The sequence below is a fragment of the Hyaena hyaena genome, unplaced genomic scaffold, assembly GCF_003009895.1.
Source record: "Hyaena hyaena isolate Hyena2069 unplaced genomic scaffold, ASM300989v1 scaffold_31, whole genome shotgun sequence".
In the NCBI taxonomy this organism is placed as follows: domain Eukaryota; kingdom Metazoa; phylum Chordata; class Mammalia; order Carnivora; family Hyaenidae; genus Hyaena; species Hyaena hyaena.
Window position 1 is genome coordinate 2,062,698 of NW_024080664.1, and position 140,521 is coordinate 2,203,218.

The window sequence follows — 140,521 nt, forward strand, 5'->3', positions numbered from 1 at the left end:
CATCCTTTATAAAAATGTCAGCTTTACCTTGAAAGGCAGATTTCCAAAAAATATCTGCAAATAGCCCACAGCTGTTGACCACTGGTCATGTAGGAAAGGTCGGCAGATGGAGAACACTTGTGTTTTATAGAAGAAAGTGTGTCTCATCCCAGTGGTGGAGAGGAAGATAGGAGGGGGTTGGGGGCACTGAGGCCTGAGCCCACCTCTCTCCCCTCCCAGGCCCTCGGCAGAGTCCAGGGACGGCGGGGACCCAGGTGGCTGAGTGGATGCACTCACCCCTGTGAGCTGGGGTCAGCCAGCAGAGTCAAGGCCCCGGGGGAGAAACTGAGGAAGAGGCCAGGAGCCCACGCACGAAGATCCAGGGGGAGCTGACCTGTGCGTTGAGTCTTGTCTCCCCTTGACGTTAAGACAGTAGGGGGACGTCCTCCGGGTGCCCAGGAGGGGCTGCGGGCCATGGGGAGGGAGAGTCCTTTGCTCTTCCTACCTGTTGGATACTAAAGCTATCCTAGCTGCAGAGCTGAGCCCGGGGTCTCTGACATGGGGAAAGTGAAGAGCTGCCCTATGGGATGGGGTTTTGGGGGGAGAGCTTAGCTATCAGAGCGAACCGTCCAGAAACGTGGCCCTGGAAACAGCAGGGCAAGAGTCAGATGAACCTGAAGGGAAGGTTGACGAAGGCGTGTAGGTAGGCCCGGATTCCAGCGTCGATATGGGAGAAGAGAGACCACAGCCCAGGAGCCCAGTTCCCAGCGATGCCGTTACCTTGCGGGCAGAATGAGAGACGTACAGAGAGAGTGAGACGCCTCTCCGGGTTTATCACCCGATGACGTCACCTGAGAAATGATCTCCCTTTTATTCAGGGAGGTGTTAGTCATGTCTTGTTATTTGCTGCTGAAGCCGTCCCAAATGGACGTGAGTATTGACGTGGAAGTTCTTGGGAAGCCACGAATGAGACGAGCTCTTTCTTAACCGGATAGAGAAGCTCTGCTTTGTGCCCACACACAGTAGCGTAGTTAGTATGTGGGAATGACTAGGGACTTTCTGTGAGAGACAGGCACAGGGTATGAGTGCCCTGCCTGTTCCTAGATATGTTCCGGAAACTTCGGCAATACAAGACTAGAAAAACAAAGCAGTATTAATAGTAACGCTAGAAGACAGAATCAACACTTCATTGTCCAATGGAAATCCCCCAAAAAAGTATCTGAAATTTATTCTAGGGAGGCCTGAGTTGTTCAGTCGGTTAAGCGTCCGACTTCGGCTCAGGTCATGATCTCACGGTTCGTGGGTTTGAGCCCCGCGTTGGGCTCTGTGCTGACAGCTCGGAGCCTGGAGCTGCTTCCGATTCTGTGTCTCCTTCTCTCTCTGACCCTCCCCTGCTCACGCTGCCTCTTTCTCAGAAACAAATAAAACATTTTAAAAAATAATTAAAATTTGTTCTACTCAGTGAGACCATTTAGTATGCCACATAGTAAATATGTAGAAGTCACTTGCTGTCTTTATACCGGGAAAAATATTTTGTAATATACGATGAGAATTATGTAGGCAACAGTAACAAAAAAAATTTCAAATTTATGCATTCATTCTGTCGTATAGACAAAGATCCTAAAAGTAGAAAAACCACAGCATTTTTATGAAAGATATAAAATAAAAATGTAATAAGTGGAGAAACAGATCATGTTCTTAGATGTGAAAAATCTTCATTATAAAGGCGCAAAGTGTCTCTGAGTCTCCTGATTTATATGTTTCATTAAATTTCAATAACATCTCATAGAACTTCTTCTTTTTTTTTTTTTTTTTTTTTAAGGAAACCTTATAAAATACCTCTGAAGGATCCCCACACCGGCTGGGATGAAGAATAGAAAAGAAGAGCCGCAACTTTTCTTTTTGTTTTAAGCTCAGATGATCAGGGACCAGGAATTTGAAATCCGTGTATTGAAATACATTATGAAACTATCGTAGTTAAACCCAGGTGGCGCGAGCGCATAATTAGCAGGAGGCGTCTCTGGAACAGGCAAGAAAAATCCAGCAGCAGGCAGAGCGGTTCTCATCCTAGCATTCAGTAGACTCACGAGAGACCAAACGCCGGCCTATGTCACAAATGGCACCCAGGCTCTGAGTGACTGGAAGAAACTGCATGTGAATATTTATCTGATACCAGAGCAGAAAAGCCCCCCAAGATTTTCTCTAAAGGAAAACATTGCTATATTTGCTTAGGTGAAAATGAGCAAAAACCTCTTACATTTATAACTAAAGTAAAACTAGCAGCTAAAAGTGGGCGTGATTTGCAAAGTCGGTGACACACAAGGGGGAACGACTTTTAAAAACCAGTAAAAGACAACGACGTCTGGGGCGCCTGGGTGGCTTAGTCAGTTAAGCATCCGACTTTCGCTCAGGTCATGATCTCGCGGTTCGTGGGTTCGAGCCCCGCGTCCGGCTCTGTGCTGACTGCCGGCTCAGAGCCTGGAGCCTGTTTCAGTCTGTGACTCCCTCTCTCTCTGACCCTCCCCTGCTCACGCTGTCTCTCTCTCTCCTAGAAATAAATAAAAAAACGTTAAAAAAAAAAAAAAAAGGCAGCGACATAATTGGCGCTCGTGGCTAAGGCCCCCGAGGCCCCGGGCCAGGGGTGCTGCCCCGCGCATCTCGCGCTCAGTTCCCCCATGGTCTCCCTGTGTCATGTGCGGGGTTGTGAGCCCCGGGATCAGCAAGGGAACGGAGGCAGCTGTCCACCCCCCCGGAGGGAAGTGGGGTGCTGAACCCCGAGACTGCTCGTCCTTCCGCCATGTCGTTCCCGCGAGGTCTGGAAAACCGCCCCCCTGCTCATCAGAGACATACAAGGAAAAGCGGCAAAATGCCATTCCCTACACTCCCGCTGGCCCCCTGTGGAGGCATCCTGTCCCGGACCTCGGCCCGAGCTGGCCTGGGTCCTCCTCGTCCTCATGGCAGCCGTCCTCAGGGCCCCGCTGTCCGGGGATGAGCTCTGAGGGGCACCCAGGACCAGCGGGGTCGAGGCTGCCCAGCCAGTGATCGAGGCATGATTGTGAGGCACCCTGGGGCCCGGCGGGGTCCCATCCACCCAGCATGTCCCATCCCAGGCTCTTCTGGGCACGGCCGCTCCTCCCGCTGCCTGGCACCTGCTGGCTTGTGACAGCACTCATAGGCACGTCACTGGGTGACCATCCGGACGGATGCCAACCAGGTCTTGTCCCTCCTCTGCTCAGTGACCCACGAATGGCTTCCCATCCGCCCAGAGGAAACTATCGAGTGTTCACAGGGGCCTGCCCACGCCAGCCACTGGTCATCATCCTGTGGCCACCACCTAGTACCAGCCACGGGGGCAGCTCTGGGCTCCTCCCCCTCGGGCCCCGCACACAGGAGCACCCCCAGCCCGGCCCCATGACTCTCTTTGCCTGCTCAGCACTTCAAGGTCTCAGATTCAGTGTCATCTGGAGGCCTTCCTGCAGCCACACCCCCGGCCGAAGTTAGACGCGCTCCCTCTCATGAAACACTTGGCGTACATTTCTGTGTTTTGTTTGGGGAATGTCTGTCCTCCCCCCTGGACCCTGGGAGCCAGGAGGCTGAAGCTGTGTTCACTGCGGTGTGTTCACTGCCGTGTGTTGTCTGCGGTGTGTTGTTGTCTCCGGTGTGTTCCCTGCGGCGTGTTCCCTGCGGCGTGTTCCCTGCAGTGTGTTCCCTGCGGCGTGTTCCCTGCGGCGTGTTCTCTGCGGCGTGTTCACTGCGGCGTGTTCTCTGCGGCGTGTTCTCTACAGCGTGTTCACTGCGGCGTGTTCTCTGCGGCGTGTTCTCTGCGGTGTGTTCCTTGCGGTGTGTTGTCTGTGGTGTGTTCCCTGCGGCGTGTTCCCTGTGGCGTGTTCCCTGCGGCGTGTTCCCTGCGGTGTGTTCCCTGCGGCGTGTTGTCTGCGGCGTGTTCCCTGCGGTGTGTTCCCTGCGGTGTGTTCTCTGAGGTGTGTTGTCTGCGGTGTGTTCTCTGCGGTGTGTTCCCTGCGGTGTGTTCCCTGCGGCGTGTTCTCTGCGGTGTGTTCACTGCGGTGTGTTCACTGTGGTGTGTTTTCTGCGGTGTGTTCACTGCGGGGTGTTCTCTGAGGTGTGTTCTCTGCGGTGTGTTCCCTGCAGTCCTGGTCCCAGCACCATCCTGACACGTAACAGGGTCTCACCATCTCTTTGCTGAACAAAGCGGGAGTCCCAGACACCTGCTGCCTCAGGCCGGGGTGACCCGGCTCAGCCTCGGCAGGACAGGGAAGCGGGCCGAGGGCCAGGGGGGACGTCCCGGCAGCAGGAAAGGCTCGGCGGCCGCCGGGGGCAGGACGGAGCAGGGGCCCCGAGAGCTGGGAGCTGGGGAGCAAGGGCCCGCGACAGGCCAGCGGCACCGTCCTTGAGCTTCAGCAGGTCTGTCCCCTGAGGCTGATGTCACAGGTGACAGTGCGACCTCTGACGGAGGCGTGAAGGATTGTCATCTTGAAAACTTTTAAGAGCGGGTACACGTTCTTCGTACAGACAATAAAAGCACAAACGTGCTCGCATCCCGCCCGAACATCATGGACCAAGAAACCCTCTGGAGGGCAAGTTCATGAGTCGCTTGGAGAGGGCGTCCGGCTCACGTAAAGCAGAAGAAATGGCCGTGGGGAGGGTGAGGACCATCGGGCAAGAGCAGGGAGGAGGGAGGGGCCGCTCTGGGGCCCGGGGTTCTCGTTTCCCTGTAGGAATCATTCAGAGTGGGGCTGTTTCTATCCAGAGCATCTGTTTATTGATTCAGTGGTTCCTGGAGAAGAGTTGCCACGATCCACAGCCCTCCCAGACCGGAGCGCGATGGCAGCCCCGCCCCGCGAGCCCAGGGTATTTATCTGGGACTTTACAGAACAGCGAAAGCCCATCTGGAAGCCATTCAAGGCAGACGAAAGCCCCCAGCAAACCCCAGGGAAAAGCATCACGACCCCCTCCACCGGCACTGCTAACATCACACATTTGCAGCAGCCTACTGTGTGCAGACGGAAAGGGAAGTGAAAGAAGAAGAAAGAAACTAGGAGGGGAGAGGGGGTCGCCCCCCGGGCTAGACAAGCCATGTGCGGAGAGATCAGTCCCGTGCAGAGCAACGCCTGCTCCCTGACACAGCAGAGTGTGACCGGGAAATTCCGATTCACTTATTTATTCGAGAAATGATTACCGAGGGCCACTGCAGAGACGGCCAGTTGTCCCCATATTTACTAGAAACGGGTGGCTACCACGAAGCCGTACTTCCCACCCCCACCATGCAGCTACCTGTAGCCACGTGACTAGGGCCTGGCCGATGAGAGGTCCGTGGCAGTGCCATGTGCTACTCCTCAGAAGTATCCTCAAGGGAGGTGGCTGTGTGTGCTCTAGGCCCGCTCTTCCCCAGCCTGCTGTCTGTCCCGGGACAGACTGTTCGGAAATTGGTGGCTATTCTAGCCCACGAGGGCCGCCTGGCGATGGCGCGGCAGGCAGGGGGAGGAAGGAGCCTGGATCCCGGATGACCGCGCGGGGCAGAGCCACCCGATCTGCCTGCCCCTCAGGTGCTCACCTGAGAGACCCCTCAGGGTGCAGGGAAGCCGTGCTCATTGCGGGGGGGCTGATACTTGTAGCGAACCCGGTCTCCATGGACATAGCCCTACGGAGCATCAGCACCCCCGGGAAGGACTGAGCTGTAAGAGTGAATGCGGCAGAGGGAGTTCCCCGCTGTCAGGGAGGCTGCAGTCTGAGTGAGACGGACAGAGGCCACGTCACAAACACGCAGGCATGTTTAGAGACGCCAGGTTCAGTGCAACAAGGAAACAGCCGCCGAGATGACGGGGGAGGGCAGCTGGGAAAGATGTGCTGCAGGCCAGACTCAGGAAAATCGGGAAGAGGAGAGCAGGGCGTCGGTCTTAAGAAACGGTCTCCTATTACTTTCTTTTTAAAGTTTTTTAATGTTTATTTATTTTTGAGAAACAGAGACAGGCAGAGCGTGAGCAGGGGAGGAGCAGAGAGAGAGAGAGACACAGAATCGGAAGCAGCTCCAGGCTCCGAGCTGTCAGCACAGAGCCCGACGCGGGGCTCGAACCCACGAACCCTGAGATCATGACCTGAGCCAAAGTTGGACAACCGAGCCACCCAGGTGCCTCTATTGTCTCCTGTTATTAACCTTGGTCAATCTTATTGAAGGGGTGGCCACTACCCTGCGGTGGGGAAGGTGGGATGCTCTCCCATCTGGGCAGGAGGTCCTGGGGGCAGAGGGTCCATTGTTGGCTTTGGTCAGGGTGACTGGCTCAGGGAGCACCCGATCGCCAGCCGTCTCCAGGGTGACACAACTGCGACACAACTGCTCTTTGTAAAAATGCACATTCCTGGGCCCTGTCAGCTGGCAATTTCTGATTTCATGACAGATTAGCGCTGATGGGGTCTCATCAGGAATAAAGGCTTTCAGGAACCCAAATGTGGGGGCATCGTGGTCACCTAGTCCAAGCACCTGCTGGCAGAGACCCCCCACCCCTGCTCAGAGGCTGAGGGCCCCCCTTCCTGCATGGCACTGCCCGGGGAAGGGACCACAACCCCATCCCCAGTAGGAAACTATCTTGCAGTGAACCGAAATCTGAGCCTCTTTCCAGTGCTTCCTCTGGAAGTACCGAACTGAACGGAAGATTAATCCCTTTTCCAAACAAGAAGCCTGCAGCTCCGGAGGTCACTTAGCATGAACTGCAAACTCCTCTTTTCCTGGAGAACATCCTCGAAGCCCTTTCTTCCGCAAGCTTCCTTGGCCGCAGCTGTTTCCCGGCAGAGTCTCTGCCCCGAGCCAGCTCGGAGTCCGGACGGGCGGGAAGGGAGAGGGTGGCGGTGTCTGTGCTGCGTCCTTGAGAGCCGTCCCCATCTTCACGGCCCCCATGTCCTAATCCGGACTGCGGATCCACGAGAAATCTTTGAGGCTGCTCAGTTCCGCCTCCTGCGTTACTCTTCTAGGTGATTCCATAACAAATGACCACAAACTGGGCCACTTCAAAGAGCAGAAAGTTAGGCTCCAGCAGCTATGCAGCCTCGAAGTCCAAAATCGGGGGGTTGGCGCAGCTGATGGCTTCGGAGTCTCCGAGGGAGAAGCCGCTCCGGCCCCTCCAGCCCGTGGCAATTCTGACAATCCTCAGTGATGGTGGCGCAGACGCGGCCTGGGATCCGTCTCTTTCCCCCTCTCCTGCCCGTGTCTCTGCATCTTCTCGCCTTCCCTTCCGTTCGAGGGACGCTCACGGCTGGACTGAGGGCCCACCTCAAACTGGAAGGATTTCTTCTAAGCTCCTTAATTGTATCTACAAAGGCCCAGCTACGATCATGTTCCGATGTTCCTGGTGGTCGCAGCTCTTGGAGGTGACACGATCACCCACTAAACCTTTGTCTCTTACAGACACATGCAGTCAGGTGCACAAAGGGACAGGCTGGCCGGGCATCCCCAGCGAGCCGGTGAGGACACGGTACAACCACATTGCTGCAAGCTATGGCGTTTCCAGGAATTTTCCAGATCGCTGGCCCTCACCTCCTTAAGAGACAGCATATGGAAACAATCCTGTTTGGATGACAAGGATCTAAACCCTATGAACACCTTCCCCCAACTCACTGAACAGAAGACGATTTCAAAGACAGCCACCATTTTGTGATCTTGTCAGTAACTCGGGGTCTTTGCTCTGAGTGGCAGTCTGGTGCTTCCGGCCCCACTCAGTTGGGTGGGTTGTGGCCCTTTGCACCAAATGTCCCCACCTTCTGGAGGTTCTGGCCTTCCGAGAGGTGACTATCAGATTTTCTCCGTGAGAATTGTCACTTGTCAAAATGGCCACTCAATCCCTCAATGGCCCGCTCTCACAGGACCCTCCATGGGATAGTTCGGGTGGGATACTAATCTTTACAGTGCTTTCTGTATTTTGCTCCCTCATCCAATTTCAACCGGATCACCCTGCTCTTTGTGATTTTTTTTTTTTTTTTGCCTCAGGGATCTTTTTTTCCAGGCAGAAAGCCAAAGCAGCTTGAAGCCAAAGGCCCTTTCTGTCTTTTGTAAAAACCTAAACCCATTTCATAAAACCCTAAACCCAACGATGGGGGAGGAAGGACAGTGATTCCCCAGGATTGGGAGGAGGAGACTGGTGGTCCCAGTGGGCCCAGGATCCGAGCAGAGCCCCGCAGCAGAGTTCAGGAGGGAGGGATCTTAAAGGGCAGACCACGCTTTGCCCCCAGGGACACCAGCCTGGGCGCAAGGTCATTTCCTTTGGCGAGGACTCCTAGCACCGAGAAGGGCTCAGGAACGGCTGTGAACCTTAGGGCAGAAGAAGGATGTGGCGAGCGGACACTGCGTGTTGGGGGGTGGTGGCTCAAGGCCCTCCAAGCTCTTCTGGGCACTGCGGAAGCTTCCGGATTCTGGAGTGACTCTAGGAGAGGAGGGGCTGCATTTTCCACCAGCCCCACAGGGTGGGGCTCCAAGTTGGATTTAAATGGGTTTAAGGAAATAAAGAAAGGAACCCTCTGGACTTCTGGGCAACTTGGCGTCGTAGAGCCAAGCTTTGAGGCCTCTACGCTGGTCCAGATGCAGAGCAGCAGTAGATAACAGATGCCGTAAGAAGTCGGAGTCCTGAGAAAACAGGACAAACACCTCAAGACAGACACGGACACAATGCACCACCGAGTGGGGTGTCAGGTGGGCACCGGGTCCGGAAGTGACAGATGCTGACAGGGACGGCAAGAGCCCCGCCTGAAGAGGCCTGGAGGGCGAGCCTGGCTCACTGAGCCCACGCAGAGGCTGGGGCTTCAGCTTCAACGCAGCCGAGGACCAGGGAGGTGCGGGGAGCGGCCTCACGCCCGGGGGCGGGGCTGGCGCTGCCTCTGGGACACGCCCTGTGCTCTGCGGGACCAGAGCTCAGACACCCGGCTTTGGGGGGGGGGTCCCCAGAGGCTGGGTGGGGACAGGGAAAGCCTCTAGGCAGACAGGGTGTGGTCAGGGAAAGAAGGAGGGAAAGAGAAGGGAAAGGGGGAGAGAGAAGAACGAGAGAGGTCAGGGGAATCAGGGTCGGTGAGAAAGAAGGCGAGAGACAGAGAGAGAGAGCCTCCTTCTACCCAAGACGTACCCAGAAATCTTAACACACAAATCTGTTGGGATAACGAACACCAGAAAACAGTATGTCGCTAAATAAAGTAAAACCCGCAGGGCCATTCCTTGTTTAATTCACTAGAGCAACCTTAACATAAGATTTTTTTTAACACTAATTTAGTTTGAGAGAGATAGCAAGCGAGAGCAGGGGAGGGGCAGAGAGAGGGCGAGAGAGAATCCCAAGCAGGTTCCACACTGTCAGCGCAGAGCCCGACTCGGGGCTCAATCTCACAAACTGTGAGATCATGACCTGAGTCCGCATCAAGGGTCAGACATTTAACCGACTGAACAACCCAGGTGCCCTGAGATCTTAGCATCTCGGAAAAACAGGGCAAGTCATAGCCTAAAAAGAGCGATAAGCTACACACAGATATTGGTGGGAAAAACATTGGAATTGATAGAAATGGATGCCATCTAATTAAAAATCTGGAAACAAACAAGATGGTCGTGGAAATGCGAGAGACGCCAAGAGGCAGCAGGTGAATCGGGAGGCGGCATGGGAGCTCAGCACCGGCGAGGCACATGAAAACAGAGGCTGGAAAGGAAGCGGCGGCGCCGCAGCTGCGAGGGGCTGTGGGCGCAGTGGGCAGGTGTGGCCCGCACAGGAGGGGTCCCAAGGGAAGAGCAGACAGAAGAGGGGAAGAGCAATGTCATGTTTAACATCGTTCAGTGCCAAGAACGACCCAGCACTGAGGGAGACAGGAATCCTCAGACGCCAGGCCCTCTGGGCGCCCAGCAAGATGAGTGAAGACACGCCCTCTCTGGACCAGCTGCACATCCATAAAACTGCAGCTTGCGGTGAGAATGCTGTTTGCTTGCGGGGCGCTTGGGGGCTCAGTTGTTTGAGTGTCCAACTTTGCCTCAGGTATGATCTCCTGATTCGTGAGTTCGAGCCCCGCGTCGGGCTCTGTCCTGACAGCTCAGAGCCTGGAGCTGCTTCAGATTCTGTGTCTCCCTCTCTCTCTGTCCCTCCCCTGCTCACTCTCTGTGTCTCTCTGAAAAATAAATAAACATTAACAATTAAAAAAAAGAATGCTGTTTGCTTTCTTTGCATTTATGGACAATAACGGCAACAAGCAGCTGGTAAAGTATACTGAACATCCTTCCTCGTTCACAAGGAGGACAGACACATGTTAGAGCTCATTAGGGAATGGTGGGTTAGGAAGGCAGGCTGACCATGAAGGTTAGCCACTGCGGCAACGGAAATGAAACCTGTAGCCTCCACACCATTTCAGAGAAAAGAAGGTTCAGGCAACCTTATCCCTGCTGGGGAAAGGCCAGAAAGATAAGAGGAAACCAAGGGAAACCATGGTCAATGAAGAATCACATCAGATAGGAGAAGTATCCCCAATCACGCTAGTATTCACTATAAATATAAAGGGGTTAAATTCAGGCACAGCACCCAGAGGTGATGGGATGAATCCTCCATCCCCAGCCCCAGCCAATGCTGCCCGCAAAGATGCACATAAAACGAATGTCTGAGGCACATTTAAAAAGAGTGAAAACATGAGTGCAAAGCAAATACAAATGAGAGGAAGCTGAACATCGGGAGCCCTTCCCAGGTTCGGACGTCGTGTCGAGCGAGCCCCCGTCCAAGCCTGGGAGCTCACGGGAAGTCTCTCGCACCACCTGCTGGTCTGTGTCACCGATGCCCCAGGACCAGGGCCCTGGCCTCCGAGGGCTGTGTCCCGCACCACTTTGCCTACATATCTCAGGCCAGAGCAAGTCCAGGACAGAGTCCGAGGCCAGCCGGGGGTGGGGGTTGTATAATCTCACATTGGGGGGTGTGAACCGTGACACACGGGCGAGCTGTTGGGAAGGCTGAGCGGTCCAAGCTTGTGTGCAAGCGAGAAACGAGCATTTCTGTGCAAATGCTCAGCGGGGGCTCAGCACTGTGTGGAGGTTTGTCCCCTCTTTCGTTCCTACTGCTGACCGCTGAAGGTCCCCATCAGGGGAAGTTAAAGCACCCACTTCTGTTTTTTCTGGGTGCCCACCCCTGTCCAAAGTTTCCTTTTGAGGGTGTGGACCCTGTGATCGAATCACGCTGGCCAGTCACCTGGACCAGGGACAGTCAACCCAACGCTGTCCCTGCTAGACTTCCCGATGACCTCTGACCTGGCCTGGCCTGAGCGCTCGGCTCAGCAGGGACCCTGCACAGTGGAGGATGACAAAGAGGAGTCAAGGGGACTCAGACACAGTCAGCAGCCAGCAGCGGGCAGACACAAGCCGTGTGCCGAGACTGAAGGCCGGGGAGAATGTCAACTCTTGCTGGCCGGGGCCTGGAAGGGTCCCCTCGTGCCTGTCCAGTCCTCTGAGCTGGCGCCAGTCTCTTCTTCCAGCTTCCTGTGCCTCCTGCACTGACCTCGTTACCTGGGAGCCTGAGCCTGTCTTTGTTCCTGGAGAAGCAAGCCCGTGACATCCACCACCTGAATATTCCATTTCATGCAGCCCCCGGGATCTCAGGGTGGGGCTGCCTTGAGGGGCAGGTACTTTTATAGTGGCTTGGGGGACAGTACGAGTTTCTTTCCAGTTCATGGTCATATTTCAGGTGGTTGCGATTGCTGCAAACCCAAGTCCTGCAGCAGGAGGAGCTTAAGGCTGGGAGTTGGAAAAGCCTGATTTTTATTCCGGCTCTTCCGGCTTCAGCCGTGTCCTCGATCAAGACTTAAGAGTGTCTGACTTCATTTTCCTCCACAGTGAGGGTGCCTCCTGCGGGCCTTGAACAGCTCACCTACCTGCCGGTGTCCTGCGGAGCTGACTTTTCCATCTGGAAGCTGCTGCGTGGCCTCAGAGCCGGCCACGCCCGCCGACCACGCTCACCTGTTCCAGGGATCAAGGCTGCCAAACAGTCACTTCATTTCTCTCTTCTCGAGCCAGCCTGCGCTATGGGTCCTGTGTCTCCCAACACACACACAAATCCGAGGACAGACCCTTCTCCCACATCTGCTCGATGACCACACCGAAAAGATGGCTAGCGCTTAAGTGACCCAACCTTTAAAGGCATCTGCTTAAAAACCATGAATCGAAACCTTTACCAGGTGCGCGAGGCCCCAGAAGGGATTTCAGGGATGGGTCTGCCTTCCTCGGTGGGGACGATGCGGACGCACAAGGAGGCCGGCTCTTCCGAGGGGACACACCACCGGCGTTGCAGGGGGCCGGTCTCCTCCGCTGATGGCTGGGTCCAGATCTGGGGAGAGGAAAGAATGCAGCCTGGCTAAGTGCCCTGCACGCAGGCAGGGCCTGGGTCCTCTGATCCCCTCCATGGACTTTACTCAGCTGACCTTTCTTCCTGGGGCCCCGCCTTCATGGGAAGTTTTGCCATGTAGCTACTCAAAGTTTACAAAATGTTTTAAGTCTCTGGCTGGACGGCATGGGGAGCCCCTGGCCGGGCCCACACAGCCTCAGGAGCCGCGGTCACAGGCCGCTCTGCAGAGCTGGGGTGGGTGGGGCGCTGCGGCCCTCGTAAAGGGCCCTCCTCGCCTTATTAAAGCGGCTGTTGTTTTCCTAAGTCTCTGGCCCTCCATTAATTACTCTTACTTTGCTGCTCCCCAGCCAAGAGCAACAGTTTTGGGTCCAGGGTGAGATGAAAAGTTTTAATCTTTCTGGTGTTTCTAGAGAATGGGAAAGGCTCTGAGTGCAGGCGCGGGAAGCGCCTTCCCCCAGTCCTTTCCATGACTGAGAGTGGCGGCCACGACGGTCACCATGGCCCTCGCGGTGCGCCAGGCCTGACCACTGGTCCCGGGCAGAGAGGCAGGCCAAGGCTTCAAGGGTGGAGGAGAAAGGTAACAGCTTAAAGAAAGTTCAAACTTTCTGACTGTTGATTTTAGGTCGTAGAAAGGTCAAGTAAGCCCTTTCCAAAACAATAAAAATGTTATGAAATCTCTGCTGCACGGTGGGCCTCGGACGATGTTTTGTGAGTTCAGAAAGTTTTACTGTTAAATGTCATTGGGCCGCGTGCCTCCGGGCGCTGGCGAGCCCGCCAAGAGGCTGGTACCATTTTTACGAGGCGGCCTGCAGGGAGAGGGGGCCAGCCCGGGGAGACGTTGTCCCTGAAGTGCTGATTAAAACATGTTGTCACAGAGCATCAGGCCCAGCGAGGAGCCTGCACACCAAGGAATCAGACGGTGCCTGTGCCAAGGCTCCCAAGGTGACAGAGGTGCGGGGAGGGGAGGGGGGAAAGCTGTCTGGCCCCGGGGGGGACCAGGGCCTGCAGAGAAGGGGACAGGGTGAGTGCCAGCTCTCCTGGAAGTGTGGTGCTTTCAGGAAAAGAAAACTGGGGGGCGTCCCTGCTTCCTAGGAACCCGGGCCACCCCCTCTGTGCGTGTAAGCACGAGGGACCCCCAGAGCAGCCCGCAGGTGCCCTCGGCGCAATTCAGACCACCTGTTGACCTTCGGAGAGGGTGGCGTTGGCCAGCCAGGCAGGAGGCAGCCTGGGCGCTGCTGGACTCTGGTCCCCGGGCTGACTCCCCTGAGTCTCTGCTCAGAAGCCCCCTGCGTATCTGTGACCGGTGGGATGGGGCGTGGGGCAGCAGGTGTCTGGCTTTTCAGAGGCTCCAGAGTGAGGTCCACACTAGCTGGACACTGTCTCAACCTCGGGCAGAGCCCTCCTCCGAAATCCAGCCTCACTGCTTGTGTCTCTCCCCGGGGGCCGTGAGGACTTGAGTTCAAGAACGTGGAGCTCTAGACAGACACACAGGGGGGTGTGAGCGACAGACCGAGTGGGGATTCACAGCTTTCCCCCACCCCCTCCCCGTGGCCACAGGGAGCTGGGTGGGACCACTTGAATTTCGTCCACCTTTTGGCTATTGCGAATACTGCTGTGGTGCCATGGGTGTGCCCTGTGTCTTTTATGATGAGGACATTTTTAAGGAGTGCAAGTCAGTGGTTTAGTAGAATGTCCTTCAATATGAGTTTGTCCAATGGTTTCCTTATGCTCTGATGAATGTCTCACGTTTTGGGTGAAGATATGGCACAACTGAGGTGTCCCCAGAGCACCAAAGTCCCTTTGCCCCCGGGTGGGTGATGTGTTTTGAGTGCTTGGCTAGGAGGTGCCGCCATGTTTCTCCACTATAAAAATGCTCTTCCTCTTGGTAGTTAGGAAATAACCTGGGGGGGGGGGCGGGTGGGCACGTGTATACCGGAACTACAGGAAGAAACTGTTTCCTAGTACATTTGGCCTCTGGCCTCGTTGGTTTTAGCATCTGCTGGTTATTCCTGCATGAATCGTTTGTTACTATGCTGGTTGCAAAATTACGAGGCCCTAACTCTTGTCCTTCCCCCCACATTAATTAGTTGGAGCTCTACTGTAAAGGGGACATTTCCCTTCTCTTGTTCGCATTCCAAAACCAGCATGAAACATGGTCTTCTTTCTCACTCTCTCTAAAAACTATGATGCGGGGCACCTGGGTGCCTCAGGTGGTTAATCATCTGACCTCTGCTCAGGTCATGATCTCACAGTTTGCGAGTTCAAGCCCCGTGTTGGGCTCTGTGCGGACAGCTCAGAGCCTGGAGCTGCTTCGGAAGCTGAGTCTCCCTCTCTCTCTCCCCCTCCTCCATTCCCACTGTCTCTCTCACTCTCAAAACCAAATAAACATTAAAAAAAAATTTTAAAGTATGATGCATTCTAACTCATTGCCATCATTATTGTTCATTTCTGTGCTCAAATTGTCTTAGGTTCGACCAGTGGGAGCCCCTCCCTTCCGATATGCTTTCCTGGTATTTGATCACTTTTTAACCTTCTGGCAGAACAAGACATTCTAAGGTCATCCTGCTTATTTCACTCCTGGAATTGACGAGATCCCTTCAGAAACTTGATTTCTTTCAGTGGAAAACGGATGATATTTAGGGACCACGTCAGGCTGCCAGTGTGCTCACTGCTGACGGGCGTCACAGTTCCCAGGTCCCTTGCAGGGATGGAGACAAGATACCCCATAAAGAGGAATACACACATGCACATACATTTATTTTATTTTATTATTTTTTAATGTTTGTTTGTTTTGAGAGAGAGGGAGGAGAGAGAGAGAGAGCAAGTGGGGGAGAGGGGCAGAGAGGGGGTGAGAGAGAATCCCAAGCAGACTCTATGCTGTCAGCACAGAGCCCAACTCAGAGCTCGTCCACGAACTGTGAGATCATGACCTGAGCTGAAATCAAGAGTCAGATGTTTAACCAACTGAGCCACCCAGGCGCCCCAACACACACGTTAAAAAAAACTTTTTAAAAGTGTTTTATTCATTTTTTTTTTTTGAGAGAGAGAAACAAAGTGAGGGAGGGGCAGAGAGAGAGAGAGGGAGACACAGAATCTGAAGCAGGCCCCAGGCTCTGAGCCGTCAGCACAGAGCCTGACATGGGGCTCAAACCCAGGAACTACGAGATCATGACCTGAACTGAAGTTGGACACTTAGCCGACTGAGCCACCCAGTCACCCCTCCCCCAACACACATACTTTTAAAGTTCGTTTTGACACATCTCACACAAGTCCAGCACCACCGAGTTCTTCCTTGCCTTCTGCTACTCCACATTTATTTCTCTGTTCCCCCAGAATGTCAGTACAATTACTCATTTACACAATCAGAGACTCAAAATACTTCCACAATAAATGAACTAAGTAATGTTCAAGATTTATACCCAGCAAAACTATCTGTTTTCTCTTTAGACTCAGGTGAGCCTAAAAAGTTACTTAAATATGGTCTTTTTCTTCCATGTGGTTATTGTTCTGAGTATCTGTTGCTATGTAACAAAGCACCCAAAACTTCGGGCTTAAAAGAATTTTGTTAGGGGTGCCTGGGTGGCTTAGTCGGTTAAGCGTCTGACTTTTGCTTAGGTCATGATCTTGCAGTTCGTGGGTTCGAGCCCCCTGTCGGGCTCTGTGCTGACTGCCAGCTCAGAGCCTGGAGCCTATTTCAGAGTCTGTATCTCCCTCTCTCTCTGACCCTCCCCTGCTCACGCTGTCTCTCTCTCTCTCCTAGAAATAAATTAAAAAAAAAAAAAAAAGAATTTTGTTATTATCCCTGACCACTCTGTGGGCTGATGGTGCTCAACTGAGTGATTCTTTCTCAAGGTGCCTCCTCCAGATGCAGATGAGGCTAAAGGCATGTGAAGACTCAACAGGACTGGCCATCCAAAATGGTGCCAGTGAATTTGCTGGACTCACGTGAGCCCTCGACTGGCCTCTCCCTCTGACAGTGGAAATGTGGAGGCTCTGGGCTCTGAGAGAGGAGGTAGGGGCTGCCAGACCCATTGGGGCCTATTCTTAGAGCTGGCCCAGTATCACTTCTGCCATATTTTATTCATCCAAGCCATCACGGGAGCCTCCTTGGTTTGAGAGGGTGGACGTATTAGATGCTACTTCATGATAGGGGGTGTACCAAGGTCCACTGCAGAAGAATTTGTGGTTTAGGGACAAGGTCACAGTCATCTTTGGAAAATACAATCTACCACAGTTATGTCAACCACTTGATGCGTGGATGGGTTCATTTGTTTCTGTTTGCATGCAATTTTAGGGTTTTTCCTTCCTTCTTTGTTGACCTAATTTAATGTTTTGAATATGTAAACAAATATCAGCTTGATTCCAAAAATCAAAAGCTAAGCAAAAGTGATATGGTATACTCAGAGAAGTATCAACTCCCAAATGCCACCCCTGATCCCCACCCCAATGCCACCCCTAAGGAAATTGATTTCATTGGTTTCTAGTTTATCTTGGTTTCTTTTTGCAAAATAAATATAACTATTTTTTCTTATTGCCTTTCATTTTTTTTATACAGAAGTTAGCATACTATATATACTTATTCATACTTTGGGTTTCTCTCTTCGCATATCTTGACATTTACTCCATGTGACTTCTTTTTTTAATGTTTATCTATTTTGAGAGAGACAGAGACAGGGAGAGCATGAGTGGGGAAGAGGCAGAGAGAGAGGGAGAGAGAGAGAATCCCAAGCAGGCTCCTTGCAATCTGCATAGAGCCCAATGAGGGGCTCGAACCCAATGAGCAGTGAGATCCTGACCTGAGCAAAGTCGTTGGACGCTCCACTGACTGAGCCCCCAGGTGGCCCTGCATCTGGAGTTTTAGTCACGGCTAGGAAGCCTTCCCTCACCCAGAGTTATTAAGGAAGTTATTAAGGAAGCCACATGGACTTTTTTTCTAGGGCATTTAGATCTTTGCTGATCTCGCTCCCTTTTCTCTTGCTCCCTTCCCAGGGTGAAGAAAGACGTTTGAGGACACCTCCCCCTGGAGCCCCCAGGAGGCGGGAAAGGTCCTTGGAGGTGTGACACACAGTCCACGCGGCAAGAGCTCACCCCTCCTTGCACAGAGCCCGTGGCCTGGGCTGCGTGTGAGACGCTGGCAAGCGTGACGGCTCCTCGTGGAGCAGCGGAGAGCTGGAAGGGAATCAGCAGCGAGGGGCGTCTGACCACCTGACACCCAGGCTCTCCCCTGAAGGCAGGAAATGACACCCAAAACAGGAAATATAACTAAAAGCGTATTCTGAAAATTTCCAAACCGATATAGAAATAGAGGACGCCACGAACCTGCACATACCTACCACCCACGGCAGACGCCACCACCCTGCTGGCCTGTCTACCAGAGAATCTGTCCCCCGGTAAAGCCCCCATCAGTCACTCAGCGCCGCGCCTCAGTCCAACGGAGCACTGGGCTTCTGGCTGGTGACCCCAGGGATGCTGTTCGGTTCGCTTCCTTTAAGAGGGAACTAGATTCTGACCAAAATGCATCGAAGTCCTGCTGCTGACAGTGGCAGCTGATGTCCAGTGCAGAAGGTTCTAGCGTAACGGAGGCGTCCCTACGCCGGCCCCCTGCAGCCACCACTTCCAGTCCACTTGCCGTTATAGGTTTTGGCATTAAGGGTGGTTTTCTGGGTTAGCCTCTGACAAACCCAGGGTTTGAATTGAACAATAAATAAAACCCGGAAACAAACAAGAAAGAACCCAAAGCCGGCATTGACATCGGAGAGACCATGCTCACCGGTTCCAGAATTAAAGCCACGAGACACAAAGGCACTATACACCAGTTTCCCTTTTGTGCCAAAGGCGTTATGACGATTATAGGCATTGAACACGGGCACCTCCCATCTGCCCCCCTCGGCTTCTAGAACAGAATGCCACCGACTGGGCCATTTATAAACAACTGGAATTTATTGCTCATGGGTCCTGAGGCCGAGGACGTGAGATGAGGGGGCCAGCGCGGCCGGGCCCAGGGGAGGCCCCACGTGCTGTGTCCTCACGTGGTGCAAGGAGGCGGGGGTCCCTCTGAGACCACTGTAAGGGCACTGGCCTTATTCCCGGGGGCTCCACCCTCATGGCTTCTGTACGTCGCAATGGCCCCTCACTTTAATACATTCCCACTGGGCACTGGGCCACTAGGATTTCAACATGTGAATTTGAGGGGGACAGAAACATTGAGACCAGGGCACCCTCGATGAACCGCTTTCATGTGTCCTCCCAATTCCTGTCCCCGTGAGCCCAGGACCTTTACGTCACAGGTGCCACATCAAGGCCATGTCACTCCCCACTCCTTCTGGGCACGGTCTCCCAGCTGCCGCCCAAGGTGCTGTGAGGCAGCCACAGTCTGCTCGTGTATTACCCCGTTACCTCCCCAGGCTTCTGGGAGGGAGCAGAGGGTCACCTTCTCCGATGCAGGGGCTCCAGAGCCACCACCCCAAGGGGACAGTGTTGCAGAGGGAAAATGTGAAGACGCTGGTGTGTAGGAAGGGTGGCAGGAAGATGTGTCTCCCACTCTCAGGTCCAAGGACGAGAGGAGGAAGGAACGGCCAGAGCTACAGAAGTCTGATCCCGAAAGCCAGGGTGCCCCCATCGCCAGGGTGTGTGACCCACGTAGGGACCATCCCAAGACCCACCGACATTTCCGGTGAGGGTGTGATGGCGCCGGCACTGGGTGGGTTTAAGGTCTGTTGCTGAAGCCAGAGGCCTGCCCACAGGTGGCCGGGTGTGGGAAAGCCTGAGCAGACGGGACAGGGCACGTCTGTGGGGCCCTGGGGGGCAGACCAGGCTCAGTGCGCACAGGGGGCTCCCATAGGGACCTGTGGCTGCAGCTGCCCCTCCCAAACAGAAAGACCCTGAACTTCCAATCAGGGCGGCAGCAGCCGGTCCTTTGGTTTTCGGTGACTTAAATCTGGCCATCGCGGGGGCTGCTCTGGTGGGAATCGGCGCTCTGGTTTCTTCTTTGAGCTTCTAGAACTTCTTGAGCCTGACTGATCCTCACAGAGGATGAACACAAGGGAAGGGAGGGACAGAGGACCCGAAGCGGCTTTCCTGTTGAAACGCCCACCGCGCAGTCACGCGGCCCTTGGGTGCTGCCCCCGGGGGAGCCGGCTCCTTGCTCCTTCTCGAATTTTGCTTGATGACAGGCCTCGGAGAGTTTCTGGAGCGGAGGAAAAGAGCATAATAAGCTTAATCTTGGAATTGTGAACGTTATTATTATAATCACTTCCCTCTGAAGAACTGTAAATAATTCATTTGCAAAACCCCAGTCGGGGCCTCTAATTAGACCGGTGTTGGGCACTGAAGCTGACCTCCTCAGTCGTAGAGTAGATTTTGTTTGGTTTTTGTTTAGTTTTGACCTCCTCTCCACTCCACAGACTAAGAAATCAGCCTCACATTGTTTTTTACGTTTGCAAAGTGTGTTCGGTAGGGACCCTGCCCCTCCCCCACTGCTCCCTGGGTGGGGAGAGTTAATCCAGCGGGAGAGACCCCGTTAATCCAGCTTTGTGACCTTCGCACATACAAGACGTACCTGCACAGGGTCAGGGGGACACAGCTTCTCATGGGGACTCCAGGCATGGAGGTGTCGGGCCTCCAATGAAACATCAAGTCACGCCCAGGTGACCATCCCGAAGCAGGTACCAGTGCCAGGCAGGTGATGCTGCAAGGGGAGAGGGGGAGACTTTCTCAGGGGCGTGCCCCCCCTGCCCCCCCCCCCCCGCGAGCTCCCACTCCAAACCTCACCCCCTGAGCCTGGGTCTGGGGCACCAGGGAGGGAGGTGACACGAAGAACAGTCTCTCTTCCAACCAAAAAGGACCAACGTGGAACAAGTCCTACTGACCCCAAGGCACGGGAGTCCCCAAGGGGCTCTTGGAGGGCCTTCCAGGGACACGACCCATCCTGCGGGGTAGGACTACCTGTCCTCGTCCCGCACCCCTAACAGGTACTCTCTGACCCCAGCCCCGCCCCGTCCCACCCCGCCTCCTCTCAGCCCCGCCCTCACCCCAGCCCCGACCACACCCCAGCTCCGCCTTCATTCAGTCCCGCCCTCACCCAGCCCACCCTGACCCCAGCCCCGCCCCCGTCCCAGCCCCGCCCCCTCAGCCCCGCCCTCCCCCAGCCCCGCCCTCCCCCAGCCCCGCCCAAACGCAGCCTGAGCCTGGAGCCCTCAGCTGGCGTTAGAGGGAAGGGTTCTCTCTAAATTGCCTGGGATTGTTTGTAACTTGGGGCATTTGGGGTGATATCCTGAAAGAGGGTCACGGAGCACTCCCTGGAAGCCTCTTACCCGCCTTTCCCCGGGCGGTCTGGACGGGTGCAAGGCCAGGCGGGGCCGCGGGGCTCTGCGGGGCCTGCTTGCCCCAGGTGAGGCCTGGCCCCCCACTGGCGCGCAGATGGGCCCAGCCTCCGCCGCTCCCCGCGCCTCCCACCCGCCGGCAGGGGGCCCGCCGCCACCCGGCTCTTAGCCCACTGCCCCGCGTAAGCCGCTTCTGTCCCACGGAAGGGGCCGTGGGGGCGGAGCGGGGGGTGGGGTGGGGTCCTCACCGGTGCCTTCTACGCCCGAGTGGAAGTTAGAGCTGGCGGGGGTGCGCGGCGGAGGGGCCGTGGGAGCGCGGGTGTTTCCAGCCCGGCCACACGGCGGCGGACGCGTCCCGGGGCCCAGGGGCGTCTCAGGAGCACTGTCCCTACTGGCGCCCTTTGGGCTGGGCGCGGGGAGACCCTGTGCCCGCAGGCTGCGCGCTGGGCCCCCGGGAGCCTGACACCCCGCCCCCCCGCCACTGCCGGCCTGCAGGCGAGGAGCTGCCCGCGCCTGGCCCTGCCCGGAGCCGCTCTCTTCGTGGCGGAGGGCGGGGCCCGGCCCGAGCTTCCGTGAGACGCCGGGGACTTTAGACAGCCGCCCACGAGACAGCCCTAAAGCTCGCGCGGGCAGGGTCCGACGGGCTCTAGCGTTGGCGGCAGTGGCCGGACCCGATGTGATGGGAACGGGCGCTGTCCCTGGGGGGCCCTGGGTGAAACAGGACTGAGTGGGGGAGCAGCGTCTCCCAGAGCACGGCCTTGGGCCCTCGGTGAGCCCCGCAGGGACAGGCCCCAGGGTCCCTTTGTGCAGGGGGTGTGATGCAGAAGCCCCGGCGCCGCCTTCTCGGTGCAGGTGGGCCTCTGAGCATGGGGGGCAAGACCCAGGATAACGTGCGCGCTAAGCTTGGGCCCCAGCTCCATGGCGCGGCCTAGAGCCGGAAGGTGGGGGGCGGGTGGCCCAGGTCCCCTGGGCGCTGTCTGCCTGTTCACCTGTCCTGGTGCGTTTCTCACGAGGTCCCCTCAACTGGACGGCTGTTTCCGGCAGGCCTGGCTCCGGGGCTGACGTTAGGAGGCCGGCGCCACATCTTTCAGCGTGAAGACAGCGGGCCTGGGAGGTGGGAAACGTGTACTGGGACTTAAAAACTCCCAGCGTGCATGTTCCCCACGTGGTGTCACCTCCGCACGCGCCTCTGCCTGAACTCAGGCACCTGGAAATGACCCCCACGCCGCTGCCACACAGGGCCCCCAGGAAGTGTGTCCGTCTGCTGTGAGAAGGGACTGAGGTGCCCTCTCTGGAAGTTTCTCTGGCTGCCCTGCTCTCTGATGACGCGTAATCCTGATTACTGCCCAGGAGGGACCTTGGAGGAGTCCTGGAGGGACTTCTCTGGGCCAAATCGCTCCAGGGAAGCTCGATGAAAGCTAATGTGAACGAACTCAAGCTAGATTTGTAGAAAGAAAGTTCTGTGATGTATAGAAAAAAGCAGAAGATGAAAGCGATTTGCACAAATCAAAATATGTATTTTTTAAATGATGGTTAAGTACATCCTCATTTACTTGGATTGTGAGTCTCGAGGTTCCTCTCCTTGTGTTCTTAGGAAAAGCAGCCTTTGATTTATTTTCCACAAAAGTGAATGTTTGTGCCGTGCGATAGCCGTGCCGTATTAGAGCTGGCTTCACACGGGCCAGGGGCCTTCAGGACTGGTTTCCTCAAACTTTGATCTATACTATGTTAAAATATTTTTTCCCCCAAACAAACAAAGTTCCACTCTTCAAATCATGCAGACCCCTTCTTGGAAGCCACATGAAAAACCTCTAAACAAATCTGGATCGTTTAGGAATTACCTTCTCCTTCCCCATCTCTGAATCAAATGCCTGGTCCTGGCTTACTTGTACAGCTAAAAACAGATAAGCCAGGTTAGGAACCACATGGGCCTCAGGCTTCCCTTAGTTTCCTGCTGTGGCGTGAGAGGCTGAGTGTGCAAAGGGACAGTGGCCAGAACCCTGGCCTACAGCCCGCAGGGGGCCGCCTCCTTCTCCATGGTGACCAGTCCCGGGAAGCCCACCTGCTTTCCAGGAGTCAGACGTGTGTTTCAGTGGGGGGCGTGGGACCTCCGAATCCAGTGCCCATCCAGGAAGACACCAGTGACCCTGCGACACGTGGCCCCGGCCAACAGGATGTGATTAGCCACCCACAACTTCCCTGATGCCTGTCCCCACTTCCATCTCAGCAGGGAGCCAAGAAAGTCGAATATGCACCCAGGGATGCCCCCACACCCAGCTGGGTGCCCCAGCCCCCAGGCCGTGGCCCCCACGCAGGGCACACCTGGACCCCCCCTCCGTCTACCGCCAGGCTGCTCCAGTCCTCCGCCAGCCTCGGAGTCTCAGCAGACACGGACAACGGAGGCTGACCTCCTTGTGGGAACGAGCTCTCGGAGCGCGGCCTGCGCGGTTCCCATGACTGGTCTTTATTTATTTCTGCAGGAAGCAGGGCTCTGAGGAAATGGGGACCCACTGGCGATGGACAGCAGCACTGCTTGGCTCCTTTAGGAGCAGAGTGGACGAGTCAGGAAGGAATTGCTGCAAAAATGCCTGGGCTGAGTTCAGCGCTTAATTTCACAGATGGGGTGTACTGGGCCCGGGGCTCCCAGATACGCATTTGAGCGAACAGCATTCTGAGTGTTTCTGGGAAGAGTGTTCTGGGAGAGATTAACATTTAAACTGATAGACTAGGGGCGCCTGGGTGGCTCAGTCGGTTAAGCGTCCAACTTCAGCTCAGGTCATGATCTCACATGGGTTTGAGCCCCACGTCGGGCTCTGTGCTGACAGCTAGCTCAGAGCCTGGAGCTGCTTCAGATTCTGTGTCTCCCTCTCTCTCTGACCCTCCCCTGCTCATGCTGTCTCTCTCTCTCTCAGAAATAAATAAATAAAAACATTAAAAAATAAATAAACTGATAGACTAGATAGAGCAGACTGGCCTCCCTAGTGTGGAAAGGTTTGGGGGTTCATCCAGACAGTTGAAGGTCTAAAGAGAAAAAGACGCCTCTGCTCTCCCAGGGAAGAGGCACTCCTCTGCCTGACTGCCTTGGAACTGGAACATGACTCCCCCCAAGGCCTTTGGACAGAAACACTGGCTCTTGCTGGGACTCGAACCCCTGGCCTTCAGACTGGAACTTGGACCACGGGCTCCCAGTCTCCAGCTTCCTGACTCCCCTGCAGACCTTGGGACTTGCCCGCCTCCAAGATTGTGTGAGCCAGTTCCTTATCATAAATCTCTTTCCACACATGTGTACGCACACGCACACACACACACACACACACACGCACATCCTACTGGTTGATTCTCTGGCGAACCCTGGCGGGTGCAGGAGGCACACAGGAGAGCATCCTCTGGCAGGCGGAGGCGGTCATGGGGAAAGGCGCGGGGCAGACCCGGCACCCGCCACGGTTTTGTGAGGGTCACTCTTATGAAATGGGAATACCAAGGTGGGCATAATTATCTCAAGAAGGTAAATCTATATTAACGTAGAAAATTAATTAGTGTAAAGGAGATGAATGACTAGAGAGCAGTTGTGGTAAAATCCAATATCCACTTAAAACCTTAGCAAACTATGAGTGGGAGGAATTAATTTACCACGACAGCAGACTGGCCTGCATTTAAACACCATTCTTATTGGTGGAGAAATGAAAGCCTCTTCCTTAAGATCAGGAAGCAGGCAAAAAGGGTCTCCCTACTCCTGGGGACTCTGTCCTGGGGACCCTGTCCTGGGGGCCCAGCCAGCACGGTGAAGCCAGAGGCAGATGAACCACGGCTGGACGGAAAGACGAGACACGGAACCGCAAGGACCCACGGGCGTTGTGATTATGCCTGAGGACACACGTGGAAGTGTCAGGTGGACTTACTAGGATTAATAAGACTCAGACAAAGTTGGGTGTGAAATCAGCATAGAGGGGGCCTGGTGGCTTGGTCTCGGTGGAGTGTCCAACTGAGGTCATGATCTCACAGCTGTGGGACTGAGCCCTGAGTCGAGCTCTGCGCTGAGTTGGAGCCTGCCTGGGATTCTGTGCCCCTCCCCCGGCTCACATTCCCTCTCTCTCTCTCTCTCCCTCTCTCTAAAATAATAAAATAAAATAAAATAAACATATAAAATTCAATTACATTTTTACACTCATCTGTTTCTAAAAAGAGAAACAGAAAAAGTATATTTTAAATTAACATTTTTAAAAAAACACGTTCCAAGGAGGAAGCTAAAACAAAACGCATAAGAATTCTACGGAGGGGAAAAAAGAAACTTTTATGAAGACATTTTTTTAAAAAGACGTAAGTAAAGGGAATGATATGTTATGTTTATAGACCTGAACTACCTAATAGGTAATTATGTAAATTCTTCCCAAATACGTATGTATATTTCATGCTAGTCAAGATGTCCATAGGTGGTTTTTTGGGACTGGGGTAGAATTTGACACTAATGACACTAAAATGTATGTGAACACATATCAAGTAGAATAAAGACATTTTTGAAAAGCAACCACCCAGCAGGCACTTGCCTTCTGAAACCGCCATCATGCTGTAACAGTTGAGACAGTGAGGGGCGCCTGGGGGCGCAGTCTGTTAAGGTTCAACTCCTGATCTCAGGCCATGATCTCACGGTTCATGAGACTGAGCCCCATGCTGGGCTCTGCACTGTCAGCATGGCGCCTGCTTGGGACTGTCTCTCCCCCTCTCTCTCTGCCTCTTCCTGTGTGTGCGCGCTCTCTCTCTTCCAAACTCAATCAATAAATAAACATTTTTTAAAAAGGCAGTGCGATCCTGGCCTAGGGTTGGATGGATAGGGCGGTGGGTCAGAGCACAGCACCCCAGAGCTCTCACATACAGGTCATCGATGCGTGCAAGAAGTGCTATTACATTATTTATTTTTAAATTTTTTTTAACGTTTATTTATGTATTTGGAGAGAGAGAGAGGGCGCGAGTGGAGGAGGGACAGAGACAGAGGGAGACAGACGTCCTCGCAGGCTCCACGCTGTCAGCACAGAGCCTGATGCGGGGCTCGACCTCATGAACTGTGAGATCATGACCTGAGCCGAAGTCCGATGCTTAACCGACTGAGCCCCCCAGGCGCCCAGGAGTGGTATTTTAGATCACAGAGTCGAGGACGGACTTTTCCATAGACACTGGATGCCATAGAGGGTTATGTTTTTCGAAGGTGGCTGTTCCTATATGTCTCACCTCCCATCCTTCTTTCGCGGCAGCGCTGGCATCCAGGCGGGTCTGAGCTCTCCTGCCGCGGGCCGGGCAGACCGTTGTAAATACCCGCCGCTCAACACCACACGCAGATGCCACTCAGGCTGGCTGCCGAGACCCGTCATAAAAGGCCACACACAACATCCACCGACCTGTCACCCTCTCCCAGAGGGTCTCCCCTGAAACCCAGCTGCCAGGCACACACGAGGCCGGGAGTACCCTCGGGAGAGAGCTGCCCCGTGTGAAGGGACACAGACCCCCCCTGACAGGCAGCGTCAGACACCAGGGGTGTGAGTGAGCGGGCCCGGGGCATTCCTCCGACCCGGACGCTGCCGGTCGTCAGACAAGCAAACCGACGAACAGTCAACCAGAAACCCTTCCTTGCTGTGCCCTGTAAACCCCTCACCCCTCATCCCTACCATCTGTGAGCACCGTCTATGGCTGTTTCGTGCCACAAAGTGTGGAGATAACTTGTTACGATGGTCCTGGTAACGGGACAGACTCCTGCCTCACATCACACGCACAATTCAGTTCCAGGCAGATCAGGAGCTAAAATCCAAAGCCAGAGTATTGGGGCGCCTGTGGGGTCAGTCGGTTGAGCGTCCGACTTCGGCTCAGGTCATGGTCTCACGGTGTGTGAGTTCGAGCCCCTGTCGGGCTCTGTGCTGACAGCTCAGGGCCTGGAGCTGCTTCAGATTCTGTGTCTCCCTCTCTCTCTGCCCCTCCCCTGCTCACGCTTGGTCTCTCAAAAATAAATAAGCATTGAAAATACATAAATACACATTAACACAAAAAATAAGGTCAGACTATAAAGTTTCCAGAAGAGTATATGGGAGTTACTCTCATGACCTTCGAGTAGGAAGTAATTTCTTGAATAAGATGCAGAGGGAATTAGGCATTAAGGAAAAGGGGTGCAATCGTTCTATGATAAATGTAGGGCCCTGATGCTCATCCCAGCTCATCCGAAGGCATCGCAAGCTACAAAGTGAAAGGTATTTGACACACACACACACACACACACACACACACATACACACACACCACGTATTACGAGGACTTAAGCCGAGGACTAGGGTATACGAAGCATCTCTACAAAGTAATCCTCACAAAAGCCACAGGGCAGAAATGGATGAGAGGCTTCAGAGGCACCTGGCAAAGGCAGACGTTCCGATGGCCGAGAAGGAGAATGTGTTCTGCCTCATCAGTGGCCAGAGAAACGCAGACGAAGCCACAGGAAGACACGGCCACACGGCCACCAGACTGGCTGGCCTAAAACAGTGTGACAACAGCAGGGGGCGCCTAGGCTGGGGACGAGCAGGGAGCTCCCAAGCTCCCACTCACGCTTGGGAGATGGTGGCGTTGTCTAGTAAGGGGAGGACTGTGTCCCTATGAACTGGTGGCCCTGGGGAAGCTCGTGCCCAGGGAGCTGGAGGGCCGTGGGCGTCTTCCCGGCAGTGCCTCCTGCCGTCCCCCAGCCGCGCTCCAGTGTGCCGGGGGCGCATGTGGCCTGTTCAGCCGAGGGATAAAGAACTTGCCCACGTGCAGTCGCCGCAAAAAGACGGACTCGTAACGGCACAGCCCCACTAACGCACGCTCAGAGCCAGGTGCACTGTGCGTGTTCAGGGATAAACACGGGATGTACTTGAATGAAGAAAGCGAGGGACGGGCCGCACCCAAGCTGGGACAGCAGCCTCCCTAAGGCGTCAGGGAAGGGGGAAGGACGTCACTTAGGAAAGTCTTCTGGGGGCTGACAGTGCTCGATTTCTTGGTTACACAGAATTAGCCTTGCAATTTTTTTTTTGCAATTACATTAATTTTTAATGAGAATTGGTCTTTTTTTTTTTTTTTTACGAGAACAGTACATGCTCATTGTAGAAAATTAGTAAGGAAAAATAGAGCGCCTAGAAACCAGCACTGTTAATATAGTGTATTATACCTCCTTCCAGATTTTTTTCTAAATCTATGGCACACACAAATGGACTCTCTACCAAACGACACTACGCTGTACATAATGGTTTCGCCCACTGCAGCGTACAGTTCTGTGGTTCTTAGCATATCCACGAAACGGCACGGACATCACAACTATCCGCTTCTGGGAAGAAGCCTCAGCCCTTAGCAGCTGTCCCCGGCGCTCCACCCCCACCCCCGACCCCCCGACCCCCGCCCCCCAGCCCCCGCCCACTGGCTTCTGTCTCTACAGACTTTCCTGTCCTGGAGATTTCATGCAGATGACAGCGCACTACATGGCCTTTCATGTCTGGCTCATCTCACCCTGCGTAGTGTTTTCAAGGCTCATTGGAGCAGATGCCATGACTTTGTCCTTCTTATGGCTGAACGGTATTCGCACGCATGGGTAGATTACAGCTTATGCATCCGCTCCTCGAGTGGTGGACAGTTGAGTGGTTTCACTGCGCGACTATTATGAATACTGCTGCTCTGAGCGTCCATGTACATGGACACGCGTTCCCATTTCTCTTGGGTCCACACGTACGAGTGGATTTGTCTGGGCCATATGGTAACTGTATCTTTAACATTTTGAGGAACTTCCACACTGTTTTCCCAAGTATTGGCACCATTTTATATGCCCATCACAGCATACAAAGGTTTCTCTGTATCCCCGCGGACACTTGTCATTGCCCATCTCCTTTACTCGGCCATCCTAGTAAGTGTGGTATCTCGTGATTGTGTCCGTAACTCCCAAATGACCAGTGATGTTGAGCATCTTTCCACATGCTTCTTGATCATTTGCACATCTTCTTGGAGAAACGTGCATTCAGATCCTTTGCCCATTTTTAAACTGGGTTGTCTTTTAATTGTTGAATTGTAAACATTCCTTACATATTCTAGATACTAGTCCCTTACAAGATAAATGATTTGCTAATATTTTCTCCCAATTTGTGGTTTGCCTTTTTACTTTCTTTCTTTTTAAGTTTATTTATGATTTTGAGAGAGAGGGCAACCGGGGGGGGGGTGGGGGCGGAGAGAATCCCAAGCAACGTGGGGCTGGATCTCACTTCTGTGAGATCAAGACCTGAGCTGAAATCAAGAGTCAGATGCTTAAGGGACTGAAGCACCCAGGCGCCCCAGCCTTTTAAATTTCTTAATAGTGTGCTTTAAATTGCAAAAGTTTTAAATCAAGTCCAACTTACCTATTGTTTTCTTTGTTTGCTTGTGCCTTTGACGTTAATAGCTAAGAAACCATCACCTAATCCAGTCATGAAGATTCTCACCTACATTTTCTTCTATATGTTTTATGTTTAAGCTTTTACACTTAGGTTAATTTCTAGTTCAATATTTTAATATGGTGTGAGGTAGGGGCACAACTTTATTCTTCTGCACGTGGCTATCTGTCTCAGAACCGGCTGTCGAAATGACTGTTCCTCCCCCCTGGAATTGTATGCTTTTTTGTACCCTTTTGAAACATTCTATACATCTTATGTCTTTTTCGTTTCTCTATTCCTGCCTTCTTGCATGTATTAAACAGGTATTTCCCAGTGTGCTATTTTAGTTTCTTTGTCATTTCTTTTACAGTATATTTTTGAGGTATCTTATTAAAGTGATTACTCTGAGAATTACAATTAACCTCTTTTTTAATTAAAAATTTTTAAAGTTTTTTAAAATTTACTTTGAGAGAGACAGAGAGAGAGTGAGCAGGGGAGGGGTAGAGAGAGAGGGAGACTCTCAAGGACGCTCCACTCTGTGAGCACAGAGCCCAACGCAGGGCTCGATCTCATGAAACTGTGAGATCATGACCTGAGCTGAAATCAAGAGTCAGACCCTCAACCGACTGAGTTCCCCCAGGCACCCCCAATTAACCTCTTAATGTATAGCAGTTGTGTTCAGATTACTACACACTTAATTTTAAAAGTGTACAAAACTGCTCTTAAATAGAAGCATTACTTTCTCCTTCCTTTGTCCTAATACTGTCATACAAATTATGTTTAATCACTGTAAGCTCAATGACACAGATTTATAATTATTGTCTCATGCAGTTATTTTAATAATCAGGAAAAGAAAAAGAGATCCGAAGATACACACAGACTGTCTCTTATATTTTCCATTATAGACACCTTGATGGGTGTTCTTTATTATTTCACATGGATTCCAATTACCGTGTGTTGTCCTGACATTTTAGCCTGAAGGGTCTCCTGTGGCACTTCTTGTAGGGCGGGTCTGCTGTCGGCAAATTCTCTGAACTTCTTCCATCTAGAAAGGTCTTAGCGCCTCCTCATTTTCTTTCATGGCCTGCGGAGTGCGGGCTGCCCCTGTTCTCCATCCAGCACCGCGAGGATGCGTCCCTTTTCTGCCTTCTGACCTCCGTGGACTCTGGTGAGAAGCCAGCGTCCACCTCGCTGAGGACCCCGTGTCTGTGAGGGGTGGGATCTTACCTACTGCTTTCGAGACTCCTCCTGACCCGGGGACTCTGATTACGATGCATCTGGGTGTGATCTCTCCCAGGATAATCTGCGGGGAGTTAATTAAGGGCTTCCGTCGAGTGTACAAGTTCGCCCATTGCTTCTTAAATGTCCCGCCCCTTGCTCTTTCCGTCTCCTTCAGGGACTCCCACCGCGTAGACGGCGACCCCGAGGGGGCTCTGAGGCTCTGTCCCTTTTCCTTCCTTCTTTCTTCCTTGTGTCCCCAGCCTCAAAGAAGTTCACTGATGCGCCTCCACGCTGGTTTCTTTCTGCTGCAGCCCAAAGTCCTGAGCCCCTCTGGCGAGGCCTTGATTCGGTGTCTGTACTTGGCAACTGCAGAATTTCTATTCGGTTCTTTCTTTTTAATAATTTCCATCTCCTCGTTGTTTCTCTCGATCGGGTGAGACACAGCCCTCATACTTACCTTCGGATCTTTAGATGTGATTTCCTCTGGTTCTTCAAGCATCTTTAAAACGCCTGACTGAAGGTCTCTGTCTAGTTAGCCCAACATCGGGGCTTCCTTGGGGACACTTTCTGCTGACTGCTTTTATTCTGTTCATGGGTTGCCCTTTCTTTGCCGGCCTCATACTTTTCCGTTGAAAATCGAACATCTAAAGTGACCCTGATATGTCAACGCTGGGAATCAGATTCTGCGCCTCAGGATCCATTGTTGCTACCAGCCTGCGTAGCGACTCTTCTCAACCAAATCAGTACCTCTGTCTCGTGTGACCACAGCAGTCCGAGTGCACGCAGCGGGCAGGTGGTGAGTGGGGCCCTGTGGAACCCGCCAGTCCCCCGGCCCCTGCCCGGCGCTCTGTGTTGACGCGATCAGGGGGGCCTCAGGCAAGCAGGTCGCAAGGCGTGTAAGCCCCCGCTTCCCACTTACACGGAGCCTCAGGTCAGCCAGTGGTGAGGACGAAGGCCTTATCGGGGCTTCCCTGGGCAGGTGCGCGGCCTTGAGGGTGCCCACAGCCCTACACTTGCACACGGTCTTCCAGCCTCCAGAAGGGCGTATGCAGGGTGTCTTCAAAGCCCCCTCTGGACGTCTCCTCCAGCGTCCCTTCTAAGTGTTCTGGTCACCGTGTCGTTTGACCTGTCATTACCGTCCGGGCTGCCGCGATGATAAACAACGGTCCGGGAACTGGACCCAGCAGGCCACGTGATGACAATTCTCCGGGAACGGGCTCTGGAGGAGCTCCAGCTCAGTGTCGCGGCTCGCGGAGACTGCCAGCCCGCTGGTCTGCACCGTGATCTTCACTCCCGAGGCTGCCACGGGGCTGGGAGGGGCGGGGGGCAGGGCGAGCCTGGAGGCCACAGTTCACGGTTCTTACCGAGGCTCCGCCTTGTTTCTTGAAGAGACGCCCCTGGATGGCTGCAAGCCTCTGGTTAATTTCCAGAGTTCTGAAAACGTTGATTTTGACCATTGTGGCCAGTGTTCTCATTGCTTACACAGAGAAGGTTTTCGGAGGCCTTTGCTCTGCCATTCCCACTGACGTCACCCTGCAATTATTCTTCATTTTACATATGGTTGATGTAGTCATCTGTGTTTATAAAAGGAAGAACAAAAACAGAATCAGCACCGTGTCCTCCTCTGCCAGCCACAGTCATAACTAGTGTCTTGTCCTCCGAGTGTCCAAGGCAGGCAGTCTGAAATGTCACACGGTAGTTGATCCAAATTTCATCATTAGATATTTATGCCAGTACATAGCCCAGACGGACGAAAGGCCGTGTGTACAGAGATGCTCATTGCAATGCTGGTCATAAAGGAAAACATTACGATCAATCCTGAATCTGAATTAGGGAAAGGGCAGCTAACGGCTGTGCCCTTACTGGTTCGCAGCCGTGCTCCGAAGCAATGGCCAAGGCTAAGAATGATGTGGAGAACTCTATAAGATACATTTATTGAGAAACACAAAGCACGCGCTTCCACGGGCACCGAGGTTCCCTGGAACAGCTATACGGAGGCGTGTGCAGTCACCAGAACGGAACAGAGAAAAATGAACACAGTTTGTTAGGGTGGAGAGAACGGTGGGTGTTTTTAAATTGGATTTTTTTCCATCTTATTGTTAGACTGTGAGTACAACAAATTGAATGTTTACAAAAATAGGTCAACACGTCTACCAGGAACAATGAATTCCCTGCGGCCCTTGCGTGCCGGGCCTGGCGCAGGTCAGAGCACCCGCGGCAGAGACGGCTGCAAGAGTCCAGGGTCGAGGCCTTGGCGATGTCACCTGGGGACAGATCTCTGCCTCGTGAGTCACGGACATGGGCTCCAGGGGCCTGGGAGGGGGATGGAATGTAGCTCCCTGCCAAGCTGCTTGGAGACGGGGAGGAGGGGGGGAGGGGAGGAGGGGGGGAGGGGGAGAAAGGCCCTCTTCCCTACCCCTCCCAGCAGAGAAGATATTTTTCCAATAAATAACTGTGAAGTCTCAGTTGAAATATAAGCCTCATGAATTATTTGGCCCTGTTGGGATCCAAGAATCTTTCAGTGTCTGGACAGGGTCACAGAGGCTTCTGATGGATGCCCGCGTCTCCCCCGGGGGCCACTCCCTTCCTGATGATAATGAAGCGACCACCCCACTCCTGCCCCTGAACTTGAGGGCTTGTAACTTGGCTCCAATGTCCAGCAGCTCTCATCCTGAACGTTTTTCCCTGTTTTTTTTTTTTCCCCTCCCGCTTTTAAGCAACTGAGGGAAGGAAGAACTAAGTGGAAGTGATTTATCAGAGCAGTTTTCCCAAAGTGAGTTCCGTGCAGTGTGAGCAACTGCCCCGGCCTGCCTCGGACTAGGGCTTCCCGGGACACAGGGCATTCGCTGCTGACGCCAGCAGTGTCCCGGGCAAGCCTTGGGATAAGTGGACACTGTAGGTCCATGAATCTCTAGTTTATTTTCATTTATTTATTTTTTAAAAGTTTATTTAATTGAGAGAGAGAGAGAACATGTGTGCGAGTGAGGGAGAGAGAGACAGAGAGAATCCCAAGCAGGGTCTGAGCTCTCACTGCAGAGCCTGACACAGGGCTCCATCTCACAAAATGTGAGCTCATGACCTGAGCTGAAATCAAGAGTCAGATGCTTAACCGACTGAGCCACCCAGGAACCCTTGAATCTCTAATTTATTAGGACGCTCATAAGTATTGTATGTAAATTGTTCCATGATGATATAGGCTGAACATATTGATTGAATCCATGAATCACATGGAGTGAACAAGATCAAATAGATATATTTGTTGCAGGACTTGTCAGAGCCTTTATGTGTTAACATGGTATATATAAGGCTAGGTGCTAATATAGGCATAGGCCCACATATCCTCGAGGCTACTCAAGGTGGTTCTGATGTGACAGAACTTAAAATCTCTCTCTTTTTAAACTGAAGACAGAAGGGGCACCTGGGTGACTCAGTCGATTAAGCGTCCGACTTCGGCTCAGGTCATGATCTCACAGTTTGTGGATTTGAGCCTGGAGCCTGTTTCAGATTCTGTGTCTCCCTCTCTCTCTGACCCTCCCCTGCCCACACTGTTTCTCTCTCTCTTTCTCAGAAATAAATAAAACATTTAAAAAACCCTGAAGACCTGGGGCTCCTGGGGCGCTCAGTCGGTTGAGCATCCGACTTTCGCTCAGGTCATGATCTCGAGGTTCGTGGGTTCGACCCCGTGTCGGGCTCTGTGCTGACTGCCAGCTTGGAGTCTGGAGCCTGTTTCAGTCTGTGACTCCCTCTCTCTCTGACCCTCCCCTGCTCACGCTGTCTCTCTCTCTCCTAGAAATAAATAAAAAATATTTTAAAAAATAAATAAAAATAAAAAACCCTTGAAGACAGAACACATTGATCCGAGGAACTTCGAGGCTGCTGGGGCTGAGCTGGGGCCACCCTGTGGAAGGGGGGGAACCAGTACCGAGTCCCTCCTTTACAGGAGTCGCTACTGGACACCTGCCAAGCGGCCACGATGATCAAAGTGCCGTTAGGGGAGAGGAAGGCCTGGGGTTAGCGGACATAAGGGCTCAGCCCCCTTCTGCAGGGAGCTGGGAGGCCAGGGGTGAGGCTCGGGTCTGCGATGCCCAGAAATGTGTCCTGACGGCCCCCTCCACCCAGCCCACCAGCGCGAGGCCGGGGCGTGCACCTGGGCAAAGCCGACCCGGGCCCCCTGGGGTGGGTTCAGGAGGAGCACCAGCATCTAAGCACCTGGGGGCTCTCGGCGGTCATCCCTCTACAGCGTCCCTACAGAGACGTGCCCACGCGCACCTGCGCGGTGGCGGCGGCTCGGGACGCGGGGTCCCCTGGCTGGCAGCGTGTCCTCGCCTGTCTGCAGAAGACACGGGAACCCCTCCTCCCCGGTGGTCAGGCCGGAGCTGGGGAGACGCGGCGGCGGGGGCCACGCCCGGCCCTGTTTGGCCTCTGAGTTTGTGTATGTGGAACCCGCGTGGGGGTCTGGGCCTGGGCCGGAGTCCGTTTCAGCTTCCAAAGACAGGGCTGGGTGAAGAGGGCCCTCCCCAGACAGGGGGCTCGGCCCTGCAAGGTTACGGGGCCCCAGCGGTTCCTGGGGTGCTTATTCCCAGGCAGCCGCTGGGCACCCCCCGCCCCGCCCCGTCATTCTCCTCCTCCTGTGTCGGGGGTTCTGGACATTGTGCAGCTTCGGGCCCAGGTTTGCACACTCCAGCCCCGGGCTCGTGGTCCCTGAGGAAGGAGCAGATTCCAGGGCCCCTGGGGACCCCAGCCTGGCCTGTGGGGACAGGGGACAGCTATGGGACAGCAAGGGCTGCCACCAGGCTCTGGCCTGTGAGCCTCGGCCTTGGCGACCTCCAGCTGTAGGCAGGAGACCTGGCCCTGCCCTGACTCCGCAGGCGCCCCCCCCACCCCGCCCACCCTGGTCCTTGCTAAGCGGCCAGTGACACCAGACGGAGGGGCATCCCAGCCCTAAAAGGAAGGCGGGGCCGTGTGGAAGAGCCCCTCAAGGGGTCGCCACCAGCTGTGGGGGTCCTGGGGGGAGCGCAGCGCATGGCCCGTGAGTCCCTGAAACACAGGGCCACGTGGTGGCGGCCTCCAAAGGCCACGGCACTCGAGGGGACTCCTGTGTCAGGACTTCTGTCCTTGGGGGCCCTGGATGGCCCTCGCAGGACCCGTGTGACAGCGCCTCAGGGCTGCCGAGCGGGACTAAGATTTGGGAGGATCGTGGAGTGAACATCACTGGCCTCTGGGGCCTTCCCGGGGGGCTGGGGGCCCAGGAGCACAGGCGCCAGCTGGACCCGGAGGCGGTCCTGGAGGCAGAGGCCTGAGGTGTGCGCTGGGTGGGGGGCTCTCAGGGCCCCCCAGGAGCTTGCCTCCAATCTGCTTGGCGGGAAGTCCTGAGACACAGGAAGCACCGAGCAGGACAGGGCACCGCAGGGGCTGGGCGCCACGGTGGCAAGGGCGAGGGGCGTCTTTCTGGGCACGACATTAACTTCCAGGACCAGAGCCCCCTCTCCCCAGTCCAAATGCGGGACTTAGCTGGCAGCTAAGGAGAGGCTGGCAAAGCCTCACGGGCTGGCGTGAGCAGAGAGCCCCCCAGGGTCAGCCTCGGGGACCTGAAGGTGGCTCACAGGGTCAGCCCCTTGGGCAAGGGTGAGGCCTGCCGCAGTTGCAGAGGCAGCCACCAGGTGGCACAGGAGAGTCCAGCCCAGCCAGGGTTTGGAGGCCTGGCCAGGACTGCAGAGCCCTGGGCCCCCTCAGGCCGGTGACCCGCAGGGAGGAGGCGTGACAGGCACCGGTAATGATCTGCAACAGGCACATGCACCGAGGCAGGGGTGGGCCTGCCCCCCACCTGGCCAGGCTGGTCGTGCCCAGCAGTGAAGCCTGGCTAGGAGCTGGCCTGGGGGCGGGGGGGTGGGTGGCGTGGCCAGCAGGGTCCCAGGGACGGGGCGCCCAGCGTGGCTCAGTGCACCCGGAGCAAAGACCCGTCCGAACCTTAGCTGCTGCATTCTGGGGGTGCAGGCTCAGAGCAGCCCTGAGTAGGTCCCCTCACCCCGCCCCAACCCCCCTTAGCTCATGCTCCCCAGCCCAAGCCCCACATGGTCACCCTGCGGCCTCGGCTCCCCAGGGAGGGACCTCTGCTTGTGCGCCTCCCTGGGGTACCCCTTCTGTAGCACCCCAACCTCCCCCGAGAGCTTGCTGCCTTCTTCCCTTTCCCTCCCTGCCCCTCCCGTGCGCTGACACAGGTAAGGTCTTTGGGGAGAGAACGGATTCCCCCTCAGTGCTCTGCACCGGAGGTTCCTGGGGGCCCGGGCTGGGGTCAACGGGGGCGGCAGCAGTGCGCCTTGAGATTTAGGGACCCTCAGTATGCAGGGGAGAGGTCACCAGGCAGGGGGTGGTCAGTGTGCAGGGGGGAGGTCAGTGTGCAGGGGGGAGGTCACCAGGCAGGGGGTGGTCAGTGTGCAGGGGGGAGGTCAGTGTGCGGGGAGGTCAGTGCCCCTGTACCTCTGGACACAAGTGACTGTGGCCCAGGACAAGCAGTGACTGCCTGGATGACGCCAGCGATAACCGTGATGTGACCTGGCCGGAGTGTCCATGACCATGTGCACCCCCTTCTGAGCCGTGTCATTTGATGACCACAATGACCTGTGAGGAAGGTGCTCTCCGTGCCCACGTCACAGGTGAGGGACAGGGGCAGGGGTCCCGGCATAGTGGAGAGCCCGCAGGTGAGCCTGGGTCACATCAGAAGTCACCCGCGGGGCCACGAGGACAGCCACACGGCCTGGGGTGCCCTGGGAGCTCTCCCCGGAGCCCCGGGGACGCCTGCCACAGAGCAGGGGCCGGGGACACAGCCTGGTTCACAGGGGTTTGTTCCCCGCCCCCCCGTGTCCCCTGGTGACGGGCCACACTTGGGGTCTCAGGCAGCCGGGACACCCTCCTTGGGGTCCCAGGTGGAAGCCATGTTTTCCTCCTGTCCTGTGCACACAGGGTGGGTTCAGAGGAGTCTCTTCCCCCTTGACATTGACCTTCAACCTTTATTGTTCATGCCCTTTACCTTCACATCCTCTGGCTCAGCCTGGAAAACCCTCAGGCCTGAACATGAACTCCCACAAGCCCCGAGTGTGCCAGGATGACCTAGACCCCCTTCTCCACCTTATCCGGACATTCACCCAGACACACCACACACACACACACACAGCATATAGACACACATACACACACCACACAGACACACACACACAGACACACACACACAAATACCACATACCACACACTCATGCACACCACACACACACACACACACAGCATACAGAAACACACACACACACCACACAGACACACACAAATACCACATACCACACACTCATGCACACCACACACACACATGCACACACACAAACACATACACCACACATACACATATACACCACACAGACACACACACGCACCACACAGACACACACACACAGACAGACACACACAAATACCACATATCACACACTCATGCACACCACACACACACACACACACACACACACACACACACACTGGATTAAGAAAGCCGGCAAGGTATTTATAATGCAACTGAGTTCCGGGAAAATCCACTGCTTTTGTAAAGGAACAGGGTGTGGGTCTCCGTGAAAGGGCAGCTAGGTCTTGTGAACAGGGCAGCCGAGGTTTCCTCGACGTGGCGTCGGACCAGTGACTCCTAACAGGCGTTGACCCTCCCCTGCCCCCCCACCCAGGGCTGTCTCGCTGCTCCCCCTCCCCCTTCCCTCCCCCACCTCCCGCCTCAGGCTGACTCAGCCCTGGCTCCCCTCTCTGTGGCCGCACAAACCATCTCTCCGAGGCCCGCAGTCTTGCCGGGACCCCACAGTCTTGGGGCTCAGGCCCGAGCCCCGCCCCACCTCATCCCCTGCCCTCACCCCCCCCAAGGTCCAGGTGAGGTGAGGTCAGTCTCCCCAGGCACCTGTGTGCCTTCTGGAAGCACCTGACTGACTGTGGGTGCAGGCGTCCTGGGGGTGCTAAGGAACTGGGAGCGTGAATGTTTTGGGGGGACGGCGTGGGATCCTGGGTCGTGGACGGGCCCTCCCTCTCCCCCCTCACATGGCGCCAGAGGGAAAGGGAGAGAAAAAGGGGGGACGCTCCGTCCAGTGGTCCGGGTCCCGCACCCGAGTTCTGGTGGCTTGGACGAATCCTGCAGAATCCTTTCCCGATTTTCCACATGATTCTAAGGACATTACCGAACATCTTTCACTCTGTCGCAGAAGCGTGGCACACGTGGGCACGAATCGCCAATTCTGCAAGCAGTCTCGGCTCGAGCCCGAAGACTGCCGCGTGGGCCGCACGCCGGAGGAGGAGGGCGCCTTCCGGAGGGGGGAGGTGTGGGGAGGCGGGCCGGACAGCAGGAACGCAGGGAAGAATCTAGGCAGTGGGGGGGGAGGGGGCGTCCGGCCAGAAGCCAGGGGCGGGTCCCACCTCTGCTCCGGGGGCCCTGAGCCTGGGACGCCTCACGTGCCCCGTCCTGGGGCCAGCTCGGCGGAGGCGGCCGGTCAGGGCCCTGTCCCCTGGAAGGCCCGGCCACATAAATTTTCGTTTAGTGCCACCACATTTCATCGCGGGAGCCGTCAGGGGTGTTTTGAGAAGGAACGGAGAGGTCGGACGGTCACGCTTCTGCCGCAGCACAGAGGGCGGCCCTGCACCCGCGGGTCCCCAACTCCGCGCTCCCCGCGCTGGGTGGAGAGCCCCTGGCCGCACTCGCGCCACCGCCATTTCTCATGGGGGGGCTCCAGTGTGTCCTCGCCTCTTCCCGGACCAGCGGGAGGGAGCCCGTCCTTTCTCCGCGGGGCCCTCGGCCACCACACTAACGGGGAGGGTTCCCAAGCCTCCACGGGGCTGGCTCGCCCTACTCACCCCACGGGTCCGCTCGCCGTTCCATGTTGGGGTCTGTGCCTCAAGCGCTGGGCTTGTTCTGGAACCAGGGGTCATGCTCTGCGCCTCTTCAACACGGGAGAATACATTCACCAGCTCTGCACAGACACGGACGGGCCGGACGGGCTCGTGTCAGGGCTGGATCCAAACGCCCTGCGCCGGGGACACGGAGGCTGAGCGCGTCTGCCCCGAGGAACCCAGGAGGGTCTCACGGAAGAGGCGACGCGGGTGCTGTGCGGGGAGCCTGGGCCGCGGCGGGCGGGGGCGCTGGGGAGGGCTGGGCAGGCCTGCGCCGAGCACAGCGCAGAGAGCGGGCGCCGTGAGAAGCCGTGTTTTTGTTGGCAGAAATGCTGCTAAAGCCATTTTCGACTTGGACGGCTGCATGATAGGGGAATGTGGGTCAGTGGGTTTAAAAAAACACTTCCCCGGACTTTGTGTATATGCGAGCGTGTGAGAGAGAGACTAATTGGCTTGTCCAAGAGCCGACGAGAGTAAAATCGTCTCTGGAACGAGTGGAGCCCTCTAGGCATCTCGGCTGTCCCGGCCGGTGGAGGCAGAGCCGGCAAGGCTGTGGAGAGCCCAGCGACCTCACGCGGAAGCCACGGGCTTGGGGGTCCGACCCCGGAAAGAGGCGACGCGGACGTAAGGGTACCGGCTCGGGCACCAGCTGGGGGGGCTTCGGAAGGAAGAAAACGTCCCTGGGGAGCACACACAGAGAACAGGGGGCACAGAAGGGAGGAGTCCGGGGGTGGGGGGCCGGGAGGCGGGGGAGGGGTGCGGCGTGGGCACAGGGTGGGCGCCGGAGGCCACGGACCACGGACCGCCCCACACCCGGCCACGGGCACGGAACCGCGCCAGGGCCTGGTCAGAGGGCGAGCACCGGCCCCGCCAGTCTCAGGTGAAGACAGAGGAGACGTTTGAACAGGGAGCCAATCAAGTGCTTAACAGAGAAATCAGGGCATCGTTTCAAGCCGGGTGAACTTCCCAGTCCTGTCCCAGCTACAGCTTCTTGCTACCAAAATGCCCCACCTAGACCCAAAGGCTCGAACCCCCTGGCGGGACCCGTAATCAAACAGCCAGGCCAGGCGTCCCGACCGCCACAGTCACCAAGCGCCGGGGACACGCCCTGCCTGGCCGGGGCTCCGGGCCCCGTGGACACTGGTGACCTTATGGTCCCTGAAAGTGGCCTCAGGTGCATGTAAGTGTCCTGGATACCCCTGGAGGGCGGAGCGAGTGGGATCGCAGGCAGCTGACCCCGGCCGGGCCACCTACCGCCCAAGCCTGCCTGTCTCCTCACCTTCCGATGGGGCCATGGCGGTTCCCTCCCTGGGGCCCCGAGAGGAGGACTCAGCACAGCACCTGGCTCTGAGGGGCGGGACCGGCACTGGATGCTTTGTCTGCATCTGGGACTCGCAGCCACTTCCCTGCCCGAGACGTGGCTTTGCCCTCAGTCCCCGCCTTCCCCTTCAAAGGAATTTCTTGGCTTCAGATGGGAGATGCCGTAGATAAGAAAAACGCCTCCCCGAATACCGCGAATAACCCCGTGAGTTCAATCACCTTGGTGGGAGTGCTGAACCAGCTTCCCTGACGAAGTAATTAATGGGACGGGGAGGGCGGCCGGACAGAGCCAGGCCCCCGCGGCAGCGAGCATCGGCGATTTACAACACATTATTTTAGCCGTAAAGAGCCCTCGGGGCCCTTCCACTTGCGGGTCAGCTGGCACGGATGCCGATCCCAGCCCGGCGCCGTATTTACTGAGAAAATATCACATGCCTGCCCATCTGCTATTACACTTAATATCTGAAACCGATCCACGCAAAAACAAGGGGATATTCAGTAACGGGGCAAGCTTCCCTCTGCACGTTCAGGGCCTGATCTGCGGTCCCAGGAGCCTCCGTGGCTGGTCCCCCCCTCAGAAAAAAGCAGGAGGGGGCGGTTCCTGGGTGCCACCAGGGAGAGCGTGGTGGGCTTCCCCGTCACCCAGCCCACCCGCACCTCCAGCCCCGACCGCTAGGCTGCCCTCCTCTGTGTCTGGCAGCCTCAGCCACGAGCCTGCTTTCTGCCCTTGAACTTCTCACTCATTCATTCATTCATTCACTTGCCGGTAGTTACTGTGCACCTACCGATGAGCTGGCCTCTGTTCCAGAAACTGAAGTAAGCCAAGATCTCTCGCCTGGTGGACTCTCCATCTTGGCAGAGGTAGGGGCGGCTAACAAGCAAGAAAGTCAGCGCACCCCAGGCTGTGGTACGAGGTGGGGAGTGGACACGGCGCCTGCGTGGGGCTCGGGAGGAAGGCGACGTCGGAGAAGAGAAAGCTCTTCCTTCCTGCTGGAAGGAAGTCCCCGTGAGGATCTCTGGGAGCAGCATCCGGCGGGACACTGGCTCTGCCTGGAGGAGGCCTCCCTGGAGGAGGAGGAGGGAGGTGGAGGTGGGGGAAGAGCCAGACCATGAAGGGCCTGTGTGTTCCTTTCCTGGGGCCGCCATAACAAATTACCGCAAACTGGGTGGCTTAAAACAACAGGACTTTATTTTCTCACAGCTCTGGAGGCCAGAAGTTCAAATTCAAAGTGTCGGCAGGGCGGTGACCCCTCCAGGGGCCCCTGGAAAGGGCGCTGGCCTGTCTCCCTCCGGCTTCTGCGAGAAATCCTCGCGGGCACGCGGCCCCTGCTCTCGGCCCTCATCCCTGGGCCTCCTCTGCTGTGTCTCCTCTGTAAAGGCTCTTGTCCCTGGACTCAGGCCCATCCAGTTAACCAGGATGATCAAATTCTTTTTTTTTTTTAAATACAGCAGTTATTTTATTTCTTTCTTGTTTTTTTTTTTAACATTTATTTATTTTTGAGAGACAGAGAGCAACAGAGAATGAGCAGGGGAGGGGCAGAGAGAGAGGGAGACACAGAATCTGAAGCAGGCGCCACACTCTGAGCTGTCAGCACAGAGCCCGACGCGGGACTCAAACCCATGAACTGTGAGATCATGACCTGAGCCGAAGTCAGACGTCCAACCGACTGAGCCCCCCAGGTGCCCCCCAGGATGATCAAATTCTTAATGTGTATCTGCAGAGACCCCCTTTCCAAATATGCTCACATTCGCCCATACCAGGGGTTAGGACTTGGACACAGGCTTGGGGGGGAGCACAGGACACGCAGGGCAATCTCCTTGGAGGAGCGGGATTGGAAATCTGTGTCCCGGTTAGTTGGTTGGAGGTGTTCTGGGACAGCAAGATGGGAATCCTAGATTCTCAGAGAGGGGAGGGGCCTGGAAGTTTCCAGTCCAAAATGTTACAAGCCCACCCTAATCTGATAGTCAGATGAGCCAGGGTGCTAGTCCTGGCTTGGCCTCCCCTGCTGGACAGGTGCCCTCAGGACACCGGGGGGCCTGTGCCAGTCGCCCTCCATCCTCAGGTATGCCCAGAGGCTTCTGCGCAGTGAGATGACCTGTTCACACGCTCAACAGACGGCAGCAATGACCACCTTGTGTGGGCACTTTGATCCCAAGAGAGGACGGAGGAGCCACATCCACAGCACAGGTGAGCTCGCCCTCCGCCAGGGCCAGTGATGGGGGTGGGGGGCTCGGGGCACACAGGGGAGGGGGCTGAGCCTGCAGAGGACTGGGTGGGGGCGCAGCATGGCCCCACATGGGAGCCCGGCGAATGGCGAGGCTGGGCTTGACCCTCCGCTGGAGCCATGGATGGGCTCCAAGTTGGGGGGGTGATGTGGTCAGGTTCACTGCTTAAGAGTACGGTCACCAGGAAGGAAGGAGTGTGCAACACGCATCTGGGGTTAAGGGCACCCGAGGGCCGCGGTCGCATCGGGAGTTTAGAATCAGAGTATCGGTGCAGCATGGCTGACGTCTGAAGCACTTTCCCACTGTGGTCTCACCTTCCAAAGCCAGGCTGGTAAGGAGGAGGCCTCTGTGCTCTTCATGGCAAGGGGGAAAGGAGAGGGGTCGCGGGGTGGGTATTTTCTCATTTATCTGCTCAGATACCTGGGGGTTCTGACCACGGGCAGAATGTCGGGAAGTTGGAAGTCCCGTCTGTGGTTGTGGCCGAGCGGCTGAGCAGAAAGCGTGGTCAGGAGGCTCACAGTAAAGGCACAGGGCCTGGAGGCGCTTGGCACAAAATACCGTCTCGGGCAAAGTGCAGATTTACTTCCCGACATGAAGGAGACGGAGGAGAAAAGTCTACGGTGGCCGAGAGGCACCGAGCAAAGAGCTTCTTGTAGTCGTCCTGCGTGACGTCGGGACAGAGGACGATCCCCCGTTGTGTGCTCTTCCGTCAAGTCCTTTAAGAAGGTGGACGAACCGTGTCCTTCCCACTTGCTGTGGGGCAAGAATCAGTGAGGTGTTGGGAAGGATGAAGTAGCCAGTCCTCAGGGGCACCCAGTGCCGAGGGTGGAAAGGACACGTCACCTCACCTGCGGGTCCAGCGACCATCAGAACAGGCAGCTGAGATCCTCAGCCGGCTCAGAGCCCCAACACCTCAGCACCTCATGTGCCCTGGACCTTGGTTTCCTTCACGGTAAGAGCGCCACCTTCTCGGGGTTGTTTTGAAGATGAAATGAGACAACACGTGTAGTGTGTTGTCTGGAAAGCACTGAAAGCGGTTATTATTATTATTACTACTGTTACTATTTATATGCCAGTCACTGTGTCAAGGGTTTAAGGTACACCAATCACCCAAACTTCCCCCGAGAGTTTCGAAATTCAGTGGGGTGGACGGACATGAACTAAATGAGTACAGTAATGCACAAGTCACTCTGGGTGTTCAGATGAGGAAATATTGGATTCCCTCCTGTGAGACCAAGAAAAGGCTCTGTTGCAGGCTGTTTAAAGAATAACGAGGTGAGAACAGCACACACAATAATTTAGGCATGTCATATATATAAATGAGCCAACTATGACCCTGAATCCTCAAAATCACTACTCCCTGCTGCAGTCAAAGCTGCATACACAGGAAAATTCATAGACTTAAATACTTTGTATATGAAATAAGGAGGATCTAATATAAAGAAACTGAACATCAAAATAAAAAGAAAACCAAACATAAAAAATAAGAAAAGAAAGATAAAAGAATTAAAAACCCCAAACAGGATAAAGAATTGATAGATAAAATTTAAGAGCTGGTTCTTTCAAATAAAACCAACAAAACTGACAGAATTGCCGAATAGACCTGTTTGAAAAAAGAGAAAAGAGGGGCACTTGGGTGCCTCAGTCAGTTAAGCAACTGACTCTTGATTCCGGCTCAGGTCATGATCTCATGGTTCATGACTTTGAGACTTGTGCTTGGGATGCGCGTGCTCTCTCTCTCTCTCTGCCCCTCCCCTGCTCTCTCACTCTCAAAAAAATCTTTTTAAAAAGAGAAAAAAGTCCAAGATAAGAAAAATTAAGAATGAAGGAAACAGCAAATTATTTTAAAAAATGGTATGCTAAAAAATACTAAATCCTTATGAAATGGATGATTTTAAAGGAATATACAAATTAAAACATCAATTTCAGAAATAGTAAAATTCTAAATCAACCAAAAGCATTACAATCCGAAAACATCATCAAAGTGTTATCTCCAAAACAGGTACCAAGTTCAAGTGGTTCAAGGGAGAATCATTTCAAATGGTAACAGGACTTACAAAGCTCCCATGCTAGACATGAGGCAACGTTAGCAACAGACAAAACATTCCACAGTATATTTACAAGCCCATACGATGTTGCTTCTCAAAATTGACAAGGATGGTGCAAATCCCAAGACTACTTCACTAGGGAAGGAAAGCCGAATCGTATGAAATCAAACATTTGCAAATCAACATCTCCGCACGGGAACCAAATATCACGCGCTCAGGAAAGGTGTAGTGCAGAAATGCAAGATGATTTTATGGTGGAAACCCGCTTTCTCCGCTTTATTAAAAAGTCAAGGAAGAAAAAAAATGTAATAAAGAATCTGCTCACGATGGACAGAAAAAGCCAAGAATAAAAATAGTGAGAGATGTGCGCAAGTTTTCTGAATCGGATCTCACTTCCTTGCTGTGAGTCAAAACAATGGGGGTGCCCCTGTCCCTGCACGGAGGACTCCATACTGAAACATTAAAAGTTCCCCCAAATTTTCCAATACAGTGTTTGCTATTTGAATTTAGGTCATGGGCGGGGGGTTGGCGAGAAAGAGAAAAGGAGAAAGTTGATAATGGTGTGAAAGTTCACGCGTCAATTTTTGTTTCCCCCCGGAGGGGCTCACCGCACATCAGGAGCCGAGGGGTTTTGCGGACGGAGCACGGAGTCCCTGGGCACCTGCAGGGGAGGGCAGGCGGAGCCCCGGAGCTGGGCGCACGGGCCGCGGCTGCGGCGCCCGCTGCCTGCTCCTCCGCCCAGACGAGCTGCTCTCTGCCCGCCCTGCCCCTCCCCTGCTGGCAGAGCCTCGGCCTCACCCCAGGCTGTGTATCTGCTCTCGGGCTCGTGGCCACGTCTGTGGTTACCGTCTACGGTGAAGGCTGTGGGGACGGGGTCTCGTGGTCCAGCTAAGCGACGCAGCTCCAGCCCGAGGGCAAAGAAAAGGGTTTCAAACCAGGAAATGATGCATCAGGTGAGATGCGGCAGAGGATGCGGAAGGGAAGAGAGGCTCGTGCGTCCAGCTGTCCGCACGCGGTGCCGTCTCCAGGCCCTCCAGGCCAGACGCGGGGCCGTGACTGAGGAGGTAGGGCTCTCAAAGGGGTTTAAGTTCCGCTCACTGGGTCCTTCGTCCTGGCTGTGGCCGCAGGCTTTGGATTCGTGGCTCTAAACTTTTCTCTTAAAGAATTTGGGAAAACTGTGTACGGTTCATACATTCTGAGTTTACATATGAAAGTTTCGATCGTGATGGGGCACCTGGGTGGCTCAATCGGTTGAACGTCCGACTTCGGCTCAGATCACGATCTCACAGGTTGTGAGTTCAAGCCCCGCATTGGGCTCTGTGCTGACAATGCAGAGCCTGCTTGGGATTCTCTCTCTCCCTCTCTCTCTGTTCCTCCCCTGCTTGTGTTCTCTCTCTTAAAGTAAATTAAAACAGTTAAAAAAAATAGCAGGGGCGCCGAGTGGCTCAGTCAGTTAAGTGTCCGACTTCAGCTCAGGCCATGATCTCACGGTTTGTGGGTTCGAGCCCCGCGTCGGGCTCTGTGCTGACAGCTCGGACCCTGGAGCTGCTTCGGATTCTGTGTCTCCCTCTCTCTCTGACCCTCCCCCATTTACGCTCTGTCTCCCTCTCTCTCAAAAATAAATAAACATAAAATAAAAGTGTTCATCATGTGTTAAAAGGCTGCAACATCTATCACTCTGGGACATTGTAAATGATAGATATAAAAAGAAACCGTTGCCTTACTCTTTAAATGTATTCATTCGAATGTAAATGTCATGAGGAATTGCACCTGCTAAAGTCCCTTTAGAAGATGCCTCACAAGCTCCACCCATCGGAGAGTCTGCATGCTTTCCTCTTCCTCCTCCACTCCGACCCATTGAGGTCCCTGCACCGAGGTTTACCTCAACGTGGTGTACCTTCCTGCTGGAAAGTCTTTGACGCATCACCCTGTTATATTCTTTCCCAAAATTCCCATCAAAAAACAAATGTATATATACTGCAGTTTTGAAGGTCATTTATTGCCCATGACTACAAAGCTCTAAAGATTAAAACTCTTTCTTCTGGATTAAAATATCATCGCATAAGGAGTACCCCTCCCGTGGTGAGCACTGAGTAACGGATACAAGTGTTGAATCACTCTGTTGCACACCGAAAAGTAACATCACGCTATGTTAACTACGCTGGAGCTAAAGTTAAAAACTTAACACAATTAAAAAAAAAATCATTGCAGTTCCTGTTAGTGACTGATCATCAAAATTAGGTGAATATGTTATAAATAATGATAATTGTTAAGCATAAAAAGCAAAATTTTATTACAAATTATGCTCAGACTTTGTCTATGCATTTAATAAAGGAACAGTATATGTTGCCAAAATTAATTGATCTGACAACAGGTGTAGTCTGTTATCTTTTTCTTAATACAAGAAAAAAGTTTTAACTATTTTCTGAAACTAGATGCAGATTAACTGAAGTCAGAATAAATAGGTTTTACCTATCTCATCTAGGAATAAACACCCCATTGGGAAAAAAAAAATCATATCAAACATTTATCCGTGGGTGATTCCAATATTGTATCAGTCAGCTCTTGCTGGGTGAGCTCACGTAACAAGCCAACTCCAATGCCCATGGCCTACAGGGATCTCACTCCTTGCTCATGTTCCACGTGGGCTGGGTCTCTGCTCTGTGTCTCCACGGTCCAGGACCCCAGCTGAAGGAGTCCCTTTCTGGGTCATCCCAGCCCTTGGCTGAGGCCCCAGGAACATGAGGGCTGGTGTGACCTTGTTTGGTTATAGCAACAGGTCAGGACCACTCACAGCCCATTGACCGAAGTGACTCACAGGGTCATGCCCAAAGTCATCGGTGCCTACCTGCCTGCCTGGGAGCAGAGGTGAGCAATCACAGTCAAGAATGTCATCTGCCACAGGGGCGCCGGGGGGCTCAGTCCATTGAGTGTCCGACTTCGGCTCAGGTCATGATTTCACTGTTCCCAAGTTTGAGCCCCGTGTCAGGCTCTGTGCTGACAGCTCCGAGTCTGGAGCTGCTTCGGATTCTCTGTCTCCCTCTCTCTCTCTGGCCCTCCCTTGTTCATGCTCTCTCTTTCTATCTCTCTCGCTCTCTCTCTCAAAAATAAAATAAACATTAAAAGAAAAGATGTCTTCTGCCACAAATATATCCTGAACAACTCAGTCATTGTGGTAAACACTCCAATTACATTTTAAAGAATCACCACGTCTCATCCGTATATAAACTATAAAACACTGTGATTAAGTTTAACAAAAAATGTACTAGACTATTGTGTTGAAAAGCACAAAATATTCAGAAATCAAACGAGTTCTACCTTTTGGAATATTATACCCTGTTCATAAATCAGAAGATTCAATAATATTGAGATGGTGATTCCCTTCAAACTGATCTATATTTTAATGCAACCTCAATAAAAATTCTAGCAGCTTCGTTTGAAGTCAAAATCACAAAGCTGAGTTTATATTTCTATAAAAAGGACAAAAACCTACAATAGGCAAAACAATTTTGGGGGAAAAAAGTAAAAAGAACAAACTTGGAGGGCTTATCCCACATGATTTCAGGGCTTTCTATAAAACTACAGAAATAAAACCGTAACACGTGCATAAGGTAACCCAGCAGACGCAGAGAACAGAAGAGAGAACCCAGAAAAAGCCCAAGCAGAAATGGTCACAATTTTTAACAGAGACGCCAAGATAATTCATTGGAAGAAAGGAGGGCCTTTTAGCAACGGGGCTGGAGAAATCGGATATCTATGTGCACAAAACGAGCCCTGCGCCTACCTCACACCACACACCAAGTGTCTCGTGGGCCAACCAGGCTTTGTGTTTTTGAGGATTTTCATCTCTGTCTTAACGGGAAGCAGGACAGGCGCTCCTGGGTTTCACCCCAGGCCCCGGGCGAGGAGACTGGAGGTCAGTGAGGTTAATGACCTTGTCCAAAGGGGGGGCAAATCGGGGGAGGAGCCCATTCAGTGTCCAGCTTCTCGCCTCCAGGGTCAGCAGGCTTTCTGGTGGCTCCTTTTGCTTTCTGGGTCCCTTGTAGTTCAAAGATGACCTTGGGGGGGTTCTGCTCAGGGGGCCAGTGTCCCAGGGCGTCAGTGAGAAGACTGCTAACACAGGTGTCTCAGGCACCGGAAGGCCGCGAAGCCTGGAGAGACGGAGGGTCCCTGCTGTCCTCTGCAGGCGGCACGGGGGCCGAGAGGAGGCAGGATGGGGGAGGGGCAGAAACTCGGCCGCGGGGGCCCCGGGGCCCTTGCCTCAGATCCCTCTGGTAGCTCCCCAGATGCAGCCTGGGAACTCCAGGAAAGAGAACCTCAGAGCCCAGGCTGGGGGCAGCACCCTCACCGCCGGGGAGCCCAGCGTCCCGGCACACGCCTGCAGTCCCTGGTGAGGCCTGGGCAGCTGGGGGGGGGCGCACTGTCCTCAGGCCCCCGTGGGGCTCCCGCGACCCGGTCACGGCAAACGTGCGAGGCCACGCGGTGTGGGTGCGTGTTTCTGGGCGGTGGTGCCTCTCGCAGGAGACGTTTGTCCAACCTAGGAGGAGACAGGAGAGGAGATAATGTTCCAGAAAGAGCGGAGCGCCTTCTCCCTGGTGGGAATTTAGCGTGCGGATTTTTCAGCTTGGTGGTTTGTTTTTTTTTAAAGGAAGATTCTTTTCATTGTGTTCTTTGAACCTGGCAGGCGGCTGGGGAAAAAAGAAACAAAGTTTGTACTAAAAGCAGGAATATCTTTTATGAGAGGAAGAGGGCCCGGAGCAGCGGCGGCTGGGATTTGTGCCGCGGGGGGGGGTCCGAGGACGGGAGACGAAGGAGAAGCCAGCGGCCGAGCTGGTGTGGAGGCTGGGGCGGCGGGGTGCGTGCGGGGGGCTGGGGGGGGACAGGGCTCCTGCACACGGAGCCCCCGGTGACAGGCTGTCCCACAGGCTGGTATCCTCGCCCTGGTGCCCGAGGGGTGAATGTACCCAGATGGGCACGGATCGGCAGCAGGGGTCACTCTGCCAGATGCAGCTACCATTCCCGTGGAGCCTTCTGGTTTTCAAAGCGCTTTTAGTAGTCACGTAGAGCTGGGAAGAAATGGCTTCACGTTAAACCTCACCTGGGCTGCCAGGCGGGGGCGCGGGGGGGAAGGGGGTAGGAGTGGGCCGGCCGTGGGAGGGACAGGGAGGTTTGTGGAGCGATTCAGGAAGGAGCCACTGAAGAACTGATGCTGAGTAATCTGGAAGGTTCTCTGGGGGGCAGTGCTGGCTTGCCTCAAGCCAGCAGACAGACAGGCTCCAGGGACCGTCCTTTCCTGGGCGGCTCTGCAGAGGGCACTTGCTGGGCGTGACCTGGGTGTTGGTGGCCAGGGACACAGAGTTAAACCTGCAGACACCTGAGATCTGGGGGCTCAGTTGGGTCAGCGTCTGACTTCGGCTCAGGTCATGATCTCACGGTTCACAAGTTCAAGCCCTGCATGAGGCTCTGTGATGTCAGTGCAGAGCCCGCTTCAGACCCTCTGTCCCCCTCTCTATACCCATCCCCCTCCTCAAAAATAAATAAACTTTCTAAAACCCTGCAGCATTTAGTTTGCAGTAAAGGGCCCCGTCTGAGAACTATCACAATCCCAGAGAAGGGTCGACTCCCCAGGTCAGTGCTGATAGAAGGCGATCGGCAGTCCACTGTGAGACAGTCTGGATTGATGGGCGTCCCCAGACGCAGGAGGTAAAGATAGCATCGTTGTTCTGTTTGTCCATTCCGTGTGTGTGCCCGGATGTCAGTGTCCCAGGGCTGCTGTGATGAGTGGCCGCTGGCCGCACGGCTCACAACGAGCCAAGTTCATTCTCTCAACGTTCCGGAAGTCAGAGGTCCAAAATCAAGGTGTTGACAGGGCCACACTCCCTCCAAAGGCTCTGAGGGGGGCACATTGGATATAGGGCCACCTATATTCAACGTGATCTCGTCTTAGGATCCTTACCTTAATCACATCTGCAAAGATCCTACTTCCAGATAAAGGCATAGCACTCTGGGTGAGTATGAATTTGGGGGGGACCCTATTATCCAACCCACTGCAGCAAGGGCCCTGTGTTTGCTCAGTATCTGTCTCACCTGTATTTGTACCAAGACGGGAGCAGTGGTAAGTAACCGATCTTTCCTGTGGGGCCACGTCCATGAGGGATGGACAGGAAGATACTTGGGGCAAAGTCATTATCAGTAACCGGTAATAATAAGCTGCTGGTTTAAGGGGGCCTGGTGAGGCTTTCTCCAGGGTTTTGCAGGGTTGAGGTCAGAATCGTCCCGTGGGACTAAGGAAGCAATGAATGCCAGGCTCAGGGAGGGCTGGGAGGGGTCTGCCTGGTGGCGCAGGGGGGCGAGCGAGGCAGGAAGGGGGTTTCCCTGCACTCGCCCCTGGAAAGGAGCTGGGAGTCTGCAACCTGCCGCCAGGTGAGGGGCGCACCCAGCTGTGCGGTGGGGGAGGGGGTCAGTCCCTGCAGCCAGCAGCCCTCACGCAAACACACAAAATATGCAAGGGCCTTTCTGTCCCCAGGAGACAAGCTCTGTGAGCTGCCCAGGCGGTGACGTCCGCGGACAGGTTTCTGGTGGGGCCTGTCCCCGTCCCGCCTGGGAGTCACATCACGCAGCGCCATGGAGCACTGAATGTGCTCCCACAACAGCTGCATAGGAAAGGTGGGCCAGGGGGTCATCAGCCCAGTGCTCCGACGAGAGTGCGGCTCAGCATCAGAACGGCCCGGCCAGGCATGGCGGGGCCAGAGTACGTGGGATCCGCCTCCTCTGGCTCTTGAGGTCTCTGAATCTCTGCCTGGAGCTGTTTCCACGCTGGCACACGTGCTCTCTGTCCCACGGACGCGGGGCGAAGAAGAGATGGTGGCTTGCGTGGGGCGCCCGCCTGCCTTGCCCAAGAGGCACCATGTTCTCGTAACCGCTAAGGCCCCCGTGGGACAGGCCACTCTGCACGTGTTTGCACCCACCGCGCTCTAACGTTCCAAGAGCCTGCTGTGCCCACTGCTGGGGGAGCCCGGGCCGTGACGGTCTCTTCCCACCGTCCCCGGCCCACAGGGACAGCCATCTCGGAGCCTCGGTGACACTGGGCCCTCCCCGGCACATGCACGTGCCTGCGGTAAACGCCACGTGGGCACGGCCTTCTTCTTCCAGCCTTTTGATGCCCTTCCTCTGTCCACCACAAACACCCACCTTCCCCCTCTCGTGTGGACCACGACTTCTCCAGGTTTCTGGAGGCCACAGTGCAGCCACGGCCGCTCCTGAGATCCCCTGCGCACACACCCCCTCCTCCAACCTCACCTCCCGCCCCCACATGCTGCTCCTGTGGGAACGTGCTGGCCCGGCTCAGGCCCCCCGCGGGGACACTGTGACACGGCCCTGTTCACTGCGCTGGTGGCAGGAGGGAGGCGGAAGGTTCTGGGAGCCATGTCTCCCTCGAGGAGAAGGCCGTGCGTCCTCCTCAGGCAGGGAGGATGTTGGTCGTCCTAGGGGACGACCTCCACGTCAGGGGACCAGCCTCCACGTTTTCCAGGGCATCCACGCGGCTGAACCCCCACACGTCTAGGGGTCCCGGCGCTTTGCTCCAATTAGGGGCCCCGACCTCGGCTGACACGGGGGACGGTCTAGTCTGGGCCAGTGGGACGGGGCCCGGGGCGTGTCCCGAGAAGGGCTCAGCCACAGCGGGCGCCTTGGCACAGGGAGCGGAGTGGGAGCCGAGAAGCTCCGCCTCTGCCCGCTGACGCACAGCCTCATAAAGTCTAAACTCAGACAACCGCCAGAGTGGAACCTGACGTTTGGGGGGAGTGAGGCAGCCCGGGAACAGGGGACCCCGGGAGGGCCACGCGCGAGGACTCACCGACAGCGGCGGGCAGGAGGGCCACAGCCCCGTCACTTTCTCTGGTCACAAAGCGGCAAAAAAAAATATGCGTCAGTGACAAAGACGTGACCTCAGCGCCCGGCGGCTTGCGACAGAAGACACTCCCCCTGGGAGCAGGTGGGTGGAGGGTGCGACGCAGACTTCAGCACACACGTCTGAGGTCAGGAAACGGGGCGGAAACTGCACAGGAAGCTGGAGGGACCGCGGCTGAGGCGGCGCCCGGGGGCATGTTCAGGGTTTGAAGTGCCTCCTTCACGGGAAGGAAGAGGAGCAAACTGGGTCCCCCGTCTCCGATCTCAGGGAGGCCCGAGGAAACTGGAAGGAAAATATTGAAAGTGGGAGCAGGTGGCCTCGGTAGGTCACATGAACAGCAGAAATAAATGCATTTAAATATGAAAAGAGTTGAAGTCAGTCACCAAAGCCAAGAGCCCATCCAAACAAGTTAGAGGGATACTTGGAATTCACCCAGAGTGTCTCCCAGCCTCGGCACTACTGACGCTCTGAACCGGATCGTTATTTGTGGTGGAGGCTGTCCTCTGTGTGGTGTGGGTGTGTGGTTGCATTACTGGTGACACCCATCCCCAGACATGATCACCAAACTTGTCCCCGGATATCGGGGCGCCTGGGGGCTCAGTCAGTTAAGCGTCCGACTTCAGCTCAGGTCGTGATCTCATAGCTTGTGAGTTCAAGCCCCATGTCAGGCTCTGTGCTGACAGCTCAGAGCCTGGAGCTGCTGATTCAGATTCTGTCTCCTCCTTCTGCCCCTCCGCCATTTGCACTCTGTCTCTCTCTCTCTCTTTCTTAAATATAAATGAACATTAAAAAAAAGATTAAAAAAGGGGCGCCTGGGTGGCTTAGTCGGTTAAGCGTCCGACTTTCGCTTAGGTCATGATCTCGCGGTTCGTGGGTTCGAGCCCCGTGTCGGGCTCTGTGCTGACTGCCAGCTCAGAGCCTGGAACCTGTTTCAGAGTCTGTGTCTCCCTCTCTCTCTGACCCTCCCCTGCTCACGCTGTCTCTCTCTCTCTCTCTCCCCTAGAAATAAATTAAAAAAAAAAAAAGATTAAAAAAAAAAAACCTATCCGCATATATCACCAGACACGCCTGGGGAGAAAGGGCCCCTGGCTGAGGGCCAACATTCTGGAATAATCAGATCTGAAGTCTGCAGTCTCTTGCATCTGGTGGGTTCCTGATTGACCTTGGCCTTTTAAGGAGCAAATAGTTTCTATGGTACGTTATTCTGAAAATTCTTCGAGAATATCATGTGATAAGAGAAACTGAATGAGTTTAAGGCACAAGATTTTTATCCGAGGACACGGAGAGACAAAGGCCAGCTGGTAAAACGTGCTTCATTTCCAAGCGGGAAAGGACCCAAAGCTTTGGGATACGGAAGCCAGGAAGGATGGTGCCTGGATGAGGAATGACGACAGAGGTTCTGATAACACAACATCTTCTAACTGGTTACACCTGGAGGGAAAGACTGTAAAAATGTCACCCAGCTGAGACCACATTGAGTGGCCCCGAGGCCCCAGCATTACCGTGAGTAGTGCCAAGTTCCTGCACTCGCCCCGCTCTGCAGGACCCAGGACTGTTTCTGGAAAGAACCTGTCTGTTCCAGGCGCCCGCAGGGTCGGTCTACCACAGCTGTTGTCTTCTGCTCTGACTCCTTCGGGGGAGGGGCCTCCTTCTCCGGGGCTGGGAGGGCTTCCCAGTCCATCTCTGATGCACGGAGCAGAGCTTCACCACCTGTGTCCAAGGGGCTCTAAATTCCGCCTCCTCCAGGAAGCCATCCCCAGAGCCCAGCTGTGTTGGGCAGAAGTGGGGACAGAGCGCTCCCTGCCTAGTTAAAGTGGCTATGAGCTCTAGGGACCTGGGATTCCCGGCCCGTAGAAGTCCCTCAGAGGACAAGGGAGCGGAGCTGGTGGCAGGCAGGGGACGCCCCCGGCCCCTTCCCGGGTCCTCCCCATCCGCGGGGCCCTGTCACAGCACTGCGAGCGGGCAGACATCAGACTCTCCGGCCTGTTCCGGACCCAATGTCACGGAGTCAGCCTCCCTTTAAAAGAAAGTTCGTTTGTCTGTTTGTTTTAACCAGCCCTGCTCTGCAGGAAGCAGCTCAGCAGCTCTTACTCGGGGCATCAGATGGGTGGAGACCGTGACGTCGGTCCGGGTCGCGTCCCGGTGCGGTCGTTAGTACCCTTCACTCTCAAGCATGTCTTTCTTCGTTCAACCCTCTCTGCACCCCCCTCCCACTCGTGGACACGCACGTGCCTCACAGCTGCCCAAACCCTTTCAAGACATCTGGCAAACTTGGTCCTTTCAAGCACCAAGTCATGCAGGCGGGTTAGGGACATTGGGGTAGGAATCCAAAGGTCCCATGGAGTCAGTCTTTCTAAAGAGAGCACGTAGAAGGGTCAGGTGGGGGGTGGCCAGGCAGGGATGTCCCCGAGAGGGACGGGGCTGAGCACAGCGGGGTGAAAGCCGGGTATGCTGGGCACGCGCGTGGGAGGGGCCGGCCGGGGCTGGAGGCTGGGGCGCAGGGGTCAGATGCACGGGGCCCGCAGTGCCCGAAACCTCGGAGCCATGGGGAGCCCCAGTCCCCACTCTCTGGTCGCAGGCCACCAACTTCCAACAACTTCGTGGTTTCCCACGAAGCCACAGATTAGCTTCCAAGAACGCTGGGGACTAGGGTAGAGCGGCCGGCGGGAGGCACGGCCCCCAGGCTGAGACACAGGACGGCTTCCGGACGGGGTCTGGGGGCTACTGAGGAGCCTCGTGGGGCAGGAGCCAGAGTGGCCTATGCCTGAGGGGCGGCTGCCACCGCGTGTGTCCTGAAGAAATGGGGCTCATTCGTAAGTGAAACCACCACAGGAGGGAAACCAAGGCAGACGAGTCAGGTCCACGGTGCCACGGGAGTTGGCCACGGCCACTGGCAGTTTGCTTGGTTTTGGGTCGGCAGCTGAGACAGAAGGTAGGGAAGCGGTCGGTCAATAACCCTGTCCTGGTTGTTGGGGGCTGCGGGGTACGGGCGATGTTTGGCTTCCTGCGCCGTTAGCACAGCCGGCGGTGTGACGTCCTGCACTCCTGGCGACAGCAGCCTGGGCCCCGGGACTGCTTCCCGCAGGGCCTGCGCTGCTGCTCGTGCATGTGGTCTGACCACTGCCCGTTTGTGTTTCAGTCTCTCAAGCGAAATGGGGGGTATTTTGGCCATGATGGTCTTCACACCCGCACGGAGCACCCCGTGTCCCGGCACCTGCTGGGCTGGGCTGGCTCGAGGCCAGCAGGGGGCAGGGCTAGCTCGGCGGTGGGCGGAAAGCCTGTCCCGGACGCCACGTGGCCACGCATCGGGGCAGGGCGGGCCCACGGGGACCGTGCCGAAAGAGGCGTGCGCCCGGGTGCTCCTGGGCCCGGGTTCCGTGAGAACCGTTTTATCGAGCCAGATGGTAAGCAGGGGATTGAGAAATTGCCACGGTTGGGGAAACAATGAAAACTCCTTCCAGAAGAGAACACTGAAGGGGAGAGTGCCAGATTGAGGGAGGAAGGCGAGTCCGGAGCTTGTGGGAAATTGCAAACTAATTTAAAACGATGTGAGAGGTGGGGAGGCTCGGACGGTCCCAGCGCCAGCGCCGGGGGGGTCTGGCCGGATGGTGGTTCTGACCGTGTTTCAAGTGTAAGATACACTGTGATTAATTTCTCTCGACTTCACCAGAGTTACACCAGCAACTCCCAGATCACTAATTAAGGCGAAGAGGCGGACAGTGACTCACGCTGGAAAGAGCCCAGCTGCAGAGCCCTCCCAGCCCTCGGGAAGCATCCGCGTCCTCATGCGATGGGAATCGCCTTGATCAAGGCAGCTTTGGCACGAGGTCAGCTCGATGGTGGAGACGGAGCTCTGATTAATGGGCGTGTGTGTGAGAGAGTGCAGTGCGTGCACGCATGCGTGCGCACACACGTGCGCGGGCTCTGGGTGTGTGTCCCTGGGAACCGCTGGCGGGAACGTCGGGCAGGCGCTCCCTCGTGGGGTCACCCTGCGGGAGGCTGATGGGCTCATCGGGCGCCGTGGGGCTTAGGTTCCCGGGAAAACAGCGGAAGCCGGTGCCGAGGGAGATGAGGGGCCCCCCAGCGCAGCCCCCGCCGCGGCATCACCTCCTCCAGCTGGACGCGGCCACACGAGGTCCTGCTGGCTGACCAAACTCTCCCTCGAAGGCGCGAGTGGTGGCGGACAGCGGCTCTCGCCCCCGGAGCGCGGTGGGGAAGGTGGACGGGGAAGTACCCGTATCCCGGCACAGAGATGGGGTGTGTAAGAGAACAGGAGGCCCCCAAGCGTGTATTTTCTCCCCAGGGGCTCCAGGCTGTGCCATGACGGGGACGCTGTGGCTGCAGAGCTGAGGGCCACCCGGCTGGGCCACCAAGCGCCCACGGGCTGGGCATCACCCACGTTCCTTGTTCTCAGTGCAGAGCGGGAGGAGACGCATCGCGTGGGGCCGTGAAGCACATCCGTGTGTGGACCGCCTGGCTGAGCTCGGCGCAGGCAATCCGTGGGTGTGCACGGCACTCACGGCCCTCTGTGTGGGTTATAACACGCGTTCTGCTTGCACGAGGCAATTTGTCTCCACCCTGGATCCGTGTGGGACGCTTTGCCTGCAGATAAAACCAGCTCGCTGTTCAAGGTAATATTCGTCTCCAAACCTGGGAAGGACCGAAGATGGCGGCTGCCTCTTTCACAGCTGCAGGGTGGGTGCGTGTTAACAACGGATGCGGGGGAGCCCGGGGTCAAGGGCAAGAACTCTGAGTCTCTCTTGTGCCTGCCCTACAACCCCGGGCTGGTAACTAGCTGTGTGGGAGGCTTCAGCTCCTCTGCCAGAGGACAGCGAGCGAGAGCACCTGGCCGGGGCCCCAGGAGCCGCGGCGGGAAACGGACGGGGCAGGCACAGCCCAGAGCATTGAGCCCGCATTCTGGGATGCAGGGGTGCGGACGGCTGGGGCGGCAGCGCACACGGCGAGAGAAGCCCCAGGGGCGCGTGGACCAGATACGGGAACTTTTCCAGCTGGTAACAGGCGGAATAAGGGGAGCACAGCTGCTGGGGCTCCCGGGGGGCTCAGTCAGCTAAGCGTCCGGCCCTTGCTTTCAGCTCAGGTCATGATCTCACGGCCGTGGGATCGAGCCCCGTGTTGGGCTCCTCGCTGAGCGTGGAGCCTGCTTGGGACTCTCTCTCTGCCCCTGCCCTGCTCATGTTCTCTCTCTCAAAGTAAAAATCCATTTAAAATATATTTTAAAAATCACTAGTACAGTTACAAAGACATCTTAAATTCTTAACCCGTAGAGAAGTTGTGATAGTAGATTTTATGTGTCAACTTGACCGGATTAAAGGATGCATGATTAGCTGGCAAAAAGCCAGGGTTTCTGGATGAGTCTAGAGTGCACCCCGAGATCAGCGCTGGAATCAGCAGACGGAGTGAAGACGGCCGTCACCAATGCAGGCCGACACCATCCCATCCGTTTAGGCCCAAATAAAACCAAGAGGCCGAGGAAGGGTGAGTTCACTGTCTCTGCCGGCCCCTCCCGCTCTCGGACACGGAAGCTTCTGGGTCTCCTGCCTAGAGCTGCACCGAGTGACACTCCCGGCTTTCCTGGGCCTCGAGCTTGTGGACAGCGGGTCATGGGGCTGCTCAGCCTTCATAGTCACTAAGCCAGTTCCCGTAACTGTCTGTACGCGTCCTTCTGGTTGCTTCTCTGGAGGGCCTCATGCAGAAACACCATGGCAAGTAAAGCCTTTAGAGAGGGAAGGCGGCGGGACGGCCGGTCCGGGAACGCGGGCACCTGGTGAGTTGCCGGGACGAGGACCAGGACGGAGAACTCGCAGGAAGCACTCCTCAGGTGACGCCTGTGGGCCCTGGGTCGGGACGGGGACTTCGGGGTGCGGGGTCACGGCCTGTGCCGCGTGCTCCTGCAGGGCTTGCTGTGCGCCCCTGTGCATGTGCGCTTTGAACTCAGCTAGTGTTTTGCTGGTGCAAAACTGCAGTGTGCAGGGAGACACCAGCGAGGGGCCGGCGGGGCGTGGCAGCGGGCGGACGTTGTTTCCGCGTTTGCAGCCGCAGGAGCTGAGGGCGCGCCCGCACTGGGGTGCAGGCAGGGCGGACGCACCCCTGGGCCCGCGGCCGGCGCTCGGCTGGCAGAGCCCCTGCCTTGGACTGGTGGTGGCGGCCAGACATGCGTGCCCGCCGACCCGACCCTCCCGGCAGCTCCTGTGCGCCAGCCACGCGGCGTGCCAGGGCCTGGGGGGCCGGCCGGGAGCACGGCAGACGACGGCCAGCCCCTCGCCGAGCTTCAGCTGCACTCGGGGCACAGCCGGGCAGGGCAGAGGAGCAAACTGCAGCTCGGCCCCGTCCCGCGCCTCACGAAGGAACGTGAGAAAGAAACAGCGCGGTGATGTCACCAGCACGGGCCCTGATGCAGACACCGCTGTGACATCACCAAGCGTAAATACCTAAACTGTGCTTCTCCTGATTAATTATAATTAATATAATCCATCACATCAACAGGCTAAAGAAGAAAAACCACATGATCACATTAATAGACAAAAAGCATTTGGCAAAACCTATCACCAAGTTATAAAAACGCTCAATAAACTAAGAACAGAGGGGAGCTTCCTCAACTTGATTTAAAAAAAAAACTGGGGTGCCTGGGTGGCCAACTTCAGTTCAGGTCATGACCTCGCATCGGTTTGTGGGTTCGAGCCTGACATTGGGCTCTGTGCTGATGGCTCAGAGCCTGGAGCTGCTTCGGATTCTGTGTCTCCCTCCCTCTCCCCCTCCCCCGCTTGTGCTCTGTCTCTCTGTCTCTCAAAATAAATAAAAGATGTTGGAGGCTTTTAAACTCATGAGGTCTTTCATGTCTCACTCAGAAAGGGGGTCACAGACTGTGGCAGTGACCAGCTGAAGGCCGTCCCCTTCTCTGAGGGGCGGCTGTGACACACACAAGGCACTCACGCTTGCCTGGGTCAGCCCCCCTCCAGCCTGCTGAGGGCTCCGTGCCCCCACCCCTCCCGCCTCCCCACTGGAGCTGCCCTCGTGTAGCCCCAGCCCCCGCCCGGGTGAGATCAGTCTCCACGCGCCCCTGCTCCCCAGAGGACTGTGCTCGGCCCACCTCACCATTTCGACGAGGCCACCCAGGCCACGGCCGTGGTGGCTCAGAGGCTGGCCGTGCCGGGTCCACCATCCGCCCGCCCCAGCCGGCCGGGGAGGGGGACGGGGTGGCTGTGCAGGGACGACGCTGTTTATGCAGAAGAGCCGTGGGCAGGAAGATGTCTCAACCCAGAAGACATAAAAACGAAGGCAGGGAGAGCTTCCTTTTGTTTCTTATGAACTCTTACAAGTCCCCAGATGTGCTGCCGGAGGACCTGGGGCCCCGGGGTCACTGGGCCATCATCCAGCAAGCAGCCCGTGCAGCTCTTTCCAAATTGATCGGCTTTGCAGTGTTGCGGGGGTTTTTTTGTTTTTAATCTGCGAATTGTTGGGTCGGTTCCAACATCATAAAGAGCCAGCTTTTGTTAATCTTGGCATCAAAATGACGTGTTTTCAAACTCTGAACCAAACCAAAGGGGTAACAAGTCAGAGAAGTAAGCCGAAAGGAGTAGCATATGGCTTTGTGGGGAGTCTGCAACAAAGAAAACAAACCACGATCGGGGGAAACCGTCAGCTGCGTGCTGAGTAAGTGTCTAACCCCACACCGTGGGAAGGTCGGGAGCTTTCGTCCCAGCCGAGCACGGGAAGATGTGGGGTTCACGACGGATGCATCAGCCGAGGTTTGGGCTCGGCCAAGCTCACCTCGTCTGGGACCATGGGGTTCCCACCCTCCCGACTGGGCTGCTGTGGGGCAGTGTCATCCGCGCACGGATCAAGAGGAGCGTGAGAACAGCTTTCGAGGACCTTGACCCCGAGAGGATGTTTATTTGGAGTGTGTCCATCAGAAACGGAAGGCCGGCCCACCTGTCAGTCTGGGACCCAGAGCCTGACGACTCAGGCAGGGACATCTGCATCCAGGAGCACAGCCTGGACTCAGCTTCCAACACTCACCTGACATTTCTTCCAGCGTCTGGGGACTGAAAAGGGGGCACACAGGCTGCGTGTGTCTTCTTCGATTCCGTCCTCACAGACGGGGACACAGAGGACACACGGGTCATTCCTTGGGGTTGCTTTTTGTGCTGTGTTGTGTCAACTCAGAAAGCTGTCTCTGTTCTTCCGACAGTGGGGACAGGGGCACAGGTGGGTCTTCCCGGCCCGGGCGGCTGTGAAGGTGGCCTTCGTGCTCACCTGCACTCACAGAACGTTACACTTAGAGGTTTCTGTTTCCTCAATGTCATCGTAAAGGTTACTGCTTGGATGTGGATTATTATGATGCAATACATCAAAAACAGTTTCCCTCTCCTCTCGTAAAGTTCTGCGCGCATGGCAACTATTAGCAAACAATGACCTGATTCCTGTTTCGGTGGATGTCTTGAACACGTTGTCTCTTAGGGCTTTTGACATCACGAACGGGCAGGAAATCCAGTTTAAATGGATGTAAACGACTAGGACAGTGTACTTTGGGGAGAGTTCAGGAAGCTTCAGGAGAAGTTTGATCCAGCAGCTCTCTGATGCAGAGGGACAGAGCACCCTGAGGCCCCCGGCTCCTCCACAGGCTGACGGTGCCCTGCTGTGAAGGAAGGGAGTCACCCTGGGCTGGACTCCTGAGGTTCACTGAGTCACCTCTGCGTGTTTTTTTCAAGTGTCTCAGGGCCCCCGGGTGCAGGGCTGAGTGGGGCCGTGCACTGGAAGGCGCCTGTCTGGGAAGCCACTTGAAGGGCTCCCTGGGAAGCCTGGGGCTCGCAAGACCGCGGGGTGGGTGGCTCTGAAGGGGCACATGCGTGTCCGAGCCGTTCCCCTCGGGGCCTGGAGAATTCCCAGAGCAGGGCAGCTCCAGGCCAGCCCCGCGGGCCTGCTGACCCCTCCGCGAGACGCCGGCCTCCCCCTGTCAGCTCAGCCGCCCCCGGCCCTCTGAGCTCCTCAGGCCAGACAACAGATGGCGGAGGACCGTCTCCCCTCCTCTCGGCCGAGCTCTGTGCCCTCCCCTCCTCGTACCTGTCTGTCCTCCTCCCACGCCTCCCCTGCGCGCCCCACACAGCCCAGCCTGGGGCTCCCAGCCCCCCCCCACTGGCCGCACAGGACCTTCCTGCAGCACCATCCCTCCTGGGGTCAGGCCGCCCACCCTCTGCCCTCCACATGGCGGTCGCGGGTGGGCTTGCCAGGGTCACAGACTCCCCTTCCCTTTACCCTGCCCTGCAGTGCAGTGGCCGCGCCTCGCGTCTATCTTATGCTCACTCTCACTGCCTCAGCGACCTCCTTTGAGCACAGCCCCGTTCTCCTTGCTCGAGTAGACATTCATCTGGGCTGAGGGCTTTGTGCCCCTGGAGCCTCAGCCCTGCCTGCTCCCGGGAGCGAAGCTGCCCTTGGGGAGGCTTGCTGGGCTGCTCCCCTGAATACGGGGGTGCCAGGAAGACGGGGGGAGGAGGGAGGGCCGTGGGAGCCGCTGGGGGTCTGGGAAGTAGAGGGGTCTCTCCTGGCCCTTCCCGTCCTCGCCTGAAACTGCTCCCCACTTTGAGGGCCGAGGACGCTCGGCTTAGCGAAGCTTCTGCTAACAGCGCGCTCATGGTTTTAAAACAGAAACCAAAGACCGTTTGGGGGCTGGGGTGCGCAGAGAGGGCCCTGTGCCGGGACGTCTGTGCTGCCTGGGTGGGCAGGCCTGTGAGGGAGGCGGCGGGGCTGGCGGCTCTGGTTTAGCCCTAAAACCGACCACAGGGAGCACCCAGCATGTGTCATCCGCTCCAGGCCACCAGAGACCACGTGGTGCGCTGGGGCATGCAGGCGGGTGTCCCCTTCTTCGTGCAGCCCGCGGGCGCAGATGGCCCTACTATGCGCCGACCCTATTAGGAGTCAAGCCATGACTACGCTACGGGAAAATGCAAACACACAGATTATCTTACTGTCGTGAAGCCCCAGGAGAGAGGCCTGACGGGGGTTTCTTCCCATTTTACGGAAGAAGGAATTGAGACCACACACCAGCTTCTCACAGGACCCTGCCCAGCTCGTTCCAGGAACACGGGTAACACATGCCACGGGCGACAGCGGTGCCGAGGGGGCAGAGGGAAACTGCCGGTAAAACCAGAACTGCAACCAGACGTGTTTCCTAAAGCCCCGAACTGCTGGCAGCTGGGGTGTGGAGGGCGAACGTTCCGACATTCACAGGGCAGGTGGTAGCGGGCCGGGCCGGGCTGGGCCTTCGGGGACGTTGGCCCACCCTCGTGCGCGGCCTCTCTGACCGCCCGCGGAGTGTGCGTCGGGCCCTGGACGGGGAGGGCCCTCCCCGCTGGGGGCCCGGGGCTCTGAGGGGTTCCCTGCCGTGGCCCCAGTGCCCCTAGGAGTGTGGCCCGGCCTGGAGTTTGCCGATGCCGTGCCAGGTCCAGTGCCCGCAGCCCAGCGAGGAGCTGCCGATCCGGTGCCCGTCCTCCGCGGTGGCTGCTGTCCTCAAGGCCACGCCAAGTGCGTCTCTGGGTAGACAGACCTCCCCTACTGTGCACGAGGCCAGGACGGGGCTGGGGGGGCCGGGAAGTGTGTTGGGACCCGCCCCCTCCTTGAGGAGGGCCTGCTGACGTTTCTCGTTCTCACGCTGGGGGGGCGCCCGGCTGGGCCCTCCCAGAGGGTTTCCCAGCCCAGCCCCGTCTGGAACACCACCCTGAGCCTCTCCACCTGTGGATCATGTGCAGAGACCTCTCAGGACTGACCCCCGATGAGAAGCTGCGTCCCACATCCAGTCCAGAGGGGGGCTGGGTGCTGGCAATTCACCCGCCATGAGCGTCCCTCGGTGGGGGGGAGTTCACACACAAGGAACGGGGAGGGTTCGCATGTCGCGGGGAGAACCAGGCGGGTGAGTGGGGAACGCAACCTCCTTCCTCCTCTGACACGGGGCCTCGGGCTGCTCTCCAAGTGCCTTTCCATTTTGGAGATGGACCCAGTTTGCCACATTCCAACCAGAAACATCTCAAGTGTAAAAATACCTGAAGGCAGTTTTGGGTCTGACACTGCTGGGCCCTCAGTGGAGGCTGGCCGGCCCCCCCTGGCCCCCCCCCACCGGACCCGCAGTGGAGGCTGGCCGGCCCCCCCCGCCCCCCCCCACCGGATCCTCAGTGGAGGCTAGCTGGCTCCCCCACCGGACCCTCAGTGGAGGCTGGCCATCCCCCCACTGGACCTGCAGTGGAGGCTGGCCGGCCCCCCCTGGCCCCCCCACACCGAATCCTCAGTGGAGGCTGGCCGGCTCCCCCACCGGACCCTCAGTGGAGGCTGGTCACACCCCCACTGGACCCGCAGTGGAGGCTGGCCGGCCCCCCCTGGACCCCCCACACCGAATCCTCAGTGGAGGCTGGTCACCCCCCCCCGGCCCCGCAGTGGAGGCTGGGTGGCCCCCTCACCCCGGACCTGCAGTGGAGGCTGGCTGGCTCCCCCCCACCGGTCAGCCTACCTTACAGTGTTAAGGGAACACTGGTTCTGTGGCCCCTGCAACACCCAACCTTGACCCCGAAGCCCCGAGGTGAGTAGATTCAATTGACCTGAAGGGGCCAAGAAACCACTCAGAAAGGCCAGGAGTCCTTTGCAGCAGCTCAGAAGGCAGGGCAGGGAAGGCCTGGACTGCTCACCCCATCTGCCATCCCCCGAAAGGGACCCCAAGCTGCCGTGACTCTTCCAGAAGACCCCAGAAGTAGGAGCCTTGGCCGGGGAGGGGGCAGGACTGCACTTTGTCCCCCCACACAGCGCATTGTTAAGTAGAAGCCGGCTTGTTTTTGCTCTGAGCTGGGTAGCTCGCTTCTACAGGAGGCGTGAGCAGTCAGGTGGCAGCTCACCGGGCTGGGGACAGCATCCCGGGTGGAGGGGACCCCCAGACAGAAATGCTCCCCTTTGGGCCGTAAATTGGCAATTAGCCGAGAGCCCCGTATTCCCTCCATCAAGTCTCTTGGAGGATGGAGGTCTACAGGCAGAGTGCTCCCGGGAGGAGCCTGCCCCCTTGCTTCCCACACCCGGGCCGCTGCCCCTTGTGTCCAGGGTAATTGTGTCCCAGGGTCAGCACCACCAGGGAGGCCAGGAAACCACACCCCCTTCATCAGACCTCATCACCAACATCATGGGCTGTGACTGGTAGAACCTGACAGCTCAGCCCGCCCCGCGTGTGTGGGCTTGGGAAGTAGAGCCCGGCCCGCTGGTTTCTGCATTTCTGGTCTCACTTCACTTTCCCATTTTATTCCCAACAAAGCAAACGCATGGGCAGGGAGCTTTGCTAACACCCCGGGGGCGGCGGCCATGGCAGACCCCCCCCCCCCAGCCATCCCCGCTGCCTCTCCGTCCTGGAGCAGGGGGGCCGAGACCAAGGTGTGCGTGGGGTTGTCCCTTCTCAGGCCGTGACGGGGAACCGGCCCCGGCCTTGGTTTACTGATGGCCGTCTCCTCCCCGCGTCTTCCTGTGGTCTTCCCTGCGTGTCAGCGTCCTAATCCCATCTTCTCACAGGGGTGCCTGCCCTGTGGGATTGAGCTCACCCTGACGGCCTTTCACGTGATTACCTCTGCAAAGGCCCAGGTCCAAGTAGAGTCACCTTCTGAAATACTGGGGGCGAGGACTCCAACATATGATTATGGGGGACATAATTCAACCCGTGACAAACCTGATTGGCTTTTACAGGGCACTTAGTCCACCTCTGTGGTTTATAGAAGGAGAAACTGAGGCAGAGAGAGAGAAAGTGACCACCACCACCAGCTCTCATTCTGGATGCTCGCTGGGGGCCGTGTTGGGTGTCCTTCGTGTATGGCCCCCCCAAGCCCACCCTGAAGGCCAGTGGGTTCGTTCCTGTGATGCAGATATTTGGGGCACCAGCAGCTGGAAGAGTTGGGGACCAGAAACCCAGCTGTTTCACTGTCATGAATGTTCACATTTCCATCGTTATGGGAATCTTTGTTTCTCTGGTCCTTTTTAAAAAATGTTCACATACTTGTTTTGAGAGAATGAGAAAGAGCAAGCATGGAGGGGCAGAGAGAGAGAAGATCCCAAGCAGGCTCTGAGATGTCAGCACAGAGGCTGGCGCAGGGTTTGAACTCACGAACTGTGAGATCACGACCTGAGCCGAGATCAAGAGTCAGACGCTGAACCGACTGAGCCACCCGAGCGCCCCTCTTTGTTCCTGAACATCACTGACAACTTGCTTGTCTCCTTTAATGGGATGATGGCTCCGTGGGCCCCAGCCTGGCTTGTGCTTTTCATCTGCACCCCAGAGTCACAAGGTAGGTGTCTGTCATGGCTTCTGTGCGTGGCTCCAGCCTAGCACCTGCACACTGGCTCCAGGATTTACCTGTGATGTGAGAGTTACGTGTTCATAAAGAAACCACTTAATGCCAAAAGAATCCAGATGGCCAGTGGAGGTCCACGAAGTCTGTGGCAGGAAGCTGTCTCCCAAATCCATGGCAAGAATCTTGACGCTTCTCCGTCCACAGCCACGTTCAGTGTTCTTGGCAATGACGGCCACTGCTGCCCCGAACCCAGTCCCCCTTCCTCATCCCTCCGTCCCGGGCCGTGTCTCCCCACTGCCCCGTCCCTGACGCTCTACCATGAAGTCCAGGCACTGACATCGCCCAGGACTTGCGCTCCAGAAAGTTCTAGGTCCCAGACAAGGAAAAACAGAGAAGCTCCCTTGCTCTTCTCAGCTTGGGCGGCGGTTCATGGAGTCAGGACAACCTGAGGTCCTCAGGACTCCAAGTCGGGCCTTCCCACCACCCTTGGGCTGGGAAGGAGGGGGCCGGGCAGTGTATCTGATTCTCCTGGGCCACAGGCCAAGGTAGAGGGCGTGTCAACAAAAGGAGTATTTAAGCCTATGGGCCCAGGGCACACGGTCAATGAATAAAACATGAGTGCAGTCAACGCGAATACAAGTTCTTGGCCGCACTCCTCCTCAATATTACTGGTGGATGTTTCTAGTCAGTAGGGGAGGAGTTAACCCAACAGATTCTATTCCCTGCACGAGGCCAGAGGCAGTTGCCGGAGGAGCTCCCCAAACCCGCAGCCCACTCATTGTTAACCCAGACCTGGAAATGGAATGGTGTGCTCGGGGCCTTTTCTGGGACATGTGTTCCCTCGTCTCCAGGGAAGGGGTAATCCTGGCCTCGTCAGCCCCAGAGGCCCCGACCGACACGGCTGTGCCTTCCGGGAAATGCTTCCAAAGACTCAGGTGTTACTACCTTTGTCCGTCTGTGCATAGAAGCTCTGGGGACCGTGCTTGGGGTGTCTATTGGGAAACGTCTGATCGGGCTGAGGAAGGAAGACGCACACAGGTGGGGGCTGTGACGCACGTAACGCGCAGAGGGCAGGGCTAAACCCGCAGGGATGACCGTTCTCTTCGCTGGGGCCCAACCTGCAGCCACAGAGGCCCCTCCAAGTGTGTCCGGTGGTGAACAGGGTCTGGGCACAGTGGGTGTCCCGGGTCCCAGGCTACGACCTCGGTGCCTTCCTGGGGTGCCCTGCCTGAGGCCCTGAGCTCTGTCTCTGACTCTCCCGTGTTCTCTGTCTCCCCTCATCCCACGCACCCGGCTGTGGTCACGCCCGGCCACACCCCTGTCCCACAGTGGAGGCCGAGGCCCCGGGCGGCCACTCTGCCGCGGGCCAGGCACGGGCACCGGCTCTGGGAGGAGGAAGCATGGATTTTGCAGCTTGGAAGTTGAGAAGGAAGCGCTCCGTGGCCACCCCATCCGCACATTTGATGAGATGGCATTTGCCACTGTTTGCCTTTTGAATCCCTTCAAGGAGAGGCGCCTGAGTATCTAACCAGCCTCTGCTGGACCTGGCAACGAGGGACAGTTCTGGACTCTCACTGCCGGGGCCCCAGCTGCCCAGCTCTGTCTTCCGGAAACCTCTACAAGGTTTGTAGGTGTGTGTGTGTGTGTGTGTGTGTGTGTGTGTGTGTGTGTGTGTACATTCGCACGTGCATGTGTGTATGTACATGTGGGCAGTGCTGGGGCTCACGCTGCAGGGACCGGGGCCCCCAGACAGGTACATGGGACCCCCCTGGGTGCTGCCAGCCCTGACGGAAGCTGAGGCTGCCTTGAGGTCACTGTAAGGTCTGGCGGGTGGTCCGAGCGTCTGCCCTTCCGGCGCCCTGGGCAGCGGTAGAAATGGAGACAGAGGTGGACAGGCCGCCACAGCCCTGCCGTGAGAGTCCTGTCCGGGAGCTGGGTGGGCTCTGTGCCCGCAGACAGCTCTGCCCGGCACACCGGGTATCAGTGTCCCGCCCCCCCACCAGACACGCCACTGGTAGTGGGGTGTGGACCTGGTGACGAGCGGCCGCCCAGCTGCCAGGCCTTAGCCTGGGGCTACTCACGCCCCCCCGGTGCCCCCGGTTTCGGTGAAAGGCACAAAAGGCCAGCATGTGGGGTCCGAGGCTCCTTGCCCTCCTGGCACGGGGTCTCCCTGGACCCGACCCCAACCAGACTCGCCTTCTCAGCTGCAGACTGCGGTCCTTCTGGGCTCCGAGCTCACCTGCACATACAGGTGCTCCTTCCTCACCGCCCCCCCCGCCCCCGCTGTGTGCACCAGGCTCTGGGGGGCCGGACACCCGCACATGGAGCCCAGGGCAGTCTGGGCCCTTCTGAGAATGCGAAGGAGTGGCCTGGGTGCGGGGAAGGCCGCGGGGAAGGCTCTGCAGAGCCTGCGGGGCCTCGGCCATGGACAGCGGGATGGGGCTCAGGATGCGCCCAGTCTCCATGGCACGGGCAGGCGGTGGCCTAGAGGGTGGTGCTGTCCGCCGCGGCGGGGGCTTCGGGGAGGCCCCAGCTGAGAAGCCTGACGCACCAGGGGGCCGAGGCCACCTCCCCTGCCTTCCCAGGCCTGGGCCCGTGGCCCTCCGCACCACGTCAGGGACGGCGGCTTCTAGAACGTTGCATGACTACCCGTGGCACGCGCGGCCTCACACCCTTTCTCGTTCCTTCTAAGGCGAAGCACTGGTCCTTCCTGCGACCTGCTGCACCTTTCTCAGGCCGATTCCTTGCTGTGAAGTACAGAAGAGAAGAGGGAAGACCGGGCTGCACGGACGCCTTTATTGTTCCTGGGAGGGGCAGGTACACAGCCACACTGCAGTCACCGAGCTTGTTAAAAATATCTCAATAAATAAAACAAATAAGCAACATATACACTGAAACAGAAAATATTTTAAAAAATGGTTAGCTGAACAAATCACGAGAGAGTGAGTGAGAGCGAGAGAGAGAGAGGTGTGAGAAGGGTCCAGGCTTGGACCAGTCATGCAGAGGCTGGGGAGGGGCATGTGAGGTTCTTTTGCTGAGAGCCTTGGTCCAGTTTAAACAGAGTTGTACAGGAATGCATTTCTGTTTTATTAAAAAAATATACATTAAAAAGGCACTTAGAGGGAAATACAAATCCAAACTTTAAATCCTCGTAAATATGGTCCTGAATCTAGGGATTTTCAGAAAGAACAAATCCCCCCTCCCCGCCAAAAAGAAAACAAACAAAAAAAGAAAAAAAAAAAAAACCCAGAAGGAAAATCCGAGCAGTGGCAAGGACGACAATGCCCGTGTCACCAGCAGGGACCGTCTTGGGGGAGGAGGTGTGCGGTCCGGGCTCTTCCGCGCTGCCGCTGCTGTCCCCGTGTCTGGGCGCCGTGCCGGGAGCAGGGCGGGTCCCTTGAGGTTGTACCGGCTCCAGAAGTGACAGGCAGGGAGGCGCCCCGGTTCCGCGTGTGCCTCAGCCCCGCAGGACAGCCTGGAAGATAAGGGAGAGGGAGCGTGAGCCCTCACTGCACGCAAGTGTGGTTGTGTGTGTGTGTATGTAGCATGTGGTTGTATATATGTGATGTATGTGGTGTGTGTGGTTGTGTGTGTGGTTGTGTGTGTGTATGTATGTAGCGTGTGGTTGTGTATATGTGGTGTCTGTGGTTACATGTGTGTGATGTGTGTGCGGTTGCGTGTGATTGTGTGTTGTGTGTGCAGTCCTCAGCCATCTCATCACACAGCGATCCTGGCGCCCTCCACTGTGATCAGGGTACACAACCTGCACAACCGTCCCATCTCCCAGGACCTGCGAGCATGTATGAGGGCCCACGAGTGTGTAAGGGCCCGCGAGCGCGTGTGTCGGTGAAACCAGGGCTGTCACAGAGCTTCCTGTGAGTCCACCCAGGGGCCCCCAGAGCACCTCCTCCCAGCCCCTGCCCACCCGTGGGACCGGCCGGTGAGGTGCCCACCCGGAGCCCAGCCCATGGACAAGGGCCACGCTCTCCCAGAGACACCATGGCCTTCCTGTGAGGAAGCTGTGCTCACCAGGGGGTCTGCTGCCTGGGCGGGGGGGGGGAGGGTTAGGATGGAGAGGCGGCGAGAAGGCGCGCGCGGGGCCCAGCGGCGGGGGCCCCAGACCCCACGTGCTGCCGTGTGTGCCCAGGACGCCCGCTACAGAGGAGGTGCTTCCTGGAGAGAAGCCCAGGGCAGGGCGTGATCTCCACACCATAGAGAGACGTGGCCGCCGTGAGCCCAAGGTCACAAGCACGGCAGTGGGAAGGCCGGGAGGCCGGGGGCCCCTACAGCTGGGCACGGGTGTCTGGTCAAGGACCCGTACGCCTGCTGGAAAGGTGCTGCAGGGGCCGAGGGGAGGATGACGCCCCCCCAGGGGGCAGCTGTGGCCAGCGTGTCACCGGCTGCTCTGGGGCCGAGGGCTGCCGGCCGGTAGCCTCGTCCCGCGGGACCCCCGTCCCACAGACCACTGGGCCAGCGTGCAGCCAATCCCAAATTGATGGCATCCTTCCCTGGAGCCCCTGAACTTTGCTAGGGATTCTGTGGACTGGCCGGTGGGCACCAGATCCGGGTGCCCTGCGACCTTCAGCGCCCACCCCCGGGCCTGAGCGCGCAGCACGCACTTCCTCATCTGGAGAACAAACACGGGAATAGCCAGGTCAACTTCATAACCAAAGGAGACAAGTGCGTTTACCAGAGTCATCTACGTGCCGGGGCCGCCGGGGCCCTGGGGGCGAACGGACACGAGGCCGGCCTTCACCTTGATGCCCTGCGGCCGGGGGTGGGCTGGGGGGCGCCGGATGGGCTCTGCGGCCGCAGGCCCAAGTGCCGAGACAGAAGGGTGAGGCCAGCAGGGGCTGGGGGTGGGGAGGAGTCGGCAATGGCCTTACCAGGGAGAAGGCTGTGGGAAGGGTCACCATGAGCACCTTCCCTCCAGGACAAGAGGTCAAGGACGGGGACCCCAGGTCCCAGGACCGTGAGGAGTAACGATACAAAACAGAAGGATTTTTTTTTTAATTTTTTAAATATTTTTATTTATTTCTAGGAGAGAGAGAGACAGCGTGAGCAGGGGAGGGTCAGAGAGAGAGGGAGTCACAGACTGAAACAGGCTCCAGGCTCCGAGCTGGCAGTCAGCACAGAGCCAGACGCGGGGCTCGAACCCGAGAACCACGAGATCATGACCCAAGCAAAAGTCGGACGCTCAACCGACTAAGCCACCCAGGCGCCCCAGAAGGATTTTTGATCCAGCGATGGTGACATCTTCCGTAGTGCGTGTTGTGTGTGTGCACATGAGTGTGAGTGTGTGTCCCTCAAACCACCAGGCAGTGGGTGGCAGGAAGCTTCCTCCTCTGCCTGCACCCCCAACTCCCTCCCCCCAGATCCCCAGAGAACTCTAGAAAGTCCTGCTGGGCCAAGACAAAGGTCTGAGAAGGTTAAGACACATTTTCCCCTGAAAGAAATTCATGAGTGTGAAAATACACACACACACACACACACACACACACACACACTTTTCTTTCGAGCCCAGAGCACTCCAAATATGTACGCCTTTCTAAGTGGTCCCGGGCAGAAAGTCAAAGGCTGCTCTCTCTTGGAGAATGTGGTTGTAATTAGATAATTAATGAGGGGGGCAGCTAGAGAAAGCTAAATGGAACCCTTCCTCAGAGGGAGGAAATAATTACAACAGTTTTTGATATATGAGCTGCACCAACCCTCCAAGGGGAAATACAGTATCGTCCATGAGAAGCCAAAAATGGCAGAGGCTGTCCCCCAGTAGTGGTGCGTTTCAGGGCTGCTCCATGCACCCGCGGGGCCCCGGGCTCGGGCAGAAATGAGCAGTTTCATTAGTCTTCTTGACCCAGAGCCTGTGGGCCTGGCTCCCTTGATGTCACCCTGACCCCAGCCACGTCTGCTGACATGAGCAGCGTTCTCGGCAACAAATGTAAAACATCTGCGGCCCAGGACTGCCTCCCGCGTGGAACAGCCACCTGAAACCGTAGGCGTGTGCCCTGTCTGTCGTTTGTTCTCAGCATCTGTCTGCCTTGCAGGAGGGTGGGGTGACGGGCAGAGCAGCGGCTGCGCTGAGAGCGTGCCTGTACTGCCCTCTGCCATGCCAGACCCTTGGGCACAAATATGCAATAAAGGGTCTTAATTGACCCTTGTTTCCAGGACCTAATCCAGGGAGTGAAACACCAACACAAATTCTCCAGACAGTGAGGCAAGGGGCTTAAGGGGGGAGATTTCATTATAAGGCCTTCCATCCATCCACCCATGTACCATCCATCCATCCATCCGTCCGTCCATCCGTCCATCCATCCATGTACCCACCATCCATCCATCCATCCACCCATGTACCATCCATCCATCCATCCATCCGTCCATCCATCCACCCATGTACCCACCATCCATCCATCCATCCATCCGTCCATCCATCCACCTACCATCCACATATCTACCCACCCAACCTTCCTTCCTTCCACCCAGCTATACATCTATCCATCCACCCATTCCCATCTATCCACCCACCCAACTATCCATCCACCCACCCACCCACACATCTATCCATCACCCATCCATCCATCCATCCAACCACCCATCTCCATCTACCCTCCCACCCACCCATCGACCCCTCCTTCCTTCCATCCATCATCCATCCATCATCCATCCATTTATCCATCTTCCTAACATGTACTGAGCTTCTATCATGTCTCAGAAATGCTCTCAGTTATTTAAAAAGCCCAGAAATGAAACAGAGAAATCTAACAGGGGAGAAGAAATGTGTTTGTAAACACGTAGAACACACGGTAGACACTGGCAACTTTTTAAAAGTTAGTCCAAATCAGACTCTGCAGCCAGAAACGGAAGGGACAAAGTGCCTTGAACTTTGCGGGACTGCCCAGAACAGGCAGGGTGGGGAGTAAGCGGGGAGGGAAATGGGTACAGATGTGTGATCCCTAATCAACACAGTGTGCACGCGTGTGCACACACACCCCCCCCTGAGATTTTGCCAGTGGAGACTGCGAAGGGGGGTAGAATGTGAGGCTCAGGAGGCCAGGAACTGCCCACAGAAACCCAGGAGCACGGCCACGGGGCAGAGCGCGGAGCAGATGCCCAGGGCCTCACCGCGGCCCTCACCGCCCTCTTTGGCATGGCACGTGGAGGCGTTGCCCAGCTCCCACCAAGGAGCCACCACCAGCCAGTCCACGCTTGCTGCCACCTGTTGTTTCTCTCCTCCCGGTCACCATGCCCCAAACAAAGTCCCCCAGCTCCTGGGCTCCCAGAAGACCGACACCGGGGGACTGTGCCCTGTGCAGATGAATGGTGACGAGCCCAGAGGTGGAGCTGACGTCTGCCACCTGCCTGGACGGTCCTGCCCATCCCACACGGGCCAGTCCCCCCGGCTCAGGCACTCGTGGCACACTGCTCTCCAGCTGGGGCCCCCGTGCCCTCGCCAAGCCTGGGCATAGCCTCCTGGCCGTTTGAACATGGCTCCAGGGATTGGCTGCAGACACAGAACCTGCTTACTGACACCAATCAGACGTGCCATAAATACGAGTGGAAAGCACATGGGGCCTCACGTCGGGCGATGGTGGGCCACGGCGGGGAGGTCAGCTGCCAAGCGCCTCACGAGTGGCCCAGAGCACGTGGATCAAACTTTCCGAACAGTGGAGTTTACCATTTGGAGAGAAGCCACGGGCAGTCTGCGTGGATAAAATAAGGGTGCTCTGCTTCCAAAGGAGCACCCGGGAACCAGGGAAGGGCTCTTGGAAACCACAAAGTGCGGAAGTGGAGTATTTCTCAAGTAATGGGAACAAACTAGCCAAACAGGCCTGATAAAAAATGATCAATAAACCGGACACCAACTCGTGCTCCAGCATCTGAGCAAAAGACCAGGAACGTGGAAGGAGGGAAGAGAGGCGGCCACAGGAGACACGCAGGAAGACGTCCCCTGCTCAAGAAAGATCAGCAGCCCCAGATTAAAGGGATGCAGAGTTCTGGGAAGAAACGCTGACAACATGGGTAAGCGAGCCACATCACAAGGAACGTTCTGGACCCTAAGAGAACAGAAAGCCTCCTACAGGCTTCCAGACAGAAAAAGGAACAAAAAAGCACCAGATGAGGGTGGATTCCTGTGTGTGCAGATGCGTCCCGCCGACGGCCAGTCCCTCGAGGCCCCATGTTCCTCGGGAAAGGGGTCCATGGGCCGCGTCAGGGAGCGGAAGGAACATGCCGAGGCAGAAATGACCTCAGAAAATGCGCCCCAGGTGCCACGTCGGGGGAAACGCCCCTTGAACAGGTCTTCCACCCGGAGGAAGAGGAAGATCGTGAGGGCTGCTGCCTCTGCAAGGATGACAGCAAACAGCGTCATGGTCGTCCCGCTGCGAAGCGAACAGGCAAACGGGAACACTGGTGGGAAAGCCCCAGAGGCCCGAGGTGAAGCGGGGGGCACGTCTGTGGGTCCCCAGCGAGCCCGAGCTCCCACCCGCCCAGGGCCGCAGCACCGCACGCCAGACACCCCGTCCATTCGTCACCACCACGCCCTCCGATATACCATTCGGCTTACCAGACCCACTGCAGAGGCCGGAAATCTGAACGCATCAACATTTGTAAGACAAGCTGACCAGGTCACCAAAGACCCGTATCTGCCCTACATGGAACCCGGGGCCAGGTTATCTTACTGGAGCATTAAACAGAACCTTCTGTGACCAGGTCCTTCCTGTCTATTATTTACGCCGTTCCAGAATTTAAAGAAGAGAAAACACTTCAATTCGACTTATGTTTGTTGTTGATTGATTTTTCTGAAGATTATTTTTTTAGAGCCGTTTTAGGTGCAGGGCAGAATTGGGAGGCGGGTAGAGAGGTAGTCCGTGCACCCCTCCGCCCTCCCCACCCCCGCCCCGGGATAGCCTCCCCCACGAAATGCCATCGAGACACAAGTCTGAGTCCTGTCCAGACGGCGTCGGAACCGAAGGCCGGGGCATAGACTCTGAATAGGATGTCAGCAAAGCCAAGTCACGTTACATGTTTAAAGAATCCCTTCCTTCCAACCAAGCAGGCTTTAGTCCATGAGCGCTGGCCACTTAACGTGGGGAAGCGCAGCACAGGACGGGGCTGCGGATGAGTGGCTCAGGAGGGGCCGAGACCTGTGGTCAAACGGCCACGAGCATTCCGGAAGCTCCTGGTAAGACAAGAGCCAAGGACGCAGGCCTTGAGCTGAATCCCAGTGCTGCCACCCACGGGCACTGCAGCCTTAGGAGAGCGGCTTCGTCTCCCTGGGCCTCAGCCCCTCCCCCCAAGGGCCACACTAGGACCTGCCACCTCGGTGCTATAGGGTCCAAGGGGCCGTAGCTGACAAAAGGCCTAGAGCCTTGCCTGGCTTGTGCCCAACTCTCTTGTCACCTCGAGGGGGCAGGATGCTTTTTCTTCCCCAGCTGGGTCTCCACAGTCTAAACCAACACCTTGCACGTAGTAAATGCTCAGTAAACCCCCGTCAAAAGAGGCCTACAGTGAAAAGATGGAACAGACCCCAGTGCAGGGCTTGTGCAGGAGTGAAGTGTCGGGCGGGCCCCCTTCTAGAATGGCTCTCACGCCTTCTATGTTCCTGCCACTCAGAAGGCGGGTCGGCCGGCGGCATCTGCGTCAGTCCAGAGCTCATGAGATGCGCAGGTGCCGCCCTGAGCCATGGAGTCAGCCTCTGCACTGGCAAGTGCCCAGCCCGCCCCCCAGAGCCGCCTCACCCCAGCGCCTATCTCTGTGACTTGTCCAGAGACAGAGAAATAAGAGGAGGTGCTTTCAGAGGAGAGAGGCTGCAGCCCCTCCAGGTCTGATCTGCAGGCAAGGGGCTCACCTGGCTGATCAGAAAGGCGGAGACCCAGCCGCCCCTGCTGGGTGCTGGGTGGGGTGAGGGCAGCGCGTGGGGGCCCCCGGTGGGGCGAAGGGGGGCATGCTCGCCGCCAGGCCCCCTCCCCTGGCTACCACCCTCTGCGCACCTGTCCTGAAGCCCCGAGGGGCAGAAGGTTAGAGAAGCCTCGATGGCAAACAGAACATACCAGGGAAGAGCTCACATCTAAATGAGAAGCTCAGACTCTGTGCCCTATGACGGGGGTTCTACGGGGCGTCAGAGGGCACGGGGCACCCGTGGGTACGATGGTGGAGGCGGGAGAGGACGGATAAAGGCAAACTGCCGTCGCCGAGGCAAACCAAGTCAAGAAGCCGTCCGATTTGCAAGGGTTTCGCCAGGCTCCTCCGGCTGCCGGGGCCCCAGCCACCCCGCTCTCCCAGCCACGTCCCCGAGGCGCCCCTGCCCTGTACGTGGTGTTCTGCGTCTCGTCCCCGGGTCAGGCAGTGGCTCGGACAGGCAGGACGCTCTGGTCCCTGTCTGCCGGTCCCGGGGCCCTTTTTTTAAGAGTCAAACGGAGGCCACGGCCAAAGGGTTCCCATAGGCCACGGCGCTCTGCCAAGCAGGCCAGAGTCCAGATCCAGGAGCTTCTGTGCTGGGCAGGGCCTGGCCCATTCCCCTCTGGAGGGTCCGCTTTCCCAAGAGTGGGTGGGGTGTGTGGGGTGTCCCCTGGCACCCACAGGCTCCCAGGACGTCGGCGGGCTGCCGGGCCTCTGCTGCTGGCCTCTGCTGCCAGGCAGGGGAGTGGCTGAGGGCAGGGCAGTGGCTGAGGGCAGGGCAGTGGCTGAGGGCAGGGGAGTGGCTGAGGGCAGGGGAGTGGCTGAGGCGCTGCACTCGCTCGGCCTGGCGGGACCTCTGGGTTCCTGGGACCAGAGGCTCCAGTGCGTCCAGGACGCAGAGAGACGGCGGGAAGGGAGGCCGCGCAGGTGGCGAGCTCCTGGCCTCTCTGGCCTCCCTCTGCTTCCACGGCAGGCCCACGCTTCCAGCAGCCGCTTGTGTGGGGCACCTGCGCTCAGGGCCTGGGGCCTGGGGGATGGGGGTGGAGGGGGGTGGGTGAGAAGACGCCATCCCCTCTCTGAGCTCCGGGCCCGGGAGCCTGAGCCCCAGCCTGCCTTGTGCCTGAGAAAGAGGAACTGTGTCTGCAGTGACTGTATTTATGATGCAGGGGAGGGTGGGCTCATCTTCCAGGGCTCCCCACTGTCCACGGCTCCCCTCCGCCCACGCTCCCCTCGTCCACGCTCCCCACCGTCCACGCTCCCCTCGTCCACGGCTTCCCAGTGGCTCACGGCCCAACTGTCGGCCTTGCTCCTTCAGGGGAGCGAGAGTCTCTGCCAACTGGGAAGCAGCACTGTCTCTCCGTCTGTGTCTCTCCCCTCAGGGCCTGGCGTCGGGGGTGCAGGCTGCCCGTGTCTGGAGCGGCCACCTGCCGGCCTGAGAGCCACGTGGGGGAAAGGCAGGCTGGCCTCCACCCACAGCCGTCTCCCTGGGAGGCGCCTTCCCGACTCTGGGCCTCGGAGGGACGCGGCCCGGCTTCCCTGGCCAGCTCTCGGGCCCGCGGGGGCTGCCCTGCTCCCCGTGTCCTCCGTGAGTCAGGGGACACTGAGAGGGTGGCCCCACGCTCAGAGGCAGCGAGGGACAGCGGGCCTGAGTCAGCAGGTGGCAGGAGGGTGCGGCCTCCTCCCGGGACGCGGGGCTCCGAACCCAGGAACTGCCTCCACTGGCAAAGCGCGATTTCTCCAGATGTCACCAATTCAGCTTTCAGAGAAAGCCCCCGAGCCAAAGGAGGCGGCGTAGAAAACCAGCCTGCAGGGCCCGAGTTCAGGCCGGCGGCGCAGGAAGTGCCTGTGGGGACGACCCATCCAGTGACGTCACTTCAGAGACCAGGAGATGGAGGGGACGGACGCTGGGTCAGCGAAGCCCTGAGCCCCGAGGCAGAAGTCCCCACACGACGGACCCCCTCCCTACAGCCCGTCACGTGGTCCAGACCCACGAACACCGGCTTAGTAAATGTCTGCGCACTTGACAAATGACTGTCTGAGGACACAACCCACCCCGTGACGGTGGCAGCGGCTCAAGAGGAAATTAACGGAAGGTCCGCGGAAGTCAGGCGCTCTGCTGGCCGCCTGTAATGCCGAGGACGGCTTGGTCCCTGTCCCACGCCAGTTCCTTGGGGACAGACAACGGAACACGTCATCCTAACAAGTATATAACAAACGTTCTAACAAAGGCACGATGAAAGTATGTGGGATCTACAACCATTTTGCTACAAATGTAAATGGTTCGAGCAAAATATAGTAAGATCCCAGGTATAAAAAGGTGCATAATAAAGGCACACAGAAGCAGTAAGAAAACGTCCGGTCGGGTGGGAGGTCTGGGGAGCTCTTCACAGATTTGGGGCTTGGAGCTGGGGTTCCGAGGATCTCTGGCCCGGGGGCCGAGAAGGGTGAAGGGGGCTCGTGTGCGCGCTGCAGGAAGGCGGGAGGGAAGGGGGTTGGGGGTGATGTGAGCCGTGACCCTGGGGAGAGGCTGGGGTGGGCAGGGCCCCAAGGGGAACGGGGACCAGTGAGAAGTGCAGGGGCACCGGCAGGACCGGGCCGCCTTCGCAGGGTCACTGTGGGGCGGGCCTCGAGGACCGCCAGGAGGGGGGCCTCCAGCGGCGGGGTCTTGGGCGAGGCACGTGACCCAGGAGCTAAGGAGGGAAGAGGAGGAAGGTGCTTTGTGGGGAAACAGCTAGAGCTCAGCAGGTGGCATTGAGCTGGAGGTGTTTGGGGGACACGCTGGAGGTGGGGTTCACTCAGCAGGGCGCCCGGCTCGGGCCCCGGAAGGGGCTTCACATGCACTCTGGGCGGGGCCCCCGTCACCCGGTCTTTGAAGGGAGGAGGGACGGGCTAATTGCCTTTGTCTGGATTCAAACCCAAACCCGGGCTTGTTCTCCAGCTCTGTGCTTCCTGTGAGCGACAGACCAGGATGCAGGAGAGGCAGCGGCAGGTGAGTCCCCAAGAGGCCACGTGCGGCGCCCCCTGCTGGAGGGAGGAGAACCGGTCCCCACCAGCACCTGGCAGGCGGGGTCACCGAGCCCAGCAGAGCGCCCACCAGTGCTGCGGGCTGGGGACAGGGAGGGCTCCCGAGGGGGCTCTCGCCGACCTCTGAGGCAGCGCCGGGACCAGGGATGGTGGCCCCGGGCCGCAAACTGGGCTGGCCCCACAGCGGAGGAGCCAAGGCCCGGGAACTGAAGCCAGAGCCCCGGGGTGTGCGAGCCGCCTTGCTTTGGTGCGAATGAACATCTCAGAGACTATTTCCCCCAACAGTGAAAACAGGAGACACAACCGTCTCCAGCAGGGAATCGGCTTTGGCGATGCCTCTCGCTAGCGAGGGCCACCAGCATTCGCTTCCCAAAGTCAGTCTCGGAAAAAGGCATTTTTAAAACACAAAACTGTTTACGGGAATAGCTACTCCTGAATCTATTTTCTTGGACACCCTTTTTAAAGTATTTTTTCTTTAATTTTTGAAATTTATTCTTGAGCGTGTGAGAGAGAGACAGAACATGAGCAGGGGAGGGGCACAGAGAGAGGCAGACAGAATCTGAAGCAGCTCCAGGCTCTGAGCTGTCAGCACAGAGCCCGACGTGAGGCTCTAACCCACTAACCATGAGATCGTGGTCTGAGCTGAAGTCAGATGCTTAACCGACTGAGCAACCTAGGCGCCCCTGAACACTTTTTTTTTTTTTTGATGACCCAGAGAAAATACGCTACTTTAGAAACAGCAGGCATATATTCACGCACACTCAGAAGAATGCTGAGTCCTCACCATGTAATGGGAAGAGCCTTCCTCTGCCCCGGTCCTCGGCCCGCCCATCTCTGGGCTCCCTGGTGCCAGCAGGCGCGGCGGCTCAGCAGCACCCGGGGCCTGGTGTGGAGCACGCACTTCCAGGCCCTTGGACATCCCGGTTGTCAGGAGCACGGACGTGGCCTTAGCTCACCCACCCCTTCAGCAACAGGGACAAAGCCTTTTGCTTCCCAAGCTCTGGGCTCCATCACTTGTAGCCCGCTTCACACCCTCAAGCCTCAGCACCATGCGGATGAAACTGACCTCTGGAAACACATATTTAGAAACCAACCAGCACATGCTCTGTCCAGTTCGTCTACAGATGCAGACCCGGGCGGCACGGGCCACGGCGCCACAGGAGGGCCGGCCATCCCAGAGGCTCACCGGAGCCAAGGCGCCGGCTCTCAAGGGAGGGGCTGCATGGCTGCCCCCGGCCAGTTCCACGGACGCAACGAGAGGAAACAACATGCGGGTTAACAGCCAGCAAGAGCCGGGACTGGATAAACCGCCAACTTAATGGACACACGGAAGAAGAAAGGGTAAACGGCCCGCAAACAGACCTCAGCGCCCCATCCCAGCTGCGCGGCCTCTCTCACCCGCGTCCCAGATGTTCCCTGTGCTGGGCTACTAGTTGAGACAGACACCTTGTGAGTGCTCAGGCGTCCTAATGACAGACTGGAGAGGGACAGAGGCAGCAGAGACCCAAGAACGGCAGGGTTTATTGGACCCGCCGTCCTACCTCGAAAATGTGCAGGCCCTTGACCTCCCAGCCCCCAGTGACAGTACCCTGGGCCAGCGGAGCGTGACCCCTGACCTCTGAACTTCCACTCTTTCTTATCTCGGGGCCTCCGTGTGCCTTTCATGACCTCGCCTCCTTGCAGGGTGAAGGGGTCACTCTCCCATCCCCACCTGTCTCCCCCTGTGGTCCACCCTGCAGCGGCCCTCACACACCTGGGAGCCCGCAGCCATGGGGACAGCAGACAGAAAGACAGAGTCAAGGCTGGGACTCAGGCTGGCGCCGCCAAGAGGGTACAGCCCCGGCGTGAACGCTGCAAGCCCCAAGGGAGGTCCGGGAAGACACTCGTGTCGGCACCCCTGCCCGGCCAGGGCCCCGGGGACGCTCAGCTTGGCCACAGGGTGAGCCGGGCCAGCCCTGCTGACAGGGTCATGGGAACCAGCTGATCTTGCAGCACTTGGCGTTGGCGTCGCCTCTGGAAAGCATGTCAGGTGTTTTCTCCCAAAAATGACATCCAGCGGACGCTTTCAGGCAGAGTTGTTATTCCCAACGTTTCGTTTTGGAGACTCACACTTCTAACTTCGGGGTCCTCCTGTCCACGAGCTTCCTTCCCCGGGGTGGGCCCCAGCCCACAGAGACGCGGTGCTGTCCCCTTCCTTGGTGCATGTCGTGGGGTCAGAAACCGAGTCACCTGACAGCGGACGACTGAAGGGCTCCAATCGGAAGGGCAGGTCCCGGCCCAACAGACGCTACTGCCTTGGCTTTGGCCTTGATACCACAGCGTAAAGAACCCTGCCCTCGTCACAGTGGCTCCCTGCGCTCAAGGTCAGGGTCAAGGGTTACAGGATCATGTCTTTTATTGCTCAATTGTTTAAACACTCAATATTCCTGGACTGAATTCTGCATTTATAAGTTATAACATACTCAAATAAACCTATGGGGTTTTTTTCAAAATATTTTCAAATGAGAAAAATATGAGAAGTGACTGTGCGTGCACGCACATTTCTGAAAAAGAAAATTGGAGTGCCCAGGGGGCTCAGTCGGTCGAGCATCTGACTTAAGCTCAGGTCATGATCTCATGGTTTGTGAGTCTGTGAGTTGGAGCCCCGCGTCGGGCTCTGTGCTGACAGCTCAGAGCCTGGAGCTGCTTCCGATTCTGTGTCTCCCTCTCTCCTCGCCCCTCCCCCGCTCATGCTCTGTCTCTCTCTCTCTCTCTCTCAAAAATAAATAAAAACATTTAGAGAATAGTTAAAACAAAGCCTGAGGGAGACACCATTTCCTTGCTGGTGCAGCACACAGGAGGGGTCCCCTCAGTTTGACAGGCTTCCTGACCCTTGCCTCCCAACCCCTACCCCGCGGGGACTGTGCATCTGAAAATAAACAGAAGCATTCCCGCGATGCCTGATGAGGGCGCCCTGACTTTAGCCTGGCTCTCTGGGGCTCCTGCCCTTGTGCACGGGCTGTGGCCCAGACCAGATGTCGTCACATCCCGCAGTGACCGCGGCCAGCGCCTGGGGGTGCACAGCCTGGCATGTCTCCCTCCCGGGACTTCTCTACAAAGTGGGCCGGGTCCCCCTGGGCCGCAGGGGAGTGGCCACCGGGCACGTGGCAGGTGTCACGATGCATTAGGAGATCTGCACGGAGCACACTCGGGGGGCAGCAGTCACCTGTGCGGGGGACGGAGTCCCTCTCCATGTCCCGTGCACTGACTTCGTCTGGGTTTGGGGTGTCTGTACATGCAGGTTAGGTAAATCAGGCAGCCTGGTTTATGGTATAAATACAGAGAATTTTACCTGAAATGCTAGAAAATATCTATGATGCACGGGGGGCTTGGGCTCAGGAAACACAGGGACGGACAGGCAGAGCTGCCGGCAGGGACTCAGTGCCTTTGATGTTTACATACATTCGGAGTTTGTGCAACTGGAGTCCTTCTGTAATAGGTGTGTGTGTGTGTCACACTGTCACATACCATATGCACGTGTACATATGGTGCACACATGTCGCGTATGCATACGCCACCTGTGAACACATACGCACCCCGAACGGTCTTCTCTTTGTACCAACTCTGCTCCAGTCGATACTGATGTCCCCATGTCGGGGCAGAGACCAGACACTCGCGCTCTTCGAATGGGGCCATCGCAAGGAGCTGGTGCTCTGAGGCTGTGGAATGACCGTCCCGCCGGACCCCGCTGGGCCTGCAGCACCCCCACCCTCCGCTGAACCCAGGAGGGCACCGGAATCCCTCTTCTTAGGAGAACATTTTTCTCTTTAAAAAACTTTTTTAAATGTCTGTTTATTTTTGAGAGAGAGAGAGAGACAGAGCAGGAGCGGAGGAGGGGCAGAGAGAGAGGGAGACAGAATCTGGATATCCAGGCCCTGAGCTGTCAGCACAGAGCCCGATGCGGGGCTCGAACCCACGAACCCTGAGATCATGACCTGAGCTGAAGTCAGACGCTAACTGACTGAGCCACCCAGGCGCCCCAATTGAAAGAACATTTTTCATCACTCATGGGTCAAAGAACACTTCCAGTGTCTTCCCTTCTGGAACCGTCATCAGGCTGAGCAGTCACCGGGGGGCTCACGGGGGCACACGCGGCACGCTTACTGGATGTTCCCAGCTACCCCTGTGCATTGTTTCATCAATGGCAACAATAGTCCTGACATTGGAAGCCAGAAGCGACCGTTTCTATTTGAAAGACAGCAGAGCGAAGATCCACAGATGGAAAACAGCACCTGGTAATTTTTCTGAGAGCCGAGTAGCTGAGGAGTTGAGATACCTGCTTGGGTATTTTTCAGCTAAACCCAGGCTTGCTGCTTACATGCGAACCCCCTTTCCTTAGCTGCACATCTTTCATGCACTTGACTACCATGTGAATGTCAGCTCAACATCCCATAATAACGTCCTTTGCCAAGAAAGACCCTGTGGACATAGAGAGCAGTGTCAATGGCAGTGTTCGTAAGGGAATTACTTTCAATCCTAAACCCAGAAATCCACTTTCCCTTCTAGACGCTCCTTAAGGAAGCTTTGACAATACATAGATGGGATGCGGATGTTCTGTGTAGTCTTGAAGAATTCAGGTTGAATCCACTTTAAAATAAGACACAGGAAGAAAAGTCAGGAGACAGAAGAAGTTTCCAACAAAAGCTGAAACGGATGCAAAGCCTTAAAAATAAGCCAGTACCCTTGAGCCGAAGATAGGAAGTCAAATAACGCTCAGGGGCCGCGCAAAACGATGAAACATTTTCAACATTGACTATAAGTTATTTCAGGGAAGTCTGGTATAGCGAGACCCACATTTAGTAAACAAATAAATGAAGCCATGGTTACACCCTTTGTAAAGTTTTATGATTTGCAAAAAGCTTCAGTGAAAAGTGCCTTTAGAAACTGGGCTTTTCTAGAAATGAATGGGAAATGATTCACTTTAGGTAACTTTTCTGAGCGAACATCCATTTTGCGGAGCACATTACAGCGCACCCGTCGAAGGCCCCGTGGCCCATGAGTTCATGGTCTCCCCTCCTTTCTCAGGGTGTTTCCATCAGGGCAAGGGAGGCTTCGCTGCAACAACGCACAGACCCCACATCTCACTGGGTAACACGACGGTCATTTACGTCTCAGCTTGTCCAGGTGGGCAGGGGCTCCTCTCCACACAGCCACCCAGGACCTGAGTGGCCGTCTCCACCATATTGTAGATGTTGCCCTTGGGGCAGCAGCAGAGAGGCTGGGGGGCCGCACACCGGTTCTTCCACACTTCGGCCTGGAAATGCTATTGCCACTTGCTCCCAAAGCTCATTGGTTGGAACTAGTCACATGGCCTTGCCCAGCCGCCGGGGTCCTGAGGAGCATGAGGGAGACAGTCAACATTTGGGGGTTCCACCGAGCCTGCCTCAAAGGCCAAAGCAAGGTTTTTTAATACAGGCTTGTCCAGAACACAAAATAATTTCCCTCGAGAAACTGTCTGATAATTTAATTTCACTAATCTCTACCAAATGTTGGGATCAGACTCCCGAAAATTTGCAGGTAGCAGAAACAATGGCTGTGGATATGAGGCAGGGAGGGAGTGCAGACAGCAAGATACTAAACCAACCAGTGAAAGAACTTAACATTCAAAAAATGCTCATTAAAATGGACAGAGAGGCACAACACTAAGACGAATACAGTGACGTGATTCGGCCAGAGGTTGGTGCCGGTGGGGTCCTAGTCTCCAGCTTGCATCCCTGTTTGGTTGGTGAGATGTGGGGCACTAAAGGAGGTGGGTTATTACTGGAAAGTGCCCCCCTCACTCGCCTCCCCCTCCTCCAAGTGACGGGCCACCTGGTTCTCAGGACCCCAGTATGGTGTCCTTAGAATGAAAGTTGCCCTGGGACCCGTGGCCCTGGGAGGCCCACCATGTTGCCATGATGGCACCAGACTTCTGGGGAGGCTCCTGCGCTGCCGTCGGAAGAAAGCTCCAAGGTGCCTGAGTGGACCGGCCTTTCACGGAGTCCCTCTTGGTATCTGTGCCTGGGTTCGCTGTGCATCGTTCAAGCACATTCTTGGATGTTGTGAACATGTTTACTCCAAGTTCCATCTTCCAGGGCTGCTGGGACACGTTTCCCCCTCTCTTTCCCAGCTCTCTCCCTCGGAAACTGCACTCCCACCATGATAGGGAGGCTTGGCAATGGGAGGTCACTGGGAAACTCCCTCGTGGAGAAGCTTCTCTTGCTGCTGGGAATCTGGGCTGAAGACAGAGCTCCCGCTGACCCAACACACAACGCCCCCCCACCCAAGGTCACAGGCCTCCCTGCCTTCCCTCTGGACCCGCTCGCCCCGTTCAGCTCATAAGCGACGTAGAGTCACACACCAAGATGGCGGCCAAGAGCACTGCACACATGCAACATCTTTGCAGCTCCAGGAAGCATTCTAGAGGATTGCTTTCCCAAATGTTGAGCGAGGTGAACTCCAGGCTGGGTGAGGGGGTTGCCATGTACATCGGTCTCACCTCTGCTGCACCCGCAGCCCTACAGCACCCTCTGGGGAGAAATCTGAGTTCCCGCACACCTTGTACTGTGGACTAAAGAAGCAGAAATGGAAATGTTTCCATGAACCAAAAGGATGTGGATAGAAACCACTTTCCCTCTGGTATAGCCTAGCTTGGGCTTCAGGTATTAATTGTTGAGTCAAAGACAATGGACACTAGGCAAAGCTGTGACCTTGGACATTTCCAAGGGCTCAGGGGCTAATGTTTCACTAGCAGCTGGGGACTCAGACCCAGAAGAGGGTCCTGGCAGGCGTAAAACATGGCACCTCGCTGTTGGTCTTTAGAACAAAGTCCACTACACATTTTATGTCTTAGTGGGAAACTCATTAGCGACACGATTGCGAGCTAAGATTACCAGCATACTCGCAGAATGTAAAAACCACCTTGGCCGCCTTTCCAAAATGATCCTAACATATTCCAATAGCCCCTTCGTCCCCCCTGGGCAGCACAGAGCAGTTATGAGGAGGTTCTGCAGGGCTCCTGGAGATCTCGAGGGGGAATTCTCGCCCTTGCTCCCTGTTCTCAGACAGAGCCTCACCTGCTCTGTCTCACCCAACCCCCAGGTCCCCGGGCAGGGAAGGTGCCCGGACCTCGGCATGCTCTGCCAGGCCTCGGGCCAACGCAGCAGACGGGACACCAGACAGCCGTGGGGGGCAGAATCACAAACAGATCCTCTCCCTTGGTCACCAGGCTCACAACAAACCCACACGAAGCCAGGTTTTCATTTCCCACCTCATTTCAGGGACCAAATAAAACTGGCGGAACAAGGGCCTCAGCCGGGTGCCGTGTGGGCCCGGGAGGGAGGAGGTCGGGAAGAGCGGGGGACCTGAGATGGCCCGACAGCCGCAGGGGACCCTGAGAGGAGGCGGCGGGCCCACGGTGTCCCAGCCTCCGTGCTGTCTGCACTGCCTGGGGGGGGGGGGGGGCTGAGAACTGACTGGCATGGGAGGCTGAGGCTCCACGGGCTGGACAGACCCCCACCTGCTCCCAGCTTCTCGGGCAAATACTCCTTCAGGTGTCCCCTCCACCGCCATGTTTCCTCCCACGGAGAAAAAGCCCCGACGATGAAACCCGGGCCTCCCTCTGCCTCCTCATCTACCCCAGGGGAGCTGGAGTGGCCAATCACTGATTTGGGAAGAGAAAACAGAGTGCATTCAGCTCAGGCTCCGGAACCTTCCGCCGGGAGCTGGAGCTGGCTGCGGGGCGCAGGTGGTCCCCGTGCACCCTTCCAGCAGGCTCCCCAGCCGGCGGGCTGAGAGGGGAGGCCCACCTTGGTCCAGCTCCACCAGCACCGGGCGAGACGGCCTTTATCTGTGAGAAAGGTGATACTGCACGGGCCGTGTCTCACATCTCTGCACCGGGGGAGGGGGAGGGCACTGCTCATCCCGCCCCTGCCCTGCCGGGGGGGCATTGCGAGGTCACCACACCCCTCCAGCCCGAGGCCCAGGACGCTCTCCTGGGGCTGACACTGGGGTCCTCATGGTGTGGCCCGCAAGGAGTGGGGTCCACCTCCCACCAGCTGGGTTTGAGGACCCCAGGTATAAACTTGCTGCTTCATGAGGCTGCTTCACAAGGAAGCTTCCATCAGGCCAGGCTGAGCCCACCTGTCTCCCCTCTGCCACCTGCTGTCTGAGTGACCTTGGTCACATCTCATCTCCAAGCTGGTCCTCTCTTCTCGCAGGTAGAAGTGGGGGTGGCGGGCTGCTCAGGTGTCCTCATGGTCCCTGGGGGCCTTGTGAGGTTTTAGAAACTCGAGGAGACTGGAGAGTTCGCTTACATGTTCCATCGGGGCACAGCAGGCATCTGATACACGTGTTCCGGAAAGCGGGGTGAAGGCGTGCAATCCATTGTTGGCCCACATGCTTAGCGCCCAGGGTCCTCATGGTCCTTCTTGGGGAGGGGGGCCTGGTGTCAGCCGAAGGATTTCTGAAGGGGAGACGAGGCTGGGAGGGAGTTCGGGGACACGAGGCTGGTCCCGTTAATGCTGGGGGGGAGGGGCTGAGACCAGACCCACAGCTCTTGCCCCCAGCTTCAGGGACCGGCTCTTCCCTGCCACGTGATACGGAAGTGGGCGGGCTCCCCAGCAGGGAAAGCCTCAGTGACGCACTCGATGTGAAAACACAGCCGTTTCAGGTTTGTGGTCCCCGGGGCCACCTCCCTCTCCACAAGGCAGAGCCGGCACATCCTCTGCTGCCCTTTGTGAAAGCCCCAGAGGCTGGGGTCCACCTTCCTCAACTCCCTCCATGAGCTCGCGGCTCCTCGCTGGCCAGGCTTCTAGAAAACTCTGCCACTCACACACAGTGTTCTCCCTGCTCTGTTTTCAAATTCCCATTCCCTCTCTCCTGTTGGGAGGAAAGGGCCATGTGGGCGAGGAGGGCCGGGCCGTCCGGCCTTCGTCACTTCCCCTGGCTGCCTCCTGCCCCTCCCCCTCCCCGGGCTCCCCCCTTATTCGCCCTGTTTAATGTCAAGTGCACCCGCCCTGCTCCTCAGGACCAGCAGCTGCAGCAGCGAGCACAAGTGGATTTCAAATCAGCAGAGTTTTCCCAGGGAGCAGTGTGGTGAAGGCATTGTCTACACTTGCACGGGGCCCTGCTGGCCCGGCTCCTGCCCTGGGGACAGCGAGGACAGCGCACCAGCAGAGGCGGCTCAGGGGGCAGGAAACGTCCTCTGCCCCGTCCTCCCCATCAGGCGGGGTCTAATGACCGCCACGGCGCCCCTCTGAGGTCCTCCAAGTGCGACAGGCAGAACATGGAGGTCCCAAGTCCCTCCTGGGCCGCGCTGACCACAGGCTGCCCTGCCCGGCCCTGTCTGAACACCCTCGGGCTCATGGTCTCAGGATGGGGAGACGTGTGCGCTGGGGGCAGCTCTGTCTGGTGGACATCCGCTCAAGCCTCCTCCAGCTCTGCCCCCGGGGCCACCGTGGACGAGCCACCCACGCCCTGGGCCAGCCACACACCAGGGCAAGAGGTCAGGCACGCGAAAAGCCACGGGGCCTGACGCTGGTCACTCCGGAGCCGGGCTCTCCCCTGAGCCCTGTCCATCCTGGACCGGGTCTGCCTGTCCTTCGGCTGCTCTGAGCGGCCAGGACTGCCCAGGTCTCTGCAGCGCTCAGAGGACCCCCTTCTACTTTGTAACAAGAAGCTTTTTGCTCAGCAAACGCTCAGAAGCGGGTTGTCCCTGAGGTTCGGCTCCCGGTGGGCCCCTCGCCGGGGCATGTGAGCCGCCCTGTAAGAGGCTTTCCTCCTGAACCGAAGTGTTTTCACAGCCCATTAGCCCCCGGTGGCGAGGCCAGGGCCTGGAGGAAGCCGCGCCGGGGTGGCCGCCGCCTCCAACCACAGCAGAGGCAGAGAGGCCCTGAGGTTGTCATAACAGGAGTCGAGGCCCAAGCTAAATTCACACTTGCTTCGAGAGCACTATCTGTTCCGCAAGCGGGGCACGCTGGCCCGGCCCAGGATGCACGGCTCCTGCATCTCTGTCGGGGCCACGGTGCAGCGGGGAGTGGGGGGGTTGCACTGACGTATTTGCCAGCGATCCTGACCCCTGAGCACAGCAGTGTGTGCACACGTGCAAGGGTGTGCATGGTGTGTACGTGCAAGAGCACCCCATGTGTGCAAGTGTGTAGTGCAAGTGTGCACTGTGTGTGCAAGAGTGCATGGTGTGTGCAAGAGTGTGCACCGTGTGTGAGTGTGCAAGACAGTTACGATGTGTGCACATGTGTGCGGGAGTGTGTGGTTTGTGCATGCAAGCATGTGTGCATGTGCAAGGGTGCACTCTGTGCGTGAGTGTGTGCATGCAAGAGAATGCATGTCGTGTGCAAATGCAAGTGTGTTTGAGAGTGTGCACTGTGTGTGTGAGAGAGTGCATGGTGTGTGCATGCAAGAGTGTGGTATGCATGTGCAGGAGTGTGCATGATGTGTGCATGTGCAAGTGTGTGTGAGAGTGTCCGCTGTGTGTGTGCAAGAGAGTGCATGGTGTGTGCATGCAAGAGTGTGTGGTGTGCATGTGCAGAAGCGTGCATGCTGTGTGCATCTGTGAGACACAGACAGACCGACTGACAGAAAGAGATGCTGTGTGGCCCGGCGGCTTCCACAGTTGGCGGGCCCAGGCGGGGGGCGGGGGGCCGCTCCTGGGGTGTGCAGCTCTCTCCCCAGAAAGCATTTCCTGACACAGACGTTCACAGATGCAGCACATGGACTCAGACGACGCACACGCCTGGGCTGCTGAGTGGAAGGGAGCCGGGATGGGGACGTGAGCTCACAGCCAGGAGGGCAAGCTGTGCCCGCCCACGGGCAGCGCCGGCACAGGTGAGCCAGGCCCGGGTGGGAGCCCCCCAGGAGTCTGCCCCGTAGAGGGAGGGTGCCGGCGAGTGGGCAGGGGCGCCGAGAGGAGCATGGAGACAAAGGGGACCCTACCTCTGCTCTCTGTGACCCTGCTGGCCAGGGCTTGCTGAAAGAGGCAACACCAGAGGCCATCGGTCTGGACACTGGTGCCCCTGCTCAGTTATAACAATAAAATCCCCGTGGGCGCCTGGGGGCTCAGTCGGTTAAGCATCTGACTTCAGCTCAGGTCCCGATCTCCCGGTTCGTGAGTGCAAGCCCGTCATCGGGCTCTGTGCTGACGGCTCGGAGCCTGGAGCTGCTTTGGATTCTGTGTCTCCCTCTCTCTCTGCCCCTCCCCTGCTCGTGCTCTGTCTCTGGCTCTCAATAATAAACATTAAAAATTTAAAAAAAATATTAATGCCCCCGTCCTTTCCCTAACACACCACAGCTTGGCACCCAGCCCCTGGTTCTGGGGGTGAGAATCACGGGAAGGGACTTTCAGCACACGCCCCCCTGAGCTGGGCACGCAGCAGTGGGGAAGGGGTGTGCAGAAACCGCACGAGCCATTCTGAGGCGCACCCTTCTCTACAAAGTGTACGTGTGCTTGTGTGTGCGCTGGACGAAAGGACCCTATGATGCATCCCCTAAAGTGACCCAGTTTTGAGAGTGAAAAGGGCAGTTTACAATCAGACTCAGACACAGGAATTAACTAGGAAGGTCCTAGGAAGATGGGCAGGGACGGTCACATTGACGGGGCGCCCTTCACCCCCACTCAGTCCAACGGAGCCCTGATGAGGATCTCATGATCACTCGGCCCCCATCCCTCCAAGACGCCCCCGCTGGGGTGAGACAGGGGCCAAGACCCCCACCCCGAGGGGCGCCCAGGCTCAGTGGGGGGAGAGCCGGGAAGCCGTGTCCACACCTCCCGCCTCCCTGTGCCTGCCAGAGTCCGTCTTGATATTCTACGATCAGAATTCTAGTTAAACCATGGTCTCACTCTTCATTCCTTGGGCGTCAGCCTCTCTATATGATTACATGCCCTCAGTTGGTATGTTTCATGGACGAATGTTTGCGGCCGCCTCCAACGTTAACATTTAACAAAACGTTAAAGAGAAAAGTCAGCTCCTGGAGGCGGTCAGCAAGGGCGCGAGCAGAGCAGGTGGCCCTTCCGCGGGCAGCGCGGCCGCCACTCGAGTGGGCTCCTGTGCCCGTGTCTAAGATCCAATCGGCACCGTCACCACTGTCTGGGGGACGTGCCTTCATTCTGTGTTACCTCCTGGAGGAACAGACTCCGAGGTAAGCTGGGGGTCACGACCTCAGCTGGAAAACCCGTCAGGCGGGCGCCGTCACCAGGCGCTGTCACCTGCACTGTGTCAGGGTCCCCGTGGGCTGCTCTGCAGCCTCGAGGCCCTGCTGGGGCCTGGCGGGGGGGCGGGGGCAGGGGCGGTCCGCCTTGTTTCTTTCCAAGCTGCTCGAGACTTGATGTTCTGCGTTGCATTTAACTCCGGATCAGATGCGGAAAACTACAGCTCTGTTTACAGGTCTCCATCTCTACACAGACTCCAATAAAGAGACAGGGCCAGGCCGTGGGGCTGCGTCCTGCGCCCCCTGACGGCAGAGACCCGCACATTAACCACTCGCTGGCTCATGGAGAAGGGAGGGGTGCGTTCAGGGAGGGGGGCACCCAGGAGCCGGGGGGTCACAGTTATGCAGAGAACTCTGGTCTTTACAACCTCTAAGGCTGCTCTTGCATAGACCCGCCGGACCCCTCCCCACCTTTCGGGGGTCACCTGCGAATACCACTCACGAGAACTCAGGTGTCCCCGTCACCTGCACCTGCGTATGAGAGACGTGCAGGTTCTTCCAGAACACTCTCTGGCGCTACTGCATTCCGTTTCCTTCCAGTCTTCCGCCTGCCCTCGCCTTCCAGTGATGTCTACACCAGGGCCCCGAGACAGCACCTCTGCCGGGGACAGCCCTCCGCCCGCCTCCCTGCTTCGTCGGACATTCTCCAATATCTGCCGTCTCAGTCTTCCATATGAACCTGAGGATAACTGTATATTACAAATATTAAATATCTGAGTTAATTTGGGAAAGAAAAGTCACGGCCACGGTAATAAGTGTTTCCAAACAGCTTCACAGTCACACAGACCTCCTCGCTCAAAACAGTAATCTGCCGGATTCCCAGCTAAGAACCCCCTTCACAAAGTCCTCCCCTGTTGCATAGCATTCGTGAGGCATCGTATTTTTTGTTTTCTGGCCTTCTTGGATTTCATTACATGACCTAGTGGGTTATTGCTGGCATGCACGCGAGTGTTTTCAAAAAGTATCTTCACTTAGTAACTGGCCTCCGTTCTAAACGGTTTCATTAGTTGTAAAAGTTTTTTTTTTTAATTTTCTTTTAATGTTTTATTTATTTCTAGGAGAGAGAGAGAGACAGCGTGAGCAGGGGAGGGTCAGAGAGAGAGAGAGAGAGAGTGACAGACTCTGAAACAGCCTCCAGTCAGCACAGAGCCCGACGCGGGGCTCGAACCCACGAACCGCGAGATCATGACCTAAGCAAAAGTCGGACGCTTAACCGACTAAGCCACCCAGGCGCCCCTAGTTGTAAAGGTTTTGAATGGAGGTTTTTGGTGATGGGGGTGGGGGGGAAGCGTTTCTGGTAGACTATATTTGCTATTGTTCTGTTCTCCGGGAGACCTTATCTCCACTTCTTTTTCTAGTTTCAGAGAATCATTTAAGAAGTTCAAAGCAATGTTACAGAACAGTACATTGGGGAGAACAGCCTTGACTTTCACACAAATGACTTTACTGCCCCATCAGCTTCTGAGATGCATACTCTATGAAGGGGGCGAGGGATCTTTTTACTGTAGCTTCTGAAAACTCTAAGTACAAGCATTTAATGTCAGGAATATGTGGAATTTTCTCAAATGCCTTTGCAGCATCCACCGAGATGATCCCTTCTTTTCTGACCATGGATGTGCGTTCCCGGGCAGTGAGGATCACGGACAATTTCAATGCTTTTGACAAATACCCCCAGTGCGTCAATGACAGGGAAAGGCCCTGAATGTGAAATCGCCTTCATCAGCCATCAGTAAAACCTCCATGCGATGTGCCTTATACTTCTGAAACATCACAGAATTTATTTTTTTAAGTTTATTTATTTATTTTGAGAGACAGAGAGAGAGAGAAAAGGAGAGAGAGAGAAAGAGAGAGAGAGAGAGAAAGTGAGAGAGAGAGAGAGAGAGAGGGAGAATTCCAAGCAGGCTCCTCACTGTCAGCACGGAGCCTGACTCGGGGCTCGAGCTCACAAATTGTGAGATCACGACCTGAGCCGAAGTCGATTGATGAGTCAGAGGCTTAACCAACTGAGCCACCCAGGCACCTCAGAGAATTAATTTTTCTTGTACTTTACCTAGAATTTGATTTAAGTTCCTAATAAGATGGGTTTGCTTGCCTTTTTTTTTTTTTTTTTTTTTTTTTTTTTTTTTTTTTTTTTTTTTTTTTTTTTTTTTTTTTTTTTTTTTTATTTTTCCCGTGCGTTGGCGGCTGTCCCCAAGGCCGGGGCTTTCCACAGTCCCCGGGAAACTGCCATACCCAGGAATGCCTAATTATTACCTGAATGATCCTNTTTTTCTTGTACTTTACCTAGAATTTGATTTAAGTTCCTAATAAGATGGTTTTTTTTTTTTTTTTTTTTTTTTTTTTTTTTTTTTGCATTTTGTTTTCATGTTTCACAAGTGTTGGTACCACAGTATGACAGATACCCCGTGCGTTGGCGGCTGTCCCCAAGGCCGGGGCTTTCCACAGTCCCCGGGAAACTGCCATACCCAGGAATGCCTAATTATTACCTGAATGATCCTTGAAAGAAGAAGGGAGTCATCCAGAGAAAACATACTTGGAGGCTGATACCGCCTTGAGAAGTAGGTCATGAAACATTTTACAGTCATTTCCCCAAGGCTTTGCTCTTCCCAATTTCGAAATTCTTAGGAATACAAAAAGTCACGAGCCACTGAGAGCTCCCGCCTCGATTTCCCTTCGGTGAGGGCTCTGGGCACCTCCACACGCCCCTCGGCGCCGGGGCCCCGTTCTGCCAAGGCCCCAAGCCCACAGGAGGCGAGTGGGTGAGGCCCTGAACCCTACCCTGCGGGCCTCAGGGCCCCCACTCTCCAGCCCTGCCAGACGGGGGAGCCCCCAGGAAGCCGGTTTCCGTGTCTTCTATTTCTGTTTTCTCTATTGCATCCGAGCCTCCGGAGGTCGGCCTTCATCTGGGCCCGAGTGGCACTAATCCAGAGGCCTCGGCCAAGAGTCGGCGTGGTGGCCCCTCCGTCTGTTTCTCTGTGGCTTTGGTGCTTGGGGACAGGGGAACCGCACAGAGGCCCGTGACCCCCAGCACGGGAATTTGTCTGGCTTGATTTACGGCATTCCCGTGACCCCGGTCAGGGAGCTAAAGTTCACAGCACTTTCTTGGCTCCCATCTCTTCCTGAATGTCCAGCTCACTGGAAACCAATCCCTATTTCAAGTTGATGGGCAATTCTTTGATTTCTAACAAATGACAAATACTGGCCGTATGAAAAATAAAGCATGGCTGCTTGGCCGCCATCACCTAGACTTCATTCTCTTGTCTTTGTTCTTTTGGCTAAATTCCTCCCCCACCCCCCCGACCCCCGTGGAGGATGCTGCCAGAAGAAGGGCGAGGAGCCTATCCCAGGGGGTCACACTGAAGTGGCCTTCTCATCCTTGGCGAGGACCCGCAGCTGGTTCTTCCCTCGTCTGTCAGCTGGGCTCCTTGAACGGCCAAGTGTATGCCATGGCCCACTCGAGAGCAAACAACCGGGTCCACCATGGCGGGTCCGTGATGGGCTCCGGATGCCCCCTGTCCCCAGCCAGGATTTGCCCACTTAGGGCAAACCACTGAAGAGGCGGGAAAGCTGCTGAACGTATGTCCTATTTTCTGCGTTGTTTCCTGAGTCTTTGGGTCAGAAGAAAAAGGGCATCCCTCCAGGCTGTGCGTGCTCAGCCGTCCTTCCAAACCCTCCCACCAGCCTCTTCCTTGTCTGACTTTATTTATTTTTGTTCCTTCGTGCATTCTATACGAAGTCACTGATGGAGCCTAGCTGACCGCAGGTGCGCCACAGCTGGGAGGGAGGGGGCAGGGGGTCCAGTGTGGAAAGACAGAGAGACTGGAACACAGAAACCCACTCATGCAGCCTTGCTTGCTCCGGGGGGCTCGGGTGCAGGGGTTGGGGGGCAGACACGTCTCCTACCTGAATCCCAGCTGGCACCCAGGGGATACTCCCCTCGATCTCCTGGGGAGAGAGGCCTCTGTTCCAGAAGAGGAGGAAAGGGCCAGGATTTATGTCCTTAAAACACACACACACCTGCTCGCAGCCGGAGGACTGGGCCGGGGCTGGTGCCGACCGCCGTCCAACAGGGAGAGAGCCAGTGGGCTGCGGTCCAGCCGCGATACAAATCATCGCAAAACCTCAGCACCTTGAGGCGGCACCAGGGTATTGTGGCATCTCATCTGCCCGCATCCTTACATTTTCCCCATTCTTTTGGCAAAAGAAAGGCATTCGGTAACCATACTGGATACTTTAAGCCCAAGACGGGTGGGACTGAAGAGAAACACCGCGTGTGCAATTAAGCAGCAGCAGCAGGCAAGGCGGGAATTTTAGGCAACTCTGGTTTCCATATTTTGGACTTGGTCACAGACCAAATGTCTGGGGCGTCGGGTTCCCCAAGCGCCTGTTGCCCTTGACAGACGATGGCCGCCAGCCCCCCGAGGTGGCAGCCTTGGTCTGGGATGCCTCCCAGGGTCTCATAAGTGGGAAGACGGCCCCCACCCCTCGCGCTCCCGCCTTGGGCCTCGGCGCTGCCTGCTTCATGCCCGGTGTCTCCCAGACAGGCTGCTAACTTCTCCAAGACACGGACCGTGTCTCAGCCAGATGCACGGCTGCAAGTGAATCCTTGTGGTTTCCTTCAGGAAATTCGGATCGGCCAGCAGACAGCGAGTTACCAACACGGCTTTGAGCCTGCACAACACGGCTTGAGCCCAGGCTTCCCAGGCTGGGCTGGGGGGACAGGGACAGTAGGCAAGGAGACGGATCACAGGCTTCCAGCTTCTCTTGAGCAAGACCTGAACAAACACATTTTATTATTTTGTTTTTGGAGCGGAGATGTTCCAGAACATTCCTTATGGGCTCACTTATCAAGTCTTTCCAGACAATGTGACTTTTGGTCAAGTTTTGCTTCTGTCCTCCCCTGGCAGGGTGGCGCAGCAGGAACCTAAGTCGCGTTCGGGAATGTGCATGTCCGGACGTCCAGCCTTCTTGAGCTCTGGTCTCCCCCGCTCCCCTTCCCCAGCCGCCCCACCCGCCCCGGCTCCATGCAAGCCTTGCAGGGCAGAGCCCTCACTGCATTCCGATCTGCTCAAGAGAAGCTGCAAGCAGCAGCCACAACCCGGGTCGCCCGCCGTTCCCATCCCTACCCCCACCTTATGCTCCTTCACAGCACCTGTGTCTGCTGACCAGAGGTGCTTCCGGTCTGCTGCACCCCCCCGCCCCCACCAGGATGAGCTCCCCCCATGGCCCTGGCACCATCCTTCTCGCCCAATCCCAGCCTCTGCTGCCGAGCCCCGCACACGGGAGGCGCACAAGTACTTGTTGAGTGACTGAGCAAACCCACCGGCACGCCAAGCCCTGGTCTGGCCTTCCCCGTGGTGTCCGAGAGACAGACAAATCCATGCCTTCCGCGCTTGCAAACCACCACTGCCCCGCACTGATGTGGTGGCTCCCCTCCCTGTCTCCCTGGCTGGACGGCCAACCCTCCACTGGACAGACCAAATCATCCCCACCTGTATGCGTCCAGCACCAAGCGTAAGACTGCAAACAGTCAGTGCTCAACAAATGTGCGCATGACATAAAGGAAAAGCTCAGAAAGAATAGCTCTGTCGTATCATACCAGCTCTTCTGAGCCACCCCGCCGAGTGTGTGCTGCTGGAGGTACGTCCGTGACCTTCAGGTTTCCCCCCTTCAAAAGGAGGAAACGCTGGTCATCTGTCCGCCAACCCGCTCAGGTGTCTAAGGCTGAAGGGGCATCTGTTGGGTGTGATCGGCCCACGTCCCTGGCGAGGCCCACCTCCCCCCAGGGGTGTATGTGCTATGTCATAATTCACAGTCCCTAGAGCCTCTGGGAGCCTTGTGTGCACAACCTTGAAGACACAGACCTTTATCAGCCCAGTGGCTGTGTAATCCAACTCTTAGAAGAGAAAGGCCACCACTCTTTCCTCCGGAGACTGGCCAAAACGTTACGAAGTCCAAATACAGACAAACAAAAAAAGACACAGAGGGGCTCTAACTTCTGTAAGGCTTCAGACCCATCCCCGTTTTTGTGAGACTCACTTCTGCTCAGAAGGTGCTGGGAGCCTGGACATACCCAGAGCCATGCTTCTGAGACCACTCCTCTGACCTGCTGAGCCCCACAGGCCGGCCACCTTGCTCAGGGAGTAGGGGCCATGGAGGCCGCCCTGCCTAAGAGTTGCTTCTCTTTTCCACTTACTATGACAGGAACCCCTCCTGAAAGTTTTGTTGGTTTTTTTTTAATGTTTATTTATTTTTGAGAGAGAGAGAGGCAGAATCCAAAGCGGGCTCCAGGCGCTGAGCTGTCAGCATAGAGCCTGATGCGGGGTTCGAACTCACAAACCTTGAGATTGTGACCTGAGCCAAAGTCAGACACTCGACCGACTGAGGCCCCCAGGCATCCCCGTGAAAGTTTTAACTGCAGTAAAAAGCATAGGTGCAGCATTATTTACAATTGCCAAGAAACGGAAGCAGTGTAAGTGCCCAACAGTGAATGAATGAATAAAAGAAACGCGGTATATACACAATGGGATGTTACGCAGCTGTAGGGACAATGAGATCTCATCATTTCTGGTGACATGAATGAATCTTCAAGGCCTCGTGCTCAAGGAAGTAATTCAGAAAGAGAAAGACACGTATCTTATCTCGCTTATCTGTGGGATCTAATACAAAAAACTACCTCTAAATATGTAGGACAGATTGGTGGCTGCCAGAGGCTGGGGTCAGGGGTGAGCAAAATGGGTGCAGGAAATCAAAAGGCACAAAACACCCAAATCCTGGGACGGAGTGCACAGCATGGTGACTACGGTGAATAACGCTGTGTAGCATATTTGATAGTTGCTAAGATATAAGATCTTCAAAGTTTTCATCACTAGAAGAAATGGCTGTGTAACTAGTACAGTGGCTGATGCTAACCAGACTTATCGGAAAGACCATTTCCAACACCCACAAACATCAAATCCCGGCGTGGTACCCCTGCACTGACACAATGTGACGTGTCGATGACATCCCAGCAGAAAGCAAAAAGGCCTACATCTCAAAGTTGTAGAAGTCAAATAAGATAATGCATTTAGGGTACTTGGACTGCAAATCAATGTATATTCCTACCTGAATAAAAAAACACACGCAGCACAAAATTTACCATCTTTATTTTTATTTTATTTTTTTTAGTTTTTTAATGTTTATTTTTCAGAGAGAGACAGAGTGCTAATGGCGGAGGGGCAGAGAGACAGGGAGACACAGAATTGGAAGCAGCTCCAGGCTCTGAGCTGTCAGCACAGAGCCCAATGCAGGGCTTGAACCCACGAACCCTGAGATCATGACCTGAGCCGAAGTTGGACGCTAAACCGACTGAACCACCCAGGCGCCCTTCTTTGCCCCTTTTAAAAATCAGATTACCTGGGGGCTGTTTGGCTGTTGTTGTTAAGTTGTAGAAATTCTCTGACTGTTCTGGGTGTTAACAACTTTGAAAATATTTTCTCCCATTCTACAGTCTGCCTTCCTCACCCTGTTCATTAGATTTGATAAGTCCCAATGGTCTATTTTTGCTTTTGCTGCCTGTCTTCTGAAAATTTTCCTGAGAGAGCCCAGACTGTTTCTGAAATAAAGCTCCAGGGGCGCCTGGGCGGCTCAATCGGTTGAGTGTCTGACTTCAGCGCAGGTCATGATCTCACTGCTCGTGGGTTCGAGCCCTGCGTCGGGCTCTGTGCTGGCAGCTCGGAGCCTGGAGCTGCTTCCAATTCTGTGTCTCCCTCTCTCTCTGCCCCTCCCCTACTGGCACTCTCTCTGTCTGTCTCTCTCTCAAAATAAACATTAAAAAAAAATTTTTTTAATGAAATAAAGCTCCATCTCCGCGGTGGTAAACAAGCAGCAGCAGTGGCCTGTGGCTCACACTGCTGGTGACGTCACTTCTCTAAAAGCGCTCCTCGCTGCCCTCAACGTGCCTTCCAGCCCCGGGTGGACAAATCCACATCCCTCACTCTTTGAGTGAGTCCAGCACACGTCGCTCTCTCTCTGCAGGGTCCTTCCCGGCCGCATCCTTCGCAGGAAACCACTTGAACTGCCGAACATCTGCACCCTGCTCTCCCCCGTAACCTGACCGGACAGTGCGTCCATCACCGCCTCGTCACGCGGCGTCCCCTTGGTCACTGATGTCAGTCCCGCACCCACTGCTCCCAGCAAGGCAGGACCCCGCACACAGCCTCCAGCTGGGGCCATGCTGAGCTGTCACATTCGTTTCTTCTTTATCCCTACCACCCCCCCCACCACATCTCCAAACCAGCCGGAATCTTGCAAATATCAGACACCCCTGAGAACACAGGTCAGGGAACACGTCTCTCTTTGGGATCACAGCCCCCTGAAGACTGGGTGAAAGGCAGCACCGCGGGGTCAGGGTGCATAAATTCAATCCCAACCCAGCCCCCAGCCAGCATATGAACTGGGCCTGATGGGGAATGACCCCTCTGAGACCCATGCTTAGGTCTAGAAAATGCAATTAACAGCCCAGTCCAGCGACTGGGGTGGGGGCTTCATGGCTACAGGCCTTCCTCAGGACTTGCTGAGCCATTAGAATATGTCCCGTCCACACTGTGCCGATGGCCACACTGAGCACAGTTGGCCATGTGTGTATGATCCAGCAACACAGGACAGAGTGGGGGATCTGGTACCTGAGAATCACCAGCTCAGAACATGGTGATCCAGACCGCCTCAGCCAGAGATGCTCCAGTACCCACCCTGGAAACAGCATCTTCTTTTTTTTTAAATTTAATTTTATTTTTTTAATAGTTTATTGCCAAGTTGGTTTCCATATAACACCCGGTGCTCATCCCCACACGTGCCCTCCCCTATGCCCATCTCCCCCCTCCCCCCCACATCCAGCAGTCCTCAGTTTGTTCTCAGCATTCAAGAGTCTCTCATGGTTTGCCTCCCTCCCTCTCCCCCACCATTTCCCCCCTTCTTCTCCCCCTTGTTCCTCCGTCAAGTTCCTCCTAATCCTCCTATACGTGCAAACATATGATATTTGTCCTTCTCTGCCTGACTTATTTCGCTTAGCATAACACCCTCAAGGTCCATCCATGTTGCTGCACATGGCCAGATTTCATTCTTTCTCATTGCCATGTAGTATTCCTTTGTAGAGATAAGCCACATCTTCTTGATCCATTCGTCCGTTGATGGACACTTAGGCTCTTTCCATGTTTTGGCTATTGTGGAGAGTGCTGCTATGAACATTGGGGTCCATGTGCCCCTAGGCATCAGCACTCCTGTGTCCCTTGGGTAAATTCCTAGCAGTGCCATTGCTGGGTCCTAGGGGAGTTCTGTTGTTAATTTTTTGAGGAACCTCCACACTGTTTTCCAGAGGGGCTGCACCAGTTTACATTCCCACCAACAGTGGAGGAGGGTGCCCGTTTCTCCACATCCTCACCAGCATCTAGAGTTCTCTGATTTGCTCATTTTAGCCACTCTGACCAGCATGAAGTGGAATCTCAGTGTGGTTTTGATTTGTATTTCCCTGATGAGGAGGGACGCTGAGCACCGTTTCATGCGTCTGTTGGCCATCTGGATGTCCTCTTTGGAGAAGTGTCTGTTCATATCTTCTGCCCATTTCTTCACTGGATTATTGTTTTTTCAGGTTGGAGTTTGGTGAGTTCCTTACAGATTTTGGATACTAGCCCTTTATCTGATATGTCATTTGCAACTATCTTTTCCCATTCCGTCGGCTGCCTATTAGTTTTATTGACTGTTTCCTTTGCCGTGCAGAAGCTTTTAATCTTGATGAGGTCCCAATAGTTCATTTTTGCTCTTGATTCCCTTGCCTTTGGGGATGTGTCAAGTAAGAAGTTGCTGTGGTTGAGGTCAAGGAGGTTGTTTCCTGCTTTCTCCTCTAGGGTGTTGATGGTGGAAACAGCAACTTCTTTCTCATGAGGGGCAGCTGGGGGCCCTGTCGTCCAGCGAGGGATGGTGTGACAGGGTGTCGGGGTGGGGGGGGCGGAGGGGGCTGGGGTCTGCACCGGCCATGCCCCCAAGGGCTGTGTGCCTTAGACAGCCTCCTCGCCTCTCCTCTTAGCCCAAGCCATGGATCGGTCGTTTGTGCGTTAAGTCTTGCTCGGCTGAAGAATCTTGGGAAACACAATGGGCACCAGAGGGCAGAGGCGGGTCTGGGTGGATGGTGAGTTTGCAGCCTCGGGCCACCAGCCTCAGCCCGACCCAGAGAAGGCCCTGGGGCTCCGCAGAGCTTCCTCTGAAGCAGCTGTCCCAGGGTCCCCAAGAGCCTGCAGCCCACTGGGCCAGTGCACCCGGGGGTGGGGGGGCGCCAGAGGCTCCTGCTCAGGTCGGAGGGATGGAGCCCACGATGATCCCCACACTCCTCTGGACAGCAGCTCCCCGGACTGTCCATCACCCTCATCCCTCCATGCAGGCCCCCCCATGCCCCGGGTGATGGGACAGCCTCCCTCAGGCCCCCTCCCCCGCCCGGCGGTGGGCGGGCACGTGCGTGTCCCCAGTGATCTCCTCCCTGCAAACCTGGCCCTTGGGGTGCACAGGTGGCCTCTGAGAGATCTCTTAACCCGGCCTCCCAGCCCATCCATCAGCTCCCTTCTGATGAGGCCACTGCATCTCCGTGTTCAGTTTTCAGGCACTTCCTCCACATCACGGGTCTCCACGGAGCCCCTCACCCCCCACCCCCCCACTGGCGGCCGCGAGCCTGTGCCAGGGCTCCGTGCCGCACTCTGTCCTTGGATGTGCTTGCTGACAGCCCACTCGGTGCCAGCCCCGCACAGCTGACACGCGGCAGGCAGGCCGGGGGACGGGGCTCTTCCCTGTTTTATTGAAAGGTACCCAGCCACGACTCCCCCATCGGGGCCCACACCTCCCGGGAGCCCGGCTGGGGCCTTACTGACCCCCCCACCCCCAAAGCCAGTACACAGAGCCTGGTGAGAAGTGGGCACTTTACTGAGGGTGTGTGTGCACGCACGTGTGTGTGTATCGAGGCCAGAGGAGATCACATCAGGCAGCACTCAGCATTTCACTCCCCAAATCACAGCCCCCACCCCCAGATCCACGTGTACCTCTCCCCCCTAATATTTACCCCTGCTGGGGTGCACTGTGGCAGGGCGCTCTCTCTCTCTCTCTCCACTTTCTTCTTCTGCAGAGAGCAACTTAGGGGAAGTGGCCCCCCCAGGAGCCAGCCCCCTTCCCGCAAACTGCCGCAGGCTTGTAGCGCGAGCAAGGCCCTCCCAAGGCGAGGCTGACTGTGCTCTCAGCGGCAAACCCAAGGCCCCCACGCCGCCCGGAGCTCTCAGGAGCAGCCAGGGCACATCACCCGTGCCTGTCCTGCCGCAGGCAGGGAACGCGGTTTCGGACCCCAGATGCTGCCACTTCCCCCTCTAGTGCATCTCTGCAGCTCGCAAACACGCGCTGTGGACAAGCCAGGTGGCTGGCGGCAGGGGGACCAGCGGACGCACACACAACCAAGACGTGGTCCCAAAGCCGCTCACAGGCCCCCGGGCAGGCAGGTGTGCCTGGAGGTAACCACTCGCAGTGTCCCGGGGGGGGCGGCAGGTGTGCCTGGAGGTCACCACTCGGGGTGTCCCAGGGGGGCAGGTGTGGCTGGAGGTCACCGCTCGGGGTGTCCCGAGGGGGCAGGTGTGCCTGGAGGTCACCGCTCGGGGTGTCCCGAGGGGGCAGGTGTGCCTGGAGGTCACCGCTCGGGGTGTCCCGAGGGGGCAGGTGTGCCTGGAGGTCACCGCTCGGGGTGTCCCGAGGGGGCAGGTGTGCCTGGAGGTCACCGCTCGGGGTGTCCCGAGGGGGCAGGTGTGCCTGGAGGTCACCGCTCGGGGTGTCCCGGGGGGGCAGGTGTGCCTGGAGGTCACCGCTCGGGGTGTCCCGGGGGGGCAGGTGTGCCTGGAGGTCACCGCTCGGGGTGTCCCGGGGGGGCAGGTGTGCCTGGAGGTCACCGCTCGGGGTGTCCTGGGGGGGCAGGTGTGCCTGACGGTCACTGCTCGGGGTGTCCCGGGGGGGCAGGTGTGGCTGGAGGTCACCGCACAGGGTCCCAGGCCAGGGGGACTTGGGTGCACACACCGCAAGAGGCCCCCCACGGGCCCCCGAGGATTGGATGCTGGGCTGGGGTACTGGGGGGCACAGGTGGAGGCACGCAGGCGGGGGGAGGGCCGCGCAGAGAGCCAAGAGGCGACGGGCAGGGCCTGGATCGCTCGTTCACTCTGCCCTTCTCAGGGACCCCTGCTCCCTGCAGGTCCGGGCTGCGGTGCTGGGCGTGGTGTGAAGGGCGAGGCCATTCCCGGCCCCGGGGAGCTCATCTGCAGGGTGCCTGGGGCGCAGAGGAGCAGGCAGGGCCCCCAGCACGAAGGGACCGGGGCAGCTCCACGGTGGGGTTGGCATAAAGGAGCCGGTATTCGCCATGGTCCAGGGGCGCCAGACACCGCGTGTGGAATACGCACATATTCCACCAAACGCGTACGTGGCTGGAGCAGACTAGTGACCTGGGAAGGGGCCGCTGGCGTCAAGGCTGCCACCACACCTGTTAGAAGGGCCCAAATCTGAAACTCTGACAGCACCCGCTGCCGGCGAGGGTGTGGAGCAAGGGGGCCCATAGGGACACAGCCGGGACCCCCGTTCTGAGAGCCAGAGCGGCGGTTCTCACCAAACTCGACACGCTCTTACCCCGCGCTCCTGCAAGTGCACTCTCTGCATCTACCCAAAGGAATGGGACACTTCCATCCACACGAAAACCTGCACGCAGACACTTCCGGCAGGTTTATTCATAACTGCCCAGACTTGGAAGCCGCCAAGACGTCCTTCCATAGGTGGGCGTGTGGACGTGGCCCACGTGGACAGTGCTAGAAAGAGACGAGCCATCAGCCATGAAAGGCCACGAGGGAACCTTATTATCAAGTGAAAGAAGCCAATCTGGGAAGCCTGCAGACTGTACGATTCCAACTATAGAATCTTCTGGAAAAGGCAAAACTAGAGAGACAGTAAAAAGATCAGAGGTTACCAGGGTTGGGGGGGGCGGGAGGGGAATGAGCAGGTGAGGCACCGAGGATTCTGGGGCGGTGAAGGTGCCCTGTATGATACCGTAGTGATGGATACGTGTCACCGCACGTGTGTCACCGCACGTCTGTCCACACCCGCCCAGCGCACCCCACCAGGAGTGCGCCCTCGCGGGCACTGTGGACTTCGGGTGATGAGTAGCTGTCTGTGTGGGTTCATGGGCTGTAACACGTGTGCCCCCCTCCAGGCCGTGCATGTGTGAAGGTGGGGGGACACAGGAAATCTCTCTACTTTCCCTCAATTTTGCCGTGAACAAGATTACACTGCTCTGAAAAAGTCAAGTCATAATAAAAAAAATTGATAAATTATAATTTACAGCACAGAGGACGGGAAGTGAGCCGCTGCTGGGAATCATCTGGGATCACACAGGATCGCGTTATACAGATGGGGGGAGGGTGACCGACACACGAAATCCGCACGCATATCCCCACCATGTATTTATAAAGGGAGCGTGGTTTCTTTAGGCTGGAAGGTTTCTAGCCTCGTGGCAGGAAAAGCAGCTCTCAACCCTACAGAACCCGAGACTCCCCTCATTCTCTGGCTCTGCAAGTTCGACGGTTTAATCGGTGCGATCAGTGGACATGAAGAGCCAAGTGATGCCCGAGAGAGGACAAGGGCATGGAAATCTGCCCATTTGTGGACCTGGGGACCCGTGTCGAGGCTGAACAGCACCAGGCCTGCCCCCAAGTCCTGCGGACACCAAACTGCACGGGTGTGCCGGGCGGCGCGGAGGCAAGGTCAGCCCCCACCTGTCAGCCTGCACTGGCCGGGCCGCCCCCAGGGGGAGGCCAGGGGCCTGGGAAATGCCACATATGCTGGGCCAGGCGTGTCCCCTCTCCCCAAGGAACTGCCCCGCTGCACTTGGGGACCACCACCTTGTCTGAGCCAGGGGTGCCCAGGGGGACAGCAGGGCCCCAGAGCAGGTGCTGGGCCACACTTGACCGAGCAGGGAAAGCTTCGTTTCTAGAAGAACTGCTGAAGACCCCGACGGCTTCGGTTCCCTTCTCGCCTCTGCTGGCTGCTGGCTGGATGCCCTTAGCTGAGCCACCACGGCCCCTCCGTTTTCCCATCGGGGGAATGGCAGTTAGAGACCCAACCATACTGGGTTGTTTTCAGGATTAAAATTACTCTACGGGCCGAGCGCTGTGGTCAGGGGGAGGGGAGCGCCAGAGCCTTGGCTGCGGGCACTCAGCCCCTCTGCCCATCTGCTCTGCTCCGTGTACCCCTGCAGGACAGAGCAGATCTGCCGCGGTCTCTCACCCCCGCTGCCAGTCTGGAGCAGGACATGGAAGCTCTCAGACCACTCTGCAGCCAGGTCTGCGTTGGGGGAGACCACCGGGTCCCCCCTGAATCTAGGGTCACCCCAGCTACACCCTGTGGGTCCTCCAGAGCCCCCAGCTTCCCCCCCAGATCCTGAGCCCAGGCCCCGACATATGCCTCACACTCTGGACCTTGCAGAGGGTCCTGAAGGAGGGGAAACCCCAAGGACCGCCCTCCTGAGTGCCCGGGAGCCCACTGAAGGACAGCTCTCTGCAGGAATGTCCCCAACAGGCATTTCTGAGGGGGTGGAGTGTAATAGGGACCCCGGGGCAGGGTGGACCACGGCCTAGCATCTCTGCAGGGCACCCAAGGCCTGCACCCACCTCCCCCCGACACCCCTGGGCCCTGCTGTGGACACGTGGGCACCAGCCTCTGCTCTGGTCCTGTCTCGAGTTGGTGGCCAGAGCGCGCGCGCGGCCCCACGGCCCAGGCCCGCCCTGAGGAGCCGGGAGCCGCCTCTGCCCTGCACTCCTGGCCTCCCATTCAAGCCTCCCTGCTGTTTACTCGAGCAGCCAGAAGACAGAAAGCCATCGCTCTGAGTCACCCCGCTCTGCTCCACAGTCGGCTCTGATTCATGCAGGAGGCCCACGGCGGGGACCAACCCGGCCGTTAACCTCCGGGCTTCTTTATGTCTTGACAGCAAAAGGTATCTGTGGTTTGGGATTGAGGATTAACGCACAGCAGGCTTGGCAGCGTGTGGACGGGCGAGCGGATCGGAGTCGACTGGGAGCACACACGGGGGCGAGGGGGGGTTCCCCTCCCCAGACCTGGGGCCGCTCTGCGGCCGTGATGGAAACTTACAAACATCTCAGGCGCGTTTCTGAAGAGGATTTGCTCATCTGGCAAGTGCGGCCCCAGAATTTGCCAGAAGTATGCATCAAACGCAGCCCAAGGGTGAGAGGAGGCAGGCCTCGTGCAAATTAGATTATGCCGAGGATCCGAATGGGAATGTGAAACGAGGAGCCGGGGGGCTCCGCCTGGGGACCCGCGGCCGGTGTCAGGTGCCCAGGCGGGCGCAGGTGTGACTCAGGCATTCAAGGCGGGCAGCGCTCTGCAGGCGTAGGGCGAACACCCTGGCACACCCGTGTCCCCCTCCAGTCCCGGGCGCTCACAGGCCGTCACAGAAGGCCAGGGGCTAAGGGAGCAGTGGCTTCAATTTCTCATTCCCATCATCAGGGAACACAAACGCCCCCAGAAGTTAAGGGGGGGCTCCTGTCCTGTCTCCTCACAATTAGGGTCAGGAGAACCGTTCGTGAGTTCACTGTATTTTCTTCACTTCCTTCCTCACATCTGTAGTGGTTTAGGATTAAGAACATATATCCCCAAATACCCGGAGAAGAGTTTACACCATAAAGACAAGTGAGGATGTTGTTAGCAAATGCAGGGGGTGGGGGAGGAGGGGCGGGGGGTAGTACGACCCTGGGGCAAGGACAAGGACCAGCGAATTCCGGAAAAGCCCATTCACAGCCTGTTGCCCAAAGCAAATGTCCAAGTTCCTCCAGGAATCCAGGCTGGGCGGTGTTGGTACATTCTGGAACAATGTATCAAATTAAACTAACATTAAAGGCACTGCGTAAAAATAATGCTCAGGGTCTTGAGCCCCAGAGTGCAGAAGACAGAAAAATAATTTTTTTCTTCTATGGCTTCAGGTGACACCAAAGCTGTAACATTGAGAGGAGGGTCCAGCGAGGGTCCAGTGAGGGGCACAGGCTGGTCCCTCAGGAGCAGGACTTCGTGATGGGCGCGCAGGGGAGGGGTGAGCAGAGTCCAGATGAAGGGCTGGCTGGTGCACGCCCTCGCCTCTAAAAAGCACTGTTTCCTCGGGCTGCGAAAGTAAGACCCGGCACTTGCAGAAAATTCAGAAAAGAAAAAAAAACAGTACAAATAATAAGAAGGAAAGGAAGACTTTTGAGTCACGTTCTGGTCAAGAGACACTCGCTCTTGTGATAAGAACGCCCAGGCAGACACGCACTTTGAATCTGCAACCTGGGCCCCAGGATCTGCCCCACCGGGGGGCCATTTCCCTTGATCGTCCAGTCTTTGTTTACAAGGCAAAACTTGCTGACCGTATAGTGTTTCAGTGTACGGATGAACCACAGTTTATTCACTGATTTCCCAGGACATTTGAGGCATTTCACTAATATTAGCAAAGCGGAGAGGAATCTTCTTGTTGCTAGGCAGACCCACTGCCGCTCATTTAGGGTGATGCCTAAACCCGGCACTGCTTGCTCAGAGGGTATTTCCAAATTTTAAAACTGTCAAATCCCTTTAACAAGACTTTAGCATCTACCTTCTCACTGTCGGGACGAGATGCCCTGGCTCCTCATGCTTTCCATTTAACACTGAGGATTATCACTATATTTTTCTTTGTTTTCTTTTTTTTTAAGTTTATTTATTTATGAGAGAGACAGAATGGGGGGGGGAGGAGACAGAGAGAGAGGGAGACACAGAATCTGAAGCAGCTCCAGGCTCTGAGCTGTCGGCACAGAGCCTGACGCGAGGCTCGAACCCACAGCTTGGGAGATCATGACCCGAGCCGAAGTCAGATGCCCAAATGACTGAGCTACCCAGGTGCCCCCATTATATTTTTCCAATTTAATTAAAAAATAGTATCCTCCTGCTTATTTTTAATTTCTTAGATTATTGCTGAAGTTCAATGCTTCTCAGATGTTGACTGGACACCTGAATTTCTTCTTTTGTAAATTCGTATTAGTACCCTTATTTTCTACTGGGTAATTGCATGTTTTTTCTTTTTGGCTTTTATTTAAGTTGGCTTTTATTTAAGTTTATTTATTTATTTTAAGAGAGGGAGAGAGAGAACAAGTGATGCAGGGGCAGAGAGAGAGACAGAGAGAGAGAATTCCAAGCAGGTCAGCACAGAGCCTGGCGTGGGGCTCGAACCTGCAAACAGTGAGATCATGACCTGAGCTGAAATCAAGAGCCAGACACTTAACGGACTGAGCCACCCAGGAGCCCCGTTTTCTTTTGGATTTTTAAAGGTCTCTGTCTAGTAAGAATATGGATTCACTACTATCCGTTGATAAGTACTTCCTTCTTGGCTCATTCAAAGTTTCTGATTGTCGTAATTTTTTTATTCCAAATTTTAATTTAGTCGGTTATTTTTTCCTTCACATCTTGAGCTTTACCATGCTCTGAATGATCAGCTCCAGGAACCGGAGGCTGTGAGGGGCCCCCATTAGTAAGTGCCACTTGGGTTCCCCGAATGTTCCCTGTTGGGTTCTGTGGGACAGCGACCTGGGCATCCCTGCCGCACTGTGTCTTCAGCCACACACTGCAGGTGATCCATGCCGCACGGAACCAGGGGCTCCGATGGGGTAAAATGAAGGCACCCCCTTGGGTTCACCTGGAAGCCCGATTTTCTATTAGTGTCGTCCGCAGACATGCCGAGGGGGAGGCTGAGTGGGTGGGCCACGGGGCACCAAGGCCTGACCTGCTGTGGGGACAGGAAGAAGGGCAGGGGAGGGGGGAGGGGGAGGGGCTGGGAGAGGGGGGAGGGGGAGACGAGGAGGGGCTGGGGGAGGGGGAAGAGGGGAGGGGTGGGAGGGGCACTCTGTGCTGTTCACCCGGGGCACCAACCTTAGTTCACATCACCTGATGGTACTTCTGAAAACCAATTGCACAATCAGGGGACAGAGATCCCCTCTGCGGCCTGTGCTGACTGGAGCCTGGCCCCGGGGTCCCACGGCTCCCCTTTCAGTCACCCCGAAGCAGAAGCGGCAAGAGACCAGAGCAGAGGGCCGCGGCGCACAGCGAGTGTGGGGAACCCGCTACCAGACCAGAGTGTGGCCTCCGCGCAGCCGGGAACCCGCGTGGGGCTGACGGTTGGGGGCCCTGACGCTGCGTGTGCCTGGCTCGAGGGGGCGACCAGTCCCCCCCAGGCCAGGTGCACAACCAGGGGTGTGAACAACCGGGTCCCCTCCTGCTGTCTCCCTCTGGAGCCCTCTGCCAGCACGTGGGGCACCGCCGTCCCTCCGGAGGCCCCGGGGACCAGGAACGGACAGACAGCAGCGACCTTTGCTCCGGGCAGCCCCACGCTCCTGGGAAGGTTCTCTGGGACCTGCCCCCAGCTCTGAGCCCTTCTGCGAACGGTCCCTGAGCCCAGCACCATCTTCGGGGTTTCTGTGAGTGTCTCACACGCTGAGTGCGTAACGCCATGAAGGTGATAGTGTTTAAACAAGGAACGGCTGTGTCACGGCCGAGGACAGAAGCCCTGGGAGAGCCACTCTGCGTGGGTCCCCAGGGCACAGATGGCTGGGGAGGCAACCAAGGTGGACAGAGCAGGGGCGGAAGGGGAGGAAAACGCCGCCCACTTGGCCCCAGGGATCCTGTGCCTCCGCCCTGCCTGCACCCGTCTCCGGGGACAGCGGTCACTGTGTCTAGAGACTAGAGGGATTCGCGGAGGAGAGTGGCCCCGAGCCAGAGGCCCCACGTTTCAGGGACCCTCCCGTCCCCCGTGCAGCATCGATGTCTCCAGGGCGTCTCCGAGCCTGAAACGCTCTGATCCGCCAACATGCCTGGGGCTTCGGGGACCCCGCTGCTGGGTGCGCTAAAATGCCCACGGACCAGCGCCCACTACAGACGGGCAAAACGCCCCCTGCTTCCGGCTGCCGGGTCGACTGCAAAGTGTGCACAGCCTGGGGCCACCCCTGTCCCCGCCCGTCACCCCCAAAATGTGCGGAGACTCAGTCCCCCACGGAGGGGCTTCCAGAGAGAGAGCTGACAGACGACTAAAATCAGAGGGCGGGCAAGAAAAACGGCAAGTGTGTTATCAGAGTCCTCGGGGGTACTTTTTTTTTTTGTAGGATCACATCAGGGAATCGATTTCAAAAGAGAAAGAAACATCTTCAGGGATAACTTGAAGGGGAGAATCATCTGATAAGCACAGAATCGCGTGGATAAAGCACCTCTGGAAAGGGGCGAGAAGCTGAAGGTTTAACTCCAGCCCCCAGCCCTGCTTGTCCTCAGACCCACGGCCCGAGTCCCAGGGTACTTGGGGGGTTGTAAAATACACCTAATATGAAATTTACCATTTTGACCACTTTAAAGTATGAATCCAGTGGGATTAAGTGCACAGCCCTCAGGCTGTTGTGCAAACAGCATCACTATTTCTGGAAATCCCAGACCCATGAAGCAATCACATCCCAATCCCCCCCTCTGGGCCCTGGCACCCACGAAGCCACTTTTGCCATTCTGGATTTTTCGTTCAGGTGGAACCCTACGATATTCAGTCTCCTGTGCGTGACTTTGGCGACTCCAGAGTTCACCTGTGTTGCAGCGAGTGTCGGCCTTTCGCTCTTTCTTACGGCTGAACGACATTCCGGGGTGGGGCTCACCCACGTCCCACTGAACCCTCGGCGGGCAGACGCCTGTTCCGCTTCCACCTTGCGGCTCTCGTGAGCAGCGCTGCCAGAAACACACACGCGCACATTTCCGGTGGAGACCCTGTTTTCGATTCTTTGGGGTGTGCAGCCAGCGGGCACTGGCCCAGCCACACTGACTCGCAGAATCCTGACAGCTGCAGGGTATCAGAAACTCAAAATCCAACACTTTATGTAGAGGGAAACTGAGTCCTAGAGAGGCTACACCTTGCCTGAGCCGCGCTATAACCATAGGCTGAGAGCAGGAAGGTTCTCCACCCCACGTTCAACTTCAGCGAAGCCTCCTCGATCCCCTACACACGAGACAATGGGTTTGTACTGCAGCACATTAACTTGGGAGCCTAGCCTGCCCCGCCAAGGCAACAGACTCTGGTTTCTGCCTAATTAAAATTTCCCCAAATAGAAAAATACCACGCAGGAGAAGTTTACTAAGGGAAAGAATTCCATATGGTTTATTCTGGAAACAGTGACTTCAATAAATTGCCAAGCCCATTGTGGAGAGTCACATTGGTTACAAAGAGTCATGGGCGCTGGAAAGCCCTCCGAATGCACAGATTATTGTTTTCTGTCACGCAGGAGAAAGCAGGTGGGCGCCCCGGGGACCCAGAAAGGCACCCCAGCCTCGCCATCTGTCTGCGCCCCCACCCGCGTGGGGCTTGCCCTTCCCCTGGTGCTGCCCAGAAAAAGTAACATTATGTAACGAACAGTAAATGATACTTGCTGTATCTTTCAAAAAAAAAAGCTGACTGCCCAGGAGACTGGTTCAGAGAACCTGCACACGCACACGCACACGCACACGCACACTGCTGAGGAACCAGCCAGGAGGAAGAGGTCTGCCATCTGTGGAAGTAGCGTCGTGTCGTGTCACGGCTCAGAGCTCTGCATTCCAGAACGGTGCTCTGGGACAGGGACAATACGGTCATTTGACTTCTCTCAGCACAGCGAGGCTCGCTCCGTTTTCCTTGCAAACCTCAGAGGTGGGAGGTTGGGATTTTCCCCTGCAGGCTGTCATTCGATGAGCAGAGGCTTCTGCAGAATTTGGCTGTAGGGACGTGTCTACAGTGTGAAACCCAGGAGGAGGAAATAAATGCTGAGTTACCACTTCCTTTCATTAGCCGGGGCGAAAGCTGAGCCCCTTGGGGTCGCCCTGGGGCGTACGACCTGCTCAGTCAGCGAGCAGCTCCCAGGCCACCAGCCTGGAGGTCCAGGACGTGCTAGGGGTGCGGACAGCTATTTGCAAAGCATCTGCAAGGTCTTTCCGCTTGCCCCCACCCACTGTCCTCGGAGGGTCCCTCCAAGTCAGGCAGGGGCACCAAGCTGACCCAAGCTACTCCCCGGGTGCCCACCCCCGCGTGCAGCAGGCATCCAACTGGCACCACCTCGTGGGGACACCGAATGCACTTGGTGACGGTGGCAGCCCCCTCCAGGGCAGGGGCCACCCGACACTTCTCGGGTACCCATAGCAGGGCCACGCTGCCCTCTGGGAACAAACAGACGAAAGCACTTGTAAAGTCACTGTGGCCTGGGTGGCCTCCTGCCTGGCGCGTGAAGGCAGAAGAATTGAGGCGGCCCTGCTGGATGTTCATGAAGCGTCATTCTTCTGGGAAGCAGGCCGAGGGCTTATTCTGATAAAGCGTCTTCCTCTCCTTCCTGAGGGCCCCGAGGGACAGGACGAGGGACGAAGTGACCTTTGTGCGGCCAGCAGCGCAGCACCGGCACGCAAGCCCGGATCCTTCTGTCTCCCCATCAGGGGGCCTCCATCCCCTCAGCCGCCCTGCTTCTCGTGAGACCCCACACAGCACCCCCGTTCACATCCTCATCTTCTCTTACGTCGTCACGCCCCCAACGTCACCTTCTTCCTTCTAGAAGCTGTGAGATGACAGAGCCATGCGTGCAGTCTCCAGACGCCGGCGAGGACCTCAAATTGCTCAACAATGAAGTCGCATGAAATTGATCCTTTCCGATATGTCACTAAACAAAAACGAATCTAGCATGACAGCCATTCCTGAGATGGGCGGGGAGACACATCACAGCCCTCACCTGACGCTTATTTAATTGGAAGGCAAACCCTAACCTCAAAAAGCAGTCAGATTGGGAGCTCTGGAATTGGCAGTCATTTAACTTCCAGCAAAATCGCCCGAAGTTAATTCTTCCCTTAAAATATTTCACTGTGTGAAATCACGTCCCGGCCACTCCAGGAGAGGTGAGCTCTGTGTGCTCACGGAGCGCCGTCTCGGCCCCGCCGAGGATGCCCTAAAACACCGGTGTGTGCTCATGGGGTCCACACGGTCCCCGGGAAGTCTGGGGTGGCTAAAGCTGCTCGGGTCGCACAAGAGAAATAAAAAAGAAAAAAAAAAAACAACATTTTAAAAACCAGGACACATCAGGTTTCCTGGGGTGCAGATCTCTAGGACACTTTTGTTCTAGTGTCACTGAAACAGCTTTCTTAGGAAATAGTAATGATAGGCAATTAAGGACAGGGAGTCACCGCGCAGGGGGAGGAGCGGAGAGGGGCCCGGGTGCACCTCATTCACCGAGCTGCACCCAACTTCCCAGACCCGCAACCGCCCAGCTCCGGCGTGTGTATTCCCCGTGTGTGATTGTGCTATTGCCGGACTCCGACCGCGGGCTTTTTGCTCGCCCTGTATCACTTATTCTAAAATGAAAACGTACACGGGCTTCGGAAAATAGGAATAATAACACAGAGGAGCCCGTGAAGAGGGAATGCTGGGTGCAGGGGTGGGTGGCAAAGGGCTGGAGAGGAAATGCTTGCCCGGCAGGAAACAATGTGCAAAGTATCAGGTCTTTCTCTCTCGCTCTCTCACCCACGCTAGCAGACATCAAGAAAGAGAGGGGAATCAGTTTTGATTAGTTAGGGGCCGATATATGTGTGGTACGCATTCTGGAACGGTTTAAATTCGGCAAGACCCATTTTCGGTGACGACGCTGTTCGTCTGTGGGGCTCCATCACGTGAAAGTGACACGTCTCAATTTGAGAAAGAAAATCATGTCTTTTCCCCTCCCTCCTTCCCTTCCCAATTTGCAGTAATTCAGGCATTTAAATCCCAGAGAAATGATAAGCACCTCGCTATGGATTTACCCAGGCGGCCTCGTGAAGAACGCGATGTTAAGTCCACACAGCCTTCCGGAAGTCCGTGAAGGTCTTCCTCACCCCGAAGGCCAGGTGGCCTCCTGTCCCTCCACTGAGCAGGACGTCTCTAGCTAACAGCCACGATGCACCCCCGGGTCCCAAAAGTCAAACGACGCCCATGGCTTTTGATTTCTGATCCCTCTGCACGCCCTCCGCGAGCCAAATCTCCTTTAAGAACCAAGATTAAGGAAAGGAAATAGCAACTCAAGCTTTTATTTCTAGAGCTCGTGCTTGAAGGAAGACGCTGCCTGCTTGCATTCTGACTTCCAGAACGCTAAATCAAAGTGGAGCACACAAAGAAATTCACCGCGGCAGCAGATAGTCTGAGACTGTAAACTATTGGCCTGTGTTTTCTTTTAGGGAGTTTGTTTATTTTACAAGCTGTCCCTTCTGGAGCCCCCACTTGCCAAGGAAGCAGGCAAAAAAAGTCTCTTGAATCTCTGCAGAAGAGGGATGTACTCGGAGAATGTAACAGAAAAGTTCAGGTGGCATTTTATTCGTGGAGCAGGAGTGAAACAGCATTAGCAACAAGAACGCGGGCATTTTTTCCTCCCGGAGGAAACCCGCTGAAGTTTCCCTGCCCTGTTCCTCTCTTCTCCGAGCCAAAGGCTAAGGCTCTGCTCTGCGCTGCTGCGCCGAGTGGCTCTGTCTGGCGCTCTGGAAAGGCTCAGGCGGTGACCATACCGCAGACCTCAGCGACGGGCTTGGGGTTGGGTGTGTGGTCACCATCAGAGGGTTAATGAAAACCAAGCTTTCTGCCCAAATCTTTCCTGTCAGCCACACACCAGATCTCCACGTCCAGAAAAACAAATGTGAGCCCTCTCTGTCAAAAATGAAACAGTGGAACATACGATCGAATGCCGGACAACATAACTGAGTGTACCATTCCACCCCCCAACACACACACACACAAAGATGCTGATGACTATTTTTTTAAAGGCCAAATGTGAGCTGAAAAGCAAAAGTATTTTCCAGGATAATGGACAGCCCCCCCCCCCAAAGATGCTGATGACTATTTTTTTAAAGGCCAAATGTGAGCTAAAAAGCAAAAGTATTTTCCAGGATAATGGAATTTGATAACTGAAAGCTCTTTGGGTCTCCCTTCATCTAACTGATAGTGAAATCGTGATCTAAAGAAAGGGGGATGTGCCAGTTTTAAAGGCAGCGATCTTAGAAGCTGAGAAGTAAAGTTACAATTCTACAGAGGATGTGGCCAGAAGCTAGGTCATCTACACCTCTCCCGCCCCATCAAGTAACAGAGGAAAGCATATGGGGATGGGAAACTGGGTTCTAAGCAGCAAGTGTCCCCAGATCGCAGGCACTGAGGACTTTCGACCACAGGCTCCGTACACACCATCACAGGCCTCCCGTATTCTGAACAATCGAGCTGTAGGAAAAGTGATACTGATGTTCGAAGCATGTAAAACGCCGTTTGGGTTCAAAACGGCTCTATTTTCAATTAACCATTAAAAATGTTCTCTCGTGCTGGGATATGGTTGCATGCTCGCTTTTCCAGGTTCTCACTCGTGTCCTTGACCATGACCACCCTTAGTAATAATCACTGAAGAAAAATCCCACTGTGACCTAGTTTACATCCGCATGAAAATCACATCGTTAATGTCCCTGTATCGCATTCCAAAACAAACATTAAATTAAAGCACATTTAATACAACTAAATTGCATTCAAAGGTTTACCACTGAACCAAACACAAAATATGTTCCTAGAACAAACAAATATTACTTTAAAATAACCATGACTGAGTTTAGGGTTTGATCTCTCTCTCTCTCTCTCTCTCTCTCTCTCCCCCTCTCTCTCTCCCTCTCTCTCTCTCTCTCTCTCTCTCCTCTTCTTCTGTGTAAGGCTCTAAATACTAAAACTATAATCTCTACACCTCTTGGTGAATAATTTTGACAAATCGTGGGCTTTAGAATTATGTGTGTGTGTTTCATGCATGTCAGTGTAGATTTAGTATCTTAAAAGCAAACGTTGGGTCTGTTTGGGGTAAAGATTTCCTAAAGTTTATTTGAAAAAATTTTGTTTCTTAGGATAGGAACAAATACCAATATTGATCGGTATTTCTCCTCCCAAGTTTCCAGGACTTCACTCTGTTTAAGAATTGCAAGCAACCGTCTTTAAGTCCATATTGGAAACACGGTGAGATTCTTCACATTCTGCAAAGAAGGACAACAGACAAATGACATCAGGGAAAATAATGGGCTCAAACCACATTTTTAGTTTATCGCTCCGAGATGAGGCATAATAATTCCTTACATAATGTGCTCGTTTGAATATAGAAAAAAATTTAAATTCTTGTGGAATACCTTTCCTCGCAACTCTTCATTTTGAGGTAACTGTAGATTCACATGAAGTTGTAAGAAATAATACAGAGAGATTCTCTGATACTCTTTACTTAAGTTTCCCCCAATGGTAACATCTTGCAAAGCTATAATGTAATATCACAACGGGGAAATTGACACTAATATAATTTCCAGAACTTACATTTCACCAGTTTTACATGCACTTCTGCGTGTGTGCGTTTGTGTATGCCTGTGTGTGTTTCATTCTACAGAGTTGTATCACACGTGTACACTCAGGTGACCATGTGGAATATCTCCTTAGTGAGTTTCTGTTTTTAGTATTTCATCTTGCCTTTACTTTTGAATGCGTCCTGTCTCTATCTCTTAGATCCTTCTTTAAGTCTGCTTCTTGGCTACAGTAACTTATTCACCTCTCCTTTGAGTTTTATTGCTTCATTTCTGAGCTCTTTGCTGGTGGAGAACTGTGTATTTGGTTTGCTTTTTGCAACGCATTTATCCTTTCCCAGGAAAAGACGCAAACATAAACAACATCGCAGCGTGCATTCAGGGAGTTTTTAAAGACACCAGGGAGGACAGATTAATATAAATACGAAGCTTAAAAACTGTCATAAAAGTCCAGCCTTTAAAATTGGCTTATTAAAATATTTGTTTTTTTTTTAAGCCCAGCTTTAAACTAAAGTTATGAGTTATAGTGCTCTGCTCAGAAAGAGTTTACTTTATGGTCTTTTTGCCACGCCAGAGGAATCAGAGTCTGTGCCGTCCGTCCGGAATACAGTAACACAAGGATGATGTAAACTCTGTTCTTTCAGGCTCAAGACTTGTCTGAGAATAGTACAGTCTTCAGAAAACTTCAATAAAGCGCTAAATTTCAAACGACCTCAAACAGCCACTCTCAAAGCCCCATCCCACGAGCCCCCGCTCCGGCCGGATGCATAGCAAGCCTTCCTCAGGCAAGGTTGAAAGCGTGGCTTCAGATACTTCAACAACAATATCCACATCACGGAGGTCAGCACCCTACGCTGGATCTTCCGGACATCTCCAAGAGGGAGGTGCTCAGGAGGGAGGAACAGGCTTACACACTTTTCAGACGGTGAGAGGGTCATGCTCTGCCCTCCAAAGTTAAGTCAAAGCTCGGGGAGGGAGGGGGGGAAGGGGTTTGTTGAGTATAGTAACCTGCTGAAAATCTGCATATTGCACGAGTTAGGGAAGAGGCTTTCTTTCACGGCAAAGCAGGGAATAGGAGAAATGTCTGATCATCGTCACCTTCCTCCGAGCCAGGTGCCTCTGACTCTGCTTCTAAGGCCCAGGAAGTTAATGAGAATGCTAAAAATTTCTTTTGCGTTTCGTCCGATTAGATGAGCCCAGCTGAGCGTCCAAAGGCACCTGATTTATTGTGTATCTGTGTGTTTAAACACCAGGCCAAAGACGAAAGTCAGGGTAATATTAGCAGCAGCTGAACTCCACCATTTTCTGTGCTTCTCTTTATATCAAAGGACAATTTAGGCTTTTTACGGTTGCTGCTGTTCGTCAGGATGCAGCTTTTTTCAAATATGTGAAAACGTCTCATATTAAGACAGTAAAATCACACACAGTTTACTGAAAGGTTTACAAATTCTTTGCTGATATAGATATCAGTTAGTTTAAAATGTTACAAATAAGTAACAAATGTCATTCAGCAACATTTTCAGGAAATCAAACCGATCATGATTGTATTTCTATTCACAGACTAATGTGATAAAAACAAACAAAAAATACAAAAATGCTTGCCTAACTTGCCTGATTAGGTAAAAAAACAAAGGGTATCCAGAACTATTAGTGTATCAAAAATTTACATGTCCCTTCTCTTCTCGTAGAGAGTGATTATCTACCTAAAGAAACTCGTTTCCTGGAATTAGCCTGTTATATTCAAGTATATAAAAACAAAAATAAAAATAAATGGGCCCCCATACGATCATTTGTTCTCCGGCTGAAATGTGTTATCTGTTATGTTTTAAGGATTTTTCCCCCCATAGCTCTTAGCACTTTCGATAAATAAAATGCTGCCTTTTATTTTCATATAATCTTTACTTGTGATCTATGTCTGATTCTCTACGTGTGAGGAGTGTAACTCTTTTTCAATGAATTTTCAATGATTTTACTAAATTTTGCATTAAGGTAATATCTCCTGGTATATGTTTTCAGTAATTTTCTGGAGGGAAGTCTTAATGATAATTCTGTTGACATTTCCCTTAAACAAAGCTATGCATGTATGTTTTACGAAGATGACATTCCTCATCTGTTTGTCCTTACTTCAGATGTGATGTAAACTATGGATGGTATAAAGGGTAAATGGACTTAACTAATGGAAGCTCATAATTTAGGCAGCAAAACCCAGAATTAATGTATTAACCCCCTGTAGCATTTTACTGCTCAGCCAATCCAAACTTTCTTCCCTAGAAAAATATGTGATTGAGAAACTTTCCATCTGCTTTTGACAAAGATGGGAGAAGATACCCATAAGTTATTCTCCACTAAAAATTCTTTTTAAAAAGAAAAAAAAAACCTATAAAACAATCATTATCTTAGGGGGCTGGTTCAGCAAAAGAATTTTCAGTGGCACAGAAATAAAAACTTTAAAAAAAATCCACCTGTGCTAGATCGGCCCTCCGTGGCCACAGCAAAAACATTTGGAGATATGATAGAAGCACATAAAAAAAGAAATAGATCTGTTTGGGAGAACTGGCGGGGCTCGCTCAGGATTAATCTAAATTCCTTCTGTGTGAAGTAGAGACTTATAAAAACACTGCAAGACGAACAAGAAACTAAAGCATACTAAGTACTGAGGATTTTTACCCGTCGCCCCCGCCAACATATCTTGCACCCTCCCATTGCCCAAGAGGGTCTTTTGGAAGAGAGATGCCCGCGGCCTCACAGAGCCTTCTGGAAAGGGGGGCGCCCCCGGAGCTAGAGCTGGTCTAAAGGGACTTCCGCGGCGGCTGGTGCAGGGCGCCCCGCGCGCTCTTCCAGAGCGAACCAGAACCTCCGACGCTCTCAGCGGCCGCGTCCCCCGGGCCGTGTCCCCGGCTTCGCAGCCCGGCCCCTCGCGCTACCCTGCGGGGCCGGGAGGCCGCGCGGGCAGAGCCGGGTCCCAGCCTCTCCAGGTTCAAGGCTGGAACGCGAGGCTCCCGGCTCCACCTGCCTGCGGGCGGCGGGGCTCCGGGCGCTCGGGTCTGGGCGCCGCGCTCCGGCCGGGTCTCCAGCGCTCCCGGCGCAGGGCCGACGCCGGTTGTCCCGCCGCGGCGGCCCCCGCGCTCCCCGCGCAAACCCGGCCGCCGGCCCGCGGCGCTGCGCCCCCGCGGCCGGAGCTCCCGAGGCGCGGCCCGGACGCCCGGCTCCAGCCGCGCGCGGGCACCACGGGCGCGTCCCGCGGCTCCGCGGGCAGAGGACGGAGCCGCAGCCCGGGCGCAACCCGGCTCCGGAGGGCGCGCGGGGCGGCGGCTTTCCGACCCCCTGCCGGCCGCCGGCGGCTCCCCCGGGGCCCGGCTCCCCGACAGTCACCCGCAGGCGCCAAGGACGGAGAGTGCGGCAGCCACCCGTCTCCGCGCCGCTCCCGACTGACACCCAGCAGGGGGGCTTGCAGAAGGCCGCGAGGGTGCCCCCGGCGCCCGGGAGCGTCCCGGCCGACCCCCACCCCCGCCGCGAAGGGCGCCGGTGGCGCGCGCAGCACCTACCCCGGCGCGCGGGTCCGGACGTGGGCGGCGCGGCGCTAGTGGGAGGCGGACATGGACCACGCGCCCTCCATGCGCCACACGGAGAAGGCGTAGCTGAGGCGCTCGTGGGCCACGTAGCTGCAGCTGGTCATCTTACTGTCCATCTCGTCGCTCTGCAGGACTTGGTAGAGGAAGTCTATGTACCTGGCCGCCAGCTTCAGCGTCTGGATCTTGCTGAGCTTGTCCGAGGGCAGCGTGGGGATGATCTTGCGCAGCGCCGCGAAGGCCTCGTTGAGCGACTGGGTGCGCTGGCGCTCGCGCACGTTGGCGAGGATGCGCTGGCTCTGCAGCTCCTCGAAGGACTGCGCGCTCGGGCTGCCCTTCCTGCCGCGCTTGCCCGGCGCCGGGCTGCCATCTTCGCTCGACTTCTTGCTGTAGCGCCGCTTCCGGCCGAAGCGCTTGGGCTGCCGCTCGAGCTCCTCCTCGCTGGTGCCCAGGCTGTCCACGGGGGACACGGGCGAGCTGGAGCCCTCCTCCATGGCGCCCGCCCGGCGCGCGTGGGGCTGGGGGGGCGCCGGGCGCCGAGCGCGCGCCGCCGGCCGAGCCCGCGGTCGCCGAGCACACGCTCCCGGAGTTGCTCGCAGGGCTCTGATTTCAAGGCGGCTCGTGCAAACCCGAGGTCTCCGGGAGAGGAAGTTATTCTAACTTTTTTGGAAACTCTAGCCGGGCTGCGTTGCTAAATAGTTGTCAGGAGCGAGGGCGGCGCGCTGATTGGCCGCGGCGGCCGGGGGCAGGACGAGCTCCGGGGCCTTCGCCGGCCGCCCCCGCCCCCCGGCGCGGCGCTTTCAGTTTGGCCTCCCCCTCCGGCCCCGGCCGCGGCGGGCACCGCGGAGGCCGGGCCCTCCCGCGCCGCGCGCGCCCCCACCCCGGGGTCCGACCGCCGTCCGGCCGCGCGGCGCCCTGGGCACCGCGGACCCGCTTTGTCCGCCCCTTAGCGTGGAGACCGGGCTCCGCCAAGGCCGCGGGGTCTCCCGGGGGCGCGAGGGGCGCGGGAGCCGGGTCCTACCCTAGACGCGCTCCCAAGAGGTGAGGACCCGGCGGGGACCCCCGGGGGCGCCCGGGCCTGTGCGCTCCTTGGCTGCCCCCCGGGCGCGCCGCGAGCCCAGGGTGGAGGACGCGCGCGGGCAGGGGTCCCGGCGCCCGGGCCACGGGCGTGCGGACCCTCGGGAGCCCGCGGAGCTGCCGCCGGCCACGCACGCGCCGCGGGCATCGGTGCGCGCGCGCCGGCCCCGCCCGGGCTTTGTGTCCGCCGTCGTCTCCCACCCCGCCTCTCTGGGGATCTCCGGCCCCGACGCCCTTTGCAGACCCTCCCCCTAAGTGCTTTCAAACTGGAGCGCCGCAGCGAGCCTCCGCGGGAGCGCCCGGGCCCCGCGCCCACCTGCCCGGCCCGGCCCGCGAAGCCGGGTGCCGTGCGGGGTCCCGGCCTCCGCGCTCCGCTTCTGCCTCGCGATCGGCTCGGGACGGAGGGCGCGCGGCGGGCGACACCGCGGACCCCGGCCCGCGCCATCTGGACGCCGAGCGCGGGCGCGTTTGAAGTGGTCCGGGGGGCTCTTTGTTCGCCAGGCCGCTCTGGCTCGGGGCCTGGAGGTGGTTTACGGCTTTGATGCCTTTGAACGTATTCCCAGGTGACCCGGGCTCAATTAGGCCCGGGCCGAGCCGGGCTGTCAGGCAAGCCGCGTGATCAAGGGCGGGCTGGGCCCTTTTATTGAAGTTGAACTCGGGCGGCGGAGCGCAGTCCCCCCCGGGACGCCGCGCGGCCGCGACCACCGCTCGGGAAGCCCGGGCCGCCCCGGGGACCCTTCCCAGCGGCGGGCGGAGCAGCGGTGTGGGGAGCAGGCCCTCGCACGGAGGCGGCCGTTTGCAGTTCCTAACCCACGCGCGGGCCGCACGATCCTGTGACTCAGAGGTCCTGCCCGGTCGGCAAGCCCAGCTCCACCCTGCCAGACCCCGCTTCCCCTGCGGGGAAGGCCCACGGCCGATCTGGCTTTCTACATCTCTCCCTAAACTTAGAAAATAAATGTGGGGAACCAGAGGCAGCGAAGGAAGCCCGCTTCCACCCGGTCTGCCGGCCGAGGCAGAGGCCTTCCAGCAAAGGCCTGCTGCTTCCAGACTGGCCTTAGACCGGCCGCGGGGCGCACGCGGGGACCGTAGCATCTGCCGCCCTTTTTGCAACTCCGTGTGTCACTTAGCCTGGGGGCGGGGGCAACGCCCGGGCCCCCGTGTTGACCCAGCTTCAATGAACCGGGAGACAGCCTCCCCAAGCTGGAGGGGCAGATCCTGCCCTTGGGTCTGCTCCCCCTCCCACCTCCGCCCCCCCCCCCCCATTTTTGTGTCTCCTACCGGTGATCTGCAGCAGAACACTTTCTGGAAGTCAGGTCTAAGAATCTATCACCTGCCTACACTACAGCAATACCACGGGCTCGGCAGAGGCACATTTTGGCAAAGGACTGAGACTTCTGCCAAGACACACGTCCCCATAGGCAAGGGTCTCCTTTAAAAATGGCCTGGAAGGGGCGCCTGGGGGGCTCAGGCGGTTAAGCGTCAGACTTTGGCTCAGGTCACGATCTCACAGTTCGTGGGTTCGAGCCCCACATCGGGCTCTGTGCTGACAGCTCAGCGCCTGGAGCTGCTTCCGATCCGATCCTGTGTCTCCCTCTCTCTCTGCCCCTCCCCCGCTCACCCTCTGTCTCTTTCTCTCTCAAAAATAAATAAACGTTAAAAAATGTTTTTTTAATGGCCTTAAAAATGTCCCCCTGAAAAATCACTCAGAAGCGCCTGTGACGAGGCCCAGTGATAATGGATCTACCACGGTGCATCTAACGTTTCAACACCTCCTCGCCCTGTGTGTGGTGGCTGGGTGCCCGCTCTCCTTCCACCTCTCTTCTGTTCCTTCTGGAACAGCAGGACACGGCAAGCCAAGATGACCTTCCTCGGACCTCAGCGGGCCCGGCCTGCAGGAGCGCCCTGGCGGCGGGGTGGGGGGAGGGCCGTCCACTCTGCCCTGTCCTTCAGGCCGGTGCTGGATGTGTTTGTCTTTGCTCAGCTGTGCAGTGTGCGGCCTCCAGACATCTAGGGTTAGGGCGTGAGCATCAGTTTTCAGGAGGGAGCACAGCAGGAGTGGCCGTGCGGTGGCAGCAGCCCGGGATTCCAGGATGGTTCTAGAACCACTGCCTTCTGGGTGCTGTGAGGCAGGAGCCCTGTGCTAGGGCACAATCTGGAAGTGAGCTCTGCCCTGAGCCTGCCTGCTCAGCTCCATGGCAAGCTTAGCATGGCCTCTGATAAGTCACTTTCTGTTTGGACCAGCCAGTGCGGGCCGTCCGCTACCAAGGAGCCCCTCCTGAGCCCCCGGCCTCAGAATGGGGTCTGGAAGGGACACACAAGGGCCCTCTCCGGGATGTGCTGCTTCCTGACACCACTAACGCTCGCTTGTAACATGGACCCACATTGGCCTTTGACACACTTGGATGACTTTAACATCGAATTAAAGTTGTTCTTGCAACAAACTCCTATTATGAGTTTTTTGACTTGGGATCTATACCAAATTTCAGTAAAACACCACGGTGGAAATAAATGGCATCGACAGAAAGGGAGAGAGAGAACGGGGTGTCGGGGCCGGGGACACAAGCCAGGCTCTTCTGCATAAACTTTGTTTTATAAATTTGACTTTGGAATCATACAGATGTTTTACATAGTTATAAAAAATTAAATCAAAATGGAAAAAAAATTTTTTTAAATCCCTAAAAGTCAAAAGCAGAATCAGACAACGTACCTGATTTCGCGTCATCTCTGCAGCTTCTGCAGCCACAGGAATCATTGAAGGCGGCAGTAACCACTGTGATTTGACTCTTCAGCCCTAGTAGGATACACTCTGCAAAGGCAGGAAGGACTTCAACTGTGCCCAGCATTCAGGTTTCTAGTAACAATACTGCTGTTGTCATTCTGAAACTGTGAGCTAACGTGTCACTTCACTTCACGTGTTTCTGTCTTTGGGGATCAAGATCTCCAGCCTACAGGAAACGTGATACAAATATGAAAGGAAACAAATTAGTCAAGACCTTCTCATTCTAAACTCGTTGGAAATACCAGTATGAGCTCATGATATATTTTCTCTTCAACGGCGTATTTCCTGGCCCTGACCACTAGAAAGACCTAGAAAGGTTGATCCATCCCGGGGCAATGAGAACCATGAGTGCTCAGATGGTGTTCTCTCTGGAGGAGATGGCCAACTTCCGGCCTGGGGAAAACATGTGCGAGATGAGCCGGGAGCATCCTCCTGGGCCAGAAAGCACAGACACGGCCAGTGAGTGCTGAGTGGCCGCAGGACTCGGGAACGCATCGAAAGATGCCTCCCTTGGCCAGAGATGGTGCCAGGTAAGCAGTAAGAACAAGAACGTACAAAGGGTAGAACACGGGCAATGGTAAAAATCCCCGAGTGTGTAATGTTTGTCAGATACAAAACTTACTGGTATTCCTCTACTGGTGACGGGGAACAGAGTCATGATTCTGGAAACTGGGAAGTAAAGGAAGGAGGCAGCACCGAGCCAGCCTGCCTTCTTCCCAGAGTACACTTCAAAGTAGCCGAAGAGCCGATGAGCCAGGGGCTTGCTCCACAGGTGTCCTCCAGGCAATCAATGCGGCTGGAAGGTACTATGACATCATCAGTCTGTGTGTGTGTGTGTAGGTGAGGCCCTGTGTGTGTGTGTGAGGCCCTGTGCAGGTGTGTGTGTGTGTGTGCGTGTGTGTGTGTGAGAGAGAGGCCCTGTGCGGGTGAGCATGTGTGTGTGTGTGTGTGTGAGAGAGAGAGAGAGACCCTGTGTGGGTGTACATGTGTGCACGCTGGTCAAGGAGCCTGTCCTCATTCGTGGACTTACTTCAGGATGATGAGATGGGGGCCCAGTCAAATTTGGGGAGGACTCCAGGATTTGTCAGTGTTTCTTTGTGACTGGCGCCGTCTCCGGAGAGGCGTTCTTCTACCCGCTGTCCGGGAACATCAGCCTGGGCCCCAGCGGCCTGGTGCGCAGGGACGGGAAAGGCCCCGGCGAGCGCTGGCCATCCAGAATGTGGATTTTCTCACCTTGGCCCTGTTTTCAGGGCGGGCCCTCCCATTTCTCGCTTCTCAGCACCCCCAGCAGCCCCGTCTGAACCCCGCCTGGCTCGCGTTCTCCAGGGGCGCATCCAGCTCCATCCAGGGTTGTGGAGAAGGCTTGCACCTGGCCTCTTGGGATAGGGGAGGGGACCCAGGAGATGCATCTGCTCTTGACATTGGCTGAGAGATGAGGGTGCTTCCAAATGGGGCTCAGCCAGCTTGCCCTCAGGGCTGCGCCCCCCACCTGTGCTCTGGCCTCCTGGCCTCCGTGGTCCACTCAGTCTGTCGCCGCTCCAGACACCTTCCACCTGCCCAGACCTGCCCTCTGCGGACTCCTGTTTTCTTTGCGAGCTGGGTTCTCGCCCTTTCTGTTCCTTTAGCGCGATTTAGAGGGATTGAAGGGAAGGACCAGAAATAAGGCATATGTGCAAGCTTCGCTTTCAACTGGAAATTGCTTGAGATCATGGTTTAGAAGCTGAAATGCAGGTGCAGTGAGCAGGGGGCAGCTTGGCTCTCACCCTGCAGGGCTCCAGGGGACCTTGGTGGCCGGGATGCCCCGTGCCGCCCTCTGTCTCCGCAGCTCTGATGGGCAGCTATTCCCTGCGCATCCCTCAGGGTAGGAGAGCCGGTGGTGTGCAGCGGGCTGGGGCCAGAGCGAAACCCCACCCGGTGACCCTGTGAAAGCTAGCCTCCCCCTCCCCCATTCTGTTCCAGCGACAGGCACTCGTGCGCCCAGGGATGCTGCGTCCCCCCCGCCCCAGCTGCCTCCCGGTCCCGTCAGAAGTCTTGGGTCTGTGTGGATTTTGGGGTGCTCACCCGCTGTTCCAGCAGTGTCCGGATTTCCTTTCGCTTACCGTTAACTCACGAATCAGGAAGGCATGCTGTCTACCCCCCAACTGCCTGCAATGCAACCAAAAAATGCGAGTCCTGATTGTCCAAATGGAAACCTCGTTTCCATCGTTCACCATAATGTGAATTGAAGTTTGCTCAAATAGTTTCGTTCTCACAGTCCCGCCCTGCTTGTTTTTAATCTTCAGCTTTGTCGTTCACACCTCGCCCACTGTGTCCCCAGCCTCTCCTCCACAAACTTCACACTTTCGGATGGAGCCCAGCAGAGGCTGTTGACTGATGGGTGGAAAGAAAATAGGACTCGTGGTGGAGGGCTCCCCACGAGTAAGGGTGTCCGGAGACAGGCACCTCGTGGTGCACTGTGGGGAGAAATTAACTGAAGACAGGAGATTATTAATTCTGTGCCTTTAAGTATCACTCTGTGTTTAATGTGCTGCTAAGGGTGTGGAGTAGGAGCCACATAAACAGCGAGTCAGGAGGGTAACCCTGTGAGGGACAGAGAAGGGAATGAACCAGACACGGAGAAGCCTGGGCGAGTGGGACCGGTGGCCGTAGGGAGCTGGGCAAGACACCAGCAAAGGTGGAATAAGTTTACCCTAAGAGGAGAGGGAAGAACATTCAGGCAAAGGGATGAAAATGTGTCAAGACCCATAGGGGTGAAGAGCAGTGGGGTCCCCGCAATGGGCTGTCCCGGTGGCTGAAAGCTCAGGGGCTTAGTGGCCGCTACTCTCTTGGTCACAGGTGATTAAAAAATATACCCCAAACCTGCCTAAAAAGAAAGGAATCTTGTCGGTTCTCTACTTAGGAAGCTCAGGCTCAGGCTGGCTTCAGGCTTAGCTGGATCCAGGAGTTTCAGTGCTGTTGTATCTCTCTTCTCCTTCTATCCTTCAGCTCTGCTTCCCTCTGCCTGAAGCTCACCCTCTCGGTACAAGAGGGGCTCCCCTTTGTGCCCGAAGATGACAGGCACTTAGGATCATATCCCCTAGGAACAGCAGTGCTTGTTAAATACAATCTTCACTCCTGCTCCAGTGGAGAAGTCGGGCGTGGGACGCTGATGGCTGGGCTTTCCCCGTGTGTCCTGGGGCCCGGGAGCCCTAATAAACCAGCTGGGTTGTGTGCTTGCTCTCATGATGGGGTGGGACCAGAAGGGCAAGTTGGGGGGTGCTGTGGGCAGGGGGGCTCCCGCCGGAAGAGACGCGAGCCCCGTGAACGAGGAGTCTCCACTGTGGTGTGCAGAGCACGACGGGGGGAGCTTGGGTGAGGACAGGCTCCCAAGGGTCCCATAGGAGCAGCTACTGTGGTTTTGGATTTCCTTGTGGAGGCCACGGGGACCACAGCAGGGGGCTAAGGAAAGGCGTCATGACCAGCTTTGGGTTGGGGAGCCGCTGGAAGATGACAGCGGCTGAGGCCGCTGCAAAGCCCGGCCAGCCAGCCAGTGAAGGAGCCACAGGAACAGGGAGCCACGGCACTCGGCAGCCCCCAGCCAAGAGCGGGGGCCGAGAAACAGACCCAGGGAACTGAGAGACCGAGGAACATTGGTGCCGAGGTGGCGCGGGGCAGGACGAAGGAGGGCTTAGAGGGAGACGCTGCAGGATCTGACTTCCGTTAGTGTGACTGTGAATCCCCCAAAGCCAGACTTGTAGGGTGGCCCCACACGCTCCTTCCCCCTCCTGCTGTCTATAATCATGCTTCTGTTTGGAGAATGGGAATCTAAACGCTGCTTTATCATGTAAGGAAAAACCCAGCCACAACCTGGCTGTGCAAAAGGGCCGAAACAGAGCAGGATGGAGAGGAGTCAGGATCCTGCATTCTGTCGGCGAGCAGGGGATGACACCCCTTCCTCTCCGTGGGACTCAGTTTCCCCTCTTGTGAAAGGAAATGGGTTGAGTGAATGATTCTTAAGGTTTCCTTAACACAGCGACGTCCAGAAACTGAAATCTTTCTGGGAACTTGAGCTTCCTGCCGCGCTCCGATGTTTAGCGGTGTTTTAGAAGGGGGTGGAGGGGAGCTGCCAAGCCTTGGGGAGTGTGATTTTCCTTAATCTGTCTAAATAATGTGCAAGGGGGAGCCTTTGGTGACCACACATGCCCTGACCCCTCATAAAGTCCCTGCCCCGTTGCGGCCTGCTCATAAACTTTCCTGGAAAGGTCATGTGAATTTATCGTCCCCAATACTTTATAATTAGAAATTATGGTCTCTCTTGCCACATGACACTTTGGAGCTCTAGCAGATCTTAAATTAAGACGATATAAATGTTTTAAAATGTGCTTCAGAAAACTTTAAATTCGTTCGTTGAAATTTTGACTTAAGTCCCAAACACTTACCTAAATAAACATATAGTTTTGACCTTCAGTGTTTCAAGGAATAAACTTGCCGTCAAACTTGTGTGTTAAAACTCTGAGGATATCTTGAATGTAAAGCCGCATGGAAGAATCCGGCTCTGGGCGTATGGTAAAGTTCTCTTTTATGGGGGTCACCAGAGCACTGGGGGGCCGGGACACAGAGCTCTCCCAAGGGACCAGGGAGAGCAAGTGGACGTCCATGTTTTAAGAAGAAAATGTGTGTGTGTATGTGTGTGTGTGCGTGTGTGATTGTGTATTCATGTGTGTGCATGTAGGAATGTGTGTGTATATGAGTGTGCTTGTGTGCGTGGGTGTATGTGTGTATATACATATGATAGTGTTTGTGCTTGTGCACGTACATGTGTGTGCATGTGATTGTGTATTCATGTGTATGCATGTGCGAGTGACTGTGTTTGTGTGTGCATGTATGTGCGTGTGCACATGTGTGCGTGTGAGTGTGCTCGTTTGTGTGCCTATATGCGTGCATGTGTACATGTGAGTGTGTTCGTGTGTGTGCGATTGTGTGTGTGTGTGTGCATGTGTGTGTGTTTATGTGGGGGTATGGGATGAGACGTAACTTCTCTAGGCTACACATTTTTTAAAAGATTTAATTATTTCACTTGACTCCATTCTCTGACTTTCTTTATCTTCTACCAAGGAAGGTGAGTAAATAATAACCCAGGAGTCCCATGGAGGGAAATGGGGGTAGGGGCATAGGAGGCGCGGGGGGGCTGAGAGGCCTGCCTGGTCCAGGCTCCTCTCTAGAATCCTGTCTTTCTCTCTGGCGCTGATGACTTTTCCTCCCTCCTCTTCAAAATGGCTCTCTCACACCTAAGCTCCTGCGCATAGTATCTCAGCTCTGAAAATAAAGTGAAACTAGCTAGTTTATTTGTTTCACCGATTCTGTCTTCCCCCTTGAGGAAAAATTAATGAACACCAGGATCAAAGGGTGAAAGTGGCACCTTTATGTCCCTGACCCAGACAGGAACAGTCCGTGTGTCAAGTGTGTCGTATCTTCCCGGCCAGGTGATTGGTGTTGATCCTCTCCCTTGGCCAGCCAGCTCCTGACCCAGCAACTTACATCACGATCACTCCTGTTTGGGCTGTACAGAGGTTTGAAAATTCAGAGGAATAAAATGATTGCAACAATTTTCCATCTTTTAAATTATTTGTGTAAGGAATCTGAAATACCGTATTTTCTTCTAGGAAAGTTCCACAAGTAATATTCTGATATTTCACCAATAAAAATGCAAGACGTGGGAATCTTCAAATAACTGGATCTGTTTTAATGCTTAGATTTAAGGGAAATGGTCAGCCCCGTGAAAAGGAAGAGGGATCGTGGGAAAGACGAGAGAGAAGGTGAAGGAGTTGGTAACATTTAGTGAAACACAAACAAAAGCCCCTCCCCCATTTCCCATGTGATCCCGACTTCCTCTATCTCCCTCGTTTCAAGACCTAAGACAGGGAGACCCTCATCAAGTGTGTCCCATAAACTTAATCAGGGAAGAGGACATGTCCAAAGTAGGGGATAGAGGGGCCCCTGGGGGCTCATTCGGGTAAACGTCCAACTTTTGTGCAGCAGGTCATGATCTCATGGTCCGTGAGTTCAAGCCTCACGTCCGGCTCTGTGCTGACAGTTTAGAACCTGGAGCTGGTTCAGATTCTGTGTCTCCCTCTCTCTCTGCCCCTCCCCCCCTCGTGCTCACTCTCTCTCTCTCTCTCTCTCTCTCTCGCTCTCGCTCTCTCTCCCTCAAAGAATAAATAAACATTACCAGAAAAAGTTTTTTAAGTGTGGGATACAGAACTGGGTCTCAGGTAATCAACCCATTTCTCAAGGCATAATACATTTACAATAAAATGTACCCATTTTAAGTTTAGACTTTGTTACCTTTGGGCAGATGTGGAACCATCTTCACAATCAGGAACATTTCTATCACTCCAGAAAGTTCCCTGATGCCCTGTGCAGTTAATCACGCCCCCACGCAGCCAATAACAACCACTGATCTAATTTATGTTCCTGTTTTGCTTTTTGCAGAAAGTCATAAAAATGAAGTCATGCAGGACATAGTCTTTTGTGTCTGGCTCTTCACACTTAGAACAATGCTTTTAGGGTTCACCCACATTGTTGCCTGTATCTACATCTGTTCCTTTTTATTGCAGGGTGTCCTATTATATGACACCACGATGTGTTTATCCAGCCATCAGTTGATGGAACTTCAGGTTGTTGCCAGGCTTTGGCCATTATGAACAAAGCTGCGTTCCGGTCATCGTTTGGACAGGTTTCCTTCTCCCTCAGGTAAATTTCTGGGAGCAAGATCGCAGAGTCTTGTGTAAGCGTGGGCTTCGCTTTGGGAGAAACTGCCAAACTGTTTTCCAAACGGCTGGATCATCGGCCGTGCCCCACCAGCGAGGCACAAGGTCCGCCGCAGGCGGCTACAATCAGACAATAGAAGCTGCTACATGTTGGCGAAGACGCGGAGACGTTGGAACGCTCGTGCTTTGTGGTGGGAATGCGGGATGGCGCGGGTAGTGCGGGTGACAGTTTGGCGGCCCCTCAAGAAGTCAAATAGAGAGCGACCGTAGGATCCAGCAATCCTACCCTTGAGTACATCCGCAAAAGAACTGAAAACAGGTGTTCAGACAAAACCTTGTTCACAGATGTTCACGCGTTATTCACAATGGCCACAGTGTGGAAATAACCCAAACGGCCATGGACGGACGGTCGGATAAATAAAGCGTGGTGTAACCCTTCAGTAGAATGGTACTCGGGTCGATGAAGGAGTGAGGTACAGGTTCACGCGACAACGTGGATGGACCTTGAAACGCATGACTTCGTTTTTGTGGACTGCCCAGAACGGGCAAATCCGTAGAGGCAGAAAGCATATTCGTAGCTGTCAGAGGGGGGGAGGAGGAGGTGTTATTAATTGCGTTTTTTATTTTCTTTGTGCTATGATCCTTTGACGTTTGGGGACCTTGGTCAGGAAGGATTGCCCTTCCCAGAGAGTTAGCTAACTGCACACTTTTGATGTGGCAACCAAACACCCTGAATGCATTTAATCAGACTCCGGGTCTGGAAGGTGTTTCTTGCTCCAAATCAGCCCAGGGCTACTTCCTGACAGGTAGGGGCCTCCTCCATAGACGGGAGCCTGCTGAAGTCTTAAACTACTCGAGCCCAAATCTGCTCAACTTGTTACCCCGCCTCACCTTGCCTTTCCCGCAAAAACCGTAATAAAGGCTCTTGCCCATGTGTCCCCCTCAGTTCTGCCTCCTGGCTGACCCTGGTGCTTCCTCCGAGGCCCTGCATGGGGCACATCCTGCCTCCTGTGTCTAAGGATCCATGAGTGTAAAGACACCTTCCTTCGCGACAATCATTTCTGTCTGTGTCCTACTGAGTAAAAAACTCCCAGGTACATTTTAGAGCGGGAGGTGGGGGAGGATTAGGAAGTGACGGTTTAATGGAGATAGGGTTTCCACTGGAATGATAAAGGTATTCTGAAATTAGGTGGTAGAGACGGCTGCAGAACACTACGAATGCGGTAATTGTCTAACGGCAAATTTTATGTTATGTGTCTGTATTAGTCTGGCACCTCCAGAGAAACAGAACATACATATACATACGAAGATATTCGTTAGAAGAAATCGGCGGCAGCACTTAGGGGGCTGAGAACTGCCACGGTCTCCCATCTACAAGCGGGAGACCAGGAAAGCTCCTGCTGTCGTTTCAGTCTGAGCCTGAAGACAGGAGGCAAAAGGAGTGAATTCCTCCCCTCCCCCACCCCTTGGTTCGGTCCAGACCCACGGCTGATGGGGCGAGGCCCACCCACATGGGGAAGAGCCATCCACTTCTCTGATCCGCCACTTCAGATGCCAATCTCATCGGGAAGGAAACACCTGCACAGACACAGACGGACATGAACCATCAGAGTATATTTCACCAAGATTAAAAAAATGGAAGAACAAAGTCTGTTCCTCTACCTCTTCGTCAGCACTTGCTACTGTCAGCCTCGTCCCTTTTAGCCATCTGAAGGTGCATCGTATTTCATTGTGCTTTTAATTAATCTTTCCATAATGACTCATCAAGTTGGCATTTTCTTCCTACCAAATGTCATTCTTACTTTGAAATAACTTTGGATCCACGTAAGAGTTGCTCAGGGTCCCCCGTGCCTTCAGTTCCGTTTCCTCTCATCTTACAAAACCAGCGTGTGGTTGTGGAGGCCAAGAAATGGGCATCGGCGCGCTTCCACGAAGTAACCAATCTAGAGCCCAGTTCGCCTGTTTCCCCGCCAGTTTTCCTTTTCTTGTCCATGATCCGGTCCTGGCTCCCACCTCGCATTTAGCCGTCAGATGTCCTTGATTTTCTCTACTCTGTATCGGTTCCTCTTCCTTTGTCTTTCCTGACTTCAACGCTTTTGACGAGTTCCGGTCAGTTACTTTAAAGACTGTCCCTCAAAGTGAGCTCTTTTGATGTCTCCTTATAGATAGACGGTGTTTGGAGCTGTGGGGCAAGCACAGCACAGGAGAGATGCATGACGTTCGTGCACAATGCCTCAATCCCGTGGCCGCCAGCACGTGGCTCCACGGTCAAGTCACTTTTTCCTTTGCAAGCAAATTACCCATTCCAAATTAGTAACTATCTTGTGGGGAGATGCACAGAGACTAGGCAAAAATCCCATTTTTCTTCATTGTTTTCACTCAGTAACTCTAGCATCTATTCATGCTTCCTGCCGGCAGCAATTATCATATTGTCTGCATAATAGTGACTTTCTATTTCCCTTATGTCTTGTACATTGATTAATTAGAATTCCACTGTAAGAAGGGCAGTGCCTTCCCGCCCATTTATTTATTCAATGTGTATGTGTACTGGTACTGACCCCAGGGTATTTAGTTGACACTGTGGGTTATAATCTAATACTACTACTGTCCATTTCACTGCTCCACATGTCCACTCTATCTCTGGGGCCCCTTCGTACTCACTCCTTGCTCCTTGGCTACGGCCCCATCATTTTCTGAGTGCCTCGTTAGCCTTCCACATTTTAAGTATTTCCAGACTTGACGAACATCTTTTTTTTTTAATTTTTTTAATGTTTTATTTATTTCTGAGAGAGAGAGAGAGAGAGAACGTGAGCAGCAGAGGGTCAGAGACAGAGGAAGACACAGAATCTGAAACAGACTCCAGGCTCTGAGCTGTCAGCACAGAGCCCGACGCGGGGCTCGAACCCACGAACTGCAAGATCATGACCTGAGCCGAAGCTGGACACTTAACTGACTGAGCCACCAAGGCGCCCCGATGAACATCTTTTAATGTACTTGTCATTTGTGTGTCTTCTTTGGTGAAGTGTCTGTTCAGATGGTTTGCTCATTTTTGATTCGGTCATTTGTCTCCTTATGATTGAATTGTAAGAATTTTTTTGCCATCCATTCTGGAGAGAAGTCCGTTATTTAACATATATTTTGCAAATGCTTTATTCCAGGTTTCAGATTGCCATTTCATTTTCTTAAGTGTGTTTCAAAGAAGCAAAGCTTTCCATTTTGATGAAGTCAAATTTATACTTTTGTATGGTTTATACTTTTTGTACCACATCTAAGAAATCTTTGCCTGACTCAATGTCATAAAGGTCTTCTACATATTCTAGAATTCTTATTGCTTTGGTTTTATTGCATTCAGGGCTGTGAATCATGTCTCGTTACTTTTTTTTTTTTTTTTTTTGAGGGAGAGTAAAAGAGAGAGATTAACAGAGAGAGAGAGAAAGAGAGAGAGATCTGGAGAAGAGCAGAGGAAGAGAGAATCTTAAGCAGGCTCCATGTTCACACAGAGTCCAACTTGGTGCTTCATTCCATGACCTCTGGGATCATGACCCGAGCCAAAATCAAGAGTCGGACCCTCAACCAACTGGGCCACCCAGGTGCCCACACCTACTTTTTATACATATAGGAGGTAATAGTTGGGTTTACTTCTATGCATATTGATGTCCAATTGTTCCAGGACCCACTACTGAAAAGATGACTCTTTCCCAATTGCGTTGTCTTTGCAAATTGGTCAAAGATCAATTGAGTGTATATGTGCGAGAATATTTCTGGACTCTTTATTTTGTTCCATTAATGCGTACGCCTGTGTTTACATTAATAACACACTGTCTGGTTTCTGTCGTTTTAAAGTAAGTCTTAAAGTAACGTATGGGAAGCCTCCAACTTTGCTCTTCAATTTCAAAATTGTCCTGACTATTCTAGGTCCTTTGCATTCCCATGTAAACTTTAGAAACTGAATTTCTACCAAAAAAAAAAAAAAAAAAAGGCCTGCTGGTATTTTTGATTGGGATTACACTAAATCTACATACAGCTCAGTTTGGGGAGATCTTAACAATATTGAGTCTTTGAATCCATGTGCTTGGCATATCTGCATTTTTTCATCGGTATTTTGCGTTTCTCAGCAAACAGATCCTGTACATATATTGGGAGATTTATATCAATGCATTTATTTCTGTTCTGCGTTTTGGTCTGGTACCATTGTAAGTAGAACTTTTCAATTTACTTGTTCTTGAATGGTTCATTGATAGTATACAGACATTGCATTGACTTTTGTACGCTGATATTTCATCTTATGGCTATGTTAAACTCACTCCCTGTTCTAGGAGCTTTTACGTGTAAATTCTTCGGGATTTTCTACATCAACAATCATGTTGTCTGTAAATAGTTTTCACTCGTGGTTTCTTATCTACGTGTCTTTTGTTGCTTTTTCATGCTTATTGCACTGAGTAGGACCTTCAGCCCAATGTTGAAAAAAATGGTGAGTGGAAATCCTTGCCTTTGTTCCACCCACAGGCGGAAAGCGTTCAGTTTTTTGCCGTTGAGTATGACATTAGATATAGGTGTTTCATGGGTTGTCTTTTTCAGGTTGAGGAAGCTCTCTTCTATTTTTAGCTAAGAGTTTCAACGATGCATAAATATTGAAGTTTGCCAGATGCTCTTTCTCCATCTATTTGAGTTGATGATAGTGCTTTCTCTGTTTAGTCTGCTGGTATGGTAAATTCCATTAACTGATTTTTGTTGTTGCTGTTCATTGATTTTTAAATGATGAACAAACCTGCATCCCTGGCATAAACCCTATTTACACATGATACACTACTGTCCTTTCTGTATAACATGTGATTTAAGCTGTTAGTATGTTGTTAAGAGTTTTTGTGGTTTATTGGTCTGTTTATTTTTTTTTCTTCATAATACGTTTCCTTGGTTGGGGTACAGAGTAATGCTGCCCTCACCAAATAGGTCGGGGAGTGTGTCCTCCATTCTGTCTTCTGGAAAAGATTGTGTAAATTGATGTTATTTCTTCCTTAAGTGTTTAGGGATATGTATCCACAAAGTCGTCTGGGCCTGTTTTTTTCTTTGTGGAATCCAAAGAATTCAGTCAATGATAATTTCAATTTCTATAAAGATGTAGACTTATTCAGGTCGTTTACTTCTTCTTGGAAGCTTCTGGCAGCTTGTGTCTTTAAAGGAAGTGTCCATTTTGTCTGAGTTACACACGTTATTGCCATGAAGTTGTTAAAAACCTTCTCTTAGCATTCCTTTCCTTTTCAATTTGTCTCATTTCTAATATTTGTTCTTTGTTTCCTTTCTTTTTTCTTATTTGGTCTGGCTCACTGATTATCAACTGATTATTTTCATTGATTTTTTTTTTCTGCTGTTTTTCTGCTTCTATTTTGTTACTTCTGGTATTATCTTTATTCCCTTCCTTCTGCTTGCTCTGGATTTAATTTGCTATTTTTCTTTTTTATAGTTCAGTAAGATGGAAATGGAGGCAGCTGATTTCTTTCCTCTTTACTAATGTAAACAGTTAGTGATATAAGCTGACCTCTACGCCCTTCTTCATATGCAGCCTCCAAATTTTGATATGTTGTACTTTCATTTTCATTTTCTAACTTCAAATTATTTTTCTCATTTATCTTGTATCTCTCCTTCGACCTAAGGATTGCCTGCTGTTTAAAAGCCAAATATTGGGGATTGTTCAAGTCTAGTTCTGTTGTTGATTTCTGGGTTAACTGCACTGTGGTTAGAAAAGTTACTTTGCGCTATTTAAACCATTTTAATCCTGTTGTGCTTTGTTTTATGGCTCAGAATATGTTCCATCTTGACAAACATTCTGTGTGCACTTTCAAATAACGTTGGCCGGAGCGTTCTAAAAACTGCTCAGTCAGGTCACGTTGGTCGATACCGCTTTTCAAATCCCCTACAGCCTTCCCGTCTTGGTGGGTATTGTTCTCTGTCACTGAGAGAAGGGTTGAGATCTCCTCACCATGATGGGTTTGTCCGTTTCTCCATTAGGGCTCTCAGCTTTTGCTTTATGGGTCTTGAAGCTCCGTCAGCCGGGGGACTTAGAATTGCCATGACTCCTTGATGAACTGACCAGTGAACCAGTTTGAAACGCTCCTCTCTCTGCTTTCTCCTCGTGATGGTCCTTATTCTGAATTTGAGTCTTTCTGATGTTAAGAGAACCACTTCAGCTTTCTTCCGAGTAGTGTTCACGTGTTCTGCCTTATTCTACCCCTTTACTTATAACCTCTCTGTCTTTTTACTTTAAAAAGGTTTGTAAAGCACGTCGTTGGGTCTTGCTTTCTTTCCAATATTAGTTTCTGATGTTAAGTGGGGAGTTTACAATCAAGGTAAGCAGTGATGTGGTTGAATTTAAATCTATGCCTTGTTTGTTTTCTATCTATTTCATCTGTACTTTGTTCCTTTTTTCCTATTTCCTTGCCTTACTTGGGGTTTATTAAGTGTTTTTGTGTATTCAATTTTACCTTACACTTGGCTTATTTCTACACGTCTCTCCCTTCCACACGTGGCTGTCCTGGAGATCTTAATATGCATCTTTACCACAGTCTATCTTTAAATACTGTCAACAACAGTATGCTTCCATTTCTGACTTCTTTTTAAAAAAAATTTTTTAATGTTTATTTATTTTTGAGAGAGAGAGAGAGCATGAGCAGGGGAGGGGCAGAGAGAGAGGGAGGCAGAGGATCTGAAGCAGGCTCCACATTGACAGCACAGAGCCTGACTCGGGGCTTGAACTCACAAATCGTGAGATCATGATCTGAGCTGAAGACAGATGCTCAACAGACTGAGCCCCCAGGCATCCCCACTTCTGCCATCTTACTGTTTGTGTTTTTGTGTTGTGTACTTTGATTCTATACACATTTTATTTTTATTTTTTATTTTTTTATTTTTTTTTAAATATTTTTATTTATTTCTAGGGGAGAGAGAGAGAGAGAGACAGCGTGAGCAGGGGAGAGTCAGAGCAAGAGGGAGACACAGACTCTGAAACAGGCTCCAGGTTCTGAGCTGGCAGTCAGCACAGAGCCCGACGTGGGGCCCGAACCCACGAACCGTGAGATCATGACCTAAGCGAAAGCCGGACGCTTAACCGTCTAAGCCACCCAGGCGCCCCGATTCTATATACATTTTAAATTCTACCACACGTTGTTGCTTGTTTTTAGACAGTTGATTATCTTCGAAAAAGATTAAAATATAGTCTTATGTTCACCCATTTCTGCCAATTCTGGGTCCTCATCCATTTCTGCAGATACAGATATGTGCCTGGTCTCACTGATCTCTTACTCCTTCTGCCTGAAGAACTTCCTCTCATACTGTTTTATGGTGCAAGTAGGCAAGGAATTGATTAACTCAGCTTTTCATTCATCTTAAAAAGTGTCGTGTTGCTTTCCCAAGGGACATGGTGCTGCGTCTTCCTCTCCCCTGAGGCAGCCCGGCTCTTCCTGGGCCCCGGGGGCTGGCCTTGCCCTAGCCTGGCCTTTGGTCCACAGCAGAGAAGGCTCCGCAAAGCAGGCGGAGATTCGCGCCTGTGCCTCGCTGAGAACATTCTCAGTCTCCTTCCCTGTCCTTGAAAGTACTTGGCAAAGGCCCAGAGACGAAAGTTGGTGACTGGGCACCGACTCCCCTCGTGCCTGTGATTACCGGGGACGCTAAGCTGTCACTCAGCGCAGTGTACTAGTCCATGGCGCCGCCGTGGCAAATTCCCACACGCTTCGTGGTTTGAAAAGACAGAAATTCATTCTCTCAAAGTCCTGGAGCAGAAGTGCGAGATGGAGGCGGGCCGTGCCCCCCACGGAGGCCCCGATATCGACGCTCCACCTCTTCCGGCATCTGGCAGTCGCTGGCATCCTTTATTTATACCCACACACCTCCAGTCTCTGCTCTGGCCTTGCCCCTCGTCATCGCTGCCTCAGTGTCCTTCCCCTCCTCTGTGTGCCTCAGAAGAAAACTTGTCACACTGGGTTCAGGACTCACTTGAACCATCCAGGGTGATCTCCATCTCAGGATCTTTACCTATTACATCTGCAAAGACCCTTTTACCAACTAAGGCAGCAGAGTCCAGGGATCAGGACATGGGCAGGGCTACTAAGGGGCCGCCCTTCAACCTGGTACACCTGTATTCGACATTTAAGAACTCCCTGGATTTCTGGGGCGCCTGGGGGGCTCAGTTGGTTGAGCATCTGACTCTTGATTTCAGCTCAGGTCATGATCCCAGGGTCGTGGGATCGAGCTCCATCCTGGGCTCCATACTGGCCATCTGCTCTCACCACAGCTGGGCTCCTGGTGGCCACTGTCCCATGCACGTGAAGCTACTTGGCGTGGCTGCCTCACCAGGCCATGACTGTGCGTGGCCAGCAGAGGCACTGAGGTCATCTTTCAATCACTTGTTACCAGAGCTTTTTATCAACTTGCACCTGTGAGTCTCGTTGTCAGAGTAATGTCACTAGTCTCATGGGGAGATAACTTATAAGTTCTTAAAGGTGGGGCTCCTGGGATTTTCCAAGTGTGAATTCCTTCCCGTGTAAAATCTAGTATCATAAAGTGCATCCCACCCCGACACCGTTCATCCCATCAGGACCCCTACGGGTGAAGCAGGCATATCCGTACGGGCCTCAATCCCTCCTTGTTCCTCCTCCTCCACCCCCAGCACCAGCACGGGGCTGGCGCTCACGGGCGGTGTGAGTCACACCCCGGGGTGAGTATTAGAGCGTTCTCGTTCCCTCTCAAAAGTGTCCTTCTTGGATAATACATTAAATAGGCCCCCTGCTCCGAGGGGATCCTTGGAACACTGGATCACACTCGCCCTGGCTGTGATTCTGCCCTCGGAAGCGGCCTTGGGGAAGTCCTCTACTTGGGCCCTTCCGTCGCGCTGGCTCGTGTGGCCAGGGCCCTCCTGGATCTAGTCACGGGCCGGCTCGGCACTTCCGTAATGGAACCCGAGTGCAGAGAGGCTGAACCCTCACACCCGGAGACTGCATGAGCAGGACAGCCAGCCCACGCCTCAGTGGTTTATCCTGGAGTCTGTATTTGTTTGCAAGCTGGTACCCAGATGCTGAAGGGCACCTCTGAGTGGGGTTCTGTATGGACCCACAAGCCATCAGGCGTCTTTACTTCTTTCTAGATAAAGAGGGGAGTAGCCAGCACCAGTCCCACGGCAGCTCATGCTTCTTCTTTGCCTCCTTTCTTCTCTTCTTTCCGATGTTCCTTATTTTTTTAGATCATGAAAATATTTTACACTGTGTAAATTTTCCTTTGATTTTCCTCCTTTTCTTCAGTGGAGCTGTGTTTCCCCTCCTCTTCTCCGTAGGGAAGGGAGCCCCAGAGCCCTGAACTTTTGGAAGGACATCCTACCATATTACAGCACGCGCGCACACCACCTTTGATCCTTGCGCTGACACATGGCGCATTAATCATACTTCACAAACTTGCATTGTCTGTAGCTTACATCATGAAGCATGGTCCTGTGAGGAGGCTGGATCTAAAGAGCACATGAAATAGAGAATGCACATTGTCTGATTGATTTAGACGAAGAGGAATCAGCAGGAAATTGTTGGCATCATGAATCATGGGCTTACGGACCTTTGTATCACAGGCAAAGGCATCATTCTGGTATCTGAGGGTCTTGACCTAATGGTTCCTTCCAGTAAGGTCATTCCTCTGCAAAGTGCTAATGAAAAATGCCTCTTTCCCATGGAAAGGGTACTTTCATGATCTTCTTAAGACTCTTTTTTAGAGCAGTTG

General features: G+C 55.3%; 2 protein-coding genes and 3 long non-coding RNA genes across 7 annotated transcripts; 2 read left to right on the plus strand and 3 right to left on the minus strand.

The window, feature by feature from the left end:
• Window positions 1-47,848: 47,848 nt before the first annotated feature.
• On the minus strand, window positions 47,849-55,090 carry LOC120229483. Its single transcript, XM_039228492.1, has 3 exons — window positions 54,198-55,090; window positions 52,642-52,694; window positions 47,849-49,323 (listed from the first exon to the last, which is right to left on the minus strand). Exons 1-3 carry the CDS (start codon window positions 54,374-54,376, stop codon window positions 48,914-48,916), a joined length of 642 nt encoding a protein of 213 aa, XP_039084423.1. The 5' UTR covers window positions 54,377-55,090; the 3' UTR covers window positions 47,849-48,913.
• Window positions 53,973-57,680, plus strand: LOC120229484. 2 transcript variants are annotated; one of them, XR_005527750.1, is made up of 3 exons: window positions 53,973-54,198; window positions 56,366-56,522; window positions 56,727-57,680. It is a non-coding gene; the product is annotated as an uncharacterized LOC120229484 (long non-coding RNA). The 2 variants fall into 2 exon arrangements; XR_005527749.1 differs by having other exon boundaries at window positions 56,999-57,680.
• Window positions 57,681-68,976: 11,296 nt separating this feature from the next.
• On the minus strand, window positions 68,977-120,812 carry TWIST2 (twist family bHLH transcription factor 2). Of its 2 annotated transcripts, none has more exons than XM_039228505.1 (2): window positions 120,140-120,812; window positions 68,977-69,495 (listed from the first exon to the last, which is right to left on the minus strand). In XM_039228505.1, exon 1 carries the CDS (start codon window positions 120,655-120,657, stop codon window positions 120,175-120,177), a length of 483 nt encoding a protein of 160 aa, XP_039084436.1. In that variant the 5' UTR covers window positions 120,658-120,812; the 3' UTR covers window positions 68,977-69,495; window positions 120,140-120,174. The 2 variants fall into 2 exon arrangements, with proteins under 2 accessions (XP_039084436.1, XP_039084437.1); XM_039228506.1 differs by lacking the exon at window positions 68,977-69,495 and adding an exon at window positions 112,313-113,275.
• Window positions 120,813-129,399: 8,587 nt separating this feature from the next.
• LOC120229554 lies at window positions 129,400-130,642 on the minus strand. Its single transcript, XR_005527774.1, has 2 exons — window positions 130,344-130,642; window positions 129,400-129,558 (listed from the first exon to the last, which is right to left on the minus strand). It is a non-coding gene; the product is annotated as an uncharacterized LOC120229554 (long non-coding RNA).
• A 1,098-nt stretch (window positions 130,643-131,740) lies between these two features.
• On the plus strand, window positions 131,741-132,406 carry LOC120229555. The gene is made up of 2 exons (XR_005527775.1): window positions 131,741-131,862; window positions 132,035-132,406. It is a non-coding gene; the product is annotated as an uncharacterized LOC120229555 (long non-coding RNA).
• The last annotated feature ends 8,115 nt before the right edge of the window (window positions 132,407-140,521 follow it).

Coding starts and splice junctions, on each gene's coding strand:
- LOC120229483 (XM_039228492.1), bottom strand. CDS start 54,376: ATGGACTGGGAAGCCCTCCCAGCCCCGGAGAAGGAGGCCCCTCCCCCG. Junction 52,695..54,197: donor GGAACTTGGCACTACTCACG/GTAATGCTGGGG, acceptor TTTTTTTTGCCG/CTTTGTGACCAGAGAAAGTG. Junction 49,324..52,641: donor CCTCCTGCCCGCCGCTGTCG/GTGAGTCCTCGC, acceptor GTCTCCTCCTAG/GTTGGACAAACGTCTCCTGC.
- TWIST2 (XM_039228505.1), bottom strand. CDS start 120,657: ATGGAGGAGGGCTCCAGCTCGCCCGTGTCCCCCGTGGACAGCCTGGGC.